At 48.7% G+C, this 144,179-nt stretch overlaps 1 protein-coding gene, 1 long non-coding RNA gene and 1 pseudogene across 5 annotated transcripts; 1 reads left to right on the top strand and 2 right to left on the bottom strand.

Annotated features, from left to right (window-relative positions):
* Window positions 1–10,336: 10,336 nt before the first annotated feature.
* On the bottom strand, window positions 10,337–83,850 carry LOC308526325. Of its 3 annotated transcripts, XR_013996542.1 has the most exons (6): window positions 83,717–83,850; window positions 55,615–55,756; window positions 50,683–50,741; window positions 49,670–49,908; window positions 20,286–20,978; window positions 10,337–11,660 (listed from the first exon to the last, which is right to left on the bottom strand). It is a non-coding gene; the product is annotated as an uncharacterized lncRNA (long non-coding RNA). The 3 variants fall into 3 exon arrangements; XR_013996543.1 differs by lacking the exons at window positions 55,615–55,756; window positions 83,717–83,850 and adding an exon at window positions 52,227–53,450 and having other exon boundaries at window positions 49,040–49,908; XR_013996544.1 differs by lacking the exons at window positions 55,615–55,756; window positions 83,717–83,850 and adding an exon at window positions 52,227–52,845.
* Window positions 70,476–71,022, bottom strand: LOC308526137 (large ribosomal subunit protein uL22-like; annotated as a pseudogene). Its single transcript has one exon. The product of its transcript is annotated as a large ribosomal subunit protein uL22-like (transcript).
* Window positions 83,851–87,739: 3,889 nt separating the features above from the next.
* Window positions 87,740–94,546, top strand: POU3F3 (POU class 3 homeobox 3; the record flags this gene model as incomplete). Its single annotated transcript, XM_081101333.1, has 1 exon — window positions 87,740–94,546. The coding sequence occupies one exon, from the start codon at window positions 87,740–87,742 to the stop codon at window positions 89,216–89,218; it is 1,479 nt and encodes a 492-aa protein (XP_080957459.1). The 3' UTR covers window positions 89,219–94,546.
* Between the last annotated feature and the right edge of the window lie 49,633 nt (window positions 94,547–144,179).

Below are 144,179 nucleotides of genomic sequence, written 5' to 3' on the forward strand. Positions count from 1 at the left end.
AAGAAAATGTGACCCATATATTTGTTGTCTGCAAGAGACCCATTTCAGAACAAAGGATTCACACAGACTGATAGTGAAGGGATGAAAACAATTTTTCAGGCAAATGGAAATGAGAAAAAAGCTTGGGTTGCAATACTTATATGCGACAAAACAAACCTCAAAGTAAAGGCCATAACAAGAGATAAAGAGGGCCACTTCATAATACTAAAGGGAGCAATTCAAGAAGAGGATATAACTCTGGTAAACATATATGCACCCAATACAGGAGCACCCTAATACATAAAACAACTTCTGGAAAATATCAAGGGAGAGATCAACAATGCAATCATAGTAGGTGACTTTAATACCCCACTGACACCACTGGATAAATCCTTTAAACAAAAAATCAGCAAAGAAACAGCAATCCTAAATTACTCACTAAATCAGATGGACTTAATTGACATCTTCAGAACATTTCACCCCAAAGCTACAGAATATACATTCTTCTCAAGTGCACATGGAACATTTTCAAAGATAGACATCATATTAGGACACATGCAAAGTCTCTTCAAATTCCAGAAGACAGAAATCATAACAAGCATCTTCTCAGATCACAATGGCATAAAATGAAAAATCAACTACAATAAAAACAATGAAAAAAATCAAACACTTGGAGGCTAAATAGCATGCTATTAAAAATGATTGGATTACCAAAGAGGTCAAAGAAGAAATAAAAAGTATCCTGGAAACAAATGACAATGAAAACACAACAATCCAAAATCTATGGGACACAATGAAAGCAGTCCTGGGAGGGAAATTCATAGCTCTACAGACCTACCTCAAAAAACAAGAAAAAATGGTAATAAATTACCTAACCTTGCAACTTAAAGAATTAGAAAGAAAGCAACAAGAAAAACACACAGTAACCAGAAGGAAATAAATAACAAAGATCAGAGCAAGAATAAACAAAATAGAGACCAAAAAAAAAAACAAAAAACAATACAAAAGATCAATAAAACCAAGAGATGGTTCTTTGAAAGGATAAACAAGATTGATGAACCTTTATCAAGGCTCACCAAGAAACAAAGAGAGAGGACCCAAATAAACAAAATCAGAACTGAAAGAGGTGAAGTAACACCTGATCCCACAGATACACAAAGGTTTGTAAAAAATAAAATACTACAGACAACTCTACTCCAACAAACTGGACAACCTTGATGAAATGGACATATTCCTAGAAAAGTATAAGCTTCCAAAACTCAATCAGGAAGGATGAAAAAACTTGAATAGGCTGACAACTACTGATGAAATTGAAACAGTAATCAAAAAGCTTCCAGCAAACAAATACCTGTACCAGATGGCTTCACAGGGGAGTTTTACAAAACATTCAAAGAAGAACTAAAACCAACCCTTCTCTGACTATTGCAAAAAATTCAAGAGGAAAGCACACTTCAAAGCTCGTTCTATGAAGCCAGCATTACCCTAATTGCAAAACCAGATAAAGACACTACGAAGAAAGAGAATTATAGGCCAATATCCCTGATAAACATACATGCTAAAATCCTCAACAAAACTCTAGCAAACCAGATCCAGCATTACATTAGAAAGATCATACACCATAACCAAGTGGGATTTATTCCAGGGATGCAAGGCTGGTAAAATATCTGCAAATCAATAAACATGATACATCATATAAACAAATTGAGAGAGAAAAATCACATAATCATATCAATTGATGCAGAAAAGGCATTTGACAAAGTCCAACACCTTTTCCTGATAAAAACTCTCAGCAAAGTTGGAATAGAGGGATCATACCTCAACATAATAAAAGCCTTATATAACAAACCTACAGCCAACATCATACTCAATTGGCAAAAACTGAAACCATTTCCCCTAAGAACAGGAATGAGACAAAGATGCCCGCTTTCACCACTCCTGTTCGACATAGTACTGGAAGTGCTAGTGATAGCAATAAGACAAGAAGAAGAACTAAAAGGCATCCAAATTGGAAAAGAAGAAGTAAAATTGTCATTATTCACAGATGACATGATGCTGTACATAGAAAACCCTAAAGACTCCATCAAAAACTATTAGACTTAATAAATGGATTTAGCAATGTAGCAGGATACAAAATTAATGTCAAGAAATCTATGGCATTTTTATACACCAATAGTGAATTTACAGAAAGAGAGATTAAAAATACAATCCCATTTACCATTGCACCAAAAGAATTAAGATAACTAGGAATAAACTTAACTAAGGAGGTAAAAGACCTGTACTCAGAAAACTACAGGACACTGTAAAAAGATATAGAGGAAGACATAAACAAATGGAAGAACATACTGTGTTCATGGATTGGTAGAATCAACATCATTAAAATGTCCATACTACCCAAAAAAACTATAGATTCAATGCACTCCCCATTAAAATACCAACAGTATATTTCACAGACCTAGAATGAGCTCTCCAAAAATTCATCTGGAATAAAAAAAGACCCTGAAGAGCTGCAGCAATCCTGAGAAAGAAGAACAAAGTAGGTGGGATCTCAATACCAGATATTAAGCTGTATTACAAAGCCACTGTTTTCAAAACTGCCTGGTACTGGCACAAGTACGGACCTATAAACCAATGGAATAGAATAGAGAACCCAGAAATCGAACCAAACCACATGGCTCAATTAATATTTGACAAAGGAGGCAAGACCATACAATGGAGTCAAGACAGTCTCTTCAATAAATGGTGTTGGGAAAATTGGACAGATACTTGCAAAATAATGAAACTAGACCACCAACTTACACCATACACAAAAATAAACTCAAAATGGATAAAGGACTTAAACATAAGATGGGAAACCATAAAAATCTTAGAAGAAGCCATAGGCACCAAAATAGCAGACATTTGTCATAGCAATGTCTTTACCGATACAGCTCCTAGGGCAATGGAAACTAAGGAGAAAATACACAAAATGGGACTACATCAAAATAAAAAGCTTCTGCACAGCAAAAGGAACCATCATCAAAACAACAAGAAAGCCCACTGCATGGGAGAACATATTTGCCAATGTTATCTCAGATAGGGTTTAATCTCCAACATTTACAGGGAAGTCAATTTAACAAAAGAAAGATAAATAATCCAATCAGAAAATGGGCAAAGGACCTAAATAGATACTTTTCAAAAGAGGACATACAGAAGGCCAAAAGACATATGAAAACATGCTCAAAGTCACAAATCATCTGAGAGATGCAAATCAAAACAACAATGAGATACCATCTCATACCTGTCAGAATGGCTATCATCAACAAATCAACAAATGACAAGTGCTAGAGAGGATGTGGAGAAAAAGGAACCTCTTGCACTGCTGGTGGAAATGCAGACTGATGCAGCCACTGTAGAAAACAGTATGGCATTTCCTCAAAAAATTAAAAATTGAATTGCCATTTGACCCAGTGATCCCACTTCTAGGAATATATCCTAAGAAAACAGAAACACCAGTCAGAAAGGATATATGCACCCCTATGTTCATAGCAGCACAATTTATAATAGCTAACATTTGGAAATAGCCTAAGTGTCCATCAGCAGATGAGTGGATTAGAAAACTCTGGTACATATACACAATGGAATACTATGCTGCTGTAAAAAAGAAGGAACTCTTACCATTTGCAACAGCATGGATGGAACTGGAGAGCATTATGCTAAGTGAAATAAGCCAGTCAGTGAAAGATAAATATCACATGATCTCACTCATATGTGGAATATAACGAACATTATAAACTGATGAACAAAAATAGATACAGAGGCAAAGAAGTATTGAACAGACTGTCAAACTACAGTGGGAAGGCAGGGGAGTGTTGGGGGGTAAGATATCAATGGAAGGACGTGTATGCATGCATATAAGCATAACCAATGTATGCAAGACACTGGGGGTGGGGGTGAGGGCATGTGCCGGGGGGTAGGGGAGGGCGAGGGGAGGTCAATGGGGGAAAAACGGAGACATATGTACTACTATTTGTAATACTTTAAACAATAAAATTAAATTAAAAATCAAAACATGGTACATTTACACAATGGAATACTATGTGGGAATAAAAAAGAAAGAACTCTTACCATTTGCAACAGCATGGATGGACCTGGAGAATATTAAGCTGAGTGAATTAAGCCAGTCAGAGAAAGGTAAGTATCACATAATCTCATTCATATGTGGAATCTAATGAACCAAATAAACTGATCATCAAAAATACTAGTAGACCCAGAGTCTTAGAAGCATGAACACATATAATGGAATACTACTCTGCCATAAACAAGATGAAATATTGCTATTTATAGCAACATGGGTGGATCTTGAGTGTATTATGCTAAGTAAAGTAAGACAGAAAAGGATAAAAACCATATGATTTCATTCATATGTGGATTATAAAACAAAAAGTAACAAATGGACTAACATAGCAAATGTACAGCAACTCATAGACACAGACAAGAAAATGGTGGTTACTGGAGGGGAAAGCGGTCAAAGGAGGACAAAGTTGGAGAAGAGGGTCAAATGGCAACCAGACTTCGGGGGGTGAGCACGCTATGGAGCACAAAGATATCAGATACTCCTGAAAATTACAGACTGTCATTAACCAACATTACCCCAATCAATTTAATTTAAAAAACACACAATGAGATATCACCTAATGCCCCTTAGGATGGGTAGTATAAGAAAATTTAAACAGAAAATAGCCAGCATTGGTGAGGGTGTGAAGAAATTGAGACCCTTGTTCATGTTGGTAGGATTATAAAATAGTATAACCAGTATGGAAAACTGTATGGAGGTTCCTCAAAAAATTAAAAATACAAGAAGATATCATTTCACACCCATTTGGCTACTACCAAAACATAGAAAATTACAAGTGTTGGCAAGAAACCTTTGTGCATTCTTGGTGGAATTTTAAAATGGGAAAACTGTTGTGGAAAACAGTATGGCAGCTTTTCAAAAAATAGAAGTAGAACTACCATATGGTCCAGCGATGCCGCTTCTAGGTGTATATCCAAAAAGAATCGAATGCAGGGTCTCCGAGAAATGCGTATGTTCATAGGAGCATTATTCACAGTGGCCGGGGGTGGAAGAAACCCACGGCCCATCAGAAGATGAATGGATAAAGAAAATGAGGCATATGCATCCAATGAAATATTGTTCAACTTTAAAAGGAGAAAAATTGTGTCACACGTTCTAGGCCAGTGAGGGCGAACCTTTTGAGCTCGGCGTGTCAGCATTTTGAAAAACCCTCACTTAACTCTGGTGCCGTGTCACATATAGAAATTTTTTGATATTTGCAACCATAGTAAAACAAAGACTTATATTTTTGATGTTTATTTTATATATTTCAATGCCATTTAACAAAGAAAAATCAACCAAAAAAATGAGTTTGCGTGTCACCTCTGACACGCGTGTCATAGGTTCGCCATCACTGCTCTAGAGGAATCTTGAGAACCTTGAGTGAGAGATGCTAGCACAAAAGGACGAGTACTCCATGATCCCACTCATATGCGATGTCTAAAACAATCCGACTCGCGAACACACATAGGAGAACGGTGGTGGCAAGGGGCTTGGCGAGGAGAGAAGTGCAGCTGTTTCATGGCTGTAGACTTGCACGCCCTGGAGATCTGATCACAGCCATGTAAGTCTCCGTAGCCCTAATTAGCTGTACCATTAAAAACGGTTAAGATGGTAAACTTTGTTTTTCATCGCAATAAGAATATTGTTTAATTTTGTATTTCTTTTAGAAGGGGGATGGGGCTGTGATGGAAAGGGAGTCCAGGGGAAGGGAAGGCTCACTTGTGGAGTAAGTTGGGGGCAGGGGAAGGAGGAACTAAGAGATTTGAAGCCGAGGGAAGAGCAGCAGGAAACACGCGTGTCCAGAGATATGAGAAAAAAAGCCTAATGGCGAAATCAAGTCCCAGGAAGAAGCCAGGCCTCCCTCTGGGGACAGCAAGGCCCACGGGCGCCAGGTAGAGGAGCTTTGAGAACAGACTTGAGGACGTTTCTGGCCCCATGGCCCCCTGTTCCATTTGAGGAAATCATGAGCCATGAGCGTGTGCATGACAACCGAGCCCTGGCTTCCCCACGCCGCTCCTCTGAGTTTGGAAGAAAACAACCCGAGTGTGAATTAAAATGTTTCTTCAGGCCCCAAGCAAAGCGTGACATGGAAGCGATCTCATCATTGGTACCGATCCGAGACATCACCGCCGGTTCCGTCGGCCTTTCCTCTGCGGGCACTGCCCTGGGTGCTGGGAGCGGGAGGCCGGGAACCTGCCGCAGCACCGCCTCGAGCGGCTCCCACCGGTGTGCGCTCCCGGCACAGAGATCGCTCGCTGTGTGTCTCCGAGTCCGCGCTTTCCTGTGTCTTTTAGCGTCGGTGCAAGTCCTTGAGAGACCAATTCTGTAAGACCGCCACCCACCTGGGCAGCTACAAGCCAGCCTTGCGCTAGGAGAGGCACAGCCGCCCGTCCACAAGCAAAGCTGCCCGACAGGGACCTGCCGGCCAGGCCGGAGAGGCGCCGAGCTGCCCTGGTTAAAACGCGGTTGGCCAAGTCTGAGTCCTCACCGAGAATCAGAGCCCGCGGAGGGAGCACACGTGCAGCTCCAAGGGCAGCAGTGGGGCCTGCAAGGGAGGGAAGGGCGTGGAAGAAACTGCAAGAGAAAAGAATCCCTCCGATCCTTAGCTGCAGCGTCGCGTGTCGGGGTTCCCAGAAGCCCAGAGGCAGCTTGGGCCAGGCAGGTCCCTGTGGCGGAGCCTGGCCCTTGAGGAGGGAAAGAAATTGTAGTGCCCGACAGCTTCCACAGCTCGTCATAAAGAGCTTTCTCCACCCCTGGTCTGCTGGCCGCAAACGGAACCCCCTGGGATGGGGGGAGAAAATATTGGAACTTCCACATATTTTAAATGTCATCATTTTGAGTTTTCACTTTTATGTATATTTCATAATGTATATAATCTATTAGTAAAATAGTACTAATCAACCAATCAATAAGTATGTATTAAAAGATTATGCTCAAAATGTTTTAGTGAAAGGGTGAGCAATCAAATAAAGTTTGGTGATCACTGCTCTTAGGGAACCTACCCTTTAATAAACTCCTGTAGCCCTGGCCTATGTGGCTCAGTGGTTGAGCATCCTCCATGCACCAAGAGGTCACTGGTTTGGTTCCTGGTCACGGCGCATGCCCAGGGTGGTGGGCTCCATCCCCAGTTGGAGGCGTGCAGGAGGCAGAGGATTGATGTTTCTCTCTCATCAGTGTTTCTATCTCTCTATCCCTCTCCCTCTCTCTAAAATCAATAAAAACATTTTTAAAAAATTAAAACATAAATAAACTCAGAGGACCAACAGCACCAGGCATTTGCGGGTACCCATTCCCTTTTGTACCAGACCAAGAAGAAGGAAGGAGCAGGGAGACAGAGTGAAGATGGGTGGGCAGGCAGGGCACAGTTACCAGGGGAATTCATTTCAAAGGAGCAGGGGAGGGGCACAGGCTCCTGAAGGACAGGAAATGGAAGGCCAGAACTTCCAAAGGGCTCAGTAAGGATTGCGGGGTCTGTTGCCAAATGGCAAGTGTTACCAGCCTTCTCTGTGCTTGTGCTTGGCATTCACATCCCATGCTGTCCCATCTGGAAAACAAAGAAGTCCCTACAAGCAGGAGGTTTTATCCTCAGGGAGACAGTGTATGTCCTTATTTGATTGATTAACCCCCTGAATCGGTCCTCTGAGGAACAGCCACTGCTCTGGGGGGCTAGGGTGTGGTAGCAGCCTCAGCTGGATGCTAGGCTCTCCAGGGACCTCACACTCACAGGCACACATGCACACATGCACACAGTGCACAGACATACAAACACATGCACACATATGCACAGGTACACAAATATGTGCACACACATATATGCACACCATACACAAACTCAAGTCTATGCTTTTAAAACACGGGTTTATATGTTTCAAGTCTTAATTGCTATAATGTCAAATGTAATGTTGCTAGTAAAAAAAATAAGTAAAAAATGTTAAAGTATGTCATAGCCATCACTTCATGAAGATGGCTGCTAGGTGCTTTATTTTGCACCTTAATGGACCCAGGAAGACAAACATAATTCCAAGCTTGATAAAGAGCTTAGAATCTATATTCATGTTCGAAAGTCTTCTTCATTTACAATGGCTTCTTGGAAATCCATTATATAGATAATCACAACTTTTTTTTATCAAATTATGCTGGCAGGGAGATGTGCAAAGGGTATGAAGCTCATGTAAGATCATCAAATTCTGAGACCCAATACACAGCACAGTGCCGCTAGCTAACAATTCTGAATTGTGTACTTACAATGTGCTACTGGGTAGATCTTATGTTAAGTTTTCTTACCACACAAAACAATAATAAATAAAATAATAATGAAGGTATGGGAGGATACTTTGAGAGGTGATGGATATGTTGATGGCCTTGATGTTGGTGATGGTTTCACGGGTATATACTTATCCCCAAACTCATCAAGCTGTGCACATTAAATACATACAGATTTTACATGTCAGTCAAACCTCAATAAAGTGTTTTTAAAAATAAAGAACCTACTGATGAGAATTGAGATGGTTTCCAGCTTTTCCCTGCGGCCAGGAGCATATTGTTTTCTCTTTCTGTTGTTTATGGTGCCGGCGTTCACTCATGGGGTCCACAGGGTGCATCTTTATGTTACTTTTCCATTTGTAAAATGTCCAAGGTGCCGCCATGGCCGGGTGGCTCAGTTGGTTGGAGCACCGCCCCATGCCTCAGGAGGTTTCAAGTTCGATTCCTAGATGGGAGTTGCTGGCTGGGTTTGGTACCCTTGTTGGTGCTTATCTGGGAGGTAACCATCAATGTGTCTCTCTCACACTGATGTCTCCCTCTCTCTCAATATCTCTCTAAAAATCAATAAAAACACATCCTTGGTTGAGGATTAAAATAAAAAGTCCAAGGGTCAAGTCACTGGGTCAAAAGGTGATTACATTTAAAAATGTGATCTGAATCGCCGAAACCGGTTTGGCTCAGTGGATAGAGTGTCGGCCTGCGGACTGAAAGGTCCTGGGTTCGATTCTGGTCAAGGGCATGTACCTGGGTTGCGGGCACATCCCCAGTGGGAGATGTGCAAGAGGCAGCTGATCGATGTTTCTCTCTCCTCGATATTTCTAACTCTATCTCTCTCCCTTCCTCTCTGTAAAAAATCAATAAAATATATTTAAAAAAAAAATGTGATCTGAATGGACAACAAAACAAACAGGCAGCCAACCAGATGGGAGATGATGTTTGCATACAGTAGCGCCGACAAAGGTTTAATGTTCTCAATATATAAAGAACTCATAAAACTCAACACCAAACAAACAAACAATCCAATCAAAAGGTGGGCAGAGAACCTGAAAACACACCCCTCCCAAGAAGACATACGAACAGCCAATAGATATATGAAAAGATGTTCAACCTTATGGAAAATCAGGGAAATGCAAATCAAAACTACAGTGAGATACCCCCTCACACCTGTTAAAGTGGCCATTATCAACAAGACAAGCAATAAGAAGTGTTGGAGAGGCTGTGGGGAAAGGGAACCCTCGTTCACTGCTGGTGGGAATGTAGATGGTACAACCACTATGGAAAGCAGTCTGGCGACTCCTCAAAAAATTAAAAATAAAGCTACCATATGACCCACCAATCCCACGGCTGGGTATATACCTGGAAAACTCGAAATCACATATTCGCAAAGATATATACACCCCTGTGTTCACTGCAGCATTACTCACAGTGACCAATACATGGAAACAACCAAAATGTCTTGCGATAGAGGACGTGGTCCATATACACCATGGAGTACTACTCAACCAATAAGAAAGGATGAAATAGCACCATTGGCAACAACATGGATGGGCCTTGAGAACAGTATGCTGCATGAAATAAGGCAGTCAGGAAAAGCTAAGGACCGCATGATTTCACTCATATGTGGGACATAAAACTGGAACTCATGAACACAAGCAGCAGAATGGCGGTCGCCAGAGGGAGGGGGGTTAGCGGACAGAGACGGGAGTCCTAATATGAGGTGACAGGAGAAGTTGTGACTCTGGGTGGTGGGCACATGGTGCAATATACAGATTTTACAGCATAGAAACCCACACTGAAACCTATATGTTCATGTTGACCAATGTCGCCCCAATCAATGTAATAAATAACATTTTTTAAAAATAAAAATAAAAATGTGATCTGTATGTGACCACCAGATACCCCTCCAAAAATACTGAATACACATTAGAGTCCTTTCTCTCCACTCTCCCTGTCACAGGGGATCCTCAACATCTTTCAATCAAATTGCAAAAATGACATCGTATTTAAATTTACATTATATTTGCATTAATTATTTACAAGGTTGAACATGCATGGTATCATGCTTACCAACCCTTTGCATTTATTGCATTATTGCTAGTTTGTATACAGGGTATCCCCAAAAAGTGTATATACGCTTTGAATAATTAATTCCAATGTATCTTTTTCTCAGATTTAATCCATTGAAATTAATAATTATTCAAAGTGTGCATACATTTTTTGGGACACCTTGTATTTTCCCATAATAAGTAAGGACTTAATTTTGTACTGTTCAGATTCTCACTCATTTGTCAGAGTTATTATTATTATTAGAGACATTAGCCATTGGTCTATAACCAAAAAAAAAAAATACATCCCCCAGGTTAATTTGGTCCTATCTTTTAATCTTTACTTATACTGCTTTTGCCATATGAAATTTTACATATTACCCAGTTTTATTAAATTAGTCAATTTTTTCCTTTATATCATCTTTCATCAAGCTTAAAAGAATCTTTCTGCTACAATATTGTTAAGATAGTCATCCACATTTTCTTCTGGTATTTTAGTGTCTTTTTACATATTTCAATATTTTATTCCTCTGGACGTCTTCTCGAAGGAGTGGAGGGAACCCGCTTCGCAGCCACACGGCTGGTATCCCAGAGCTTCCACTCAGCCCAGCAGCCAGCTCCTCCGCGCGGCCTGCGGCATGGCTCCTGCCGGCTCCCTCCCCAGGCCTCGGACCGCCTACGGCACCGGCACCAGCACCCGGCACCCAGCACCCGGCACCCAGCACCCAGCACCGCACCCTCTGATGTGCTGCCCTACCTCGCAGGGCAGTCTTTCCCCACCACTATTCTCTTTCACCGCCTTCCTATCACTTTTGCTCCTCCAGCTGAACTTTAAATCACAACATTATTAAAAATAAACTGTGTGGAAACTAAATTTCCCACGTAGTATCATAACAAGGTTTCCCAGGAGTATGATGTAGAACCGGCCCAGCAGACAGTTCCTGTGAGAGGCAAAGCGGGAACACGTCCTCTGTCACTGCTCCTGGACTCCAGCGTTGACGCAGGAAAGCAGCAATAAATAGCAGGAGACTTCGTGGGCGTGGCTATGTCGGTGAAAACTTTATTTAGAAAAATACGGGCAATGGAGGTGCCATGGAGGATCACTCGGGCACCGCCAAGGAAGGGGTCTGCAGACACGGCGGCGGCACAGACGAGCCTTGAGTTCATCCTGGGACGTGAAAGAAGACGCAGCGGCCACATGCTGTAGGATTCCGTGGGTGTGAAATGCCCAGGAGGGTGTCCATCCAGACGAAGCTCAGATTAGTGGTTGTCGGGGGCTATGGGAAGGGAAATGGGGAGGAATTAATAGGGATGTTGTGTTTTTCTTGGTTAATAAAAAAGTTTTGAAATTAGAGAAACATAACTCAGAAGGGCAGCAGCACATTGCACATCATGCTCTAAATGCCTCTAAAGCAGCGGTTCTCAACCTGTGCGTCGCGACCCCTTCGGGGGTCGAACGACCCTTTCACAGGGGTCGCCTAAGACCATCGGAAAACACATATATAATTACATGTTGGTTTTGTGATTAATTACTATGCTTTAATTATGTTCAATTTGTAACAATGAAAATACATCCTGCATATCAGCTATTTACATTACGATTCATAACAGTAGCAAAATGACAGTTATGAAGTAGCAACGAAAATAATTTTATGGTTGGGGGTCGCCCCCACATGAGGAGCTGTATTAAAGGGCCGTGGCGTGAGGAAGGTGGAGAACCACTGCTCTAAGTAGTACACTTTAAAGTGGTTAATTTCATGGTACGTGAATTTCACCTCTGTTAAGAAAAGCGCTGTACGCTATGAAAACCGCTCTCCTAGTCGGTGTCCGGGTGTCTGTGGGAGGGGAGGAGGGCAGCGGCGAGGGCAGAGGCGCCTCCGGCCTGGTGCTGAGGGGTCGCTGTGAAGGCCAGAGGCCTCGCCGTGGCCTCGGGGTAATTCAGGAAATAGGGTGATAAGCAGCAGGTCCCCAGTAGCAGCAGCGAGGAGGGCATGGGCCCAATGGGTCATCATTAAAGTTTATACTCAGGTGCAATCTGGGCTGCAACTGGGACCACCTGGAACCTTAAAAAACTGTGGAGGCAGCTTCCATTCCAAGACATTCTGGCCTCATTGGCATCAAATGTGACCTGGGCAGCAGGATTTTCACACGGGGCCTGGATGGCCCTACTGTGCGCTCACGTGGCGGAATCACTGGCCTACCAACAAGGCTTTGGGCTTCCCGGCTTCCCCCTGGGCTAGACGAGCCCCTGGAAACCACAGCAGAGGTGCTTAACCCCACTGTGTGTGGGAGTCCCTCTGGGCACGTTAAAGGTTACTACTGCCCGGCCCCCTCCCAGACTTTCTGGTCTGGGGTGCAGCCTGGACACAGGGACCTATGAAAGCTTCCCAGGTGATCCAAAGGGCAGCCAAGTGGGAAACCCCATGCTAAACACTGTTTCCTAAATGTCTCTGGGAATAAAAATCAACGATGCTCTTTTAAAAGATAGAGAGAAAGAGGGTGGCAGGAGTGCCCCAGTTCCCAGCCCAGACCTGCAGCTCGGGGTGGGGGTGGGGGTGAGGCAGGGTTATTCTTATCAGTAAAGTCTGGGAAACTCTGTGCTAAAAATAGATTACATGTGAAAGCCCACGTGTGTGTGCATGTGCGAGAGAGAGAGAAATGGCCTGCTCTGTGTTCATAGGTGAGAGGGGCCTGGGGGTGAGAGAAGCACAGGTGCGGACTCTGGCCTCCGTGGAGGGCCATCCCTGGAACAGCAAAACACAAACTCACATGCACCCCACCTGCTGCCGTTTCCACAGGACCTTCAGGATCATTGTCTCTGCAAACAATGAGGCTGGGAAAGCTATCCTCGCGAAGAGCCCAGAGCATTTGATGGTGCCGTTCGGGGCCCCAGTCAGTGCGCCAGCCAGAGTTACACCCATAGAGTCACCCCCAGACCGGTGCGCCTTCCATAAAATGTTGATTTTTAAGGCCATAGTCATGCTGTGCGGCACCCTTCATTGCCACTAAGCAATTTGCAGTGAAATGGACATCAAAGAGAAACCGAAAGTGTGTAAGAGCATGTGCTTGAGAGCTGTGGCCTCGGTAATGGGGCAGGAGCCAGGACTAAGGGGGCAGGGGCGCCTGCTTCCCCACCAGCGCCTCCCCTGAGATCTCAGGACCACAAGGCCCAGTGAGGCAAGAGGCCCATTTTGTGGTGCAGCCTTCCCATGCAATCGGAAGTCAAATGGGGGATGTCGAGGAGAGCTATGACCGAGGACCAGGAGTCCACAGCTGGCCCCTCCCTCAGTGCTCCTTTACTCAAAGCAACGTCAGCTGTAAGTGTGTGCTCTGAGCCAGGGCTCCCTCCGGGGCAAAGCACACCACCCCTGGGCCTCACTTCCCCAGTGTCTGAGGTCTGGTCACTCCAAGTCTTGCTGCGTCACCTGAGAGCTGTCAAAAAGCAGGGTCTGAACCCCACCCAGACCCACGGAGCCGGAACCTCCCTTTCACAATTCCAGAATCTTCCAGTTCGCATGATCCCAGGCCGCCTGGATGCACATTAAAGTTTGGGAGGGCTGATTTAGATGCGTGTTTCTATGAATCAGACCATGGGCTCCAAAGAAATAGAATGTGGGCTCCTTTCCCTTGACTTTCATGGGAGTTATTGGAAAATAACTCGTTACCTGTTAGGTCTCAAAGGGATCTGAGAGTTCACCAAATTCCACTGCTTCGCTTGGCAGATGATGAAAATGAAACCCAGAGAGGTAACATGACTTCAAAGGGGAAAAGCAAAAATCAGAACCAAGAAATTTACTCTCAAATTCAGTGTGCCCATCGCAGGCCTGAGGAAGGCCAGGTACAGTGGCCATGAAAGAAGAGGTGACACAGATAAAACAGATGATGGAGCCACACCACTGCAGACTCTGAGGGGTCCCTCAGAAATATGGAGGGCAGAGCACCGCTGCACCCGTTCTCAAGTCTGCTCTTTGTTATGGACTCTCAGAGTTGTCTTCCCGGCATCAGTGTGCTTTATTTTCAGGGTGATATTCCGGCTTGTGAGACCTGCCAAGGCGGTGCAGGAAGATGGCCATGGGGCGTCAGCTCTGTCTGCATCCATCCAGCTGGGCTCCACAGGTGACCCTGGGGTCCACGATGTCCCCAAAGTTTTCATAAAGTTTACCCCAAGGTCCTCAACACCCTTGGCCAGATCATTGCAAACTAAGCAGTGCATTCTACTGGATGTGTATACATCACAGCCCAGTCTGTGGACACAGGCTACTCAAATGAACTTCCCCACCAAAGGCTTCCCTTTAAATCCAAGCCAGTGAACAAAGGTTGTCCAGAAAGCTGACAGCTCCCTCACTCCTCCTCGCCACTCATTTTAAGTGTTCTGCCCTGGACTGCTCTAAACTCAAATCAACTTGAAAGTTTCCCTCTAATAACCAGCCAATTTTGTCAAAAATGAGATTGATTAGAAATGAACAGGCATGGCTCCTACACATGAGAACATCAGAACATAGTTTTCTGAGCCCAGGGAGCTGGAGACGTCAGATCTGGGGTGTGCGATGGGCCTGTGCTTCCTTTTCTTCCCACCCCAGGAATAAACAGTCAGTGTGAAAGAGTTGATAAGACAAAGGGAAAAGTGAGTGTGACACACTTACTAGAAGGGCCGTGATTGGAGTTTTTCAATCACACGAAAGGATCAGGGAATACCTGTTTCATGTTACGTGACCACAGGTTGGATATATGATTAGGTGGATCACACACTATCAGAAACAAACAAACAAAAAACCCATGAGAAAGAATGGCTTCACAAATTAACCAAAATTTTATATTGTTTCTAATTAAGAAATTGAGAGACAGACACTGAATCTCCAGAGGATAGAAACACTTTGTCTCCAGCTGAGCGCTCCCTTCGTTATTTTCTTTTAATTTTTCAATTACAGATGACATACAATGTCATGTTAGTTTCAAGTGTACAATGTGGTGAATAGACATTTATATGTCTAGTTAAGGTCTCAAAAAGGGCTCCTAGATGCCGTTTCTGGCATTGGAACTGAGTATCTTTATGACTGGATTTTTAAATTTTTATTTAATTATAGTTGGCATACAATATTACACTTATTAGAGTAGTTTCAGGTGTACAATATAAGCGATTCAACATTTCTGTACCTTGGGATGATTTTTAATCCTTTCCCTAAAAGTTGATATTTTGGAATCACAGCTTACTAGCCTAGCTCAAGCTTCCGAATTGTGATGACAGGCAGACACAGGTTTGGAGTCTCCATGAGCTGGCGTTTCCACTGAAGCAACCGGAGGTAAGGATTTGTTACTTGATCTGCTAGCAAGGACTTTCCAATAGACATGCACAGAATCATTGATCAGTGCGCCCTCTCCTTGTTTGCATTGCAACACTGTTCAATTTACACCAATTAAAGATGCTTGGTTTGGGTATTGAAGAATAATTAAGGGATGCAAATCCCCAGAGGGCTTCTAGAAATGACATCTGACTAGAATAGTGATGAAGGCAGCATTAGTATTTGAATAGTTTGACTGATATGCAAAATCATTACACAACTCTCCAGGAAGGGTGACACTAAGTCGCTGTATGCACTTGCCTGGTCACCCTAAACAAACTTGACAAGTCTAATTTCAAGTAATTGCTCAGAGTTTAGCGGCCGCCTCTGTCCCCACAAGGGCAGCTATCTGGACCACATCTTGTAATTGAGATGTGTCTTTAAACTATATGTGTCAACCCAACATGCAAATATGCTGTCAAAAAAAGTGAAGGGTTGTGACACCCTGGTGAATCATTTTCCAGTTAAATTTGAACATGAAAATTTTACTATAGTTTCAGTCAACCCACCAACTCTTCCAACTCATCCCCTGAGGGAAGGGCTGGCTTTGCCAGCTGCATCAGACCCAGAAGTTCATCTGGAGACCGTCGCAAATGTGGTCCCTGGACCAGCAGCAGCGTCACCTGGGAACTCTTAGAAATGAAAGCTGGACCTGATCCCACGCCTGCTGCATCTCTGGGGTGAGGGCCTGCAGTTAACGCCCGTTAAGTCCGCTCAGTGACCTGAAGCCCAGCTGGTTCTGAGAAGCACGGACCTAGCCCCACCGATGCACTTCATCACGACAAAATGGAAGCTGGTAAGTCAGCTAATTTGCCTGCAGTCACACAGCTCAAATGACCGTGGAGGCTGGAGTGAACCACAATGTGTTCAAAACATTTCATTCCTGACTTTTATTATTCAGTTAAATTTTGAAAATGTTTTGCTGCCCTGCGCGTGTGTGCGTGTGTCTGCTTGTGTGTGTGTGGTGTTGCACATGTGAGTGTGTGTGTATGCGCACGCAGCCTCAGCTTCTCCCTGAGGGCATGGCTGGATAGGACATGTCCTGGCAGGCGGCTGGGGCTCTGCTCCCTGGACCCCGGAGGCAGGTACAGCCCTAGAACTGACTCATCTTTAGGGGAATCATCACAGGAGCCAGCACCTCCTTCTGAGAGGTGCACCCCCACTTGTGCAGTGGGAACAGCAGCAGGAATGTCACGCTGCTGATGTTTGGGACATGATTGCTACCCCCTGGGCCCCCCATGTCACAGGAACCCTTTGGGGCTTGTGGACAGTCCCCTCACACTGCTAACAAGGAGTGATGCCCAGGGCAGAGGGAGGGAAAGGGAGTGTCGTTCCTACTGAAAATCGAACTGAACAGATTTCCTGGACAGAACACAGGGTGGAAATTAAATTTGAGCTACTAACCAAACGAGAGATTTCGGATTTCATTTTCATTTTTACAATTCGGATCCTTTGCCATTTAGTCCCAGTCTGACAACCCTTAACCCACAAGGAGCCTAGATACCCAGCTCAAGTGAGTGAATCCAATCAAAACCAAAAAATAAGGGCGGCTCATTGGCAGGCGACACAGGCTGGCAGCCCCAGGTCCTCCAGTGAGCAGCTCAGCCAGACTCTCAAGTGTGAGAAAAGCTCCTTCCAACTCCCGGGGCTCCCAGCGAGTGCGAGCCCAGAGCGCCCTCCCTCCACGGGCCCTGCCTGCGAGGCCCAGGCCAGGTGAGCTCCCGCCCTGCCGCCCCTCCCCTCCCGGACGCTGCGCCTCTGAATGGGGGAGGGAAGGGGGAGTGACGGGGGAGTGATGGCCGTGGCAGAAGAGCGGGGCGGCCCCCAGAACAAAACGAGGAAGAAACAAAGCGCCACAATAGATCATTTCTGAGAAGTCATCCGGCAGCTTTGAAACCCAGGCTGTGTGTGCCAGGCAGCTCCACAGCCACGGCTTTCAAGGGACATGAATGGAAACGGAACAGTAACTCTTTTTCATTCCTCTTTTCAGGGTCTTGTCTGCGAGAGAAGGATTTACTATTCAATTCCCATGCTTGCATGTGGGAAATTAGGAACCTGCCCCTTAAAAAGAAACTGCCTTCTAAACTCTCATAAATTGTGGTGCTTTTATAGATCTACCCAAATTTCTTCCTCTTTCGGCTTACATTGCATTTTTAAACACTCCTAAGCGCGCGTTCACACACACACACACACACACACACACACACACACACACACACACATTGCCATCTCCTCCACTTTTCTCAGCAATATTTTATTCAGGAAATCTTCATCCAAAGAGATATTTCATCTTTAAGCTTGATGCAGGGTGCAGTTTTTGTACTTGACTATTGCTTTATTTTACCACATTTTATCATTAACCGGACTTACCCCAGGAAACATTAATCACTATATATTTGGAAAGGCAGCAAGTACTGGACCAAGCTGGTGAAAAATCGGAAGCAAATTAAATAGGACATTCATTCATTCGTTTGTGGCCTCAGCAGCATTTAAGGCGCAGTACTGGTGAGGCTCGCCCTGAGTGCCATTCCAAATGGTTTACGGAAAACCATGGTATTTACCAGCTGCCGTGGCCTGGCCAGAATTTCCACAGTGGCAGCTCATCCCTGGCTGCTCCTCCCCAGAAGCCCCGGTGCTTGGCCATGCTAATCTCATTAACCTTCCCTATCGGTTTCAGCAGACAGAAATGGAGCCCTGAGAACCGGCATCTCCTGGCCGAGCTGCGCAGGGAGAAGTCAAGCTTTGGCTCTAGGCCAGCCCCTTTGATGGGACTGCCCAGGCCCCTCGCAGGCCCTCGTGGAGCAGAGGAAAAGAGCACATCCAAGGCACCCTGGCCACGGGCAGTCCAGCCATGGCTGACCCACACTTCCCTCTTGCCTCCTCCTGCCCCAGGAGAGCCTGACTCCTGGCGACGGGGAGCAGCTGCACTGATGGGCGGCCATTCTCCAGGGGCAGCCAAGCATACCCTGATTCCCAGGGAACCCTCTGGGCGAGAGAGACCCTTTCGGGTGAGAGATGGATGGGGGGAGGGGCGGGGGGAAGGGAAGAGAAAGGAAGGTTTCCGTCCTCAGCAGGTCTGTAAGGCGAGACTGGGGCACACTAACCATTTCCTGATGTGCAGAGGCTGAAACTTGGACCCTTGTTAGATTTCTTAGATACGCAGAAAACCAACCCAACAAAGGGGAGTCTGACAATATCCTCGCCGTGGACTGTTTCAAGCCCCGCCATCTCTTCTTCCCAGTCAAAAGAATAGAGAGCGAAATAAAATTTCCTACTTCTGAGAACAGTGTTAAAATCCTCAGAAATCTGCACTATATGTGTATCGAGTCCACCTATTGTACATCTACGCTTTCACGGTGTGATATGTCACTTACATCTCACTTAAGCCGAGGGGAAAGGGAACCTTCGAAAGAAAACCCAATCATCGCTGCATTGACATCTGCAGTCTGAAAACCGTATCGTTTCCTTCCAGAAACAACTTGGTTGTTAATATTTCAAAAGGAGTCAGGATATTGCTTCATAAGATCCAAAATCTCACTTAGAAAAATTAATATGGAAGGAAATCGTGGTTCTTCAATATGGACCTCACTTGCTTCAGAATAGGTAGCTTTAATGGTCTGGGAAGTTTTATGAATTAAAATATTTCAATTTCCTGCTTTACTATCTCTAAACCAGAATTCCCAAGGTCACACCACTCACAGCCCACAGAACTGCTGTGCGCGGGGGCTCGGGGAGACCCCTTTCAACAGCTCACCCACAACCCACACTCCAGGTGTTGCCTGGATGACAGCACCACTAACCTCCAAACCAGCGTTTCCAGCTCGCTCGGAAGCGGACAGCATGGTGCCTCGGACACCCGCTTCCTGACTCTTAAAACTCCTGGGACTTACTATCTTTCATTGAATTCAAATGCTCTGTTATTGGAGACCTTCTGCTGAGATTTTTTTGTGCGTTTTCCCAGCCTCCCCGCCAGGACTACTGTAGCCTGTGGAGAGACACTGTTACCTTCTCCCAGTTCTTTCTCCAGAAACAGGTCTGTGGGCGCTTTCATTAGTCCGCCTGCTTGTTTCTGTCTGTCTGCCCTGCGAGGATGCCGGCTTCAGGAGGAGAGGGCCCTGGCTCTGCTGCCTACCATCACCGGCAGCTTCATGTTGCTCAGACAGAGTGGCTGCTCAATAAGCATGTGCGGGAGGAAGGACAGCAGGGGAGGATGAAGGGATGCGAGCTACTGACGTGCAGCCAGTGCTCTACTTCCACGCCCAGACATGGTCTATATTTTTCAAGGTAAAAAACTTTGCTCTTTGATTCAACAGATCCCAAAATACAGTGGCTCTCAAGGCTGGACTGCCTTCCCTTTCTCGGAATGCCCTGGAGCTGGCCCGGCTGCGGGCTGGCCTGTTTCTCCGAGAAGAGGCCAGACCTGCCTCCAGGGCTGCTCGTCTGCGCCACTGCCTGGTTTAATGGCGTCACCAGCACATCCAGGTCCCAGACCACAGGAAGTCTAGGAAGAGCGATTTCCATTTAAAACAGGAAGTAGACGCTGCACATATCACTTCTACTCACATTTCAGAGGCAAGAACTTAGTCTCTGTCCTGAAGTGGAGTCTCCACCTAGTTGGCTTCATGTCTAAGGAGAAAGTGAAAGGGGCTTTGGGGAAGCTGGCTGCCGGCCACACACTTCTAGATGCCTCTCTTAGTAGGAAGTTTCCCAGGGCTGTCTGGGTGCGGAGCCTTGTGCAGACTCTAGCTTTGATGGGAAGACCAAGACCTCGGGCCCAGGATCCCCACCGCCCTACAGCGCTGTGGGCACCGAAGGGGGCGGCTGGGCCTCAGGGGCAGGCAGTGCCCCACCTGGGCACCGACACCACAAGCCCAATCCTTCCTTCCTTGCTGGCTCTGGAGCCCAGAAACATCCAAATGCATTTTTGTTTTTGCGTCTAAATGTTCCCATTCAGCTCTTCACCGGTTGTGCGCTGTGCGAGAAGGACGTGCACAAAGCAGGTGAGCGGAGTACCCGCGGCTCCAATCTGAAGGGAGGAGCCAGAGGGCAGGCCTCTTTGGTGTCCTCAGCGCAGTCCCAGTTTAGCAGCTACAGGGACTGCTTCCTGAGTACTTGTCCCGTCTCCTCGGCGGGGCTGCCAGCTCTGAAAGTGGTAAATGCCACGCCGGGCTCCGTAGCTCCTGACATCCAACGCCAGCAACAAGCGGCGCATCCACTCCACGCGACGCACTGAGCTATCGGGTGGAGCTCCATGACCTGGAAAATAAATTAGGCAGATTAGTCCCAAACATTGATTGACTCCGAATTTCTTTTTTAAATAGAAAAAAAAAAACACCCTGTTATTGAACGGAATGACTAACTTACTATCCCTGTGCGGAGGAAGCTGGAAACGCTGCCTAAAATGACATTACACAGGGGAACTTCTGGTAATTCAGGACGCTGCCTTCTGGATGGTGTTTATTCTACGCCACAAACACCTGAATGACTGAGGTTGAACCCAGTCCAGACGCTCCGTGTGGGGTGCCAGCACTCTGTGGGCTGGCACATGCGCCTGACAAAAATCTGGGGAATGCTTAGCCTCCCGGTCCTCTGAGAATCACGCCATTTTCCAAGAAAAGCTAAATAGCTCGTTCATGCTGCGCCCGCTCTCTTCCCGCTGCTTTCCTGGGGTACCTTTCGGCCGGACTGACTCTTTCTCTGACGGGCTGCTGGAGACCGAGGCTTTAACTCAGACTTACAGTGAATGCCTCTGAGTGCACTCTCAGATGAAGAATATTATGCTTAGTTCATCTAGCGCAGGTAAATAACTGTCACAGGAATGCCATCCACGCGTGGCTCTCGTCCCCACATCCCCGTTGGCTGACATCCACACAAGCTCAGTGCTGGCTCTGAGAGGAGCTACCTTGCAAGTGCTGTCAGGTGACAAGGCTGTGACACTGTCCTTTCCTTGTCACCCCCGTCAGCAAGGAGACTGGGGACTGCATTTCAAGGGCGTTTTGGACAGGAAGCCCTACGTGGCCTGACGCACACAGCCGTCTCTAGGGGCCATGGCGTCAGCCGCCACACTCCACAGCGAGCCAAGCCTCCTGCCTGAGGGCGCCGGAGGGCCTCCCAGAAGGAAGTGAGAAGCCTGGGGCGCACTCCAGACCCTGAAGGGGATGCCACGAGCTGCAATGCATGGAGCCAGGTCCACGCCCGACCTGACGAGTGCAGGCAGTGAGGGAGGCTCTGCGTGGCCCAAGGGGCAGGTGGGCCCGGGCGAGGTGCATGCAGGCAGCCCGTGGACAGAGGGGCCTGGCGACGCGCAGGCACGCTTCCCATAGATGAGCTCCCTGGATGTGTCCCCGCGCCCCCAGAGCTAAGGTAGGAGAGTTAGGTGGATATTTGAACTTCTGGATTTCCTGTTCCCTATGTCAACGTGCATTTCTTTCATAACTAAGAAAGTGTTTAATTGAAATTATATCCTTTAGGAAACCAGAGAAGCTTCGAGATGACTCCTGAGTGGGATTTCCCCACGGGGGGGGGGGGGATGTCTGGGCACAGAGCCAGGGCTGGGTGGGGAGCATCTTGGGGACCACACTGGGGCCAGGGCACCTTCCTGAGGCTGTTGGCAGCTTGCTGAACTGGTCTGTGAAGGAGCAGATCTTTGTCACTCACACACACACGCGCGCACACACGTACACTCACACATGCACACACATGCACACACACACTCACACGTGCGCGCGCACACACTGCACTGGGTGCTGAGGGTCAGCTAGTCAGCACAGATCAGCTGCTGCCTTCAGAGAGTCTGCGAGGCGATGCCCTGCTCTCTGATGGGCGATGGTGATGAACTGCGTGGCGTAGCAAGAAGTGACCGAGTCGCAGGGAGCAATGCGGCCTGAAGCCCGCTGACATTTATCCCAAAGCCGTGCGGGTCACGACAGTGTGGCGATAACGGGCCTGGGAGAAGTGCATTTCTCCACGCGTTGCCTCCAGCCTGGGTCCCGGTGAGAAGCAGATGGCCGTCACGCGGGGACTGGGGAGGCCATGAGGGCCTGGGCTGTTTGCAGAGCTGTAGTCGGGGTGAAGGAAACCAAACTGTGGTGAGCGGTCCCCACCCTGGCTGGAAGCGGCGCTGCGAACGGTGATTCCCACGGACAGAGAAGCAGCTGGGTCACCCTCGGGCCTCCAGGAGGGACGGCAGATCGGCACCCTGAGCTCTCTGTCCCGCGCCTCAGTTTCTGGCTCCCGACCCAGCCAGACCCCGAGGGCAAGGGAGACGCTGATGCCAGCTTCACTGACTTCCTCCCCGGGCTGCACGCAGCAGGTGCAAGAGGAGAGCGGGCCCCGGGCAAATGCAGCTACACGCTGTACACCTGACCCTCCACGCTCTGCGCGCTGGCCACCAGCACTAGAACAGAAGCCAGCGGAGGGCGGGTGTCGGTTGGCCTGGTCCCCCTGGGCCGCAGCACCTGCTCGCCACAGCCCCTCGGAGCGCATCTGTGCGATGACGGGAGAGGAGAGAGAAGAGAACCACTGCCCAGTACTTAACAGAGTAGATGGCGGGACAAGCAGCATGTCATCGCTGGTAAGAACAGTCGGTAACGGTGTCTGCGACGGTAAGCTGGTTCCTATTTGGGCCATTCTGCCCAAAACAAAATATAGCAGCAGAATAATGAGAGTATGGTGGGTGTAAGATTTGCTGGAAAACTTATATTTATGCTTTGCTGGGAGCGAATAAAGGTTTTAGAAAGCAGACAGAAGAATTTTAAATTGGCTTTAAAAATACAAGAAATACATCTTTCTCCTAATTTTCAGACCTGTGGTCTAGGAATGAGGGGAGAGTGGCCAGGCTCAGCAAAGAAACTCTGCTAAGCAGTGGAGAGATGTCAGCTGTGGCTTTCTGGGCCATGGCAGGTTTGAGAAACCAACATGGTCTGGATTTGATGACAGGTAATGACATTAACTAATTAGCAAACGGATCCCATTTGGAGCCGTGGAAGCCAGATCGGGAGGAGGATAACCAGGCCCCTGAGTGCAGGGCTGGGGAGCCAGCGGCTACGTTTCCTCCCTCGCAAAGCGCGACCAGATGCCTTTGGAGTCCGTGGTCTAAGAGGTTGGGAAGCTACCGGACGAGAGTCGGACCAGCACTCGGAATTGCAGTGCCCAGGGTGGGTGGGCACCGCCGAGGGTGCTGAGGGATGCCGCGTGGGTGCCCCTGGCCGGGGGTGAGCCGGTCCAGCCCGCCATCCGGAGCTCCATCAAGGAAATGCCTGGCCCTCGACCCGCTCTCTCCTCCCCTAAAGCCGGAACCTGTGTGCACCCTGTACCATCCCTGGCCGGGATGTCCTGGGAAAATTCCAACCCACTCGAGCCTCGATTTCTCCTTCTACAAAGTAAAGATGAAAATGCCAGCCCCATTTTCTCAGCAAGTGGCTGTGAGAATCCAGTGAAGTTTACTGTGCAGGTTGTAAAATGCTTGAATACAGAAGTACTGCTGCTACTAAGCCAATGACAGGCCCGAGGTCCTAGGATATGAATACCTTGATTGTCAGAAAGGGGGAGGCATTAAAATAAAGGCGCCGGTCACCTCCCAGCGGTCAGTGAGGCCTCCCCCGCTGCCCTCTCCCTCTTGCTTTCTCTGGCCCCGGGGGGAAAGGGCATGCCCCGCCCTTTCCCGGGACACAGAGCAGTGGCTGGGCCTTGGAAATGCCCTGGTCATTCCTCTCATGCCTTAAGCCCCAATGTAGGACTTCAAAGGAAATACAATCCTAAATGTCAACAGCATCTTTCAGTTATCTGGGAAATTACCTACCTCTACTTTCTCTCTTACCAACCCACTCACCCTCCGTTAAAGCCGTCCTTTGAGTCAAACCCCACTTTTCAGAAACCAAGCAATCACTTAATAAAGAGAAAACGTTAAGGGATCCAGATTTCAATTAACTCCACAATTGATTTTTGTGAAATTCTGGGGAAGGCATTATTCTTTAGGTAAAGTGGGGGCAAAGAGCTCAAAGATTAATGGAGGTTCTGCTGACAGTGGTGGCCGAGGACTGGGGTGTCTGCCTCAGGCCTGTTCCCCAGGCGCTGCTGATGCAAAAACATTAGAAAAATGCCCTGGGAGAGACCTGCTGAGCCGCCCACCACCGGGGGAGTCTGTCGCTCAGGGAGAGAGCCTTTGGTTAACACTGCTTTCTTGTACTTTTTCATTTTCATGTAATTTGTATATTTGGTGTTTTACACACTGTGCATGCGATTTGCTTAACTGCTCAGTAAAAAGCATGCCCTGCCTTGTTTTTTGAAGCTGCACTTGTTTCACATTTTTGAAGACACATTGATCCTCACAAGGGATGCCTGGGTTAGCGCCCGCACGCGCACACACACACACACACACGCTACACAAATACAGCAGCGGAAACCACTGACAGATAAAATTTGTAATGTGGTGTGCCATTAAATGTCTGTCGCAGGAAAAGTCTCTGTGAAAATGGGTCTAAAACAGCAGGTAGTTTAATCGGGTACGTCCGTCTCTGTCCCTGGAAGTGCGGTCTCTGCGCATGAATGAGGGAAGGAGCGCATGGGAACAGTCTTTTGCAATAGAGGGAAACCAGCCGTCCCTAGGGAGGGGGTGGGCCAGGGGGGAGGGGGTTCCCCTACTGTGAGGACCACGAGGAGGAGGAGGATAATCATCAGTAGGTCACTGTTAGAAGTGAGCCAAGGAAGTAAAGTGTAACTATAAATGATTCAGTTAGTTTTATTTCTAAAGGTTTATTCCAACTCTACTTGACTTTCTGATGGGGAGTCTAACCCTCAGTACAATTCAGCCACTTGGGGAAGGCCCTGCCGGGTGAAGAGGTTCCTGCGTGGGGGTCACTGATGCAAGTTCAAGGAAACACAGGCGTCCTCCTCTCAAACAAGACGGGAGAAGTAAGGCCAACACGGCGGGAGCAGAGCTGTCAAGGGGACTTGCTGCTCACTGCTCCTGGTGGAGGAAAGTGTCAGATCTGTGTCTGGTGATGTAGCCCCTTTACAGAGACCTGCCCACTGGCTCCTGGGAACAAAAGGGCTGGTCTCCAGGCCGTGGTGCCAGGGGGAGGGGGAGGTCATGCCAGGCCGATGGCTGATCACTGATCACTGATGGGTGCTGGCCCAGCCTGTGCCCTCCACCGCGGCTCCTCCCACAGGCAACGTAGACCTACATGAAGCGACGTGCCCAAGGTCGCACGGCTATTAGGTGCTGGAGGGGTAGCAAAGCAGGCAGCCCACTCTGTGACCAGTACCTGCTGCTGGAGGGACCAAATTTAACTGAGTAGAAAGTCAGAAAAGCAGTGGGTTTACAAAAGGCAGGAAATGATCCGGCATCATTATCATCATCTCCAACATAAAACCGGTTGGCTCAGCGCCCCCCCCCCCGCCCCGCTCCCTCCCCCGCCACCTCAGCGTATTCAGCAGCCTCCCCAGGAGCACAGAAGGACAACACCCTTCCCTGCCCACCCTCCCCAGTTCTTCACCCCAAATCCACCCCCGGGGGGCGGGGGGACCAGCCCTGGAACTGAGATGCACTTCACAGGTTGTGAGAAGATGGGTCGGTCGCAGAGGACAGCTTTGAGATCCTGGAAACTGGCTTCCGGCAGCGCCACCCCCCACCCCCACAAGCCCTGTGACCTTGACCTGTGCAGGCCCCGCCCAAGTGGGTGGACAGGGTTGCCTGCAGTGATTCTCAACCTTCCTAACGCCGCGACCCTTTAATATAGTTAGTTCCTCATGTTGTGGTGACCCCCAATTTCATTGTTACAAATATTTAAACATAATTAAAGCATAGTGATTAATCACAAAAACAATATGTAATTATATATGTGTTTTCTAATGGTCTTAGGCGACCCCTGTGAAAGGGTCGCGACCCACAGGTTGAGAACCGCTGGAAGGGCTTTCCCCATGCAACTCAGCCCTTACGTCTTTCGAAGACTGCTTCTCTGTGTTCTAACCATCCTAATACAAATCTTGGTCCACAACTCAGGTAAACTAAAAATACACATTTTTATGAGTCATTATAATGCCTATTTAAAAGCATTCTTCAAGGGTGGCAGAAACTCAGTCTTGGGGTCTCACCTTCCCCTAAGTCATGACCAAGTTGTGGGATCTTTAGTTCTAAGACTTGTGTTTGATGTCACGTGTCTACTTGTCAAGCTCTGAGATGTTACTCAGTCCCCCCACCTGGTTCCCAGACATCAGTTTGCCCTGGGCACACTCTTGTCTCACCCCTGGCCCCTTCCCAGGTGTCCAGAGAACCAGGACAGATCTCCCTCCACACTCACCATCATGACTGTGAGAGGTCCCCACAGAGGGGGTCTCTCAATGCTTTCGCTGGGCCCTAGGGCCCTTCTGTCCCCCTAAGATCCAAAGCTGCAGCAAATCAAAGCCAGATCCTGGGTAAGGCCTACACGTGGACAACCATCCCAGAAACCCAGCAGCGGAGGCTTGACCAAACACGGGTTTATCATGGGACACAACAGAAAGTCTGGCACGGCTCAGACATACAGTCCCAGACCCAGGCTCTTCCTCTCTCCAGCCAGGCCACCACTCAACGGGGCAGTTGTCCCCTCATCTGAGCAGGAAGAAGCCGGAAATGAAAGTGGCTACAGCAGACCCCGGTCAGCGCTGGGGACATCGGCCTGCTCCAATGTGGAGGGTGATCTGGAAAGTGAGTTGTAGCTTTCGAGCCCCCACTGCGGTTAGAAGAGGGATAAAGAGGGGATTGAAGGTGTCAGCTTAGGAAATCTTCCACAGCCAGGAGAAGACTCACTTATTACTGCCAATTCCTTCTCCCAAAGTAGGCACTGGCCTGGTGCTTGAATGAGGTAAGTGTTGCATAATGTTTCATAAAATACTTACCACCCAGATTCAAGAACCTATGGGTCTGGGTAGAGAGCCCAGAGAAGTTCAAATGCTATTAGTTCCTCCACATAAACCAGATTCAACAAAGCAGGCACTGAGGGCTTCCGTTCATACCCCTACTCACAGGCTGCATGGCCTGCACATGGCCCAGGACACCCAGAGGGCACTCAGTGGCCAGATGGGTCAAAGAAACAAGCAACCAAAAACACGCTCCTGCCCTAACAGGTCTGGCTCAGTGGATAGAGCATTGGCCTGGGGACTCAAGGGTCCCACGTTCAATTCTGGTCAAGGGCATGTACCTTTGTTGCGGAACATACCCAGTAGGGAGTGTGCAGGAGGCAGCTGATCGATGTTTCTCTCTCATCGATGTTTCTAACTCTTTATCCCTCTCCATTCCTCTCAGTCATAAATCAATAATAAAATATATTTTTTAAAAAAACATGCCCGTGTGTGTGAACTGTGGAGGCCGGGCCTGCCTATGTGATACTAGGAGACCCCATCACCCAGGGAGATCCTACAGAGCTGAGCCACTGCCTATAGACTGGGTGCTACCAGCTCCTTGGGGCCCGAAGGCTCGATGGGCCCTTCTGTAGAGGTCCCAGGCCCTGTCCCTCTCTTATGCTTCAAAAGCAGTCTGCCACCAGGTGGAGCAGGAAGTCAGCTGCCGGAGTCAGAACCTGGGGTCTGCTACACAGCGACCTTAGAAAGTGACTTCGAGCCGACCCTTAATTTCTCTCCTGTAAGACAGTTCTTTGTCTGAACACTCCCGTCCCCCTTGCGGAGGTGCTGTGAAGAGGAGACACGGGGATGCACGGTGCCCGGCACACTGGCCCGTTTAGGCCACAGCAATGGCCCTTCTTCTTGCAGAAGTTCCCGGAGGCCTGGATTGGACCAGAGACAGAACCAAATCTGTGCTGCCGAGAGACAGCGAGGGGGCGGGGGGGATGGGGGGGAGGGTTGGGTCTGCTGGGAGGTCTCCAGCCGAAGAACTGGTTTTGGTTGTGGGTTGGCAAGTTGATGGACCATTTTGTGGAAGGAGGGCAGAGGTAGGGCAGGACGGCTAAAAGCCGATCTCAGTTGGCATGGCTGATGGGTCAAGGATTCACCCGTTGACCTCAATTATGAATAAAATTAGAAATCTGTGTGCCATGATGTGGGTTGGCATTCTGATCTCTGCCATGTGGTAGCACCCCTTGCAACCTGATGACTTATTTGGGGGCTCTTGGGGCACCTTGGGTATTAACACACACTCCCCTGTGCCCAGGGTAAGGACAGGGCACTCCCATCAACACTGTGCGCAGCACAACTAAAAACGGTGCACTTGCCAAACTTTACATTAAATTCAAGTGCCCTCTGGCTACATGATGATATAACAGCCAAGGAGGCAAGGCTGCCGTGGGCTTGAGCAGACCAGGCCTGGGGATCGGTGCAGCTTTGTGTCCCCACAAGCGGGTGGGACACACCAGCCACTAGGACAAACGCCTTGCAAAGCCAGAGTTGAGGAAGTGGGGAGCGCCTGGCCTGACGGGGAAGAAAGGATAAAAACTGTCTTCGGGTATTTGGAGAGAGCGTTCATGTGTAAGAATGAGCCTTATTTCATGTGCAGGAAGCATGGGCACCGTGATGGCAGACATGCCAGTTCTTGCCTCTGAGAGAGGCGTATGCCCTGAGCCACGCTGAGCCCGAAGCTCAGTGTCCCAGACGGGGTGGGCCAAGGGGACCATGGTGTCAGACCCCTTCACATGCCCCCTCTCAGAGGGGCTTGGCCACACTGCTCTGGACTGTCACCTCCTTGTTTCACCCCCGTGTCTACACAACAGACTTCATAGGGCACAGCCAATGCAGCCTGTTCCGTGTCCAGCCACACTCAGGGCCAGCCACACGCAGTGGCGGTTAGAGGGGACGGGAAGGGTGCCCATGTCCCATCAGGAAATCCATAGGCTAATCACAGGTTGGAACTGGCACATAAATTCTTTTCCCTCCCTTCCTCTCCCTCCCAACCAGTCTATCCTGAGACCTAATAGTTCATGCTGAGAGGATGGTGTCTGTGTAGTTGCTTGTGTAACAAATCACCACAAATGTGGGAGCTTAAACACAGAAATGCGTTATCCACAGCTCTGGAGGCCAGAGTTCGCAATCAGTACTGCAGGCCCTCAGCAAGGTGCCGAGGGGGGGGGGGAGGGAGGGAGGTGTGCTCCCCCAGAGCTCTGGGGGCCCGTCCTCAGCTCCTGGTAACAGCTGACCTTCCTGGGCTTGTGACTACAACTCTCTAACCACTGCCTCCATGATCAAATCTGCCTCTTCCTCCTTATAAAGATCCTTATGCCTGGCCAGTGTGTCTCAGCAATTGAGCATCGACCTATGAACCAGGAGGTCATGGTTCAATTCCAGGTCAGGGCACATGTCTGGGTGTGGGCTCGATCCCCAGTGTGAGAAGTTCATGAAGCAGCTGATCGATTCTCTCTCATCATTGATGTTTCTATCTCTCTCTCCCTCTCCCTTCCTCTCTGAAATGGGGTTTAGGACCTACACAGATAATCCAAGCTAATCACTGCATCACAAAACCCTAATCACATCAGCAAAGACTTTGGCATATAAGGGAATGGTCACGGGTTCGAGGAACTAGGATGCAGACATTTCTTCGCAGGCCCATAGTCAGTCCAGAGGATTGGGCGAGCTGTTCCACCTCCTGCCAAGTTAAGACCACACCGTCACACAGTTTTGTCTTGCTCCTGTTACTTCTGCCTCACTCCCCTTCCTCCAACTCCCCCACTCTTGGTGTGAACTCTCCACTGAAGAGGCAGCCATGAGGTTTCCCTCAAGCTCTCCTTTCTGGAGAACCCCAAGTAATACATGTAAACTATTAAGAACACTACACACAGTGATGGTAGATAGTAGTGGTGTTACAATAGCAGTTCCTACATTTTCAGAGCATTGCTGAATCACTTAAAAATATACACTGAGGCATTGGAGGTCATCTATTTCACTATTTCAGCGGAATTTTACACCATGTTGAAAATTGTCTTTCCCTTCTACAAAACATTTGCAGCATGGTGACACTTTCCCAGTAGAATACCTGCTAAAGATTGGAATTAGTAAAAGAAGGGTTTTCCCACAGTAAATGGAAGAATATTCACTCTATTAGAGGAAAGTTAAATAAATGAATTAATGCTTACAAATTTCTTACAGATGAAAAGTTCCTGTATCACACTAAGTCTTGCCATGAATATACTTCCTGTGAGCTGAAAAAATTACATTTCTTAAAACAGCAGCGTCCTGGTCCTGGCATATCTGAGTAGTAGCACAGCTTTTTGGATAAATTGCAGATCCAGATGACGCCACCCAGATGACTGTAGCCAACTTACGTGGGGGAAAGAGGAGAATAAAGCAAGATTTTCTACTGTAGCCTCTCAGAGGTCTTTGCAGGTGACAATTGTAAAATTGAAGAGTATGGAAGGTTTTTTTTTTATGGGGCAACTTGATTGGCACCCTTGTTTCAGAAAATCATATGACTTTTAGATTCCCAGATAAACCTGAAGAAAACCAGTAGCCAATGACATTGAATATAAGAAAATATTGGCAAACTTCACTGTTAAAAGGGAAATACCAAAAACAGTGAAAAACTTAAGAGTTTCAGCTCTCCTATCATGAGAAGGCAAATTCAGTATTCAAGAAAACTCACTGGACAAATACGGCCTGAATGGAGATTGTAATTAACAGTATGGTGAAGCAAGTTCACATCTGGCTTCTTTAAGATTTGTCATTTAATTGGATAATTCCTATCTGAAATTTTTTTCTGAAAGAATTCCCTTGGACTCTATGCACAAAAATCGTAACTTTCAAATTTCCCAAAACCTTGATTAATTGTTGGTACAATCTGCTATCAACATTTCAGTGTCTCTACTTCTTTTCCCTTTCATGGTATGTACACATACAGATGGGTACGTGCACACACACACACACACACACACACACACACACACACACACACCACGCTACCTAAAACAGCATGTCAAGCAACATTTTGTTGAGTGGCAGGATTGCTCTCCCCTTCCCATCCCACCTACTCTCTCTTGTTTCATTTCATAAATAATGGCCAACTCCTTGAGCAGCATGGGAGTGAAAGGGCTAGGGCTATGTACAGGGAGAAATCAAAAGGAAAATCTATATATTTCTGGAGGATTCCAGCCAGAGGGGTTCAAGAACAAAATTGTTCTAAGAGGAGAAGAAGATGGCTGCTGATGGGAAGGCAGACTGCAAGATAGTGTGTGAGTGAGAGAATGAAAGGAAAGGGTGTGGACGTATGGAGAGTGTAAATTTGTGGGTGAGTGATAGCTATACTCCAGGGGACTGTTGGAGACTGCCAGATCGGGCTCCCCTAACCAGGCAGCCTCCACTGCCATGGAGACCGCGCCATCTTGAAGGGGAGTATGGTTGTTATCGGAAGCGTACACATCCAGGGACCCTGCAACCATGACACCAGGGACCAGGGACCAGGGACCAGCTACGAACCCAGGAATACCGATCTCAAGCAGCATGAATACGTGGACTCGGACGAGCCCTGCTCCTCCTCACAGAAAGGTCAGATTTTGCCTAGAGAAAGGTGAGGTCTGCAATCCAGGTTGGAGAGAGGAACGTGCATGGAAGTCTGCACCCCACAAAGTCCATGGCCGTTAGGGCCAGCATGATCCGCGAATGTGGAAGGGGATCAGCTGGGCTGCTGGCAGAAGGGAACTCTAAAAATCAGCCCATAGCTGGACTGGGCACAAAAAGGCAGCCTTGGATTTTACCAATGTGCCAGCTGCTTAGTGGGGGGGGGGGGGGGCGGGGAGAACGTGCGGGAGAGACTTTTGGAGAATTGCGTGCAGAGCTGGACAGTAAAAGTTGCGAGCTCACGTACTTACTCTGGCTCTTTTTTTCTCTTTAAATCCGTGCTTTTGATTACTAAACCCAATTCATAGGATCACCCAATTAGGGACACTCACAGAGACTGCAGGGGAAAGTTGTTTTTGTGGAACCTGGGATCAGAGTGGGGATTAACGATCAGGGAACCAGCTTTGGGGCAGTTGATTCCCCCAAACCACTATTAAGTGCGACAGGGAAAACAAAACCTAAATACTGGCTGGAGAGGATTTATAGCCCCGGAGGTCAATCCAGAAACACTGCCACCCAGGGGCTGAATCACAGATTGACTCTTCCGTAAACACAAATAAAAGCAGTCTGGGAAACAAAGAAATACTGCCTGCTTTAAAATCAGGACTGTGGTTTACAACATGGAGGAGCAGTGTATCATAGGGAACTTCAACACTGTCCTGACTACCTGACAGGAAAAGGGCATGACAGACAGAAGAGTAGAGGAAGTGAATGACCTTCACTAACGCACATTTTTATTTTTTCACCTTTTACTTAAGAAACTCTTTTTTTCTTTTTTTCCTCACTTGATTTTACCTTTTTAATCGTTACATTTTAATTTTTAATTAGTATTATTACTACTACTATTGTAACCTTTTTTTTTAAAGTGTCATTTTATTTTCTCTTTATTTTATTTTGGGATTAATGTTCTACATTCTATTTTTATTTTTCCTTTAGCATCATTTTACTCTGTCTCAGCTTTACCTTTATATCAACACTCCATCCCTCACTTTTCCCCTTTTATTGTCCTGTTCTCTTACTCTATTCCTGCATTAGATTTTCCCTATTCCTTCTTTTTACCACCTGTTAAAAGTTCATCCTACTTATCAATCTAATTTCCGATCTCCTGCTCCAAGTCCATACACACCTCTCTCTTCGACATCTTCACTATCAAATTTTTTTTCTCTCTTCCCTTTGTTTTCTTTTGTTTTGTTTTTTTCTGGTGTTATTATTTGTTTTGTTTTGGTTTGGTTTTTTTGTACTAGGTTTTTTTGTTTTATTTTGTTTTGTTTTTGCCTTACTTTCTCTCTGTCCTATTGTTCTTGTTTGCTTGATTGTTGATTAGATTGTTGTTGGGTTGTTTTTGTTTTTTTTTTGCTTGTTTGTGAGATTGTTTCCATTTTTTTGTTCTGTTTTTATCTTTATTTTTTGCTTCTGTTTTTCCTCTCCTCGCTTGTTTTTAGTTGTTGTTTGTAGTTTGCATTCATCTCTGGGTGTTTGTTGTTTGCATTTTTAGGAATTGTTGTTCTACTAGAGTTTTCTCCCCATGTAAATAGTTTTCCCCCCTTCTTTTTTATTCGTTTTCTTCTCTCACTTACTTTTTCCTTTTCTCAATGTCATTTTTGCACTTTTTTTTCTTTTCTTATCCCCTAATTCTTTTTTCTCTGGTGGTCACCTTTATTCGGGGTTATTAGTATCGTAAATACATTTGTGTTCAGTGCCTTGTGCGTTGTGCCTTGTTGTGCTGTATTTTATGCCTTTAAATCAACAGATAAGAGAGAGGGCTACATAACCAGACACCCAGAGAAGAGAGATCATGGGTAAACCAAGAAACAGCCCACAAATGAAAGAAAAGGAGGCATCACCAGAAAAGGAAGTAAACGAGAAGGAGGTAAGCAATATGTCAGAGAAAGAATTCAGAGAAATGGTCATAAGGTGGCTGAAAAGAATGGAAGACAAATTCAACAATATGTGTTAGAACCAAGAGGAAATAAAGAAGAACCAAGAAGAAATGACATCACTGCTATAAAGAACTAAGTAGAAAGCATCAACAGTACACTAGAAGAAGCAGAGGACCACATCAGTGAGCTAGAGGACAAGGTAGGAAAAAATACCCAAGCAGAGCAGCATCTAGAAAAAAAAACTTAGCCCTGACTGGTTTGGTTCAGTGGTGGAGTGTTGGCCTGCGGACTGAAGGGTCCCAGGTTTGATTCCGGTCAAGGGCCTGTACTTGGTTGGGAGCACATCCCCGTTGGGGGGTGTGCAGGAGGCAGCTGATAGATGTTTCTCTCTCATCGATGTGTCTAACTCTCTATCTCTTTCCCTTCTTCTCTGTAAAAAAAAAAAATCAATAAAAATATTTTTTAAAAAACTTAAAAAACAGGAGGAGAGCCTAAGGGAACTTTGGGACAATGCAAAATGAAACAAGATCTGCATAATAGGGGTGCCATACGAAGAGGAAATTGAGCAAGGGATAGAAAACCTGTTTAAAGAAATAATGACAGAAAACTTCCCTGATATAGGGTAGAAAAAACTCACACAAATCCAAGAAGCTCTCAGAGTCCCAAACAAAATGAACCCCAAAAGACTGACGCCAAGGCACATTATAATTAAATTGGCAAACACCAATGACAAAGTAAGAAACTTAAAAGCGGACAGAGAGAGGCAGAAAGTTACCTACAAAGGATCCTCCATCAGACTAATGACTGATTTCTCAACAGAAACACATCAGGCAAGAAGGGAATGGAATGAAATATACAAAGTCATGCAAAGGAAGGGTCTGAATCCAAGAATACTGTACCCAGCAAGGCTATCAATCAAAATTGAGGGTGAAATCAGGAGCTTCACAGACAAAAAAGGACTAAGGGAGTTTATTACCACCAAACCAGCAATGCAAGAAATGCTAAAGGGTCTACTGTAATAAGAAGAAATATGAAACAAAGAAGGAACAGAGGGGTAAAAAATAAAAATAGTGACAAAGAAGTACCTATCAAAAATAACTTTAAATGTTAATGGATTAAATGCCCCAATCAAAAGACATATGGTAGCTAAGTGGATAAGAAAACATGACCCATATATCTGCTGTCTACAGGAAACCCACCTCAGAAAAAAAGGACTCACACAGACTGATGAAGGGATGGAAAAAGATTTTTCAGGCTAATGGAAATGAAAAAAAAGCTGGGGTAGCAATACTTATATCGGACAAGTTGGATCTCAAAGTGAAGGACAAAACAAGAGATAAGGAAGGCCACTTCATAATACTAAAGGGAGCCATCCAAAAAGAAACTATAACTCTGGCAAACATATACGCACCCAATACAGGAGCACCCAAATACATAAAAAAACTTTTGGAGGATATCAAGGGAGAAATTGATAGCAATACAGTCATAGTAGGGGACTTTAATACTCCACTGTCACCACTGGACAAATCCTCTAAACAAAAAATCAGCAAAGAAGCATCAATCCTAAATGACTCACTAGATCAGTTGGAATTAATTGACATCTTCAGAACATTTCACCCCAAAACCACAGAATATACATTCTTCTCAAGTGCACATGGGTCATTTTCAAAGATAGACCATATATTTGGTCACAGGCAAAGTCTCTTCAAATTCAAGAAGATAGAAATCATATCAAGCACCATCTCAGACCACAATGGCATAAAACTAGAAATCAACTACAATAAAAACAATAAAAAAATCAAACACATGGAGGCTAAATAGCATACTATTAAACAATGACTGGGTTACCAGAGAGACCAAAGAAAAAATAAAAAGCATCATGGCAACAAATGACAATGAAAACACAACAATCCAAAATCTATGGGACACAGTGAAAGCAGTCCTGAGAGGGAAGTTCATAGCTCTACAGGCCTACCTCAAAAAAAAAAACAAGAAACAATGGTAATAAATTATCTAACCCTACAACTCAAAGAGTTAGAAAGAGAGCAACAAGAAAAGCCCAGCGTAAGCAGAAGGAAGGAAATAATAAAGATCAGAGCAGAGATAAATGACATAGAGACCAAAAAACAATACAAAAGATCAATAAAACCAAGAGTTGGTTCTTTGAAAGGATAAACAAGATTGATGAACCTCTGGCCAGGTTCACCAAGAAGCAAAGAGAGAGGACATAAATAAACAAGATCAGAAATGAACAAGGTGAAGAAACAAACAATCCCACAGAAATACAAACGTTTATTAAGAAATACTATGAACAACTCTATTTAAACAAAATGGACAACCTAGATGAAATGGACATATTCTTAGAAAAATACAAGCTCCCAAAACTCAACCAAGAAGAGTCAAAAAAACCTGAATAGGTTGATAACTACCAAAGAAATTGAAACAGCAATCAAAAATCTTCCAGCAAATAAAAGCCCTGGTTTGGATGGCTTTACAGGGGGGTTCTACCAAGCATTCAAAGAAGAACTAAAATCTATCCTCCTCAGACTATTCCAAAAAATTCTAGAGGAAGGCATACTTCCAAGCTCTTTCTATGAAGCCAGCATTACCCTAATCCCAGAACTAGATAAAGACACCACAAAAAAAGAGTACAGGCCAATATCCTTGATGAACATAGATGCTAAAATCCTCAACAAAATCCTAGCAAATCGGATTCAGCAATACATTAGAAAGATCCTACACCATGACCAAGTGGGATTTATTCCAGGGATGCAAGGATGGTTCAATATCCACAAATCAATAAATGTGATACATCACATAAACAAACTGAGAGACAAAAATCACATAATCCTATCAATCAATGCAGGAAAAGCATTTGACAAAATCCAACACCCTTTCTTGATAAAAACTCTCAGCAAAGTGGGAATAGAGGGATAATAAAGTGGGAATACCTCAACATAATAAAAGCCCTGTATGACAAACCTACAGCCAAAATCATACTCAATGGGCAAAAACTAAATCCATTTCCCCTAAGAACAGGAACAAGACAAGGATGCCCACTTTCACCACTCCTGTTCGACATAGTACTAGAAGTACTAGCCATAGTGATCAAACAAGAAGAAAAAATAAAAGGCATCCAAATTGGAAAAGAAGAAGTAAAACTGTCCTTATTTGCAGACAACATGATATTATACATAGAAAACCCCAAAGACTCCACCAAAAAACTACTTGACCTAATAAATGAATTTCGCAATGTAGCAGGATACAAAATTAACACCCAGAAATCTATGGCATTTTTATACACCAATAATGAACTCACAGAAAGAGAAATGAAAAAAACAATCCCATTTACCATTGCAACAAAAAAATTAAGATACCTAGGAATAAACTTAACCAAGGATGTAAAAACCTGTACTCAAAAAATTACAGGACATTGAAAAAAGAGATAGAGGAAGACATAAACAAATGGAAGAGCATACCATGTTCATGGATTGGTAGAATCAACATCATTAAAAATGTCCATACTACCTAAAGCAATCTATAGATTCAATGCAATACTTATTAAAATACCAATGGCATATTTCAAAGATTTAGAACAAACTCTCCAAAAATTCATCTGGAATAAAAAAAAAAAAAGACCCTGAATAGCCACAGCTATCCTGAGAAAGAAGAACAAAGTTGGAGTGATCACAATACCAAACATCAAACTATATTACCAAGCCACGGTTCTCAAAACTGCCTGGTACTGGCACAAGAACAGACAGATAGAGTAATGGAACAGAATAGAGGACCCAGAAATTGACCCAAGCCATTATACTCAATTAATATTTGACAAAGGATGCAAGAGCATACAATGGAGCCAAAACAGCCTCTTTAATAAATGGTGCTGGGAAATTTGGTCAGATACATGAAAAAAAATGAAACTAGATCACCAACTTACACCATACACAAAAACAAAATCAAAATGGCTAAAGGACTTGAATGTAAGATGGGAAACCATACAAATTCTGCAAGACTCCATACGCAGCAAAATTGCAGACATGTGTTGCAGCAATATCTTTACAGACACAGATCCTAGGACAAGAGAGACTAAGGAGATAATAAACAAATGGGAAGCTGAAACCGGTTTGGCTCAGTGGATAGAGCGTCGGCCTGCAGACTGAAGGGTCCCAGGTTCGATTCCGGTCAAGGGCATGTACCTGGGTTGCGGGCACATCTCCAATGGGAAATGTGCAGGAGGCAGCTGATCGATGTTTCTCTCTCATGGATGTTTCTGACTCTCTATCTCTCTCCCTTCCTCTCTGTGAAAAATCAATAAAATACATTTTTAAAAAAATAAACAAATGGGATTACATCAAAATAAAAAGCGTCTGCATAGCAAAAGGAACCATCAACAAAACAACAAGAAAGCCCACTGCATGGGAGAACATATTTGTTAATGTTATCTCTGATAAGGGTTTAATCTCCAACATTTACAGGGAACTCATACAACTCAACAAAAGGAAAATAAACAATCCAATCAAAAAATGGGCAAAGGACCTAAATAAAATCTTTTTGAAAGAGGACACTCAGAAAGCCAAGAGACACATGAAAACATGCTCAAAGTCACTAATCATCCAAGAGATGCAAATCAAAACAACAATGAGGTACCACCACACCTGTCAGAATGGCTATCATCAACAAATCGACAAATTTGGTCAGATACATGCAAAAGGATGTATCTTTTGTGCTGGAGAGGATGTGGAGAAAAAAGATCCCTCCTTCACTGCTGGTGGGAATGCACACTGGTGCAGCCATTGTGGAAAACAGTATGGCGTTTCCTCAAAAATTTAAAAATGCCCTGACCGGTTTGGCTCAGTGGATAGAGCATCGGCGTGTGGACTGAAGGGTCTTGGGTTTGATTCCGGCCAAGGGCATGTACCTTGGTTGCAGGCACATCCCCAGTTGGGGGTATGCAAGAGGCAGCTGATCGATGTTTCTCTCTCATCGATGTTTCTAGCTCTCTATTCCTCTCCCTTCCTCTCTGTAAAAAATCAATAAAATATATATTTTTTTAAAAAAAATTAAAAATGGAACTGTCATTTGACCCAGTAATACTACTTCTAGGAATATATCCCAAGAAAACAGAAACACCAATCAGAAAGGATATATGCACTGCTGTGTTCATAGCAACACAATTTACAATAGCCAAGATTTGGAAAGAACCTAAATGCCCATCAACAGATGAGTGAATTAGAAAACTCTGGTACATCTTTACAATGGAATACTATGCTGGTATAAAAAGGAAGGAATTCTTACCATTTGCAGCAGCATGGATGGAACTGGAGAGCATTATGCTAAGTGAAATAAGCCAGGCAGTGAAAGAAAAACACCATATGATCTCACTCATTTATGGATAATGAAGAACATTATAACCTGATGAACAAAAATAGATACAGAGGCAGAGAAGCATCGAACAGACTGTCAAACTACAGTGGGAAGTCTGGAGAGTGTTGTGTGTTGTGGGGGGTGGGTAAGAGATCAACAGAAGGACTTGTATGCATGCATATAAGCATAACCAATGGACACAAGACACGGCTGGGGTGGGGTGAGGGCATGTGCTGGGGGGTCGGGGGGGGGGGCTGGGGGAAGGACAATGGGGGGGGAAAAAGGAGACTATCTGTAATACAGATAGTATGACTATCTCTAATACTTTAAACAATAAAATAGAATTTTTAAAAATACACACAAAAATTATTCTAAGAGTCTTCCAACTTTTCTTTACATAGTTATCAGACTTCCTGGAAAATTCAGCTCTTTTTCCAGTTCATAGCAGACTCTTAAATAATGTTGAATGGTGAGTGAATGAATGGATGAATGAACTAAAGAACTGAGCGTTTCTGAAACCATGGGAAGAAGTATGATGCAGAGAAGCATGTAGTATACTGGAAGAGCAGTGACTAAAACCAGGAGACCTAGCTTTCAACTCTTACGTTGACTTACTATTTAATCTTGGATAGGCTATCTGAGTCTCATTTTTCACATGCCAAGTAGACCTTATTCTAATGTTTTCTAGATATTCTCTATACCATGAGTGTAGCACCTCATGGTTTAGAAAATACTTGGGCTTATATTCTCTCACTTGACCTTCCCAACCACCAACTAGCGGCAAAGGGTGCCCACCTTTTAGTCTGGAAGCAGAGGTCCACAATGTTGACCTTGAACAGTTAATAATTAATAAGGGTGCACTTCAGGTGAGAAGTTCCAGCCATGTCCACACCTTCTCCTCCAGGAAACAGACAAAGCCAGAGCCCAGCCTTGATCAATTACTTGCCACTGAGACCATAATGGCAGAACCTTTTCTCAAACCATGACTTCTTGCCTCGAATCCTTCCTACGTACCTCCAACCCTTCTCACTTCCTGCTATCTGTACACCTGCGCTGGACACCCATAGCACTGCACATTACCAAGGCCCTCATCAAAGGAGGGCCACTGTAAAAATCCTGCAAATAGATACCCAGCATGGACGGGGCACTTAGTACACTCTGAACTGGTGGACCACATCGGGAGTCAGCAAGCATTTTCTGTAGAGCGCCAGAGACGAAATCTTATAGACGCTGCAGGCCACGGGGTCTCTGTCACTGCTGCACAAACGCCCAAGTAGACAATACACAAACAAATGGGGCAGCTGCGTTCCAATAAATCTTTATTTACAAAAGCTGGCAGCAGGTTAGATTTAGCCTATGGGCCTTTGTTTGCCAAACCCTTGGGCTGCAATAACGCTGAGAAAAGTCTTGAAGTCAAAAACATGAACACTTCCTTTTAGAAGCAGGGTCCCAGCAACTCTTCATTAACACATCTACCCAGGCATGGTTATCCCTCTTCCTCCACTGGCCTCTGATTAAGACACACACACACACACACACACACACACACACACACACACACACAGAGGAAACCTGGAGCAATTCCCCTCAACTGCAATTCTTCTGAACGACAAAGCAGGGCAGAGATTGGGCCTGACCCCAGGCCTTTGTGCCATACCCAGCTAGCAGGGCTCTCTTCCAATCGCACCAAGTTTTCTGCAAACCTAATAAGAGAATAGGACTCTTCTTTCACTCAACAGTCTTCTAGTGGGGCCTGAGGGCCCGCTCCACTGAAGGCCTCCCTGAATCGCCGGCTCAAAGGAGACAATGTGCCTGGCACCACGGAACCTTTTGCATGTACAGCTACACAACCACTTTTCATTTTGTTTCTCAAGCACCCATGGCACCCATCCATGCATTAGGCTAATCACTGCATGAATCTAGCTAAAAGAAACTAAGCAATTATTTTAATTAGAATGCTCCTGGATTCTGTTTTAAGGGGCAAGAAGGAAGTAGCCAGGGCTCAAAAAGATCCCACGAAATATTTTTGTGAAAGGAAAAATAATTAAGGCCAAATTTAGAATGTACTTGCAATAAATGGTCCAAATAAAATGAATGGCACCACTGTGCAACTAAAACCCATTCATATGTAAGAGCCCAGAAACTCCATTTTTATGTGATATCATTCTGACAGTATAGCCAATTTTACAATGTGAAAGTGAATGTCTAGTAGAGACTTTAATGATCCTCCTGAATCTCTCACACTATTTCTTACAGAGTTTCTGTGTAAACTCTTTTATTAATCACAGAAAAGAAGGATATTAGTCAATTCACCCTTTAAATATGATTATTTTTCATTTAAATTTTAGAGTAAATTGTTCAGATGTTTTCTCTGGAAGAATCAATCTTTATAGAAAAGCCTTGTTACTCATCTATTCTACAGAAAAGCAGATTCCACCAAAGAGACTTTTAATCACCTGAACTGGGTTTAGTCACATAGGAAGAGATTGTACCTGCCGACTGTCCATAGCCTTTGCCTTCCTGCCTCGCTCTGGTCATGAGTGACATTGTGGCCATTTTTTGTCATCTCAAGCTTTCAAAAAGAGATGGAGTGAAATTCAAACTAGTCAACTAGTCGACGTTGTTCCTTCTGTTTGATTTTGTAAGTGTCTTTTAGCACCTGTTGTCCACCAGCACACAGCAAGTTATGGACACTCCTGGATGACTACAACCTAGGCCAGGGGTGGGCAAACTTTTTGACTCGAGGGCCACAATGGGTTCTTAAACTGGACCGGAGGGCCGGAACAAAAGCGTGGATGGAGTGTTTGTGTGAACTAAGATAAATTCAAAGTAAACATCATTACATAAAAGGGTACGGTCTTTTTTTTTTTTTTTTAGTTTTATTGATTTCAAATGGGCCGGATCCGGCCCACGGGCTGTAGTTTGCCCACGGCTGACCTAGACCTTCCCTGCAAGGAGTTCATAGTCTGATCACAGAGACAGAGACGGGCAGAAAGAAGACCACAGCCCAGGGATCTGGCCTGAGCTGATTGTCAGAGAATGGATTATCCAGGAGAAAGACATGGGCAGTCTGTTCCAGGGAGAAAGAGCAGCATACGCAAAAGCTGGGACACCAGCAATCCCAGGTGATCCGAGAACTGCGAGCAGATGGAGCTGCTGGGTGATGAAGCTGAAGGTTGGAGCGGGGCAGAGAACAGACTGGAGTGAGAAGCAGGAGCCAGATGGCCAAGAACTTGGGTGCCACATCCATGAGCTGTGGCTGCATCTTGTAAAGCAATGCAGAGCCACCAGTTTTCCACGGGGACTAATGGGCAGTTTTCCATTCTCAGTGCTTGGAATGCTGACAAGAGGAAGAAATGGAGACTCGATGTCCCACACATGCCACAGCCCTGGCGAGAGGTGAAGTAGGAATGGAGAGATGGGGTGAGGTATGTGATTACAGTGTTGAAGGAGATTTTTATAAACCTCTGTGGAACAGTGAATGAAGTGGTCAAAAGTAGGAAATGAAATTGGCTTTGGAGATTCTCAGTGGGGAGGGAGGAAGTGTTTTAACTGAATGCTTGTCATATGTCCACAAAGCTCCCCCTCTTCCAGGTTCTCCTTAAACCCAGGTGGGCCTTGATCATGGGTTCCGGGATTGAGATGCAGCAGATATCTCAGCGGGGCCCACGAGCAGACTGCTGCATGCCATGTGAAAACCCCTAGAATAGAGTGCAACTTCTACTGACTTTCCTCTGCAAAACTCACACAGAAAGTTTCCTGCCGTAAGTCTAAGTCAAAATAAACAGAAGCCTGGAACGAAAGAAATATGGTGAATACTGACTGTGAGGGTTAATTTTCTGTCAACTTGACTGGGTTCGGTGATGCCCAGTTAGCTGATAAGCGTTATTCCTGGTGTGTCTGGGAGGGTGCTCTGGAGGAGACTGGCAGTTAAGCTGGTGGACTGAGTGAAGATGGCCTCCCCAGTGTGCTGGGTACCATGACATCCAGTGAAGGCCTGGACAGATCAGAAAGGCTGAGAAAGTGTGCATTTTCTCTCTTTGCTTAAGCAGGATATTCATTTTCTCCTGTCCTTGAACATTAAATCTTCTGGTTCTTGGGCCCTCAGAATCCAACCAGGACTGATTCTATCTCCCCCACCACACAGTCTGATCACCCCACCCCCGCTCCCCAGCCCGTTATCCTCAGGCCTTCAGACTTGCACTCAGTTATACCACCAGTGTCCCTGGTTCTCCAGCCTGCAGACCACATATCATGGGACTCCCCGCCTCTGTTATTGTGCTAACCAACTCCTGCAATAAATCTCCTCATACCTATATCTATCCAATTGGTTCTGTTTCTCTGGAGAACCCTGACTGATATGCTTAAGAAAAGCTATATATTTTTTAATTACCATATTTACATTAGACTCATTTATATTTTTGCTTTTAAAGAATATAAAGAGGATACGTCTCTACTGATTTTATGAGCCAGCTAAACCTTCATAATACACCTGACAGGGTCATTATACTAAAGGGAAATTACAGGTAAATTTCATTCACACGTGTGTTGTAAATATTAGCAAAACATTCAGTAATATATTCAGTAAATAATACATCATACACAAGTTGGGTTTAGTCCAGAAATTCAAGATTGGGTTAATGCCCTAGCTGGTTTGGCTCAATAGATAGAGCCTCGGCCTGAGGCCTGAAGGCTCCCAGGTTCGATTCCAGTCAAAGGCACATGCCTGGGTTATGGGCTCAATCCCCAGGGGGGGCATGCAGGAAGCAGCTGATCAATGATTCTTTCTCATTATTGATGTTTCTGACTCTCTCGCCCTCTCCCTTCCTCTCTGAAATCAATAAAAATATGTATTAAAAACAAGATTGGTTTATCATTCAAAAGCCTATTGAATAATTTACCACACTAACAGAATAAGGGAGAAAAGTCACATGATCATTCTACAAATAAGTGAGTTCTTAATTTATGACAAAAGTCTCACTTCAGAACACTGGGGAAAGGAAATCTTTTCCATTAATGGTATAGGGTAAGTAGGTATCTTGGGGGGAAAAAAAACTTGATCCCAACCTCACATCATATACAAAATCAATGTCACTGGATTATAGATATAATCTATAAGTAAATAAAATGTAACCTATCAGTGGTTCTCAACCTGTGGGTCGCGACCCCTGAAAATACATCCTGCATATCAGATATTTACATTATGATTCATAACAGTAGCAAAATTACAGTTATGAAGTAGCAACGAAAATAATTTTATGGTTGGGGGTCACCACAACATGAGGAACTGTATTAAAGGGTCACGGCATCAGGAAGGTTGAGAACCACTGGAATAAGTAATCTATAGATGTAAATGGAAGAGAAGAAACCATAAAGCTTCCAGAAAATAATGTAAGAGGATATTTCCATGGCCACAAAGTTCTCTTAAAAAGGACATAGAAAGCACTACCTATAAAGAAAAATTGGAAAATTAGATGACATTAAAATTAAAAATATTCTGTTCATCCAAAGATACCATAAAGAGTGAAAAGTCAAGCTCAGGGTGGTATATGATACTTGCAATAAATATATCTAAAAAAGGATTATATCCAGATTATGTAAATATCTCCTACAAATCAGTAAGATAAACAATACAATAGATAAATTAACAAGACACTTGAAAAGCCCATTCACAAAATAGCCAAATGGCCAATATACATGAAAAGATGCTCAACTTATTAATAACCTGGAAGTCAAATTAAACCCACAATGAGATTCAACTCCAAACCACCAAAAAGACCAAAATAAAAAAGACTGAGAATATCAGATGTCAACAAGGATGTAGAGCAGCCTGCCTTCTGCCCACTGCTGGTGGGAGTGGAATGGACACAACTTCCTTAGAAAGCTATTTGACACTATTACAGCTGAGCACAGTCACACAGTGCAACTCAGGGGGCTCCCCGGCAGTCAACGAGCCCAACAGAAATGCACGCACACACCCTCCAAAGGCGTGCAGGGGAGTTGACCACCACACTGTCTAAACAGCCTAGAAGTGAAAACAACCCAAATCCCAGTCAAGGGTGAAATAGGTAAGCTGCGGTACATTACTGACACAGCAGAAGGAAAGCATACTATCATTACACCCAACAGCACAGGTACAACTCACAAGCATAATGTTGATGGACTCGAACCAGACAAAAGAGCACCTACCTTAGGACTCCATTTATAAGCCGCTCAAAAACAAAACAAAGCTCTGGCTTCAGAAATCAGGGCAGTGGTTGTCTCGGAAGGGGAGGCCATCCCAGCCACGGGAGGGTTGGCTCAGTTCTCCTTGCCCTGATGGTTGCAGGATGTGCAGGGAAGTCACCAAGTCCAAGCTTCTGCTCTTCGCAATCCTGGAGCCCCAGTAATGCTTGAAAACTAGTTTCAAATGTTGATTTCTATTTCTGACATGAAGTAAATGGAGGGCTTGCACAGAACATACCAGAGAAGATCTTTATGAAAATCGGTCAGTGGCTGTTCCCTGTGCTCAGCTGGCTCCCCGGCCGTCGCTTACAGAGCAGAAGAGAGAAAGAACCTCACGGGCTGGCAGGTCGGCTGTGCTAAGAGGCTGCCCTCCCCTGGGGTGAAAATGAATGTCACTGGCCCCCTTTGCAGTTTAGCTGAGAGGTGAGTAATGTGTGAGGAGGAAAAAAGAAAAGTTGGAGGCCCAATGTGTGAAATAATGACAATGAAGGGCCTGGCCTTATTATGTAAAGAAGGATTAAAGATAAATTTAGACTGGCTACAAGGAAATGCTGTCTTATGAAAAGTATAATTAACCTGTAGCCAATGGGTTAGTAAAATCCAACTCCTCCCTCAAAAAGAAAAAAAGAAGAAGCTATTTATAGTATTTACAGTAGCCAAACAGGCTTCTTCAGTTACTCGGACCAATATTGTCTTACAAAGGCTCCCGAGCCTCCAGGCCCGACCATGGCTGGCTGGGGCCAGGAAGGAAGGCTCACTTTGGTGTAGCGTTTCACAGCTCTGCTACCTAATATTGGCCCATCGGAGGGGCTTCGCAGCGTCTGCACCTCCGCCCGGCACCTGGCCTGGGGGTGCAGGGGCTGCACTGAAACGGGCTCTTGTTTTACTTCGGGGTGGTAACACCTGTAGGCCTGTATTCAGGCAATGCCTTGCGTTTCCAGAAGGAAACACAATGAATATCGTCAAAATTGTTCCTCACACAACTGTTTTTGTATCAACTACCCAGAAATATATGGGTGGTCTCAATATATGTGTGAAATAAACAGACCAGGTATGCCTACACTGAGGTAATTCCGAAAACATTTAGCAGCTTGAATTTCAAAGGCGCATTTTTAGGAAAGAAAAACACCGAGATCATTCATCAAGGTGATTGTCCTGTGCACTTGTGTACCTTGTATAATTTATTTTTAGGGCTTTTTATTTCAAAGAAACACTAGCTAATGACACCTCAGACTTCAGGCATTTTTCTGATCGCTCACCGAGTTCCCTCAGGGACGGAGTTGTGAATAAGTGGGGTTTTTAAAAGATCATTAACAGATATTACAAACCAATTCAAATTGAGCATTTTCTTTGCAAATTACTTTAACTTTTAAAGCCACCGGAAAAAAAAAAAAAAAAAAGACAGTGAGTGATATAATTTACTTAACCTGTCTACAAATTGCAGATTTGTGCTCAATTGGCGATTGCATTTCCAACCAAAAATATCTGCAACTACCTGTAATAGAGATATTTTTCAAAATTATCACACTCAAATGAGTGATATTTCAAAGGATAGTAATGTTTATTTTTTATTTAGCAAGTTGCCCTGGAATTGAGAATGTTTGTTTTACTGATGTGTTTAAAGTAAAAACAGAGCCTGCATTGTCCGCACCGCTGCTTAATTAAACTCCCAGGCAATTAGCAGGCTCATCACTTCCCCAGCGAATGGAAGGTGGAGCTTGGGAGGTAGATGGTGGGGTTTCTTGGGGGGGGGGGGGTCTTTTATTTAATAATAAAACCATACTTTCTGGGCTAAAGAGCTAATATTTGGGGTGATAAGCACCACTATTCCCCCATGTACATCAGGCCTGACTCTTTCTTGCATCAAAGAGCTCCCGTGGACTTCAAAGGGAGTTGCCTACAGAGCCGGCTGCGTGGGAGTCCAACAGGCTCCAGAACAGGCCCAGCGCCGGGAGAAACCAGGCCAGGACAGGCTCATGCCAGAGCCCCCAAACCAGGCCACAAGCCCACCGGCTCCGGCCTCCGCCACCCCACAGAGCACGGGAGATGTCCTGGGCTGGCCCAGCGCTGCACTGGCTTCTCGGGCCATGGCTTATGAATATTTGATGAGTAGTGTTCTATTTATAAGAAAGTATGTTAATAAGAATATTCTTTGAAATGGGAGTCCAATGCAGGCTTTGAAAAGGCTCATTGTTTGAGGTACCACAGGTTTCCTTCTTTCCCTTTTAAAGTGCAAAGTCAACTCACCACAAACCAAACAAAGGACCCTAACATCCTTCCGGGTGTCCTGTGGTGAAAATGAGCGGGATTCCACTCTAAAGGAGAAGCTCTTTGGGGAGGATTCCTTAGCTTATTGACTGTAGAGGGTCATAGAAACTAATGTTTCTTGTGTGTCCCTCCTGGGCCGGGCATTTCAGTTCCCCTCTGTGAATCGCCACCAACACTCCATGAGCCTGCCTCTGCGCCACCCCATTTTAAAGAGGGAGACACAGGCCTCAGGGTGATCACGAAAAGTGTCTGTTCCGAAGTCCCACATCAGTAAGTGCAGAGCTGATCCGGAACCCACCAGTACCCAGCCCCAAGCCCATGTCCGTTTCTCTCCCTCGCACTAACTCCCAGCTGTTTGCCAATTTCAAGTGTCCAGTTCACATCTGGCGGCAGCTGCCATTTTTCTGAAGAGCTAGGACTCAAAGATGATGGGTTCCTTCCATTCCAGCTCAGACAGGGAATACTGTATTCCACATGCTGATAATTAAGTTGCAAAGGAATGGTTTTGCCCCAAGAACTGCCTGTGGGATTCTGAGAGGAAACGCAGATCTACAGAAACGAGTCTGAATGCCACAGGTGTGTCCCAAATGCTAACACGGCTCTCTGAACCAGACAACAAAGGTGATTCTAGTGACAGCAGCAGGCTCATTGGACGCAAGTTCAAGGAAGGGGAGGAGAACAGGCAAGGGATCCAGGATGACAAAGGATCCAAATGCTAATCTACGTTGAGGTGACACCTGAAAAATCCTCACAGCTCCACGTCATTAACTGGAATGGGAGGAGAACAAGGGACCTTCCACTGACAACCTCAGGCTCCTCAAGACTTGGGAGCCTCATCAGGTGTGGGATTCAGGGCCATAGAGTGAGATCTGTGGGCTGTTCCCTATCTCCCTGGGGCGCAGATCCCGGCCAGGGGCTCCTTCCCCAGCCAGGGGCTCCTTCCTGTTCCACGACGCCAGCAGCAGGAGCCCCTGAGGCCCAGGAGCCACGCCGCTCCCTGTGCCACAGCGGCAGGCCACCGTCGGCCCTGGGCTCACAGCTCACCGGAACGGAGGCCCTGCTCCTGGAACTGCTCGCGGGGTCACCAGGTCTTCCCACTTCTCCGCCATCCGCAGCAGGGGGACAGCGGGGTGCTGCCAGCTCAGCCTGGCGTGCTGGGTGATGCCAAAGGTGGGACGTGACCATGCGTAACAGCGCTTCCCGCGACCCCTGCAGCAGGGCGTCTCATTAACCTTTGCTGTGACTCCAGGCACGGTGCTCAGCGCCAGACTTGGGACTGTGTTCTCATCATTGTAACGCGGTCTTTCGGAGAAAATTACACTACATGAAGGATGTTTTGTGTGATAGAAGTCAAAACCAAAGTTTAAAAATCAAGTAAGATGTGTTCTGAGCATGGAACATCGCCTTTTAAAACACTTTGCACTCGCTCAACAAACCCTGACACCCGCTGAGTTCAGGCTCAGCCTCCGCCGCCTGATGTTGGTCTGAGCACAGCCTCCGTACCTAGGGCAACAGCGAACTCCTAAACATGCACCACGCTGAGGCCTGGCACGCCCCATGCCTGCTGGCCTCTCAGACCGCGTCCTGACCAGCTCCCCACCGCACCGCTCTGCGCGCTCCTGGGAGAGTCCGAGCTGGAGTCCGCGGGGTCTCCATCCAGGGCCTGGTGCTCACCGATGGCCCCAGCTCTTCCCTCCTGGTTCGGCTCACAGGGCCTCTGGCAGGCTCCTTCCACTGCCTCTGCTGCCACATCACCATGACGCTCCCGCCGCAGCTCAGCTGTGGGCTCCAGAAAGTCAGGATCATCCTGTCCCTTTCCTTGGTCCCCAAGCCCAGCACAGGCCTGGCATGAGGAGGACACGCAAACCACGTTGCCTAACAGCTTCACCTGCTTCACCTAGCAGCTTCACCTGCTGTGAAAGAACACAAGCCCAGTCAGATGCTCTGCTGCAGCCCTTGAACAGGAGGAGTTCTCACTTTTCCTCCCCCGCCCCCATCCCCAGCACCAATGCTTTCTGGCATTAGCCCAGCCTCCCCCCTCCCACCCCACTCCCACAAGGTGCCAGCGCCTGACCTGGAGGGTAGGCCTGCGCACTCCTGGCCTGGCAAACATCCTGCCTGCTGCCAGGGTCCTGCCACCACGGAGGCACTGCTTTCCGCCCTACTTCCACCCTACCTGTGCGGTGGGTGGTGATGGCGGGTGCCCTGTGGGCCCATGAGTGACTCTCACAAGCTTCCCGGGGCCTCTGTCTGAGCTGGGGCCCCAGTGACAGCCCAGAACTTCAGCGCCTGCGGCTGAGCCATCCCTTCGGCGCTGCAGCCTGGGGAGCGCAGGCTACATGCACCACGTGGACATCATTGTTGGTCTTAAATATTGGATCATTTTCAAATTAGAGAAGTAACATATACTAGTTGTAACAAGCAAAACACTTAAAAATGTGAACAAAAGCAAAGATGATTCTTTCTCCCTGTCCAACCTCATTACCATGCCTGTATTCATGTTACTTATGTAATTACTAGTGACCCTGTGCACAGATTCATGCACATTGAAAGGAAATCGGGAGCCCACGTGCCCAGGGAGTTTACACTCCCCTGAGCCACTGGGAAGTCGCATGGAGAGTCTGTCCTCCCCCTGCAGCTTCCTGAAAACATATTTCCAAATGTCCCTTCTGCGGCCTGGGTCGCACCTTGCCGGCCGGGAGATCCCCAATGGACACCTTGGGCCATGCTGGACGCTTTGCACCGCCTGGAACCAGATAAGAGACATTCAGAGGTGAACAATTCGAAGTTCGAAGTTGGGGATCTTGGAGGACCCGGGTACTCTGTTGCCCACGCCCTCACCCTTCAGATCCACCTCTCTTTGACTTTTACCCTCATTGTCAGTCACCACCTTGTGGCCACTGTCATATTGCTGCCTTCCTCTGTAGCTCTGGGGCAACTGGTAAGGGATGAGATTTGATCTCCATGCCCTAGGCAGAGTTTCAGGAGCCCAGCGGTGATCTCAGGCTCATCCTGGTTACTCCAGAGATTGTAACTGCAGGCTTATGAGGTACAAGGGATGTAGCATTAAACAGCAGGCGGCTGGAAAGGAGCCCAAGCTGGGGCCAGGCACTGTGCCACTCCTGCTCACCCCAGCCCTGCTGTGCCTGCCACCGCCCGCCAGTGCCCCCCACCGCTCACTTGGTAGCACTGCTTCGGAGGCAGGAGAGATTCCTGCCCGTCACCGCCCACCAGTGCCCCCCACCGCTCACTTGGTAGCACTGCTGCGGAGGCAGGACAGATTCCTGCCCGCCGCAGCTGCATTTGCCAGCTGTGAGCCTTCCGACTGAGTGGCGCTCCAGCTGTGGGAGTGCACTGACCACCAGGGGACAGCTCCTGCATTGAGTGCCTGCCCCCTGGTGGTCAGTGAGTGTCATAGTGACTGGTCAAGTGGTCATTCCAGTTGTTCGGGTCATTTGGTCATAATGGTCACTTAGGCTTTTATATATATAGACTAGAGGCCTGATGCATGAAATTCATGCCTGGGGGGGGGGGGTGTTCCTCAGCCCAGCCTGTGCCTTCTCACAGTCTGGGAGCCCCATGATCAATTGCCCCACAGCAGGAGGCCCTGCCCACCCGCCGCAGCGCTGCCGGCCAGGTAGCCTGGGCCTCCCTCTGCGGGGCGATCGATTATGGGGCTCCACAATCCATCACCCCAAAGAGGTATGCCTCACCCATCCGGCAGGGACTTCGTGATGGATTGCCCCAAAGAAATAGGCCCTGGCCACCCAGCCAGGGCTCTGCAATGGATCACCCCCACAGAGGAGGCCCTGCCCAGCCGCCGCAGCACTGCCGTGGGGTAGCCTGGGCCTCCCTCTTTGGAGCAATCATGGAGCCCCCTGATTGACCGCCCTGCTGGCCAGTGGCCTGGGCCTCCCTCTGCAGGGCGATCGTGGGGCGATGGGGGGCCCCTGACCAAGCGCATCGCACCCGCCTTGGCTGGCCTGGCGCCAGTGGGTGTCATAGCGTGGTCATCCAGACGGTCTTTCCGCTGTTTGGCCGTTCGGTCGATTTGCATATTATGCTTTTATTATTATAGATATAATGTAATATATGCATAATGATTCATTTATAATCATATGTGAATACACATGAATATAAAATTATGTTGTGTAAAATTTTACACGAGTGAGGAATTTTAAGACAGCATTTTATCTTATTTAATCACCACCCATCTCTGTATCTTGCTTGCCTTTCCAGGTATGGTTACTCCAGGACTTCCAGGAGAGAACAGGTGAGCCTGGCCCGAGGACCACACCTGTGCGCAGGACACCAGCTTCCCTTCTGTCGTAAACACACCTGCGCAGTCGCCCTGGAATTCAGGTGAGTCCTCTGAGGAGTGACACTGCTGCTGTTTTCTCTTCTCAGTTGCTGGTTTGGGGACATTGCAAGGAGGCCTTTTCCCCTCTCCCTGCACCCCACCCCCAGAGCACAGACCACCCGGGTGGACTGGTTTCCCATTCCTCCTGCCCCCTTGCTTCCTTGCTTCTAATTGGCTCAAATTTCAAGCCTGACAGCCCCTGTATTATTTCTGACCTTGTCTATTTCCAGTGACTTTCTCAAAATAACAAATCTCCAGGCAAGGCCTGTTTCCCTTTCTCTACCGGTGCCTCTCCCCAGCCCTCCTCTTTAAAGCTAACCCAAGCCTTTGCTTGGTAGCATTTACTTAGCCCATCTGTCTGCAAGTGCCTGTTCCTACTGGCCCTCACCCTACCAGGTCACAAACTACCTCAACACACCTGTCCATTGCCTTGTAGATTTCAAATATATACAAATAGATTACTTCACCTAATTCTTACAACAGCCCTATGAAATAGAGAGGGCAAGTATGTTGGTCCCCAAACTATATGGGCCTTAAAAGATATTAACAGGCAATTTGCAAAGAAAATATTAAAATGACCACAGGAAAAAATCACTGTTTTACTGTTAATAAAAGGAATGCTCCCAGCTGGTGTGGCTCAGTGGACTGAGCGTCATCCCATGCACCAACAGAACAGCTGTTCCTTGCCAGGGCAGGACACATGCCCAGTAGGGGGTGGGCAGGAGGCAGCCAATCAATGTTTCTATCTCTTTCCTTCTCCGTTTTTCTCTCTCTCTCTAAAAATCAATTTAAAAAAAAAACAAACCATATTTTAAAAAATACAAAGCATAATAACATTGATATACTCTTTGCCTATGAATTAACAAATATTTAAAAGAATGATAATACGGCCTGTTGAGCAAGGAGAGGGGCAGTACATTAGGTCATTCCAGGTAGGAACACGCATGGGGGCACCGCCCTGACCGAAAGCTTGCCAACATGGAGTGAACCAGAAGACCATGGAGCATGCAGTTCCTCTTGTAGGAATTTATCCCAAGGAGATCAACAAAGCTAGGGAGAAAGTTCAGCTGCAAGGACACTGTAATATGTGACTGATTAAGTTGAAGTCATGCAATAAAATGCTCTGAAAAAAAATTTAAAATAATGTGAAGAATCTATACTATATTTCAAAACTTTCTGATATAAGTAAAAACAATTACACAATAATACTTATTGTCTAAGTCCCTAAGTCATACATAATAGATATGCATATAGATATAAATATAACACACCCCCAAATGTCAAGAAAGGCTATGTCCAAGTGATGGCATTATGGGTGGTTTTATTTTCTTAATTTCTGCTCACCTCTATCTTCTAAATTATTTTCAATAACCATGTATAATTTTGTAAAGGGAAAAATAAGAAAATGATAACATTTGAAAAAATGCCTTTGTCTCAGTGGAATCAGTTCTACATTTGATTCTTTCGTCCACTCACTCATTCTTCCAACAAATATTTAGTGAACTCCTACCATATACAAAGCATTCTTCTGAGCGATAAGGATCCAGTAATTAACTTTTTTTTAAATTGAAGGATAAAAAGGGGTGGCCTCTGCCATGGAGCAGGCGTTCTTGGTGAATGGAGAGAGCCAGGGCGGGGGGCGAGGGGTGAACGGTGAACACACCGGGCATAAGGGGAGCTCTTAGACATTCTCTCCCCTGACCCCAAAAGGGGCCTCAGAGGGCACCGATGCATCTGGTCATTCTGGAGAGACCTGGCCTGGGCGGGACTGGATCTGAAAAAGTGGTTTCTGAGAGTGGACACTGGAGGGAACGCACAGAGTGAGGCTCACGCGTGCTCTTAAAGCTCATAGCTACTGTGTCTCTGGCCAACTTGAGACAATTGGCTGCAGTGGCCTGGCTGTGGGAGAAATGGGTCAGTCCCGTGGGTGGCATGACTACAGACAGTAATTGGAAGGCCCAAAATGATCCATCTCATATATAAGTGATTAGCGAAAACACAACCCCCGCCCCAAAGTGTCCCTCTGAGTCTGTCCCCTGGATAAGCGTGGGCCTCCTACTCTTCCTGGGTGACCCTCCCCTTAACTTGCAAGCGTGGAAGTGTGGCACTCCTGGGTCCCTTTGGTTTTCCCATGGGAACACTCCTCCCCGAAGCAAAGGCAGCCTATAACCAGTGTTGGCTGGAGGCCTGGCTGGAGGTGGGAGGGGACCCGGGGAGTGAACCAGTCCTCCTGGTCACAGGGTTCCAATCAGCTGAGCCACAGGCACCCACCTCTCCCACCGCCCTGAAGCAGTCATTGCTAAATGTTAATTCTTAGATTAACTACAAATGAGTCGAGCTCCTCATGGGGGAAATGAGCGAATCTGGGTCATCTGCAGATGATCCCTTTGGTTGCCTGGAAGACATAATTTGGGCATCTGAAGATGCTGCTCCTCAGGGTCTGTCCTGCCTTGGCTTTTCAGCGATATCCTGAGCAGGAGACTTTCAAGGAAAAAGCAAATGGTGTCATTTCTGCGCTTGCAAAACACTGCACAGTGATTTTCATGTCGATTCCACCATAGTTTCTATTTCAAAATCAGGCACAGAACCTGTGTGGCAACATGAAGGAAAGGTTTCCATAGTCAGGCAGAGATGGCCCTGTTAGAGAGGGAAGGGCCGGACCCCGTCCCCCTCCCCATCCTCAGAACCCTAATTCCTGTGGAGAGAGACCCCTGCCTCCCTTGGGGAGAGGAGACCGGCCCCCGCAGCCCGACTCTAGGCTGGCTGCCACCCACTCCACCCCGCCCTCTTCCCTCAGCCCAGCCGTCCCCAAGGAGCCGGCCGGCTTTAGAAATAGCAAATATGGTTTGGAACAAAGTTTTGACACTGACTCGATATCCTGTGCTCATATTACATTTCTATGAATATTCCACTGACTTTTCAGCTCTGAAGAACAGTTTCCGCTCTGAGGCTATGTCAGCTCCAGTTGCTCCCACCCTGACAGCGATCTTTGAAACTGATATGGCACTGAAAGAGCCAGAATAACTTTTTAAAAATATTAGTAATGGGCTAGGTTCCCAGTCTTTGTAATCCTGAGGAAGGAACCCTGTGAGAGGCGCCCTAGGAACTGAGCTGAGCGTGGGCCCACGGAGAAGCGGCTTGCAACCTCAGGGCTGCTCTGCAGGAGGACTTCTGTGAAGTGGAAAAGGAAGAGAATCTGCCCTCGCATTCTGCATGTACCACCTTCTGTCCCAGGAGCGTGAGGACCATCTTTCCATACCCTCGCCGCTGCTTTCTGTGAGAGAAAGCCACCACCTCCGGGGGCGAGACCAGCCTGCCGTCTCAGGAGCACCCCAGTTCCGCCGCGTGCCACAGGGCCTGGGGAAAGTTGGGCATCTTCTTTGAGTTGTCAGTTTCCTCGCCTGTAAAATGTAAAACAGTTAACTGTCTTCACATGAAATAATGACGGAAAATTCTTTATCTGTCGCCTGGAACACAGGAGCGACTTACGGAAACTTAACTGCTGCCGCTACTCCCCGCCTCCTGAGAAAAGCATGGTGTCTGTGGCGTGTGTCTGCCCTTCCTTTATAATCTCAAATGAAAATGGAGTCCTACAGTTAGGATTACACTGGCCACAACCAAGCTAAAATAGTGCACTGATTCAAATAGCTAAGAGGTAGCTGCTTAAAATGAAAATAGCTAGCCCTGATTTCTAAATAATGCCTTTAAAAATGTTTCCTTATACTTGTATGCATCTATGCATAACCCGCGGGTACAGACAATAGTGCAGGGAAGGCCTGTGGTGGGGCAGGAGCCGGGTAGAAGAGGGTAAGGGGGGAAATGGAGGACATCTCAACAACAAAGATAAATTTCTAAAATAATAATAAAAATAAATGTTTTTTTATGAAACACATTTAAGATACGGCGTAAGGAGCTTTCCAAATTGGCATGATCAAAATATCTGATATTCGCATCATAATTCCCTACAACATACCAAAATTTTGGTCAACCTAAGGATTCTCAGGAATTTCAAATTTTGAATCTATAAAAAATTCCACAATTCCAATAAAATCAGACTAAGTATATTTTTATCTGAAAATACAATCTGAGACAACCCCATCTTATATTGAAGGAACAGGCTTATAAGCATTTTATAAGTTGCAACTTAAAACTTCTACTCAAGTTCAAGTTGACAGTTAGGATAAATAGAAACTAAATTGTTGAATTGTATCTGTCTTAGAGTTGTGGGCTGGATTTGCCACTCTAATCTCCAGAAGGGAATATTAGTTCAATAAAATAAACATTTTTAATTTCTTCTATGTTATTCCTCCAACCATGCCAATGCACTCATCTATGGCTCACTTAAAGGGTTTGTGAAGCAGCCCCCAACTTGCTTAAAAGAGAAGGTTTGATTGTCGTATGACAATGAAGGGCAGGATGTGAGTGCTCATTGTTTTAATGCAATGAGCCCTTAATCGCTTCCAGTCTGATTCATCAGAAATGTGGTACTCTTGGGGGATTTTTTTGGTCACTAAATATTGTCTTTCATTTTAAGATATTTCTTTCTTGCCAGAAAATGATTTTGTATTTTTCCCCTAATGATGAAGGATGAAAGATGGAGAGAATTCCATTCGGTAATTAAGGAACCACGAAAAAGTAAACTGACTCAGAAAACAAATGCCCAAAAGAAAAATAAAACATATTATATGAGATGGAAGCAGTGAATTCTTGGCAAATATTCAACTGGAGCCAGGATTGGTAATTTAATAATATCCTTGTTTTGTTAGTATTGGGGGTGGGGGAATTAAGCTCTAGGGCTTCAGCTCTGCACCACTACCTCAGCCAGCAAGGGGCTTACAGACACAAATGCCTGGAGGCTTTCGAAGGTTTGTTAAACCGACACAGGCCCTGGGTGAGGTCCATGCCAGAGGTCAGGGCAGAACCTGATCTCTAAGCTCAGGAGGCACTGAAAATCCCCTCGGGACGCCTGCTCCAAGCACTCTTCCCAGAGGCCGAGCGCATCACACCCAAATCAGAGCAGGCAGATGGCTTCCTGAGGTGGGACCTGCAGATTGCAACCTGCCGAGTTGTTCTGATTCCCTGGCTCACGGTGCCACTTCATTTTGGACTGGTCCGTCGCGCTTCCCCCTGATGGCGGCTGAGCAGAGTGCGGCAGGAAAAACTGCCCTAACTTTGGTAATCCTGGCCACACCTGGGCCCTTCACAAGGGTACGCCGAGTTAAAGGGCATGCTGCCATAATACACAGACCCTTTCTGGGACCTGAAGGTCATGACGTCATAGTGTGTCATTTTTTTTTTTTTTTATCTCTGGTTCTCTTCCGAGTTTAAAGGAGAGAGTACCACAGGAAGGACATTCAAATGGAAAAAAAATCGAAGAAGGAGAAAGAATGGTTTAGTGCAAACCCAGTCCCCAAGACATTTCTGAGTTGCCACTTTTCTCCCCTGACCTTCTTACTTCCTGGATTATGCAATATGTAGAAAAAAAGAAACAATTGCTAAAAATCTTACCTCGTTTTCTGGTCTCCATGATGGTCTGAAAATAAAATAGTCTATGGATCACACATGTGTGTGTTTATAATGATAGTGGCAGTAATGAAAGTACTAGTGATGGTGATGGTGATGGTGGTAGTGATGGTAGTGATGGTAGTGACAGTGGTGGTGACAGTGGTGTGACGGTGGTGGGGGGGTGGTGGTGATGGTGGTGATGGTGATGGTGGTTGTGGTAGTCGTAGTAGTCAGAGTAGTGATGGTGGTGATGGTGCTGGATGTGATGATGATGGTGATGGTGATGGTGGTGGTGATGGTGTTGCTGGTGATGGTGATGGTGGTGATGGTGATGGTGGTAGTGGTGGTCGTAGTCGTGGTGATGGTGGTGGTAATGGTGATGGTGGTGATGATGGTGGTGGTGGTGATGGTGGTGGTAATGGTGATGGTGGTGATGATGGTGGTGGTGGTGATGGTGGTGATGGTGGTGGTAGTGATGGTAGTGATGGTGGATATGATGATGGTGGTGGTAGTGGTGGTGATGGTGGTGATGGTGATGGTAGTGGTGGTGTTCGTAGTGGTGGTGATGGTGATGGTGATGGTGCTGATGATGGTGATGGTGATGGTGATGATGGTAGTGATGGTGGTGATGGTGCTGGATGTGATGATGATAGTGATGGTGGTGCTGGTGATGGTGGTGGTGGTGGTGATAGGTGTTGATAGGTGGTGAGGGTGGTTACAGTCCAATTGCTCAAAAATAAATTAAACACTTTAACTTATGTATTAGAGATGTGAAAAGTCTACTCTACCTATCTTCTCTTAGTCTTAATTTCCATATCTGCCAAATGTTGATTAATTTGGTCACAAAGATGTCGTTGTTTGATTAAGACTTGAAAGGTACTTTCAAAAGAAAGGCCAAAAAAATGGAATTAAAGCAACTGCTGAAGGGATGTATTTCTTTCTGTGGTTGAGTTTTTATGCTTCATTATTATTTTCATCATAATCATTGTCACTGAAAGTATTTAAAGTATCAATAGTCCTTGAACTTTCTGTATCACCAAGTTCCCAGGATGTAGAACATTCACTTCCCGGGGACTGCTGTGGAGACATATGACGACACTTTTCACCAATGCTCATGAAAGTCTGGGCCAGAGAAGTTCTGCTGCTGGCGGTGCAAGTTACTGTCCGCACAGAGAAACCCCTTCCCTGTGTGGCTGCGTTTAATGAGTAATAAGGTAGTCATAGGCAGTTTATTAAATACGTCTCTCTCCTCCTTCCAGGCTCACAGAAGGATAGAGTGTCCCCGATGACTTTGGCATTAGGCATAGTCATGTGACTGTTTCGACTGGTAATATGTGAGAAATGGCAGGTGTCACTTCTGGGCGGAAGCCTTAAGAGCCAGGACAAGCTTCACCATACTCCCTTCCCACTGTGGTGCGTGTGGGCACAGGTGTGCAGAGCAGCTAACCATCCTGAGTCCCCCACTGTCTAAAGCCGCAGACACCCCTTCTGACCCACGTGGACACACAATAGAATCAGGAAGTAAACAGCTGTTATTTGAAGCCACTGAAGTTTTGATGGCTATTTGCTGCCCCAGCCTAACCTTCTCAATTCTAATAGATACAGGTGGCAAGTAGCCAAAACCAGGGGTTTAAAGTCATGAGTCATCACATCAGAAAGAAGGGATCTAGGTCTTTCTGAGAGGAAACAGGAACCACAATCCTCTCTATTGCCTAATCACTGCCTCGGAGACATCCACCATTCCCTGGCGAAGGTCTGCTCTCCACAAAAGTACCGGGAAAGAGCTGCGCCTTGACCTGCAAGAACTGAGTCACCCATTCGTTCCATACGGACCGCGGGGTCGTTTGGAGCGCTCCTCTAAGTTTTGTTTCAAACAACAAGCCTCTCCCTCCCACTGCCCAGCAGACAGGCCCGGGTTCCTTGTCATCCCTTAAGACTGCACTGTGCCAGGGATCTGCCGCTGTAAGGAGCTCTACTTTTAGGAAAACCGAATCTCACACAGTCAGTACATGATCACATTCCAAGTGAGGTGGTGACTGTGAAGGGCCCACCTGCACCCACCTCCCCTCCCCTCCCCTCCCCCACCCGCCCAGACTGCAGCTCTGCACGAAAATCTAACAGGCCAAGCACAGAGGTTCTTTGAGAAGTTGGCCCAGCGTGCCTTACAGGCGAGTTGCCGTCTTACAGCGTCTTGCCAACAGCAACAAAGAGGAAAGAAAAGGGAAGGTTTTCTTTTCTCGGGACTAGGAACGGAACATAAATTTCCTCTTTCTGTGAGGCTGAAGGGTCCGATTTTCCACACCCGGGATGATCTCTGACTAGCCATCACTTTCCTAATATCCTGTGGCTGTCTAGTGGGCACTGCTTTCCTCCCAAGTCAACCCCATGGTGGCAATGGCCGGAGAGGAGAGAGGCTCCGCTGCCCGCTGCGGGGCTGGGCCCCCACCGGCCCCAGGTAACCGTGCGGGAAGGAAACGGGCGAGGTCGGTTCGGTGTGCCTTCCCCTGGCAGTGCCGTATTAGTGGCCTCATTTCCAGCACCTCACCGCCACCGCGCCCACTGCGTCTGCTGTGTCGAACCGTGCTAAGTCTCCTGAGGTCTCTATATAGGGAAGTACAGAGGGAATGAACACTTGCTGGAAATATCCCAAGGACAAAATTTACACAAAACCCTTGGAGGTGGGAGCTGTTACCTCCGAGAGAACAGAGAGGCGCAGGGCAGTCAGCGGTCTATCCAGGGTGATGCAAACGGGCACGTGGAGAGCCCGGCCAGAACCCCGCCTGTCCACTGAGTCAACGCACACAGGGCCACCTCTGTCGGAGGGGCCTCCCTGCGGCCAGCCACGTCCGGACCCTAAAGGCTGCGTGTGCAGGTGCCGAGCATTTGGCTGATGAGAAGAAGGCACTAGACTGCCCGAGCGAAGCTGCTGGCCGAGCTCTCAGGCTAGAGATCTTAGATGGAAGCACAGACACCAGACAAAAGGATGCAGACAGGCGGTGAGGAGAGAAACACAGGGCTGTGCCCGTTCGGAAGAGAGGGCAACTGTGAGAAGGAAGGCCAACTTGAAATTCAGTGAAAATTTTATGCAAATTAGCTGTCTGTTAACAAACATTGGTTCAAAATGTCCACGAGCTGGGGAAGTCTCTACAGGAAAAAGAGAACCTATTGTAGCCAAAAAGCAAAGAGACCAGGGAAAGATAAGGGTGATACAGGGAAAGGCGAGTCCACAGTGACAGGGAAATTCAATGATGGGGCAGAGAAAATATCCCAGAGGGAAAGGGGGGCCAGAGAGTAAATGTGGAAAGATTTGTGAGAAGTGACATTAGACCTTAAAAGGGAAAACAAGACAAAAGGGGGGAAAATCCAAAGACCAAATTGGGGGTGAAAAAACACTAAGATTAAACAGTTTGAAATGGTCAAAATTATTTCTGCGAGAAGTAAACACATACTGTCTCCTTAGAAACAGGCTGACACAGGCACCAGAAGCGACAGGGCCACATCACCCAGGGCCACGTCACCTGGCTCGGGTAAGAATATAACCACAGTGAGAGAAAGAAATGCTTTGCCTTTTAATATTCAAAACATATGCAGGTTTCTAAACATATTTTTGTTGCAAACCTCCAGATTTATAGTTCAGTCTTTTCCCCCAATTACTTTCCTACTTTACATTTCCATAGTCACACATTCATCACAGATAATTACCAAAAAAAAGTTTGCAATCTCTTCCTTCACTTCTTTGCAAATGGCATCACAAGAAGTTCCTCATCTTGCGGGATATGTCCAAATGCTCTCACGGCATTCTGGATTTTCAGCATACTCGTGCCATTCAATTCATGTTTTAAAATCTAGCCCTGCTTCACCCAGTTTACTGAGTTAACTGGTTCACCAACTTCACTGAAATGTATAGCTGAGTATCAATCACTCATTTCGGTCCAAACAGGCCAGCTGTTTAAGAACATAGCTACGTGATGGGCTTTCCTCAATGTGAAAATTAATTTGCACCGCTTCCTCATAGCAGATTATTAGCAAAATGGCTTTTCTTAAATTCTGGATCTATAATATGAAAACTCAGAACTGCGTAGTGAACGCTCACCCATTGGTCCCCAAGTTGAAGAGATAATTTAATAGCCCATGCCACATTACTTGGATGATTGAATTGCTCATGCCTTTTCTTATGGATAATTTTATCTTTAAAAGCACTTTCCCTGACCCTTCAGTGATCTGTTCCATCAGAAAAACCTTCCTGGTTGATGACATGAGGAAAGAGTACATTTAAGACCTTCTATACAGGTCTGAAAACAACTGGTTAAAAAAAAAAGAAGAAGAAGAAATGTTTCTATGTATCAAATGATAATATTTTCCAGCCCAGCATGTAAGAATGCCGTTTCCGAACAGCCCTGGGTCATTTCTGTGATGTCGTGGTCATGTTTTCTAAAGGACGCCTATGGAAGGGTCACTCAGCCGTCTGGGCTCAGTGCCTTTGCTGGAGGGCAGCAAGGTGGCAGGACATACGGGTTTTTTTTTCATCTATTTTGTTTCATTTTTATTTAGTAAAACTGCCCTGGAAGTCACATAAAAAATTAATTAATGAAGTTAACATATAGAAGTTCAAGGGAGCTAAGCAAAGATTCTCTAGGCTGAGCCCAGACAGGAAGCTGAGTGGAGGGGTCTCAGTTCTCACCCAGGCAGGTGTGTCAGGTCTCCAAGGCAGAGTGTCACCCCCAGTTCCAGGGCCGATACTACTACTCAACCAAACACTTATCATGACAAACACATTGTGTTTGTTTTCAAGTCAAAATAATGAATGTCAAGTATAGCGAGAACACCAGGGCCTCCGGGAAGGGACTTGAAAATTTGAATAAGGAGATTGCCAAAGAGGATCAGAAATCCTTCTTTTGTTTGTTTCTTTCTCACCTGCCCTCCCATGGATGTCTTACAATCTCTGCAGCCTTGATTCACTGGGAAGGTGAACACTTTCGACCTGTGAGACTGTTTTTTCCTAAGGAGCTTTTAACACACTTATTTCGTTTCTTCTTCCAAAGTCATTACGATACTGAAGTCAAATAGTAAACAGGTGTATTGTTGACTGAAGGAGCGATAGCTAACCTGAACCAGCTAGAATTATCCGTGGCATGGCATTCCGTTGATGGCGGTTGCTTCCTCGGTGTGCTAGACGGGCTTCCCATGAGGACACTCTGGGTAGAAAGCTCAATGTCGTTACCAAGCCTGAGTTGCTGGGTGGGTTGGGAGACGCAGTGGACAGCTCTCCCAACAGAGGCAAATGGCATCAAAAGCTGGCAGTCCTTTCTTCCCCTTCTCCCAAAGTGAAAACACAACACCGCGAGCCAGGTTTACTCTGACCTCCCACCGAGGCATCACGTGGCACTCGAGCCGAGTCAAGGTATCTTGCGGTTTCCATCAAGGTGAGTAACGGGAAGAGGCAGATCAATAATGTAATCGCGTGGGGAACCCTCTGCGCTGGATGCATGTCTGGTTTCGATAAGGCTTTGGAGCACGGGGTGATGGTCATTTAGAAAAAAATATATACTTTTGTTTTCATTCCTCATCAAGATTTGCTCTGTGATAGTCTCGATCCTTAATTGCATCTTTTTATTTATTTATTTTTGTCATTTCAATTGGTTGTAAAGAGTTCTGTCTACTATCAGAAGTATGAATTACTAATAAACCAATCCCAGTGTTGTCAAATGTCCCGGCATGGCCAGTACATCAGACTGTATGGGATTTAAGTCGTTTCTTATGGAGGTCACGACAGCTGACAGCTCAGCTATAGGACCCTTTCAAGCCACCTCCCAGGAAAATAGTCTCACAAGGATTGGAAGTCAGAAGAAGTTCCACCTCTCAGTGTATTGGAAGAGTTCTACCAGATCTGCAATACAGAGCATGGCTGGGGGTGAGAGAAGGACGCCCAGGGGTGGCGCCTGCCTGAGGCTGGGCTGGTTTGCAGTGTGGTGCCGGGTCGTCCCGCAGCTGCCGCACTGACATGACTGACCTGAAGGGCTCGGAAAAGAATCTGGGGAACACCCCCCGACTCGGTCCTCTCAGATACCACCATCTTCACAATGGGTCAGATCAGCTTGGGAGGTGGGTCCATATGACTCCATAGGAACTGGGAAGCGAAAACCTTAGAAAGCCGGGTAGATGTTGAAGCTACACCAAGTCAAATATACAGAAATTCAGAGACTCCTCACTCCCTGAGGCCAGGAGTGCCCGCTGCAACAGTCTACTTAATAACGGTGGTCTCTCCTCGCTGACCACGTCCCGAACCCTGCCCTGCACCTGAAGACTCCGGGCCATGCTGCACCTCTTCATCTGCCCACCCCCCGGCGCCCGCCCTGACCCCCCGAGTGAAAGCCTCACGCTGAGCCTATCATCAGCCTGGCATCTGGGCTCAGCAGCAGCGCCTCTGAATGCAAAACAGGGCTGTTTCCTGGCTCAGAACTCCAGCGCCAAATTCCTTAGGCTCAGAAGCGATGGGAAAACAGATCTTGAGCATTCTTCTGATTTAGAAATCATTCAAGCCGACAACAGATCAGAAATTGACAAGGAGATGCGAACGCCTGAACTTACATGGCTGTCTTTTCTCCCTTCGACACAGCGAGGAAAGAGCGCCCTTCGCCTAGGTTTTCTTACGCCTCTCAGCTTCAAGCACGGCCTGCAACATTCACTCAAGTGTGTGCGAGCTGGAGGGTGTCCGCTCTGTTTCGGATGCTACGCCACATGCATTCCAGAGGGGCCCCAGCGTCCAGGGCGCTGCTTCCTGCACGCTGCCCGCATGACCCAGCCCCTACTCTGCACGGAAACCGGGCAGGAGCAACCTCACAGCGAAGACAGGCAGTAGGGCAACACTGAGGGTGTTGGTGGCTTAAGTATGGAGGAGATGGAGGTGAGGTGCTGACTCGGGACTAGGGAAGTCCTCGTGCAGCCCTTGTGTTTCACAGGTGAGGCCTGCAGAGGTGGGCACTGCAGACTGTCGGTTAGACGGCTGACTAATAAGGGGAAAGCCCAAGTACTTCCTATGGTCCCAGTCTTCCCACTCCTCCGGGGTCAGAAACCTCTTTAAGATACTGATGTGAGTTAGGTCTTCTCCAGGAAAAAACAACCATGCACATATAGACGTACACAAATGTTTGCAAATAAACCCAGGAGGTCACGGAGCCCAAGCTCACCTCTGTGGGCTCACCTCTGTGGCTACACGGGCTCATAAACCCCAGATGAAGAATTTCTGCCCCCGAAAAAGCCACTTTTCTAACAGAAAGTGCTACTTTTAACCCTTTTCAAAACTTAAATCGACACTAGCTTTAATGATGTAATCTATAAACTTCAGGGAAGAAGCAATTTCAGCAACTCAGATAACTTAACCCCTGATCAATATTTCCATATTTTTAACATGTGTCAAGTTAAGAAATGCATAGTAGAAATTTAAACCTCCATGTATTTTACTAGTGATTTCACATAGACATGGAATATCTTTTCTCCTAATATGGAGATGGCTCAGCAGTATTTAAATGATTCCTTATCCGAAGTCATATAAATATGCACCAGATGTATCTTTTGTAAATGTTATGTTTTTCAACTTCTCAGCATTTGCAAGTAGTTGAAAGTTACGTCAAGCATGCTTTAATGGGGCATAAAAGTGCATTGTATTCAAAGAGATGGCACAGCTCTGTATTAGGTGAAAATACAAATGTTGTCAATGGATACATTTTCATTTTATTGATTTACACCGCATAACAGAATGCCCTGTGTTCCTCTTCACATGTAAGCTCTATCGCAAATAAAATAGAGCTAGATATTTAAAAATCATGCTTACATTAATGGATTCCCTCGATGACAGAAAATTCAAAGCACAGAATTTTATGACTAGAAGGCAATTTAAAAATCAACGAAATCCCAGACCCTGATTTAACAGATGAGAAAACGGATGCCGTAAGGGCGACATGGGGCCACAATCGCTGAGTTAGCGGTGGCTCAGTGTATGAATTCACACGCCCCGAATGCAAGGAACTGTGCTGAGCTCTCTATGCTGTCTGCCTCTTAACTACCAAAACAAAAGAAGGAGAAGAAACAGTAAAACATAATTTATTGATTTCCTGGGACATATTGGGAAGAAACTGTCAAATTATCTTATGGGAAGTAAATATAGGCAGTAAAATGCCAACTGTTAGCATTAAAAATTGTCACAGAATATCATCGTGCTATTTCTTTGATATTAAATTCTGATGGACTCAAGATCCACTTTTTTATTTTTAGTACAAAAGATGTCCAGTAAGTTCCTCTCAGAACATTTTCATTGAGGTTAGATACATCAAAGGTATTTGGGAAATATATTCAAGTCATATGTAACTGACAGTTCATCTTGAAAACTGGCTTTTTAAATAAAAGTTAACACTGATAGCTTATTGTAAAACCCTTTTTTAATTTCTTTTATGTTTTTTGCTACAAAGAGAGTCAACGCGTCCTGGGCTGCTGTGTGCTCCGGCCTCGCCCGAGAGGGCAGCACCCACTGAGGGCGTGTGTCAGCCGCCTCGGGTTCACCGGCTCCCTCTCCGCCGCGGTTTTTCTCTGTCGTGGGTTACTATAAACGGCCCTGACTTCTGGCAGTGAGTCAGCATATTAATTCATTAGTAACGAATTAATTAATGGGTGAGAGTCATTTTGCTGGGGGCCAAGTAACCTTTTCATTTTGATTTTTACAAATAACAGTTTGCCCTTTAGGGGTGAGTGGCAGCAGTGATTTCATTTTGGGAAGTCATCATTGAGGTTTACTCCCTTTGGGGCACCAGCTGTCAGGGGAGCACCCATGTTTCTCAAAGTCGCACAACTGACTCTCCCCTCAGACCCGCGCAAAGCCTTGGCCCCCTCTGTCTGGGAACCGGCATTTGCACACCCTGCCCCTTCCCCAGCATTGTGAGGAGCCCCCCTAACCTCACAGCACTCCTCCCCACAGCACTGTTTTATCCTGGGCCCCCAAATAAGGCAGTGGCCCTGCCCATGGCTGCGAAGGTGTCACACGCTCCTGCAAAGGTGTTGGCGAGCTGAGCACCTGAGGAGTGAGCCAGTGAAAGCAGCCCACAGGCTGTCCCACGGAGTCAGTAGCCACCCTGCCCAGAGGCCGTGCCTCCCCAGGCGCTCCTGTCCTCGAAGCTGGCACGTACCGCATGTATACCTAACGCAGGAGCTTGTAGCTGTGCACACATGCACTTTCCGAGACCCTGTAACTGGCTCTGCTTCAGTGGAAATGGACCGTCCAGACCAAACTGTGTGCATCATTTCAGGTCGGCATGGTGAGTGGGTCCTGCTCTCAGCAGCTCAGAGGGCCGGGCATGGGGCCGGCTGTGACACGGGGGGAAAGCCAGCCTCGGAGCCCTGGCGATGTTGCTGTGACTAAGCCTAGCAGGGCACTGCACTCACAAATACCACGTGGCTGCTTTGCCAGCTAGCACAGTGTCCCTACAGGTGAGAGAGAAGCAGGGGCCTCCAACATTTGGAAAACAGTAAAGCAGTGCTATTAAATGCACATTGTCTTGCCCTGGCCAGGATAGCTCAGTTGGTGAGAACATCATTCTCATACGCTAAGGTTGTAGGTTTGATCCCTGGTCAGGAATGTCTGTCTATCTATCTATCTATCTATCTATCTACCTATCTATCTATCTATCTATCTCCCTTTCTTTCTTTAAAATAAACAAAATAAAAACAGCACATTTTCACCTTGTTAGTGTAGCTCAGTGATTGAGTGTCAACCCAAGAACCAAGAGGTCCCTGGTTTGACTCCCAGTCAGAGCACATGCCCAGTTGTGGGCTCAACCCCCAGTAGAGAGGAGAGAGGTTTGTTTCTCATCGATGTTTCTGCCTCTCTATCCTTCTCCCTTCCTCTCTAAAAAGAAATAAAGACATTTAAATTTGTTTTGAAAAGCACATTGTCTCTAAGAGATAGGACCGAGGTTCAGAGTGGGTGCCACCACCACATGGCGACTTACTCCTCAGATGCCCTGGTTGACTCATCTGTCAAACCCGGGTACGAGTAGAGCTTCAAAGGGTGCTTAAAGGCTTACACGGGACAGCGTCCACATGGCACATGTTTTCATACCTAATACATGGCAGGTCTTCAGTAATACTGTGTCATTGTGATTATTGTTATCTTTGTTGTTGTTAGAGAAATTCTCTTTTGAGTCAGTAGGCATGAGAATGAGAAAAGCTTTGCTTGGAAGAGTTCACTTTTCTGACCTCCCCGGACCCAGCGATGGCACCAGTGGACTGCTCTCCTTCCAGCCCATTCAGGGAAGAGAGAGGAGAGGGTCCAGATGAAAGCCCCATTGCCCCTGTCAGGCATGGCTTTGGAGTCCAGCTGCCTGCCCTGAGTGTGGCTACCTTGTTCCCATGACAAAGTCCAGGCTGAGGTGGCAAGAGTATGTTCAGAAGGAGCTGGAGGAAAATCTCAGATCCTCCCTCTGGTTCCCCTCCCAGGAATCCCTTTGGTTTTGGTTCCCTGAGGATAAAAGGGACAATCCCATCAAACTTAAAGTGATGATAAAGAGATGTCTGTTGGGTGAGGGGGTAAGGGGGAGGAGTCCATACTAGGCAATCTCACTCACCTCCAATAGGTGTGTCCCATTTAACAACTCATTCTCCATGAAGAACAGGGCCCACTAGAATTGAGAGCCAACAACAGTGGTTGGCAAAGAGGTTGTTTCTTCTCAACATGGCTTATCCTACGCCACCCACTCCTCCTCCCCAAAATTTTGGGAAAGCAATTCAATGCTTTCTCAACCCCTGTACAGACCTGTGACATTTAAAGCATAAGGTTTTAGCACAAGAAAATTTTAAAAATAGACAATAAATTTGTATTCAATGCTTAAGGCACCTATCCCTTAGGAAAATGTATATGAAACATTTTTTTTTTCTCCACAAAACCACATTAGCTGTTACCAAAGCCATTACATTTACTAAGACTGCAAGCGAAGATCTGCTCATGGACACAGGCAAAGCTGGTCTGCCCTGGCTCTAAGACACAGAGCGCAAAGTAAGTGTGTGGCCAGGGGCCTGTGGCCAGTTTTCTATGAGCGTGAGGCACTTGCTTTAACTTGTACCGCAGCAGTTTCCACACCCAACACACACACACACACACACACACACACACACACACACACACACACACGGTGTTGGAGCTGGGCCTGGTAGGCTGGTCCCACTTAATAGGCAGGAATGAGCGAGCTCTGGGTGGCCTGAGGAAGGGAAAAAAGATGAAGATGTGGCCACACCCATGCTCTCTAAAGGGCTACCCGTGCGGCCGCGATCTAGTTTTTGTTGTCCACTGATTCGACTTCAAGGGCATCTCATCATCACACTGGGTCTACAGCCTCATAAACGAGGCCTTTGCTTCCAGCTCACACAATGGTTGCTAATGGCGCCAATTCACCAAAGTCAGTATTGGAAACAGCATTATTTTCAAGAAGCTTTATATTTATTATAAAGGGCAGTTTTTAAAAATCATGTCAAAACTGTTTCTAATGTCTTGGGTTTCTTTTTCTTTCTTTAAGGATTCTGCATTTGGGGCTAAGGGCAGTTAATAGCAGCCAGTCCTGATTGGCCAACATCTGTTTCTTTATAGGAACCTAGTTGCCAAGTAGCTGGACAGCAATACCCATTTGGTATTCATGGAAGTACTTGCCGAACAATAATGACAATAATTGCCTCTGATTCTTGTGTTTACAACACTGCCAAAGTATCATTAGGGCCTTATTTATAGATAATAATGCTTATTAATCACAAGTATTTGAATTTTGGAATGTATTAGATTAATATTCTTTTGTACCTCAGTTCTGTACTAATGCTGTGAAAGACACTCGCTGAATGCAACTCAGTGCCAATGCTTATTTTGAGCTGCAAAATAATGTGTGTAATTTGCAGGTGAAAGATAAAGAAATTACATGGCTACCTCTCACCAGCCTGCACCGTGATCAACAGCCAACTTCAAGAATTATTCCCTAACTCTAAAATGAGAAAGGAAAGAAGCAAAATAAATCCCTCTGTAGGTATTATTTCCAAAAAATCTTGTAAATTCTTATGATGGGAGAACTTCCTAATAATAAGTCTATTACCTTGTTTTGCCATAAATCTTCAGTGGATGGCATCAATTTATTGAAAAGGGCCTGGGGTGAAGAATAATTAGCGATTCTGTAAAAATTTCATATTGGGTAAGTTTATGGAGGCTTAAATAAAAAAAAAATAGTGTAGGATAACTAACAGTTGTAACCAGCAAAAGTAAAACCTTCAGTCTAACTTCCCACTTGTTAAACATCCTTCATTCACTTATTCATTAAACCTTTCTATCTGTTTAATTTCTGTGCGAGCAAACATTAAAGCTATCAGGTACTTCCCTATTTCTATGTGCATCTTAAAACAGAAATCATTAAAAATTCCAAAAGATTGCCTCACTTTTTCTAAGATTAATACAAAGAACATAATTTCTGTTGGTGTAATAAAACAATTTTTTTAAATATAAAGTATTCCCCGTCAGTTGTGGGTTGTTGTTGGTTTGTTTTTTGTTGTTGTTTTTTCTGCTTTTACTTTTATTAGATTTATTTTATGCTGAATTTACTCCCGGGCCATAAATTTTTGTTTCTTCCGTTTCTTCTGGGATACCTTTTTCTTCTGTGCACCCTCCTCTTCGGGTTTAGGAACAAACGGCTCCTTTTCAGGGAGGAGCAGCTCAGTGTGGCAGGGAGAGCTCATGGACGGATTAATCCGCCCAAGGGCTGTGTAGGTTCTATGTTGCATCTTGGGAGCTTGGTTCACCTGAATGTGCTCAACGACCAGAGAGTCTGCATCTAAACCCTGAAGTTCAGCCTTGCTCTCAGCGTTTTCAAGCACGTGCAGCAAACATTCAGCACTCCTTTTGGGCCACCGACCCTGTGTCCAGCCCACTTTCACCTGGGCACACCTACCCGCTCCATATTGTAATGACAGAACGACACACCCTGCTTCTTTAAAGGGACCTCCTTCAGATACTTCGTGGCTTTTCGAATATGCCCTTGATGGCCTGGGCAGTTTCAGGAGTGTTCTTAAAATGAACACAACGACCTGAGCCTCTTGATTTGCATGATTTCGTGGGGTTTTCTAGGTCTAGTGAATAGTGCACCATCTTCAGAGGCCACCTCTGGCCGCTCTGGGGAAGAGCCCCAGTCAGTAGATTTCACCTGGCCACTCCTTCCCAGAATTACAGCAAATATGAAGTCAGCAATATTTCCTTTTTATCTGGCATACAATTTTATTTGTTCTTTGAGTATTCATGCTTTGTGTTAGAATAATACTTCAGCTGTTTAATTAGATGAAAGCAAAATATACTGACATATTCTTCCAAAAATATATGCAAAGGAAAGCCTATTAACATGGTTCGTTCTAGGTGCAACTAGGTAGCTTTTTAAAAATTGCCTGCAATTAATGTTTACTAATAATCTTTAGACTACACCCAAATCATGCTTACTCTCATCCTACTCTACCAAAGACTACTTTAAAAAGCATGTCTGGGTCTAAGAGCCACCTACAACCAGTAACATTGTCCTCTCTAGTTCTCTGGATCTCTGTCCCCGACAGGAAGCAAAAGGGTTGTATCTTTCAATTCACCAAATTACACCGAGAAAACTGTCCTCCCTGAAAGATCCTTGAAAATGTGTTCAACTACCATTTCCAAGTCAGAGCATACAAGGCAGCCAAGATTCCCACTCATTAAATGTATAATGTTAACATTTTAATCTATTGCTAAATGTAAATAACTTAGCAATCCCAGTTGGACTATTTAATATTAATTTAAAGTATTTTATAATGTGTGTGTATGGCTCCTCTCGTGGGGCTAAGTAGAAAGGTGAACAATTATCTAATAACTTCAATCACTGTACTCAGCCCAACCTGGCAAGTCAGACCCCTTAACTCTCTTTATTTAAATCTGGTAAAGGTCTCAACTGGAGGTCCATTCAGGTGTTTCATCTCTCATAACCCTGGGAGAATGCGGAGTCACGCAATAGCTTATAGAATGAGTTGCTCTCTCACAAACGGAATCACTATAGACAGCCAATCTAAATTATTCCGATTTCACCACGTCTGTCTTTCCCTTCTTAACATGTAGATGGAAGAGAAAGCAGCAAGGCCTGAGTTCTCCAAATAATTCAGTTCCCCAATTTATTTTTCTTTCAGCAGATATGGCCTGATTCTCTCGTTAAAAGTCACTAGTAGTTGGATGAGGAAAGAAAATAAACATTTTGAGAGAACAGATACATCTCAACTCGATGTGGCACTGATAATGTCTAAACACTGGGGCTTAAAACTGACCTCCCCCATGATGTCTCTCTGAGCCTCACTGAACTAGCCTCACCCAACTGCTTACAGACTTGAGACTAAAAGAAAGAAAGAAGAGAGAAGAGAAGAGAAGAGAAGAGAAGAGAAGAGAAGAGAAGAGAAGAGAAGAGAAGAAAGAGGGAGGGAGGGAGGGAGGGAGGGAGGGAGGGAGGGAGGGAGGGAGGGAGGGGGAATGGGTAGTCTATAAAGTTGGAGTTTAAATGTGAGAGTATTGAAATGATAATTCACTATGAAAAATGGTTTGACAGAATAACTTGTACTCCAACTTCCCAGCAGTTTTCTGGGCTTAGTTAGATATGAAACTTGAAATCTGTCAACATTTTACAGTTGCCCTGAGTTAATAAGCATTTTTCCTTGTTTTCTTTAACTGCCAAATTTTTAAATGAAATTGAATCTTGGATGCCTACGTTCTGGGGAGTTTTATTTGCTACATTATACTTCTGTCTGCTTGCAGGCTACAGAATGCCAAAATATTTATTCATACAAATCTTTCTATGTCTGTAACTTGAGCCTACTAAAATAGGCCTTTACCCCTTCATTAATTAAATCGACAAAAAAGATTATTTTACATTTCAATTCTTCATCCAAATTTTTGAATGAATATTGTGCAAATCGTTATATAGCCTGTGTTTCCTTAAGTCACAGCACACCACCATCACATGGAAAACTTCCTAAAATAGAAGACTAACTTATTTTTGCAGCTGACTTTAAAGCCCATCTAGAATAAAATGTTTGCACCTCTTTCCAAGTTATAGTCTTTTTAAAGACTTTCACTTGTATTCCCATGGTTTTAACTTCAAGCATTGTAAGAGATTAAGAAGCAAACCTCAAAAAGCAGTTGAGCCTAAAACTGATTTTAATTTTTACAAGCTCATCACTAATACTTAGACACCACTGATGAGTCATCAGTCTTTCAAATACTGTCTCTGAAATCAATAAGCAATAGATTACATATGGGACTCAATGCCACCATAAGTATTGTATATGTTTTTTCAGTAAAGGAATATACATTCACATAAATATAGAAAAGTCAACAAAATAATCTTATAATAAAAGTACGTCTCATTACGTGAGAGAGCTCCCATTGTGGTTTTCAAGAACAGTTCAAAACTTTACTTTTTGATTCCTTTATCCACTAGGACAAATAGCTGTTAAGGTATAACATTCAATTATAACGTTTATCTACATTTGCTCGGCCAAACTGAGCATTGGACTCTTGCCAATGTATTCATTTTAACCCAAAATGAATTCTTATTTTAACAAAAAAAAAAAAAAAAAGCCTTTGAAAATGAAAGACTTAAAAAACTAAACAAGAAACAAGTAACAGGTCATCCCATATTATTCATCATTTCAATGATAAATACATGCTTCAATTTTTTTTTACATTTTGAATTATCACTAAACTCCCGAATGTATTTTAATGATATAGAGGCCCATAAAATTAACTACTTAAAAATGTTTCCTACATAGTAGAATAGAAAATAAAATTAATTTTGTTACCACATTCAGAATTTAATTTTAATTTAATTTCAACAGTATTTAATTTGCGAGGAGAAAAAGGCAAAAAAGATAAGCTCTGGATTTTGGTAGAATGTGCATATTTAAATGTGCATTCAAATACGATGCCCTTTTATTTTATATAAAACAAGTTATTTAAGTTCACAATACTTTTAAATGGGATGTGCTTAAAATATTAATACGAGGCATATATTATTTATCAATTTTTTGGTGTCATGTACAGTTGGCACAATTCAAATTTCAAAAGAAATTTTGAAGTTCATGTCAATATTAAGATAAACTCATTCTTCTCTTAAGATGTAGAATATATTGTTAATTGCAGAAGTTTGGTATATTACACATGGGTTTTTATATGCAAATGAATTCAGTTGGGTATGTATATTATTTCATTATGTTATGTACATAAACATCTACCCTGTGCATATGTATATTTACATCATGTATAAATATGTGTATATTACCAGAGGGTGCTACCCTGAAGGAAGAGGAGGAGCTTGAGGGCTGCCATACACGATTTTAGTTAACTGTTTCGTGAAAGTCATTCGGTTTTTCTTTTTTTCACAGCCACAGAGACGGGTGTTTATAGACAAGGTTTATTTATTTACTGTTTTCCAAAAGGCTAGTTTTATAACCTTATGCTCACATATGCCCTAAGTAAATGAGTGATCCCTCCCCTCCCTCCTTCCCTTCCTTCAGGAAGGCCTGTGGGAAAACGGCTGGATAAACAATTCAAAGAAAAGCCAAACTTAGATTCTAAAAACAAAAGCTCATCTATTTAAACATTAACATTTTATCATTAACATTCTTTATTAAACTTTAGCTGTCTACAAATCATCTTATGGAAAGGCCTGGTCCAAGTTCCACCGGCATATTAGCTGGTGATGGTCTCTTGAGGTGAATGTCTGCAGATTGTACTGAGAGCTGTGTCCAGGACTTTAAAGAGGTCTTTTAAAGAATCGTGGCTAATAGTAGAACCGTCTAACATTAATAAATCCAAGAAACAAAAAATACATGTCACTAGTATTTCTAAGTTATTGAAAATCCTCAGATGCAAACATTAGGGCCCCAAGGGGACAACTAAAAGTATAAAGTGTTTTTTTAGGATCTCATGTTATCAAAAACACAAGTTGGCAGTGGGGTTCATATTCCCCAGAATGTAACTATGTCACCTTTTCCTGAATTCTCTCTGCCCTGCTTTCCCCTTGAGAGGCGAGCAGTCCAGGTGGGCCTGGTAAAGTTTTCAAAAGGAGGAACTTCATTCGGCCCAAATTTTCTCCTGCTAGTCCGCTTTCCCTTTTCCAAAGAGATAACTGACAGCCGTTTTGTAATGAAATTATGGAAATCAAGACTGGAGGGAAAGGGAGTCATTATTTCAGAACTGAAAAGGTGTGGGTGTCTTCACTCCCCCCCCTTCCAAATTTCACAACTGAAAAGGAGCGAGCGCATTGGAAAGGGGCTGGGGCAGTGGCACACAACAGGGCAGCCAGAGACCCCCAAAGCGATTTTAGTTGGCTCCTGCCGCCTTCCTCTGCCTCCAAAAATAAAAACGACCTCCATGCAAGCGATTTTTAAGGCCAAGACGGAGGAAGCAGATATTCCAGGCCCTGAAACGCGGCCTCCCTGTGGGGGAGCGTGGTCTAAGGGGCAGGCTGGACGAGGGAAAAGCCCTCAGTGGCATTTCTCGGGAATACTGTCCCTTTCAGCCTTACCCTCGCTCACGTGAGTCAGGGTGTCCAAGAATGTCCCGGGACCACAAGAGGGACCTCTTTGGGTAGCAGATGGGATGCAGGTGGAAAAAGACGCACTTATAGAGAAGAGAGGAGGAGGAGATGGGGGCGGGTGGAATTAGTTCTAGGGCTGAAGATTCGGATCCGAAGGCTAAAACGGTTACTCTGGCCCCGGAGCACACTGTTGCACGCCCGCCCTGTCCTCTGCGCGCACCGCACTCACCCGCACACCGCCCTCGCCCCCCCTCCCCCCCCCCCCCGGAACACGCACACTGCTCCCAGCCTCCATCCTCGCCGGACTCCAGGGGACGTGGCCCCTCGGAGGTGCGCTCGCCGAGGGTGCGGCGGCCCAGCCCCGTGAGCGCCTGGCGCGGCTGTCGTAGCTCCAGAGCCCGCGGACCGGGAACGAGGCGCGCGGCCGCGGGCACCAGCGGGGGCTGCCCGCTCGGACCCGAGAGTGGGCGGGAGCGCAGCGGGGACCCAAGGCGGACAGGGTCCGAGGAGGGGTGACGCCGCTGCACCGCTCCCCGCGCCGCCCGCTGGGACTCAGCCCGCACCTACCGCTCTCCCGCCGCTGGGAGGTCCCGTTCGGAAAGGCCCGCGGCGCGGGGTGGGTGCGCGCTGGTGGGGCCCGGACGCGGGCGGCGCGGGGAGCCCAGGCGGCCCCGCACGACCCGGGACGGCGCGCGGGCTCCTCTGGCGCGAGCCTGCAGGGGGCGCCGACGGGTTGGCGCCCGGCGGGGACCTGCCGCTGGCCCCGGCGCAGAGGAGGGGCCGGCGGGGGGCCCGGGCCGAAGTGGGCTGTCTCTGCGCCTCTCAGAAAGGTCAGAGTCCCGAGGCTGGTGCGCAGCCATGTGGGGACGGTGGTCACACCTGTCACCCTCCAGGGACCGAGGGGCGTCGCTTTCTGGTCTCGGCCGCTGCGAGAGGCCTCAGCTGCCTCCCGGCCGCTGGCTCCACCTCTGCTCTGGGGCCGGGGACAGGGAGCCTTGCTTTTCTGTCCTCGCAGCGCAGCGCGGCGGGAAGTCTCCTGCAACTGGGGTGGGAGGCAGATGAAGTCTGCTTCCTGTCGGGGACCACCACCCGAAAGTGCCAGAAGTCTCACCTGCGAGCTGCGCGCCTCGCGCCCCCGGCCTTCATCCCCAAACGCACGGCCCCTCCTTGGCCAAGGGGCCCGAGGCCGCCCACTCCCGGCCCCGCGGATGCGGCCGGACGGGGGCTGGGGCCTGGGAAGACCTGGGACTCTGTCCCCGCCGCGCCGGCCACCCAGCCCTTGCCCTTGGGGTGGGCTCTGCGCCCCCATCCACGGGGACTTGCCCACCCTGCAGCCTTACGGGAGGAGGAAAATGGGGGCTACGTTCTCAGAGAAGCAGGGTTCGCTCCCCGCAGGCGCCTAAGGGGACTCGATCCAGCGCAGGGGCCCTGCAGAGCCTCGTGGGTGGGGGCGCCCAGGGCCAACAGTGCCATTGGCGTCAACCTGATTTTGCGGAACCTCCACCCCAGGGTGTCCGCGTCCCTTTCTCCCTCCAGAATTTCAGCTGAGCTGTGGGTGGTGACTGACCCCGTCCTGATCCCCACCCAGCAGCCACCCCAGGCCAGAGGTGTGCGGGGTTTTCTTTTAAACCCACATCTTATAAACGTGAGATTTTTATCAGGCAGCACAGATTACTGAAAGCGTACCGTTTCTCTACGATCCAATTTTATTAGGATTTACTCTGATTTGTGCTCGGCTTCTCTAGGGAAATAATGCTTTGATTAATATAATCCTTGCCCGGGATCCGCCACATGCCCCGCGCCCCTCTCCCAAGAGAAAGGGCCTGTTTGACCAACAATAACAGAGCAGCAACTCTTGCAATCTGCCCACACCTTTGGGGGCGGCGGGGAAGGTGACACGCGTTGCTGAGTGCAGTGGCGAGAGGGGTGAGCAGGCGCTGCGAGCGGTGACTTCCCCAGGCGCGGGCCCCGCGGGAGGAGCCCGGGGCGGCTGCGCGCTGCGCGCGTGGGTGCCCGGCCCGCCTGCCCTCTGCTCGCTCCAGGGTGCGCCTCTTTGTCCCCGGCCGCCGCCTCCACGACGGGGATCTGCGCGCTCTCAGCGAGGAGCCCCGGACCCAGGGCGCGTCCACAGCGCCCACCCGCGGCCCCAGAGCACCTCGAGAGCAGATCGGAATAACCGGGCACCGGCCTGGGACGCCCTGCAGCTACCAAACCTCGTCCAGAAACCTCGAACCTGGGACGGACCTCACCGCCCGCCTCGGGCACGCGTCCGCGCGCACAGTGCCCACCGCAAGCCGCGCGGAGCGCCGCACCCCCCTGACCGGCTGAGCGCGGAGGGGAGGGCTCTCCGCGTCCCTCCTCCCGCGCAGCCTCGCCTCCTCCCGAAGGGAGAAGGCTCTGTTACGAAAAGGCGCGAAGGAACGAAAGCCCAGGCTCGGAGGCTCCCCGCAACACCCCTCCGGTCCCGGCGCCGGTCCTGCAGTCCCCACCCCCACCGTCCCCGGCTCCGGAGGCGGGGACGCGGCGCAGCGCGGGGTCCTGCGGCTCCGCCGGAACAAAGCCCCCCGCGCGAGCCCGCGGCCCGCCCCGCGCCGGGTCAGTGGGCCCGAGGCGCCGCGCCCAGTCCGCGCTCCGAAGGCCGGACACGAAGGCCGCCTAGACGCCGGGCTGCGACCCGCCCGGTCCTCCGGGCCCGCGGCATCTGGCGCCTGTGGACACAGTGACCTGCTGGGGTGACTCAGCGGTTACCCTGGCGGCCTCGCACCCCACCTCCCTCTTCCTTGTCCCTTTCTGTCCCATCTCCTCCATCTCTCCCTGCTTTTTTCTCCACCTCATTCCTTTTATCTTATCCCTTCTCCCTTTGCCTTTTTTTTTTTTTCATTTATTTCCATTATTCTTTTCTACTGAAAAGCAATGCCGATTCCACTTCCGAAGGCCGCCCTGCGCGCCTAGGTTGGGGGGGAACAGAGGAGCACTGGATCCTCTGAATTTTGGTTTTTGAGCCGCGCTCTAAATAAAACAATGCGATCTGAGGAAGTGGGGGTGCCCGAGGCCCCACGAGCCCCCGCCTATTCGGGGGAGGTTTCTCGCAGGAGGCCCCTCCGCTGCGGGATGGAGGCCTGAGCGCCGGGGCCCCCCCAAGGCCGGCCTTTCTAGGGGAAGTTCCAATCCGACTTGAGGAGTCACTTGCCAGAGCCTTGCAGGGCAGTCTTCGTGTTTCCGAAGTTAGGATACTTTAATAGCCAGTTTTTCTGAGTGAAATGTTGTTTGTTTTTGCGATGCGAATTAAAAATAAAGAGAACACAACCAACGCCTTTCCAACAATACAGGCCTGGACTTCTGGGGGCTTTATGCACCCGGATATAAAACTGAATGAGATCTGCCCTCTGTCAGGCGCCACCACTCAAGCCTGGAAGCCTCCCTGTGGGCTTCATCGAAAAACCAGAAAATATGGGAGGAGGGGTAAGTGTTCAAGGCAAACAGGGACACATAGCTTTCAACTTGGGACTGCCAAGCCCAGGGGCAAGAGCAAGGGCATTGAGTTCTACACCAAGGTCTCTTCACCAGATATTTTAGAGCTGAAATTGTACTGCTGCAAGCCATGCAGTATTTGGAGTATCAAGTATCCATGTATATCGATGCTGTATTTTTAAAGTGAACAAAATAGCCACCTCTCTTGAAGACCCTCCTCAAGCTGACCAGTCCAGGGTGGGCCTAGGACTGGAGCAGGACAGTGAAGGGGGGGCCTCAGCAACCCACACAAGCACCATTTAGGGGGGGGGGATGCTCAAAAGAGCAGCCTTCGGCCTGGTAAGCCGCAACCTGTGCCCAGCGTCACAGACAATAGCTAAGTTGAAATCTTTAAAAGTATAATAAAAACACAGGTGCCAACGTAAAAGGCTGTCTTTTCATAATGTTCCACAAGGCCTCTTCTACAGCACGAGACCACCCTGCTCCCACCTGGGAAGGAGCTGCCATCGAGCCCTCAGGGAATGGTTGGTGTCCTGAAGAGATCCCACCACCTCTCTGGCAAAGCTGCGTTATATTTCTGGGTTGTGTTTTTTAAAACACAGACAGACACACTCACACACACCAAACTGACCTTGGAGTATTTTTCTGGCAAGGACATGCCCACATGTTTTTGTTAATAAATCATTATCATCACTCTGGTCAGTCAGATGGGCCCTATGAATGTAAATTCGAAGAAGGCCATTATGATGGGGGGGTGAGGTGCGGAGGTGCGGGGGACAGGCAAGAATAGTCTGTTACACGGTGCCAGCTCTGGCTTCCCCAGCGGCTGGGAGCTTTCATTCACAGGCCTGGCAGTGCTCGCATGCAGCTAGAGGGGCAAACTGTTGGAAATGGGTTGTTTCAGAAGCAGGCACTCCACAGCCAACTTATCACGCCTTCTCAATCCAGCTAAAGCTGTCCTAGAAGCATCAGAAGTAAAACTTCTTACTTTAGGGTGAGAAACTACGGTGTCTGAATTGACAACTGCTCCTTCGAACCCATCTAAATAACCAAGCGCTTGCTCCTTCCCTACAGATCAGTGACCAACACGATGCAGAGAACTGGGGGGACCACTGCATGCTTCAAAACTCTCAGCCCCACCAAGAAACCCTCCACTGTGAGAAGACACACACCCCTTCCTCCCAAAAGCTACAGCGAAGGAGCCCTTCCCTTTGTAGACAGCACATGCTGCGGGCTGTGAGTATGCTTCACATTTTAATTTGTAAATGATCATGGCAAGCATGCTTCTACCCAGCACCTTGTCATTCTCAAATGGAGGCACATGAGTAAGTACCCACTTTGTGTTCTGTACATTTGACCCAGGTAATGTTCTTCATTCTCTCATTTGGCAAAAGCAGGTCCCCAGCCCCAACAATTAAAAGTCTGTAGCTTTGCCCGGCACTTTGAATCTTAATTCATACACCCAGCTCGATCGTTTCCACCTCCAAATCATTACAGAATGCTAGAGGTTTCTAATATATAATATATCAGTTCTCAAGTTAACTTGTTGCTTTACTCAGAATCACTATTTCCTATTTCTTTCACTTTAGGTAACCTAAGGCTATAGATATGAGGAGCAAACTTTTTTTTTTTTTTGCGGTGGGGGGAGGGGGGTAAGTACATTTGCAAAACAGAAAAGTAAGTAGCTGCCAAAATAGTAACAGTCACAGATTTCGTGAAAAGTGATACAAAAATAAGTATGTTTAAATATGTATATACAATGACTGCTTAACTAGTGTTTTGCAAAATGTCTGGCTAAATAGAAAAGTTCCCTTTCTCCGTAATAATTGATAAATGCATTTAGCGGCCCAGGCATGCAAAGTACGGTAGAGCTTTGAGGCGTTGGTCCAGTTCATGTGGATTCCGCCCCCCCCCCCCAGAAGTCTTTTGTCCAGAGAACTTAAGAAAAAGCAATGTTTGGGCTCAAATTACAGTTTCCTCAATTTTCCACTTTGTTTTATTAGTACAAACCTGACAGTGCATTTTCTAAGTCTAAATGTGAGAGCTCACAGATGAAAATAACAGAATTAAAATGCTTTTAAAGTGTCTCCTTTGCTGATATTACTCCCCAAATCTTTCAATCCTCCTAGACTGAACTCCACGTAAAGCCAAGTCTGGACTTTTCAAACTTAGTTTCAAAGGAAAGCTCATGGCGGCAGCTGGTTGATCTTGGAGTTGAGTTAGAAAAGGGCATCTTTCCCCCCTTCCAGGGGAACCTCGTGTCCCGGGCCCCCTCCTAACAGGCTGTGGCAGTCACAGGTGCCTTGAGCTGCTGAACTGTGGACGCTAGCTTCTCACTTCCAGTCACTCACGGCTTCCCTCTCTAAATCTCCTTGGGAAAATTGTCAGCAACAAACTGACTACTTGCTCAAAACCAGTCAGAATTTGCTCTTCACGGTTTTAGAAGTTTTTCACGAATCTTTTTTATCCTATCCAAAATACAGCTCCATCTTGATCGGCGATAGCTAAAGCTCTCTGGGGCAGAAACCTGGTACTGTAAAAAAATTTTCTTCAACTGTGTTAAGTAATATTATGCTAAGAAGTTTCAAGCTCCCAGTTACCTCTAACCAACGGCTATTTTGTTGTTTCTTTTCCCCAACAAGCCCTTCAAAGACAAATCCAAAATCTTCCCATAGCCATAGGAGGTACCGAGATTAAAGCAGCCATTAAATATAAAATGAAGTAAAAGAGATCATGGACGCCTTGACTAAATCTCCAGGATCTTGAGTTTTACTTAGAAGTCAAAGCATGTATCAAGATGAAGAGCATGCATTATTTAATAGTTCATACCTTAGGATGCATTTTATTTTCCTGACTGCTTCCCCAAGTCTGTAACCTGAATGGTTGCTCCTAAAGTAGCTTATTGCATACCTTTAATAATTTTAAGGGGCTTTTGCTTTCACAGCCCAATCTGTTTTCCAGCCCTATGTTCACTTCACTGAGAGAAATGGACCAATCCTTTTTTTTTTTTTTTAACTGTTTCTTTCAGGCCATTTCACAGACATGGATGGGTGGGAGATGGGGAAGTCATTGTACTCGTATTTAAAACCCTGTGTTATGCAGTGAATTCACTCGTCGTGGTGAATTTGCACAGAAAGCTTTGCTCCTTTGGCAAGTTTGAATGAGCAGATTTGCTTTGGAAACAGCTACATTTTACTCAGTACCAGCTACAGCGAGTCAGTGCGCCCCCTGCTGACAAGTCCCTAGTGCGACTCCTGAGCACTTCCAAAGTTTATTTTGTTCAGTAAACCGTGTCATATAAAATTAACAACCACCAATAAAATTAGCTTATATGTTTCAACTGTAAAAGTCCAAAACAAAGTAAAGCTAGTCTTCGTGGCGCTAGAGATCTCTAGCCTGGCTTCTCCGCGGCTGAACCAAGGTCCTTTTATCTAAAGCCCAGTGCACAAACATATAGCTTAATGTGACTAGTGTTCTTCCTTTTATTTCTTTCTCTATGGCAACCAATATGCTCTGCTCAGAAATGTTCCCCATCAAGGAAACAAATGATCTTCAGGGAGCAGCTCTATATGGCATCTGGTCCAATGGAGCACAGAGAGTTAACCCCAGTCAAAAGCGAGGCTGCCAAGCAGTAAACAAGGAGTGGAAACCCGGCGGATCTTAGCCCTCTCCCCAACGGCAACCTCTCCCTCCCTCCTTACAAACCATTTCATTGATTTGGCATCAACTGTTGCCAAAGAAACTACAAATTTTAAATCACAAGGTGTTCTGGATACAAAAGTGCAATAAAATTCTAGCCCTTTGACGCTACCCCCTTGTCACCCAGGCAAGCCTTCCTTGAAAAAGAACAAAACCCAGGATCTTTGAGAATTCCCTCCAGCCTATTTCACAAAGGTAAGGTGCCCCCTCCGGCTTGGAACTGGCCTAGCCATTTCCTCCAGCCATATTTATCTAATTAACTGCATCTAGCAAGTAACTGCACCCTTAATTTTTACAAAACCCCGGGGCAGTGGCTAGGAGGGGGCCAGGCCGACTGTCAGTCTGAGGAACAGAGTAAACCCAGCGTCCGATGCTCCAGCTCCAGCCGTTGGCGGTAAAGGGTAGGGTGCCCTGCTTAGTTTGATTGATCACCCTCTTCTGACCAACGCTCCACCAGAAGCTGGGAGCTGCAAGCCGCCAGCGCCCGGCGGTGGTTCTAACCCGGGTGCAGGACTTCCTGCCTCTTCTTCCTCCCCTGCTTCCTCCATCTCCAGCCCTTTGCCCTCCCTTGCGGAGCCCCCTCCACTCCACCCCTGCTCCCAGCAGGAATCCCCTCACCCCAGTCCCAAGCAGGCACACACAGTTCACCCCTCAGCACTGGCTACAGAAAGGGCAGTTCTCTCCCTCTGGTCCTCTTTGTTTTTCTTTTTCTTTTTAATTCTCCAAACAAGAAATGTTTATGATACTGCTCGCTTTATAAGCGCTTCTTTTCTAGGGCCCTTTGCCCCGTCACAATCAACAATTAAAACGGATAGCGCTCTCCCCCACCCCCAAAGCGCCTTGCTGCGGGAGCTTTGGAAATGAGTGCATCTTTTTATATAATATTTTAGCAGGGCTGGGCGGTTTCCCCCCCACCCCCCAGCACACTTCCCCCTCCTACTGCAAATGATCTCTCTGTGAACCCTCTCTGGTCCCAAGCAGGAAGAACAAGCTCCCAAACCTACACGAGCATTCACGCGCCGAAAGAAGGGGCAGGGAAAGAGAAAGCAGGGAGAGAAGATGAAAAACACTTACCCAACAAACTTCCGGGGTTAGATTTTAAAATAAGAGATTTTTTTTTTTTCAATCAAGTGACGGGAGGCGGTGAACGCATATTCTCAACTCCCCAGAACGATGCATCCTTAGCCTTCCCTTCACACTGACTCCTCCGAGCCCAGCTCTCCACTAGTCTATTATTTTCACCAAAATATATGAAAATGTATGCAAATGAAAATCAGCACTAACTGTTCTCCCCTTGTTATATACTTTGGATTTTTTTTTTCCAGACAAAACAATCACACTCGCAGAGGGAGGGGGCAAGCGGAGTGAGGCTGGGGGAGGCTCGGGAGCGACTGGAGAACTAAGTAGGAGAAAAGGGGGGACGGCGGGGACGAACCTCAGAGTAGCAGTGTATTTCTCTGACGGAGGAGCGCTGCGTTCGGGGGGCTTCCCACAGCACGCACGCCCTCCTGGAGGAGAAAGAAAGCGGATCTGTTTGCAGAGGCGCTATCGCGTTTCATCAGGCCACCTGAGACTGCTTTTGAAAGCGTGTACTGTGAAATTCATAGCAGTAATTTAGACAAAATCCTCACTGTATATTAATGAAAGACGGCCCATGGCTCTGTTCCTATCCTCCCCATTCAGTGTAAACAAAACCACGAGACTCTGGGTTTTTGAGCCGGATCCAAGCAAAATCGGCAGGAAAGGGAAACACGGGGTGCTGGCACCGACCCTGCAGACGTCTGCACCTGGAGACCTCAGATTTATTCAATGAAATCTGTGTTCCATCTTTTATATGTACATACGCGCATACATAAATAGAACAAGGGACCTTGGGGGGACGCGGAGGGGAAAATCCGTGCTGTTGGGGGTTTGGTTTCTGCTGCTTTTCACATCTATACCTTAGCAATAATGGCTTCGCTGAAACCTACCTAAACCGGTATCTCTCCCCGCGCAAGCAAGAGCTGGATGAGATCCGGCGGCGTCCACTGTTACTCGGACATCACGCACATGCTGCGTGGCCGCGGCGGGGCTCTGGCTTGACCTGAGTTCACCTGCCTAAGCCCAGCAGAGGAACCACTCCCGGGAGGAAGGACGGCCCGTTCCCAATGGAACCGGAGCATCCAGGTCCAGGGCGGCGGCCGGGCGCCCGCCGCGGGAGCGAGCTGGGGAGGCCGGCGCAGGCGGGCGCGCCGCAGAGCTGGGGTGCGGGTTGCACGCGCGCACACACTCATTAGGAACGGTGTATTTATTGAATGTCCGAGTTGGGTTGGTTCATTGGAAATCCCCGAGGACGGTTCAATTTGCCCTTGTTTTCGTTGCCACTTTCTCTTTTTGCTCGGTTCGCCGAGGTTCCACTGTGCAGCGTTTCCGCTCGGTCGCGTTCCCCACCCCCGGCTCTCCCGGCTCCCCCTTGCACTCCCCCGCCCGTCCCCCTTAACCCTTTCAGCCCGGCTGGGGCCGGGAAATCCGCGTTTGTCGCCGCCAGCCCCATCCACTACACAAACCCTTTGGAGACAGAAAAGAAAGAAAGCACCACCGTGCCTAGGAATAGCCAGCAAGCACACCCGCCATAATAGCCACATGAAATCACACACAGTGCGCACACGCAGGTAAGCGGCAGGCGCGGCGCGTGCATCCCGGGGCGCCAGGCCGGCCCCCGCGGCAGCAGCGATTCCGACGGCCGTTCGGAAGGGAAACACTCGCGATGTATCTACGGGGAAAGGCCGGCCTGGCTGCTTTTCAAACACTTCGCCCGGCTCCGCCAACCCGCTCCCTCCAAAATCACCAGGTCTCGCCAGCTACCTGCCTGACCCGGAGAAGGAAGGGGGAGGGCGAGGGAGGGGAGCGAGGAGTGGGGGCGAGCGCCACGGCGGCGGCGAGCGGTCCGTCCCGCACGCGCGGGCACTGCGCGGGTCCCCGGCTGGAGGTTCCCCAGACGACGGCATCCGAGACCTTAGACAAAGGGGGCCGCCTCCGGCGCGCAGCCACTGCGGAAAGTTGCGGTGGCGGATTTCCAAGAAGCCTGGCCACGACCCGAGCTCTGGGCGCTGCGAGCTCCCCTTCCCCACCCCCGCTGAGACGGAGACGGGGGCCGGCTGGCGACGGAAAGAGGAAACTTGGAAACCACTGGGGACACCTCTGTCTTATAGGTATTAGCTCGGAAGGTGCACCCGCGCCGGGCGCTTCCCAAGTCTGCGGGGTGGCAGGGGGCGCGAGGGCTGCAACGCGACGCAGTCCTGGGTGGAGTGGGCTGGTGGCTGTATTGCATGGATTTCCCCCTCTTTGTTTCCCTCTGATCCTGCCCCCCCTCGATCCCTTTTCTCTCCCCGTTCCTTCCCTCCTGCCAGGCCTGCAGCGAACGCCCCGGGCCGCGGAGGGTACGCCTACCACTCGGCCGGACACGAAGAGTTAAGATGTGGCGGAAGGGGTGGCGGGAGAGGGGCGGGGCGGAGAAAGTGGCGAGGGGGCGGGAGCCTGGGGGACCGCCGCTTTCCAGCGTCGACGACGCGCTGCCTAAATTAAAAAGCAACCAATCGGAACGGCCGGAAGGGGGGCCTCGCGTCCGGAGCCAGTCATTCCGGGCCTGCCAATCACCCAGCAGGTATCCAATCAGCGGGGGCCCTGGTGCTCGACTTCCTTGTATTTGGGAAAGTGTGGTGGTGGGTGCGCGCTCGCGGCGGAGGGTAAACATTCGACAGTCCGCGCTCAGAGAGGGAGGGACGCAGAGCGAACTGTCAGATCGAGCGCCGGCGGGCGGGCGGGCGAAAGGGGAGCGGGAGGAAGAGGGAAAGTGAGGGAGGAAGAGAGCGCGCAAACCAGGGCGCGAGCGAGCGCCCGCTGCAACTCCGCTCCGCACGGCCCGCGCCCGCGCCCGCGCCAGCGCCAGCCGTGCACCCTACAAGCCGCACAGCGTGCCCACTGGAGTTGGTTGTGTACCAAGGATCCCCTATATGCACACACACCCCTCCATCTCCACCAATGCACTCTTCCTCCTCCTCCTCCTCCTCCTCCTCCAGACAACTGCTGGGAAAAAAATAAAACACCAACCCCAACCTTCAGCAACAAGGTAACAGTCGTTCGACCTCGTTTTTTCTCCTGTTCAGTGTTTTTCCTTGTTATATTTGTTTCCTCATTTCTGCCCAAAAGGAAAGATGTCGCATCAAACGGTGGCTGTGGCGAGGAGGATGGAAAAGGACTCTTGTTTCAGAGGCAACCAAGAGCCCCGGCAGTAGCAACTGCAGAGACATGCAGCATCGCAGGAAGTTTTCCTAGGACAGGACAAAACTTGAGCCGCGGACCCGAAGGGAGAGCAGGAGCCCGCTCCCCGCTCCGCACGCGCCGGCAGCCAGCACCACCCCGCCTTCAAGGACTCCAAAAGTTTTCCTGCTGCCGAGGACGAGCAGCGAAATGTGTGCGTGAGGAGGGAGGAGAGCGGCCGGGGAAGGAGCAGGCGGGCTGGCTGCGGGTCATCCGTAATTTGGTGCAAGAAGAAAGGAGCGGCTTCTTCCTTTGTTGTCTCCTGTGAAGTCGCCACTTAGCAGGTGGAGCGAGCCCCGCGCCCCGGCCGAGTCCGCGCTCCCGGGACCGGAGGAGGAGTGGAGCCCGAGACCCGCCCGGGAGCCCGAGCGCAGGCCCGCGCCCCGCCCGGCGAGCCCCGCTGGAGCCAGCCGAACGCGCCGGGGCTGGGGGCCGGCCCAGACCCCCCGTGAAGGGGGCGGCGGAGGAGCGCGCCCCGAGAAGCTAGCCCCCTTCTGCACAGCGCTGCTGCCGCCGCCGCTGCTGCTGCCGGAGGCCGGCCCGCGCCCCCCGCGCCCTGCCGAGCGGCCTTGCTGCTCCAGCCGGGGCCTCGGCGGCGGCGGCGGGGGCGGAGGAGGCGGCGGCGGAGGAGGCGGCCCCGGCGGCGGCCGACTGGGGGCCGACTGGGGCCCGGGGCGGGGGCGGGGGAGGAGTGAGGGAAGGAGGCGGGAAGCGGGGGGCGCGGCGGCGGCGGCGGCGGCCGCGGCTGCTGCGGCGGCGGCGGTGGTGGCGGCGGTGGGGTGGCGGGAGCGGAGCGGCATGGCCACGGCGGCTTCTAACCCCTACCTGCCGGGGAACAGCCTGCTGGCGGCCGGCTCCATTGTCCACTCGGACGCGGCGGGAGCCGGCGGCGGCGGGGGCGGCGGCGGGGGGGGCGGCGGCGGCGCGGGGGCCGGCGGCGGCGGCATGCAGCCCGGCAGCGCCGCCGTGACCTCCGGCGCCTACCGAGGGGACCCGTCCTCCGTCAAGATGGTCCAGAGCGACTTCATGCAGGGGGCCATGGCCGCCAGCAACGGCGGCCATATGCTCAGCCACGCGCACCAGTGGGTCACGGCCCTGCCCCACGCCGCCGCCGCCGCCGCCGCTGCCGCCGCCGCCGCCGTGGAGGCGAGCTCGCCGTGGTCCGGCAGCGCCGTGGGCATGGCCGGCAGCCCCCAGCAGCCGCCGCCGCCGCCGCCGCCGCAGGGCCCCGACGTGAAGGGCGGCGCCGGACGCGAGGACCTGCACGCGGGCACCGCGCTGCACCACCGCGGGCCGCCGCACCTCGGGCCCCCGCCGCCGCCCCCGCACCAGGGCCACCCCGGGGGCTGGGGGGCCGCCGCCGCCGCCGCCGCCGCTGCCGCCGCCGCCGCCGCCGCCGCGCACCTCCCGTCCATGGCCGGAGGCCAGCAGCCGCCGCCGCAGAGCCTGCTCTACTCGCAGCCCGGCGGCTTCACGGTGAACGGCATGCTGAGCGCGCCCCCGGGGCCCGGAGGCGGCGGCGGCGGCGCGGGCGGCGGCGCGCAGAGCCTGGTCCACCCGGGGCTGGTGCGCGGGGACACCCCCGAGCTGGCGGACCACCACCACCATCACCACCACCACGCGCACCCGCCGCACCCGCACCACGCCCAGGGCCCGCCGCACCACGGCGGCGGCGCGGGGCCGGGACTCAACAGCCACGACCCGCACTCGGACGAGGACACGCCGACGTCCGACGACCTGGAGCAGTTCGCCAAGCAGTTCAAGCAGCGGCGCATCAAGCTGGGCTTCACGCAGGCGGACGTGGGGCTGGCCCTGGGCACCTTGTACGGCAACGTGTTCTCGCAGACCACCATCTGCCGCTTCGAGGCCCTGCAGCTGAGCTTCAAGAACATGTGCAAGCTCAAGCCGCTGCTGAACAAGTGGCTGGAGGAGGCGGACTCGAGCACCGGCAGCCCCACGAGCATCGACAAGATCGCGGCGCAGGGCCGCAAGCGCAAGAAGCGGACCTCCATCGAGGTGAGCGTCAAGGGCGCGCTCGAGAGCCACTTCCTCAAGTGCCCCAAGCCCTCGGCCCAGGAGATCACCAACCTGGCCGACAGCCTGCAGCTCGAGAAGGAGGTGGTGCGCGTTTGGTTCTGCAACCGGCGCCAGAAGGAGAAGCGCATGACGCCGCCCGGGATCCAGCAGCAGACGCCCGACGATGTCTACTCGCAAGTGGGCACCGTCAGCGCCGACACGCCGCCGCCGCACCACGGGCTGCAGACCAGCGTGCAGTGAAGGCCGGGCGCCGCGACCGGAGAGCCGCCGCCGCCGCCGTCACCGCCGCGCCTCCCCCGCACCGGGCCGCCCGGTCCCCGCCGGCCGGCCGCCCTCCCCTCCGCCCAAAGACAGGCGTGCCCGCCCTTGGAGGAAAGAAGAGAGACTGGCCGGCGAGACGGTTTCTGAGCCCTAGAGAAGAGGAACCAAACAAACAAGATATAATGAACACCCAGACGGTATACACAAGCAAAAGCGGAAGAGAAAAAGGGGGCGATCCTGGGATCGCATTTATACTGTGGTGATGTTTCGTTTTTTGTTCTTGTTTTTGTTTTTTTGTTTTTAAAAAGGGTGAAGAGGCCTCGCGCACCAGAACTGCACTCGCCAGGTTTTGCCCGCCCCGAGGAGCCCCCAGGGCGACGGGGGACAGCACCTAGCACCTGCCTCGCCCTCTCCCCTTAAAAAAAAAAAAGCCCCCTTCCCCCCTCTAAAGGGCTGCCTAAAGTGACCGACCGACCGACCGACCGGGACTTGGTTCCGGGGAGCCTCTGAAAGCAGCAGAGGCACCGGGCTGAATCAGGGACGACTCTGCTGGGAACCAGCTCTTCTTGGCCATATGAAGTCATTTGGGGACAAACTGACTATGAAACGGGAAGGAGAAAAAAAAGGACAGTCTCCAGCAAAAATAATATCCACAGCTTCCGAAATTAACCAGCTGAAGAGCAAAGCCAAAAGAACACGTTTCCTTCAAACAACCTTGGAAATAAAAACATCACGAAGGAGCAGAGGGATGGGCCCGGGCGAAGGGGACGTCCGCTCATCCGTCGCCGAGTGGGAGAGGCCCCCAGGGCCGGGCACGGGCCGCAGTCTGGGCATGGAGGGAGGCCCGCCGCAGCCCGGCTGCCAGGGCTGCCTCTGGGACGGAGGATGCCTAAGGATTCCACCGCTAATAATTTTTTTATTAATATTTTTTATTTTTTATTTCTGGACTGACTCATAAAGGGATTTAGAAGGACTGAGCACCAGCCGCTGCACTTCTTGGACTTCGCTCCTCAACCCGTTGCCAACTTTGATCGAATGGGTGCTGCGGCTGTGATTATAATACTGCCATTTCCAAGCAGTGTTTTTGGTAGGTTTTAATAAACAGACTTTTCAAAAGACGGCAATATAGATTGTTAGATCCGTTGCTGATCTAAAAATATTTGCTTTATATTTTCATTAAATGACTTCTTTTAATATTTTATTCAGAATACTTATGAACTGCTGCAAAATGGTAATTTATTTTTCCCCAGATCTTGTATTACGTGTTTTTTTCAGACGAGCACAAATCAAAATGAAATGAAAATATGGACAGTTGTTAGGTAATAAGGGTATCTTTTGATGTGATCATTTGATTGTAATTTAATTTGAGTAGTGATTCCGTAAGAGCTGATCGAGAAAATAAATTTGTTAGAATGAAATAGTCTGTGTCTGATGCATAAACACTGTGTGGGAAGAAACCGTTGGAAAGTATTTTTTTACGAATGCATATCCTTGAGTGCTAGCCTGAGCGAGCCCCGTAGCGCTGGGGCACTAGGTGTGTTTGGAAATCTAGAGTCAAGGACAGACTTGACAGAAATTGCTAGTGCTCTAACTACTCGGCACTCCCTGGTAAGCTGTCAATTTCACAGTCTTTTCCTTTCCTGTAATTTTAATGGATGTTTTTCGGGGAGTATTTACTACTTTTCTTGGAGATACCTGTGTTCCTCACCATCTTTATCAAAAGATTGGATGACATCACCAGTAAAAAACGTGCCAGCTGGTTATTAATGGTTAATGCAGAGCCCTTTCCCAAAGTTTAGCCTCCTTTCCCTCTCCGCCCCCACCACATTGCTATGCTTCTTTCTTCTTTTTCTGAAGACTAATAGTTGTGAAGAATAGCTTACAACTATTCCATTGATATTATGTAATTAAGTTTAAATTATTAAGCTGGTTTAGGGTTTGTTTTGTTTTGTTGGCTTGTTTCTGTAATGAAAGAACGGAGTTCCAAAGTCCTGACTGTGGTCCACACTGCTTTACCCTCCGTGTGATTACCAGCTCAGACCTAAAAGTCTGCATGTCTGTGTTTTGGTGTTTCTCCAGTGTGATTCTGTATCTTCACTGACCCTGGGGTTTTAGCTTTTGGATCACTCCTTGGATATATCCTGCAGAGCGGTCACATTTATGACATCAATGTATCAATAGTTACCATGTGGGAAGGCGAAAGTGTGATGCCTCAGGTTGTGAGTACTAAAGACTGTGCTTAGTTGAGTCCTTTCATACTGGACCTTTTAGAAGTATTTGGGGTGATAAAGCAGTGATTTTATAGGATAATTTCCCCCTAATCCCATTTAGCTGTCACTCACTTTTTGCCTTCTCTCATCCTCACTTCCTCCCCCTAAGATATCAATGTAGGGGTTAAAAAACCCGGAAAACTGTGCGAGCAACGAGGAGCAGTTATTTCTTCCAGACAGACCCTGTGTCACTTTCATAAATCAAGCCTAGCCAGATGGCCGTGTGTTGGGTTGCATTATTTTAAACACCAGATAGTACTAAAAATCACAATCATTTTGATTTGTGAAATCTGAAAAAGGCCATATTTATTAAACAGAAAGAAGAAAAAATGAAAATAAGAAACCACGATTTACTTGTCTTGGCTTTCTTGTTTCCTTCTTTCTCTTGCTATTGTAATCTCCCTGCCCAGCAAATTTAAAACCTGGAGTGGATATAAACTTCATCAGTTCTTGAGGGGCTACAGGGGCAAGCCAAGAAGGCCTTATTGGAAAGCTGAGGATTGGGTGTGGCTGTTTTTAATGATGGGTACCACTGGCACGTGAGATGAAGTCCTGTTTCCCCACCAGGAATGGCAGTGGTCGATTAGACAGTGGGTCTGTATAAAATTTTAGGAGCTATTTGCTTACTTGATTTGGCTGACAACAAAAGAACTACCATTCGATTTCACACTGTTTCCTATTAAAGAGCAACCTTTGCTGATTACTTTGGAAGAAGTCCTGATTTAGGGGTAACAGAGTAACTTTTAATTGGAGAAGCTGGAAAAGCAAGACCGTTTTATTTCATTATTTTGCATTTTTAAAGTGAGTTAATGCTGGCACTCCATATTTTGGAAATCAACCCTGTGAATGTATCTACAAAATGAAATTCATGGGTGAAAAACAAAAGAGATCAGCTATAACTGAGAGGTTTGTGTTAGGCTTATATTGTTATACACGTAAATAATGAAAATATTGTTATATATCACCAGATCTTTTTAATGAATTTGGTCATTGTATTTCTTTGCAGAGCAAGTGTCTTGTGCTTTGTAAAGTAGCCATTTGTTTCCTCCATTTCAATCCAGCCCTCCTCCCCTCCCAACCCAAAGGAAAGTGACAAAGTTCTGTTCCATCAATCTGGCTAATCCCAAACCAGGCCCATTGGTAGTCTGCAGACTCCTGTGGCTCCTGATCTGTGGTCCAAGCCTCAGCCATCTCATTCACCCAACCATCTTCCCCTGCAAGTCTGGGCGATAAATCATTCAAGGTGTATGTAAAATAGTCATTTTGCTGTTGTTTCTCTTGCCCTTTTTTTTTAGTCCTTAGCCAAGGACTGCTTCTTTGTTCCAAAACAGAACTGCTCGTCCTTGATCTTAGAGAGTCCCTCTGCTTCCTTGCAGCCTCCAGCGTTTGCTCACTACCATGCTCATAATGTTTTGTGTGAATGGTTTCAAAATTCAGAGAATAATTGGTTCTAATATTAAATGCAGTATATACTATTGATAGTTTTATCGATAAGTGTAATATTTTAAATAATTTTAACAATTAAATTTGTTTTAAAATTATATATTTGTAAAAGTATTTATCTTGTTGGAAGCAACAATATATTGTTGTATTTATTCGTTTATTTTTGTAATAAATGATCAACCGCTCAAGCTAAATCAAAAATGACACTTTTATATATTTATACAAAACGCATTTGAAGAGATGGGCATATTTGCACCGATTTGTATGTAAATAGAGTAAGAGCCATCAATAATGTGTAGCTTTCAGAACTAAACTCAAGGCAGAAGCATTCTCTCCACATGGAGTTTAGTTTGCCCAAGTTCCAGGGCAATTAATCAAACTCTCAAATGGATGCAACAAGTATTGGCACTGGATACAGACTTGAAATTAATTATTTAGGAGGTGGACCTGGTTTTTTTCAAGGCAGAAGGGTAGAAATTACAGAATTCTTTCATGAAATGCAGTGGCTGACTGGACAGATTAAAACAGATGCTATGTATCCAGGATAAAACCTAGTCCCTGGCTGTGCACAGACATCCATGCTGGGGAAGGTGCTAAAAGGAAGTTAAGACTTTGAGGATATTGGTGACCCAGAAACCAGGTAATGTAGTAAAACGAGTTGTGCTGTGTTATTTTTTAAAGTGTCTTCTTAAAATGACTGTGAGGGAAAAGCCTCCCTCTCTTTGTCCAGTTACTGACAGCATAAGCCGCAACGAGTGCAGGTGTTGTTGTGTTGAGAGTGAGAGGTAAGGAGTGTGGGGCCGGCTCTTCAAGCTCTGTAGTCTCTTCTCATCTGGTTCCTGGCCTAGGGTTTCCCCTGTGACCTGGCTGTGGAGCCCGCCGTGGGCTTGATCTTGGCTTCAGTAGGGAAATCAGCGAGCTCTGGGTTTGCCTCCTGAACTTTCCAGTCTAGGAAAGGAAGTCCTGCGGAGGCTTGCAGAGATGCTTGGGTGGGGGCAGCGGAGATAGCAGGAGGGGTACTTGTGTAATCAGATTCTTTGATTTTGTTAGCCTGGCTCATGGCCTATTAATTAGATTACTCTCTTTCATTCTTGATTTCACATCCGTGTTTGTTCCAGTATCCTGAAATGTGGGCGCGCGTGGCGAGCAGGAGCCCATGATGTCACTGCCGGCCAGGGCAGCAGCCTGGCCTTCTGGAGGGCTGGGGGCTGCGCTCTGTGATGAGCCAGCTCTGGGAGTGACCTCGGAGGGCTCCGGGCGACTGGCCTTCCCGTGGTGACACGGTGTGTGCACTGCGTGTGTGTCTGTACGCGCGCGTCTGTGGGTGCAGGAGGGAGGGGCTGCGGAAAGTGGCAGCCAGATCTCCGAAGCCCTGGGGACGCAGAGGGCTCGCTCGGGTGCGGGGCCTGCCTCCAGGGGAGATGGGAGGTCCAGGAGCGGAGGGTGCTGCGGAGGGTGCTGGGCCGGGCGGCCGCCGGTGGGGTGGCATCCCCGCCGGACCAGCTGGCCAGTCCCACAAGTTGTTTTCCTCGTGGCGACCATTCAGCAAAACGCACGATCCTTTCTCCAAGATTTAAATTTCGCGGATGAATTACCATACAGCGGTTGCTTAGCAACTAAATTCAAGCAGGGCTAAGAATATGCAAGCTTTTTGTGTTCTCATTAATAAAAATGCCACTCTGACACAGCAGCCCGACTTTGGATCACTGCAACTTCTGTAAAAACCGTAGGAGAATACAAACCGATCTTGCCATTTAATTACAGATCAAAATAGCTGGAAACGCGATGTTTTGTTCATCTATCTTCCTAAAAGCAATGTAAAAAATAACGGCTTTCCAGAAGCAGGAGTAAATCTTTTTTTTTTTTTTTAAGGAGTTTTCTAGCGGGGTTACCATAATTGTCCAATGAAACTTTTTAAAACACAGGTCGAAATAGCCGTCTGCACCACCATTTCTACCTCCCCTCGGCCCGCGGCCTCCGCGCTGCTCGCCTCCCCGCCCAACAATAACAGTTGTTCCAATCGTGGGAACCCTCGGGCCTGGGGGCCAGGAGACTGGGGGGCGGGGGGCAGAGCCGTCCTGAGCCGGGGCCGGGGAACCTGGAGCGCGGAGGGGAGAGCGGGCGGGCCGGTGGGAAGTTTCTGGGGGGCGGGAGGCAGGCGGAGGGGCTCGGGTCGCGGAGGCCGTGCGCTCACTCCGAGCGCGGTGGGAACTGCAGGCGCCCCGCGGCTCCGGGACCCACCCCGCGGCCGCGGCCCGGAGCCGGGAGGAGCGGTCGGGAAGGAGCGGGACCCCCGGAGTCGTCCAGGTCTGCGGCCCCGCGGAGCGGCGCCCGAGTCGCCCTAGGGCCCCTGGGGCTTCTCCCCGCGGGCCGCGCAGGGAAGGGGACGCGCTGCCCGGATGAGGGTCCAGCCCTTTGCTGCCGCTCAGCGGCGGGGCAGCCGAGGTCAGCGAGGGCCGGCCCGCGGCGGGTGGCCGCGTTTGGGAGGGAGTGGGGGTCTGCGGGGCCGGGGCGGGGCGGCTCCGCACCCTGGGGAGCCCGCGGCGCCTGGGGGTGCTTCTCAGCTCCTCGCGGACGGTAACTCGAGCTCCCAAGGAACCCTGGGGTGACGGCCAGGGCCCGGCCCGCACGGCACCTCCCCCGCCCGGTCCCGCCCGGGGACGCAAGCCGGGCCGCGGGGTGCCGAGCGGGCGTGGGCTGGGCCGGCCACGGGGTGAGCCCAGTCCGGCGCCAACAGGATCCTCGCACGCGGCCTCGCGGTGGGAGCTGCACGGAGCCGTGGTCAGCGTGGTCAGCGTGAGAAAGATTCGGGGCAAAACGGAGACGCCCCAGGTTGAGGCCAGTGGCGTTGCCAGGGCGCCTCCGGGCTGGGCGGCCAGCACCCTGTGGCAACCGGAGAACTTGAGAGGTGACTCCTCCCGAGTCAGCCTGGACGCCCCAGGACGATGACCCACCGCCGGCTCCAGTGAGTACACACAAAAGAAAACAAAAATAGTGGAAATCAAACCAGACGTCGGAGTATTTGCTGGAGTAAATCCTCCAGAGGCATTGGAGTTCAGGTTGCTGTTGTTTGTTTAGTAAAAATGCACGCAATAAACAGGAAGTCATTTATTTACAAATACAGGGGCCCTAGACAAGCCAGGTTGCGGGTACCTAACTCATTAATGGAATTCATTCCTTCTCCTCCCTTTGGAAAGAGGAATTTTAGCTTTTAAAAATAGCTGGGTCTTGGGGGAGAAGAGGCGGGGTGGCTTTACCTGTTCCTAGGAAAGGAGCAGGGTGTCTGGACAGTGGCTGTCTCCCGGTGTTAAGCAGTATGAGATGACCATTCACAAGATATGGAGGGTTCCCCCCCCCCTCTTTTTACTCTTCAGAAAAGAAGTTTGTTGGTCGTGGTTGCTGTTACCAGAGCGGGCCAGTATGGATGCACTGGTCATTACCCTGGTTGGAGTGTGTTTGTGCGTATGCCTGTGTGCACATGTGGAAAAAACTCAAATTTAAATAACCCGGGTTGTTTGGGGCTACACCAGAATTTTACCTGTGAACTGGCTTAGTTGTCATAGTTTCAAAAATGTCCGTGGAGAGGTTGCTGCCGCCTCCCGTCCTGAAAGGAGTTACACCCGGGGGACAGAAGGAGCTCTGGGCTTGCTAGTGGCCAGGCTAAGCCAGTATCGCTTCCCTGCACAACCTGAGTCTGGCCTCCTCTAATCCAGGGAGCTTTCTCCAAGGGAACCCCCTTCCCCTGCCACTTGGGAGAGGGGCACTGTGGGGAGAGACCTGTCGGAGGGAAAGGCTGACGCACAGCCAGCGAGTCTCCAGGTGACCCGCTGAGCCATGAGTAAACGGCAGAAGCACAGGACACACCTGAGGTATGTCTGGGCTTTGTGAGTCCCAACATGACACGAGTTTACAAATGACACACACACAAGCGGGAACTGCTGTCCATTGTTGGAGCTACAGAGTGAGGTGGAGGAATGAGAGGAAAGCAAAAACATCTTTTTAATACAAAAACAAAAGCATAGAGGACGTTCTGAGGAAACGCTTCCTGGGAGATCACGTTCGTTCTGTCCCCCAGGACTGCCTCCCGGCGGAAGGGAAGCCCGTTTAGTCGGCTGGAACACTGCACACTGCACTAGGATAGATATTCATTTCAAAGAGCTCGCCTGGTGCCAGCATTAAAGGTGCCAAAACCTGCCACCATCACTCTCCCTGAGTTCAGACAGGGCTACTTGGAGAAGTGAGTGGGGGCCAGGCAGGTTTACTCACTCTGACCGGCCCTATAGGAGCCTCAAAGGGAGAGTCTATTTTTCATTTACATTTTCATGGCTGAAAACCCTCCAGCAGAGTTTTAAAAATTAAAAAGGTCTAATCAGAAAGTACAGTACCATCCGAGAACTAACAAAATGAAAATAAACGCCTTCCTAGCTTGTTCTTGAGAATGCGTAAGTCACAACAGGGAAAAACCCATCCGTGAACCAAGTGCCACCTACGAACTATTTTTGATTAACCTTTCGGAGGAGAACCCTTTCACACTTGCTTAGGGATCCTACTGACCAGACTTTGTACTCCTGGGCGATTTCTTCCTACCAGGGCTTTAAGAATGTTTCAAGCCTGAGAGAGGCATTAGCTCTCCTGAGAAGATTGCGTAGTTGTCCTGGGTGTTTTTAACAAGAGGCTTGCTGAGCAGGGAGCCTTCCTGGGAGATCACACTGGCTCTGTGCAGGGAGGTCTGGGGGAATGGAAGAGGTGAGCCCTCCAGGGCTCTGCACAGCCTGCCCCTGACATGGCCGACCTGCCTTTCGGGAGGAGGGGCCGGCCCAGGTCAGCACTATTTACCTGGTCCCACAAGCTTTCCCCGATTTTTCAAAGCAGAGGGGCTGCCCAGGAGGCGGGTAGAAGTGAAGGGAGACCCAAAGATGGATCAGTTACCTATCCCCTTTGTTCCTGGCTCTTGAATGGGGGCCTGAAGGAGGAAAATAAAAGCCCCCAGGGAATGAGGCCTGCACCCCATTTGTAACACCCTGATACCCACAGCCCACCCCAGCCAGAAACCCTTGTGTCAGCTGATTTGGAGCAAAATGGTAACTGAGGACTCCCTGAGTGTGTTACATAAGAGAGAGGCCTTCTGCAGGGCGCTGCTCACTGGAGCTTTCTCCAAATGACTGTGTGCAGGCAGCAAGGCTGAGGAAGGAGGAATGGAGACAAATTAAATAGAAAACTAATGGGAGATGTGTAGCTGTGTGTAGCTGGGTCTGACAATGCATGTTAAGCTTATGTGCATGGAGACAGCCGTCACTTGCACCTCCTGTGTGCCAGGCATCTTCCTGCAAACTTCTGCCCAGGGCTGTACTCTGGCTGTAGAGAAGTCAGACCTAAATTGGGAAGGGGGTACAATCTACCCCAGAACAGTGGGAGCTGGTTGCCCTGTAGCCACTGGGAGCCAAGTGAGTTCAGAGCTGAGTTATCCTCACCCCGCTCTTTCTGCCAGAATCCTGCAAGCCTTCCTGTGCGAGGGCAGGTTACCCCCTCCCCATGTGCTCTGCTGTGCCCACCCCAGTCACTGCCTGTGGCTGAGAGCTGCTCATTCACCAGCAGCAGGAGTCGGCTGCCGCCGCCCCGGGTCACATTCAGAAAGCCTTTTCTTCCCAGAGAACCCCGCCAAATGGCGAAGGCAGTGCAACCCTTGTTCGTGTGCCCCAAGCTCGAAGGGGGAGCGTGCCCAGGCACAAGCACTTGGCAGGAGGGGATGTGGAGCAGGGCAGTTGATTTGGGCAGAGTCCCTACGCCAGACCCTCTCTGCTTTGGGGGTGTGGGAAGGAAATGAGGGGAGAGAGGCCTGGGAGGGGGAGCTGCTAAAGGCGTGCAGGCTGACAAAGCTGTAACAAAGGATTCATGCAAAAGTAGTACCAAGGATCTTTAAAGGATCGCACACCTTACAGGCCTGTCACCAGCTCTCAGGGCATAGAGTCTGTTGATTGTTCCCTGGGGTTGCATAGATGTGCCCGGGCTGTCAACGGTGCTGGGCTCGCTGCCTGGTCTCACAGCCTGGGCCCCAGCGCTCCAGCAGGCCACCTTGGGTGTGGGTGGTGGCTGCGTCTGGGTCCTCAGGCCCTTGTCAGTGGCTGTTCCCCAGGCGCCACCCGGGGAGGTGGTGGTCTTGTTGAGCAGCATACTTGCCCTTGGTTGTCTTGGGAAAGTTGTGGGCTGAATCTAGCCTGGAGATGCAGGCCCGAAAGCAAGCCACAAGCCTGCCTGCTGGGCGAGAGGAAGTCCCCTGGAGAAGTGGGGAGCTGGTGGAAGCGGTCACCATGGCCTTTGCAAGGAAAGCAAGCAGGACACTGTGGAAAGGATGTCCCCAGGATGAGCTGTTGGCCGCTCACAGCAGCCAGCAGGGCACTTCCTCCAGCACTGCTGAGGCTCTTGGAGGACCCTAGTTCCTCTGGACCCTCTCCTCAGCACCCCGTCTCCTGGCGATGAGCCAGAGCCTGAATGTAGCCCCTACCTCCAGCTGGTGGGTAGGAGTTGGTACCCCACACCTGGGAATGGGAAGACTTGAGACCCAGGCAGGAGCGTGATGGGTGGGTGGTGAAGGAGAACACCCCGAGACCCCTAACTTCGCCCTCAGCCCAGTGGGTTCCCGAAGGCTCTGGTGCAGCGCCCATGAGCCTCTCCAGTTGGTGAGAGAGGCATTGGTCTGGGAGCCCGGGCCCAGGAGCAGGGCTCAGTGCAGACCTCTGTGGGAAGGAGAAGCTTAGGGTCAAAGTTCAGGACTAGGAGTAGGTGGAGCAACCCACTAGGCAGAGGTGGCCCTCCACCAGGCACCTGGGGGAAGAGAACAAAACTTTGGGAGAGGGGTTAGAAGTGGGTATAATATGTCATCAGGGCCTACTTTATGGTCTTCTGTCTTTAACTCAGCCCAGGGGAAGGCCCCTCAGAGTTGCTGTAAACCTGGCTATCCAGCTGCCTGCCCACCCAGCCAGGCTGCTAGCTCCCTGCATTGCTCAAAGCAGTCTGCCAAAGCTGGCCAGGCCGGCAGATTGCCCCCCACCCCCACCCCCCGCTCCCACCCCCCAACACCCCACCCTGCTGGCTTGGGCCGGACTGGGGCTGGGCCTGCGATCTCAACCTCGCATACAGCCCCTGCACTGGGCCCTTCTCAGAAATTCCAGCCAGTCAGCCCGGCATGGCAGAGAGGGCTGGAGGCCGCGAGTGGCACAAACACCCACACCCGGCTACATACAGGCGCAGATGAGATGCATTCTGGCTGCTCAGTCCACTGTGCTTTATGCATCTCAATGTGCCTGTGTCTTGTCAGCTCTTCCAGTCAGAAGAATAGCAAAAAATTTTAAAAGAGTTTGTGTGTGTGTGGTTTCCAACTGCAACTGCATCCAGGGAGATGGGGTGAGAGTGGAGAGAGGGAGGCTTGCTCACACAAACAACCCTCCTGAATGCAACCTTAGGCCACAAAGAAGAATGGAAAAAGGAGGGGGACAGGGCTGTGGTTGCCGACAAGGGCCCTGGAGGAAACTACCTGGATTCTGGCTGGGAAACTTTAAAGCCATTCATTGCTTTTTACGAAGCAAAAATTCACTTGTATTTACTTGGATGGGGGCAGATCAAGCTCCTCCCAGCTTACCTGACATCTTGAACAAAGTGCAGTGTCGGCTGCTTGGGGCCGGTCTCAGGAATCCACCAGAAGCAGGAGGTTTTCTGACAGGCGGGGCCTCTGTCGGAGTGATAGGGCCTGGCTCTCCTCTTTACATGTCAATTTTCCAAGAGTTGTGCCGGAAACGTGCCTCCAACTCTCAACCCCTGCCCCCCAGGTTTCCTGAGAGTGCACGCCCTCTCAGACCGGGTGATGTGGGCCTCTGTCAGGTCACAGCGGGGTGGGGGGGGGGGCTGGCGCGGGTCTGAGGGACAAATGGCCTCTGCCTTCTGCTCTGGGCCACGCCTGCAGTTCGCAGGGGTCCTTTGGGAGAGCTCTGGGCTTTTAGCTCAGAGGCTGCAAACTGCCAGAGAGGCCTGGTGGCTCCCACCCCACCCTGCCCCGTCACAAGTATCTGCTCTCGGCTTGTCTGCAGTGGATCCAAGGAAGGGCCTCACCGGGCTTTCTTAGCCCTTTTCCCAAGCCCCGATCCTCCCCCACTGCCAGGCCCAGTGGCAGGCAGGGTCCAATCTGCTGGGATTTATGAGAGCTGTGTGCCAGCCCCTGGCCCCTCTCTCATGGGGTTCTCGGTTCTGCAAGGGATTTGTCCTCAGGGTCCCTGTGGGTTCTTGGGGATGGCAGGGAACTTGCTGTTGACATATGAAGCTGTTCTGCTAAGATCTGACTCTGGGGGTGGCTGCCACCCAAAGAAGCTGTGGTAGCTTTATGGTCCGCAGGCAGGGTCTCGGGTAGGCTGCTGGCAGCGGGGCCAGGCACAAAGGCTTGTACCCAGGAAGCACAGAAGGGAGAAACCCCAGGCCCATTTCCTCACGGTGAGGTTTTTCAGGTGAGAGCACCCGTCGGGTGTCCACGATGGTCCCACGGGCCCGGCCGTGTTCCTTGTGCCCTCCTGTTACCTGTGGGGAGTTCCTTCTCGGATGCATCCGTTGGCTGAGGTGTGAGACGCCCTCACCACAGGACAATTAACTCTCACAACGAGTGGGGAGGGAGGTCCGTGCTGCACACCCAGAGAAGGGGCCACCAGCACTCCGAAACTACCCAAACTTTACACCGCTTAGCAGAGGAGCTCGCTTGTCACAACCGGCTCAGGTTTCTGCCATGCAGCCTGCACACTGCCATCCTGCCTGGTAAACACATCGCAGCAGAGGGGTGCTGCTGCAGGCTTCCATACGGGAGCAGAGGTGCTGAGAGATGTCCCCAGCAAGACAGAGGTGAAATTCACTGCCCCGCCCCACCCAGTGTCCTGACAGGCACTAGGAGGGGCTGACCTCTGGGCCAATGAACAGAGTAGCTGAATGGCCAGGTGCCTTAGCCTGCCCGCATCACGCTGGCGACCAGAGCCCCTGTGAGCTGCCCCCTGCCCACCTCCTGCCAGCAGCAATCTACCCCTCCCTGTGGCTCCTCCCTGGGTGCTCCTCCCTTCCCAGAATGGAGCTTGGGTTTCCATTTGGTATAAGAAGGGGTGTTGATAAAGAGGCAGGGCAGGGTGGCGAAGAATCTTCAGTAATAAATAAATCCAGCCACAGTAACCTCCACACCCAGACTATTCTTACTGACCTTTTTCTTTTCAGTCACTCAGCCAAGGGCCAAAACCATTTCAGCCCAGGAGCAAAAAGAGATGTTCGAATGGAGGCCAAGTTCCGGTTTCTCTTTGCCCCCAGAGTTGACCATCCCTCACTTTCTCGCCTCCCGGCTGTCTTGCTTTCCATATGCCCCATCTGAAGATGTAAAACACTTCCTTAAACTCTCTCAAGGTTCCCAGCTTTACCAGGGTACTTGGAGCCAGAAGTACCTTCCCCAGCTCAATTCTGCATCCCTTCCCCAGCTCAATTCTGCATCCAAACCAAATACATTGTAACCACCATCATCAATTACATTCTGCATACTTGGCACTCCAGCAATGTAGACTCCGCTGTTTATCAGAAGTAGTAATAAACTTCACTGAAATAAATAAATGCAACATTGACCCTGGGATACCTATTGGAGAACCTTCTGAAAACATCCCTGTCTTCTTACCTCTCTTCTCGGGATGGAGTGCCGTAAAAATCTTGGGTAGCAGAATTTTAGAACGGCTTGATTACCTTAAGTGATTTTGGAGTCCTCAGCTCCAATCATTAGTAATAAAGCCATTAATAGTCATAATTGGTGTTTAATTGCTTGATCTGACTGTTGCTTTATTCATGACCTGATTTAGTTTTTGGTGTTTTTTTGGGGGGGGGCATGGGGGTGTAGAGGTGGTTCAGAATCAGTAAGGGAAAGCCATTCACAGACAACTTTTTCAAGCAGAAAGGAAGGTACTTTTGCTACATCTGCAGAGTGAGTCTCACACATTTCCCCTGCTTTGGGGAAACCATCTAAATATAAACAGGCCTAAGTTTTCACCCATCCAGATGGGAGCATAACGCACCTAGGATGTTTTTCATGTCATAGAACTGGGGACACGTGGCTGCTGTTCACAGGAAGCCTGCGAGACGCTCAATGCGAAAGCAAAGGAACGGAGCCGCTCGTGGAATCAAGTATCTGAGTAAATTCGCTTTATTCCTTCGCAGGAAGAGGGTCAGCCGCGCGAGAGAAGGGTGCCCGGTCCCTGAGGAGGGCCCTGGGGGCTGCGCGACCCCCGCCCGCCTCCCCTCCGCCCCGCTACGCGCGCCCCTGCGCCCGGGCTCTGCGCCTCACCCGGCGCCCCTTCCAGAACCCACGGGAGCGCCCCCCTCCCTCTCCTCGCCCCGCTCCTCCTGCGGCCCGGGCGCTCTGGACTCACCCGGAGACGGCCTTCCACTCCGCACCGGCAGGAAACAGGCCTCGGCCGAGGCACCGTTAGAAACCACCTTTTATCAAAACCATCAACGCCAAGAGCGCACACTTGGGGCTCTCCGCTCCCCGGCCCGCTTCTTGCAGAAAACCGGGGGCCAGGAAGGGCGGTCGGGGCGAGACGATCTCCAGCCCGGCGGCCTCCGCTTTCTTCGGGAAATGACCGCCTCCACCCCTCGTCCGAGTCCGGCCGCCGGCCCGGCCCCCGCCCGCGGGCTCTGCACCGGGCGCTGCGCGCGGGGCCGCCGGCCGGTGGGCGCCCCTCCGCCCGCGGCCGCCTCGGTATTAAATATTCATGGCGATCGCTACTTTCTTAAAGGAGAACCGCCGCGGGGAAGTTCACCGCCCCGGGGCCGGGACGCACAAAGGAGGTCTCGGCTCCGCGCGTTCTCGAGGCCCGGACGCAGCCCCGCGCAGCCCGCTCCGAAGCCCCCTGCGGCCGAGGCGGGGGCCCGGGAACGGGGTGGCCCGAGCGCTCGCCGCTCTCCCGGAGGGAGTGGAAGGAGCGATGAACTTGGCGGAGGAGGGAGAGCGCGCTCCCTGAGCCCCGATCAGCTGTTTTCGAACCAGCTCCGCGTCTTGCGCCGAGGCTCCCGGCCTGGGGCGGTGGGTGCGGCTCTTAGAGTCTGTTTGGTCCCCGGGCCCAGCGGCCCTGGGACAGCGAGCGAGTCGGCCTGTGTGTGGAGCCCACGCGCGCGCGAACTTCAGCAAACCTCGCCCTGAGCGACGGTTTCCTTTGAACAATTAAAACAACAATCACTCCCGCACCTGCCCGCTCTTAGAAAGTGAGCCGGTTGTGGCGGTCGATCGAGGCGGAGAAAGGGGCTGCCGTGCGCCAGGCTCCTGTCTGCGCCCCACTTCTCGCCTCGGGGCGCCCCCAGCCCGGCCCCCCACGCTCGAGGCCCCGCGGGCGCCCACTGCGGCTTCCCCCGGCGCTGGCGGTGGTCGGAGGTGGAGGGTGTGGGGGGACACAGGCTGCCCTTGCGGAGCGCGTCCTCGCCGGGGCGGCCCACCCGTGACCAGGCCACGCGTGGTGCGAGGCGACACGGAGCCCTCTCGGTCACACACACTCGCACACCGCGGCTCTTTTTGTTCCGGGCCAGGAGCTCTGGCACAAGTGGTTAGAAAGTCTCGGGCGCCATCTAACGGGAGCAGCACAAAGTTGCCGCAGGGTGGAGGTTGGCACCAAGGAGGCGCGGGTCCCGCGAAGGGGCCTCTCCGCACCCTCCTCCTCTCCCCCGACTCGGGGACTGGTCACCGCCCCACACAGAAGGTACACGCTCTCGGGCTCTCCGGAGTCCCCCGAAGCCCGCCTTCCCAGGGGCCGGGGAGCCTGGCACCTGCGCCCGTCCGTCCGCTGGGCCAGCCCCTGCCCTGCCCTTCCTCCCGCGTTCCCCAGGCGTTCCCCAGGCCACCGAAGAGAAGCTCTTGCACCTGCCTTAGAGGGCTCTGGGGTCCTTCAAGCTCTCTTGTTTCTCTTGGCCTGCGATGGAAAGTCCTAAGTAGCGCCGGGCAGTGCACTTGTTACGGAAGGATGAGTCCCCTCATGAAGAGGTCTGCCACCCAAAAGGGGTCCAGAGGATGCCAGGCCCACTGGGGGATCTGGTCCTGCCGTGGCCTTGGGCAGCATCTCCTGGGAGGGAGGGGTCGGGTTCTGGGGAGCTGCCCTGGACACTGGGAGCTGCTGTTTGGAGGAGCCTGGCAGTGGTGCACCCTGGAGGACAAAGGCGGGGCCACAGGAAGAGATGGAAGGCCGGAATCCTACCCAGAAAGTGAGCTGCAGCTCGAGGAGACACAGTCCTTCCCCCAAAGTTCTAGGCCGCTGTGCGGGCAGTGGTCATGGAAGGTATACATCTGGGCATCACCCCTGTCAGCTCAGGCATCTCTGCAGCCTGGGAAGGTGGCAGAAGGTCTGGTGTCTCCAACCAGCTGTGCGGCAGGATGAGAAGGGAGGAGACATGCCTGCCAGCCCCCGCCCCCCAGCCCCCTGGGTCCCAACATCTGCATCTGTGTTGCTGACTAACAGGATGGGTGACCGATCTCCACCCTCCAGACAAAGGGCTGGAGCAGGAAAGGCCAGTGGGCAGCCAGTCGTTGCCTGGCGATGCCCCCGAGGTGTCCGGGCTGGAGTCTAGATGCCAGGGGAGAGCAGTGCTCCCACCAGTCTGGACCCAGAGTAGCTGGGAGACTGAGAGCCTTCTGCCCTGCCTTCCTGGGTTTACAGGAAGGAGGTGAGAATACCTGTTCCTCCCTCAAGTATGTTCTGAGATAGAACATGAAGACGGACACACACATTAATTTATTGTGCTAAAACACACATAAAACTTACTATCTTAACCATCCTAAGGGTACAGTTCAGGGCATTAGCTACACTCCCAATGTTGTACAATCATCACCACCATCCATCCACGGAACGTTTTCATCTTCCCAAATGAAACTCTGCACCCATTGAACACCGCCTCCCCACTCCTCCCTCTGCAGCCCCTGGCGACCGCCTTGCTGCTTCCTCTCTCTCTGAGTCTGAGCACTCTAGGGACCTCAAATCAGTGGAATCATGCGGCATTTGTCCTTTCGTGTCTGGCTTATTTCACTTAGCCTGTTTTCAGGGTTCATCCATGTTGTAGTATGTGTCAGAATTTCCTTCCTTTTCAAGGCCTGATAATATCCCAGTGTATATATCGAGCACATTTAGGTATTCATTCACCCATTGATGGGCCCTTGGGTTGTGTCCACCTTTGGGCTGTTGTTACTAATGCCGCCATGAAAGTGATGAACACACATCTCTTTGAGGTCCTACCATCAGTTCTTTTGAATACACACCCAGAGTTAGCTTTGCTGTACCCTGTGGTAATTCTGCATTTAACTGTTTGAGGAACGTCCACACCATTTTCTACAGTGGCTGCACCATTTGCTTTCCCATGAGCATTGCATCCTAGTTCAAATGTCTTCACATCCTCACCAGCACATTACTTTCCATTTTGTTTTCTGAAATGATGGCCTAATGGGTGACACACAGTTGTGGTTTTGAACTAGTTTTTCTTTAAACATTTAAAAAATTGATTTGAGAGAGAGAGAGAAACATCAGTGTGAGAGAGAAACATTGATCAGTTGCCTCCTGTACGATCCTAACCAGGGATCAAACCTGCAACCGAGGTATGTGTCCTGACTAGGAATCGAATCCACCACCTTCTGGTGTTTGAGACATCACTCCAACCAACTGAGCCACACGGGCCAGAGCTGAAACCGTTTTTAAGTGTAAATATACAAACATAATGAAATACTACTAAGGCGGCCAGGTGTTAGCAGAGTGGCAGTTATCTCAAATTTCTGATGTTTAATTTTTGAGTTTAGAAAAGAGGAGAAACGGCCAAGACAGAAAGGCATGCAGAACTCACACGGTTTGGTGATCGTGTTTTGGCCGCTCTTTCTGATCACAAGCTGGAAAATAGAGGGGCTGTCACATTAGTGAGCCCTATTCCATTCTTTGTTTCTAGAAGGAGACCAGAGAGTCACCCTCCGTTAAGCAGAGGGCAGAGAAAAAAGTCATGCTTGTCTTTTTCCTGGATTTTTTAATTTATTCCAATTGAAAGAGAAGCCAGTGTCCCAGACATGGGCTGTGGACTGGTAGAAATCTGTAAACCCTTTTCTTCTGGAAAGGGGCTGAGAAATAGCAAGTGTCCAAGTGCGGGGAGAGGAGCTGTCGTTCTACCCCCTGAATTCCCTAGTTTGGGAGCTCTCTCACGTACAAAGTGCCCCTCCACTTCCTTACGTGGCCCCATTTGCTGGTCACCCCAGGCCAGCCTTGTGTACTGGTCATGTGTACTGTATTTACAACGTGCTCTAGTATCCTTTCTTTTTCTTTTTATATCCCAGTCTGGGGAAACAGGTTAGTTTTCTTTCCTCCCACATTTTAAGTGAAAATATCCAGAGTGTGTACAAGATGATAAATGGAAAGGGCTGTGGTGACAGGGTCGTGGCCGCGGCTCCGAGCCTGAGCTTGTCCTTGGCCACCGAACCACGCTGGTTCTTTCCTCTGACAGGAGGCTTGGCACCGGGCAGAGACGGGAGAAACCAGAGCAGCAAGCCTTGGCAGAGACCTCAACCTCCCTTCTGCCACCAGGCCAACTTCGCCTCTTGCTGAACCGCGGAGGCTCTGTGATGTTTAGCTCGCTCAGATTCCTGGCCATGGAGAAAGGGGCTGGGAACCCCTTTGGGAGGGGTTTGTGGAGGCGATTCCCAGTACCTGGGCTCCCCTTTCATTGCTGGTCTGCTCCCCAGAGAGAAGGTCGGATGGCACATCAGGAGCTCTGTAACTTAAGACAAAAGAAAAAATCACTACTGTGACATGGGCATGCACAGAATCATTTCCTCTTCCCTGGGTGAAGCTACTTCCATATGAAAGAAGATGCGGAAGGATTACGTTCTGGGCGCTGGGGCCTGGAGGCCGTTCGGTATTCTGAGAGGGCTTTGTAGTGCTTGGATCCAAGCCATTTGCTTCTAGAGAGAATCACGTTGGGAAGGAGCTTGCTTTTTCCATTTGCAATGGCTTATTAAGTATAAGCATCTCTCTTTTCTCTGTTTATTGAGTGATTAGCTCTCCCTCCAACTGACCCTGCCACGGGAGATCGTCAAAGTGTATCCTTAACACACAGTTACCCTGCAAAATGCCCTTCCTGTGAAGCCAGGGACCACAGACAGGCTCGCGCTTAATGTGGGTGTTTTGATAGTCTGTGCGGAGGATCTTCACTGAGGGCAGAGTGTGATGACACTGGTGCAGCCTTACTTAAACAGCCCAGCCCAGTCTCAGGGCAGAGGGAGAGCTGGCGCGGCTGGGTGGAGGCGAGCCTGTGATCCTGGCTGGGACTCTGCAGCCTCGAGCTCAGTTGCTGTCACCAAATCTTTTCTAAGTTATTCAGTGACCCTTCCCACAGGAGACTGTCCTTCCTGCCCTTGTGGAACAGGACAAGGATGAAAGGAAAGGTTCCTCCGTGCACCTGGGTGCAGGCAGCTGAAAAATCTGGCAGCTTCTCAGCACTAAAGATTAACCAGAGCCTGGCTGATCAGTAGCCGCGCCTGGCTGGACCGCTTGGGCTCCAGCAGGTCAGTGTAGGTAAGGACAGCCTGGCTGTGCTTGCAGACCCACCCTTCATCAGCCAGGTTCCAAAGGTCACAGTGGAAACAAAATCATGCAATTTACTCAAATTTCAGAGACTGAATTCAATTGTGGTGTTTGTCCTGGAAATGAGGATGAATTATTTCCAACTAAGTGAGTTCTGGTTCCTTGTTGCCAATTTCTTCACAGTGACGGAGAGGGAAACCTCAGACAGATCATGTATATTACCATATACAGGTTGTCCACCTGCATATATCGGGATAGACTGCAATGGAATGCACTCTCTGCACCTGCCCCCAGGTTGTCAGGGGCCGCTCGGTGCCTGGCTCTGCGTCGTGCCTTTGAGGGAAGGCTGCCCTCTTCCTGGCCCACAGTGGAGTCACGTGTGAGCATCGTGCTCACTGCGTGACTCAGCATTATTTTACACCTGATAGAATACAGGACCGAGGACACTCTGCATATCAGAGTTGGCATTTCATTTGGGAATATTCAATTTGCCAGTAACCCCATCCTTGCCATGTCCTGACGGAGCAGACCCCGCAGATCCAGCGCTAGGAGGGTTCCAGGTGCGGATGCTGTTTTGTACTTCCTGCTGCTGGCTCGATTTCGTCCCTGCAAGTGTTCATGTAAGTCCCCTCTTTATATATACACTGAGTGGCCAGATTATTATGACCACCTGACATCTGTAGGCAAATTAGCTATAATTTCACCCTGAAGTTGCTAGGGGCCAGACCATTATAAATAGGGAAGCAGGTTGTTTACCACAACAGTAAAAGTGATTTTTTTTTTCTGAGGATATGGGTAAACAATGTGATTTAACAGCCTTTGAACGTGGGATATATATATACACTGAGTGGCCAGATTATTATGACCACCCCATCAGTACTTCGTTGGGCCACCTTTTGCCTTCAATACTGCAGCAATTCTTTTTTTTTCTTTTTTCTTTTTATTTTTTTTTTATTGATTAAGATATTACATATATGTACCCTCTACCCCCCCCCCCCCGCTCATCCCCTCACCCCCCCGTTGTCCGTGTCCATTGGTTAGGCCTATATGCTTGCATATAAGTCCTTTGGTTGATCTTTCCCCCTTGCCCCCACCCTCCCCTACCTTCCCTCCAAGGCCCGACAGTCCAATCAATGCCTCTCCGTCTCTGGATCAGTCCTTGTTCATCAGTTTATGTTGTTCATTATATTCCACAAATGAGTGAGATCCTGTGGTATTTATCCGCTCTCCAGTTCCATCCATGCTGTGGCAAATGGTAAGAGTTCCTTTTTCTTCTTCCTCTTCTTAAAGAATACCTTTCAGCATTTCATATAATGCTGGTTTGGTGGTGATGAACTCCTTTAGCTTTTTCTTATCCGTGAAGCTCTTTATCTGACCTTCCATTCTGAATGATAGCTTTGCTGGATAAAGTAATCTTGGTTGCAGGTTCTTGCTATTCATCTCTTTGAATATTTCTTGCCACTCTCTTCTGGCCTGCATGGTTTCTGTTGAGAAATCAGCTGACAGTCGAATGGGTACTCCCTTGTAGGTAACTGACTATCTTTCTCTTGCTGCTTTTAAGATTCTCTCTTTATCTTTTGCTCTTGGCATTTTAATTATGATGTGTCTTGGTGTGGTCCTCTTTGGATTCCTTTTGTTTGGGGTTCTCTGTGCTTCCTGGACTTGTAAGTCCATTTCTTTCACCAGGTGGGGGAAGTTTTCTGTCATTATTTCTTCAAAAAGGTTTTCAATATCTTGCTCTCTCTCTCCTTCTGGTACCCCTATAATTCTGATGTTGGTACGCTTGAAGTTGTCCCAGAGGTTCCTTACACTATCTTCATATTTTTTGAATCTCTTTTCTTTTTTCTTTTTCAGTTGAGTATTTTTTGTTTCTTTGTATTTCAAATCCTTGACTTGATTTTTGGGATCCTCTTGTCTGCTGTTGGATCTCTGTAAATTATTCTTTATTTCAGTCAGTGTATGCTTAATTTCTAGTTGGTCCTTTTTCATGTCCTCCATGGTCTCACTGTACTCCTTGAGGGATTCATTAAATTTATCGGCGGTTTCCATAAAATTCTTGAAAAACCTTATAAACGTGGCCTTGAACTCTATATCCAGTCATTTGCTTTCCTCCGTTTCTGCCATTTGTGACCTGTTTCTTTGTCTCCGCATTTTGGCTGCTTCCCTGTGTTGATAGAGTGGCCCTGCGCTCCAGGTGTCCTGTAGGGCCCAGTGGCTCAGCCTCCCCAGTTACCTGGGGTGGACACTCTTGGTGCACTCTTGGTGCCTTGGTTGTTGTAGGATCACTGGGAGGAATTGACCTCCAGGCCAATTGGCTGTGGGAAGCAGCTGTGTCTGAAGTGGGAGAATGGTCCCCCTCTGACCACTGGGTACAGTGGCTCCTGGATCTAAGGAGGTGCTAATTCAGCCCCTGCCTGAGGCCACACAGCAGGAGCCATGGAGAGGTTCAGCTGTGAAGCAATGCAAGCCCCTGCGGGGCCTTGGGCCTTCTCTTGGAAGTTCCGGGTCTGCCTGGCTGGGCTGTAGTTAGGTACATTCACATGCAAAAGCCTCTGCCGCAGCCTGGGTGAGGCGGGGTCTCAGGGAGTCAAAAGGGCGGAGAAAGAAGCTATGGCTGATTCTCTGCCTGGAGTCGCGCGTCTCCGCGTCCCGGGAACGGCCGCAAGCACCTCCGAGGGAAAGCCTCCCCCAAGTTCGCCCGCTGCCGCCTGACAGACCAGCCTCTCCCCGTATGAGTCCCGGGTCCCCAGAGACCCGCTGGAACCGGAGTTCAGAGCAGTCGGGAGCTTGCGATCCAAAAAGACAGCCGCGTCCTCAGGTGCCACCCCCTTTCCGCGCGTGCGAGCCGCCGCCGTACATCTGCACTCAGCCTCCGCAGCTCCTCTGGCTCTCAGCGTGCCCCTCTTTTCTTCTAGTTGTAGAAATTACACTCAGCCAGCCTTCCTGTTGTTCGGGATGATGTTTGCTCTGACCTTTGCCGTATTTTTCAATTGTTGTGGGAGGCCACAGTTTCCCGGTGTTTATCTATGCCGCCATCTTAGTTTCCTCTCGGCAATTCTTCTTCTTCTTCTTCTTTTTTAATATATTTATTGATTTTTTACAGAGAGGAAGGGAGAGAGATAGAGAGTTAGAAACATTGATGAGAGAGAAACATCGATCAGCTGCCTCCTGCACACTCCCTACTGGAGATGTGTCCGCAACCAAGGTACATGCCCTTGACCGGAATCGAACCCGGGACCCTTCAGTCTGCAGGCCGACGCTCTATCCACTGAGCCAAACTGGTTACGGCTGGGGCGATTCTTCTGGGCATTGACTCCACGAGATGTTGAAAGGTGATGCGAGGAATCTGACACCATGCCTGATGAATAGCACTGTCCAGTTCTGTGAGATTTGATGGTTGTGGAACCAGCTGCTTGATGGCTCTTTTCACTTCATCCCACAAATGCTCAATTGGATTGAGATCTGGTGATTGTGGAGGCCACCTAAGCAAGGTAAATCTCCCTCATGTTCTTGAAAGCACTCCTGCACAATACGAGCACCGTGGCATGGCGCATTGTCTTGTTGGAAGAAGCCATCTCCATTGGGATACGCCAGCAACATGATAGGATAAACTTGAACAGCAACGATACTTAGGTATTTTGTGCTATTCAGACATTGTTCCACACGAATTAAAGGGCCCAAATCATGTCAGGAAAACATGCCCCAAACCATAACACTGCCCCCACCAGCTTGAAGGGTTGTACTCATGCATGTGGGGTGCATGCTTTCATGCTGTTTCTGCCAAATTCTCACTCTGCCATCTGCATGATGCAACTGGAAGCATGATTCATCGGACGACATGACTTTTTTTTCCAATGCTCAACTGTCCAATCCTTGTGTTCCTGTGTGAATTGGAGACATTTTACCTTGGTAACTGCAGACAGCAAAGGTGTTCGAACAGGCCTTCAGCTTCCATATCCAATACAATGCAGTGTATGGCTAATTTGCCTACAAATGTCCGGTGGTCATAATTGGCCACTCAGTGTATATGTTGATTTCAGAGAGGAAGGGAGAGGGGGGAGAGAGAAACATTAATGATGAGAGAGAATTATCGATTGGCTGCCTCCTGCACACCCTCCACTGAGGATTGAGTCTGCAACCTGGGCATGTGCCCTTGACCGGAATCGAACCAGGGACTCTTCAGGTCATAGGCCATCACTCTATCCACTGAGCCAAACAGGCTAGGGCATAAGTCCACTCTTGTTTCTTCAGAAGGCGACATCAAATTTGTTCTGATCTGCTGGTCTCTCCATAGGAAGGAATGGATGTCAGAGCCCAGAAATGAAAGAGACTCTCCACTCTGCAAAGATAAACGAGCTGTTTGATCTCAAGATTCACTGCACTGTGTCCCAGATGTGTGTGTGTGTGTGTGTGTGTGTGTGTGACACCATGTGTGTCTTGAGTCACACTGGGGCCCTGACCACAGTTCTTCCTCCTTGGGTGTCCAGGAGACCAGGCCCTAGAGGGGGGTACGAGCTTGCGTGGGTCCAATGGCAGCAAGCCTGGCCAGTCCTGACTAAAGCTCTGGACCTCAGACCTCAGGTGAGAGCAAGTGAGAGGCAAGAAAGGTGCCAGTTTGTGTTTCTTGTACTTAATTTGCTGTTTGTTTTCCCTTTTTCTTCGAGTCTTAGTTTTTTAGCTGCTCAGTTATTTGGCGATTGATCTATCGTGAGGTGAGGGGGGGGGGGGTAAGGGGGAGGAGGGCGCGCAGGGGCCCTGGCTGCGGAGCCTGCTCCATGGTGGCCTGGGCTGGTTTCTTGGCAGAAGGCCTGCCCGCGGCCACTCTGGTTAAACCAGACTTGCTGAGAGTGCAGAGGCCAGGGCCGGGTCACAGAAACAAGTCACAGTGTGTCTTCCTGAAGCAGCAATTTACTACATGATTCTCTGGGGGACCAGTTAAGGAATTTAACTGATAATTTTAAACTACACATTTATGTTAAAGTCAGCATGGATGATTATACAAAAGCATACAACATTATCATATGATCAACACCTCAGACCAAGACTTCCGGTACATTTTCGAGTGGGGAGGGTGGCGGGACCAGCACGCCCGTTGCCCGTCTTCTGGTGCTCGCACACGCAGGTGCTCCTGACAGGGAGGTTTTCGTGGGAACTTTTGAGAAGACTACCTTAGGGCGTGTCCCCTCCTTTATGTGGTTCAGACTTCAGTTTCAGAGCGTATTTTCAGATTCATACTCCACCCCACACAGACAGAGTTGGGGCCACCTGTTCACTGCACACCCCACCAGACCCTCCCGCACCCTGCGTCCTGCACACAGCACGCTCTCCAGCTGCAGGGAGGAGAGGCTTCCGTCGGCTCCACTCCCAGGTTCTGTGCTTGGACGGAGTGTAGTCTGCAAAATGATGAACTCAGTGGGACTGACTGGAGAGAGACCATGAACGCCCATAAGAGACCTGTTGCTCTAGGGGCCATAGCCGAGGGGTCCCCAACACCTTCGCATTGCCCGCTTGCTCCCAGGAATGCTTTGGGGCTGGCCACACTCCCCATGAGATATGGCGCCACATTTGTATCTGTGGCTGGTGCCGTTGATTTGTTTCCTGAAAGTGTTCTCATAAGCCCACTCTTGTTTCTGCAGGCGGTGCCATCGAATCCATCCTGACCTGCTGGCCTCTCCATGCCAAGGAACGGTGCGGAGCCAGAGAAAGAAAACCCCTCCGCTCTGCTCTCCTCTTTCCTCCCAGAGATCAGGGTGTGTTTGGTGAGTCCTCTGCAAACTGTGGCCGTTACCGTGCTCCAGGGCAGAGGCCGTGAGCACAGGACCCACTGCTTCTTTAGGCCAAGGGCCTGGAGCAGGGTTCATCTGCTCTGGGCAGGAATGGGTTGGGTGCTGTTCCACTAGAGAAACCAATACCAGGTTGCCCTTTATCCTGAGCAGAGGTTGTAGAATTTGACTCAGTTTATCATTTAAATGCTCTAAAAAGTCAATAGGCAAAAAAGAGTACATCAAAACAACTTATTACATTAATAGGGTAAAAATATACTTTCTTATAGGCTTTAGACTCTTAAAGGATGAAGGGGAACTAGTTTATTTCACATATAACCTTTTTCTTTCACATTTAGTTTATTTTACATCAGTTTATTTCCATAGAATCTTCATTTATTTATATCTGATCTTTTTTATATAAAACTAGAGGCCTGTTGCACGAAGAGATTTGTGCAATAGGCCTTCCCTTCCCCTGGCTGCCTGCACCGGTTTTCCTCCGGCACCCGGGACCCAGGCCTTCGCTCCGGCCGGAGCTGCCTTCGGTCTTCACTGCTGCCTCGGCCAGAGCCGGCTTCCGTCTTCGCTGCTGCCCCGGCTGGAGCCGCCTTCCATCTTCACTCAGCCGCTTCGCGCCTACCTATGCAAATTTATTGGCGGTTAATTTTCATATCGTGCTGATTAGTCAATGGGAGGCGTAGCGAAGGTACGGTCAATTACCCTTTTGTCTATTATTAGATAGGATTGTTACACAAAAGTTCAATGTGCCTTCTCTGTCTCCATCACTCTCTCTCTCTCTCTCTCTCTCTCTCTCTCTCTCTCTCTATATATATATATATATATATATATATATATATATATATATACTAGTAGCCAGGTGCATGAAATTCATGCACATTAAAAGGGAATTAATTGCCCTAATCAATTTGGCTCAGAGGATAGAGCATCGGCCTGAGGACTCAAGGGTCCCAGGTTTGATTCCAGTCAAGGGCATGTACCTTGGTTGCGGGCACATCCCCAGTGGGGACTGTGCAGGAGGCAGCTGATTGATGTTTCTCTCTCATTGATGTTTCTAACTCTCTATCGCTCTACCTTCTTCTCTGTAAAAGATCAATAAAATTTATTTTTTTAAAAGGGAATTAATTAGCAGAGATATTTTAATATTGCTATTTGCCCTTTCTCTATAATAGAAGTGTGAGAGATGAAAGGAAATTAGTAAAATGTATATGAAAATAATATATAAATTTATTGATAAATAAACAGTAACAAAAGTATATAACAACAACAGAGGCATGATATAAAAATGACAAAAACATGATGTGAAAACAACAAAAACATGATATGAAAACAACAAAAACATGATATAAAAACAACAGTGATGCAAACAATGACTGATAAAGTGATTAAACTTATTCTAATATCTCCCTGTACACCACATTAAGAGTGAAAACACTTTCAGAGTGCTTGGCTAATTTCCCTTGTGATGAAGTACTTAGAACTTTAACTGTAACATCACATGCTCTTCAAACTTGAGAGAAAGCAACATATAACTGACCATATGCAAAAATGGGTTCAGGTAGGAATATGCCTACTTTGTCTAGAGTTTGTCCTTGTGATTTATTAATAGTCCTCACAAATGCTGGCATCACGGGAAACCGTCGTCGAAGCAATTGAAATGGGAGGCCAGTGTCAGATGAGGACAAATTAATTCTTGGAATCAGAACAGCCTCTCCCTCTGCAGATCCTGTTAATACTTCAGCTTTGATAATATTAGGTTGTAGCCGAAACCGGTTTGGCTCGGTGGATAGAGCGTCGGCCTGTGGACTGAAAGGTCCCAGGTTCGATTCCGGTCAAGGGCATGTACCTGGGTTGTGGGCATATCCCCAGTAAGAGATGTGCAGGAGGCAGCTGATCGATGTTTCTCTCTCATCAATGTTTCTAACTCTCTATCTCTCACCCTTCCTCTCTGTAAAAAATCAATAAAATATATTTAAAAAAAATATATTAGGCTTTAATCTTTTGATAATAAATCTGGCACCATTACAAAGACCCCATTTACTATTGAGATTTCTCAATAGCATGGTGATTGCACCCACTTTCAATTTTAATTTATGACACGACATTCCCAAAGGAGTAATACTATTAAGAAATTCGATGGGAAAATTTTCCTTTTCAGCATCATCTGTGGAATCAATGGAATAATCAGTCAAATATGTGTGGAAATCTCCATGAAGTATATCCAAATTTTCTTCATTTAATGTTTGAACATGCTCATTTTTTGGACAAAGAATTGCACGTTTAGATATATTTTTAATATTATCTATAGCAGTGGTTTTCAACCTTGGCTGCACATTAGAATCACCTGGGAATCTTTTTAAAATCCTGATTCCTGGGCCTCATCCTCCAGAAATTGTTTCTTTGTTATGGGGTGGGGCCACAACATTAGTAACAAAGAAACAAAATTAAAACTTTATTGTGGGGAGCCACTACAGTGTTTTGGACAGGTTTAAGCCTTAGATTGATGAGAGGGCACAGTCCTCTCATTGCCACATACAAGTCCCAGCTTGGAGGGCAGGGCCCTCCCAGCACAATTGTAGCCAATAGCTGTAGTTGTAAGCTTGAACCTATGGTCCAAACACGTGGCCCCATGTGCCTGAGTGATGTAGGCTTGATAGAGTTCAGGTGCATGTAGTTGAGTAGTATTGAAACCCAGGAGAATGTTGTAAACATCTTGGTCATGCCCTTACTTTGCCTCGTAGCATCTGCTATAAAATAAAGGCATGGCTGTGGGTGTGGTTGCTGTCTCTCAGAAAAGCAGCCTCCCACTGAGACCTGGCTTTCATTCTCTTGTCTGTCTTTTCTAAGCCTTTCAGCCGCCCCCACTCAGGTTCACCTCTGGCCGTGCTGGCACAGCACACTTTAGAAAGACATGCCTCCACGCTCCAAGGGTGGGTTCCTGCCTCAAACCCCGCCCTTACAGGAAACAGCTCCAGGAAACAACTTGGGGGAGGACTCAGCTGTTGCCAAGAAACTCCTGCAGGACTGACTTCCTTCCACTTGGTCATGACGGTTCTGGAAGTGATGAACACCATCCATGGTTTTTATATACATAAAAGCCTAAGCGACCGTTAAGACTGGTCAAACAAATGACTGGTCAACTGGTCGCTAAGATGCACACTGACCACCAGGGGGCAGACGCTCAAAGCAGGAGCTGCCCCCTGGTGGTCAGTGAGCTCCCATAGCCAACCTCCCAGGGCTGGCCAACTTCCTGCAGTCCTCCACCTGGCCAGCTGGCCCCAATTGTCCCTAATCAGGACTGGGTGAGATGGTCCCCATTGGCCCCAATTGCCAACCAAGCCGAGGGACCCCATCATTGCACAAATTCATGCACTGGGCCTCTAGTAATCTATCCTATCTAATAAAAGAGAAACATGGTAATTAGCGTACGTCCGCTACCCTTCCCATTGGCTAATCAGGGTGATATGCAAATTAACTGCCAGCCAAGATGGCGGTCGGCAGCCAGGCAGCTTGAACCGAACATGAGGCTTGCTTGCTTCAGTGACGGAGGACTCCAACATTCCCCGCCTGCCGCTGCCGGCCTCTGAGCTGCAACTCTAAGCAACTATGTTACAAATATCGTAGCTAAACAAAACACCAGAAACCTGCTTTAGTCGCCAGGCTTCAGCCAGCAGGATCGCAACATTGTTTCAAATACAGAAGGTAAACAAAGGCCAGAAGCCTGCTTTCAGCAGCGGAGGCCTAAGAGCTGGAGCCAAGCCTCAAAGCTAAAGCTGGCCCAGAATAAAAAAGAAAAAGAAAAAAAGGAGCGGTTGGGAGCTTCAGTCACCCGCCAGCCTGAAAACATCCCTCAGCCCCTCACCCAGACTGGCCAGGCACCCCAGTGGGGACCCCCACCCTGAAGGGTGTGTGACCAGCTGCAAACAGCCATCATCCCCTCACCCAGGCTGGCCAGGCACCCCAGTGGGGACCCGCACCCTGATACAGGACACCCTTCAGGGCAAACCAGCCAGCCCCCACCTGTGCACCAGACCTCTATCCTATATAGTAAAAGGGTAATATGCCTCCCAGCACCAGGATCAGCAGAGCCGCGAGGCCTCCCAGCACCGGGATCAGCGGAGCCAAGAGGCCTCCCGGCACCGGGATCAGTGTGACAGGGGACAGTGCCCACCCTCCCCCCCCACGGGCCCTGCTCTGTGTGTGATGGGGTAGAGCCATAACCTCCCCATCGGCCCTGCCCTGAGTGTGACAGTGGCGGCGCCCCAACCCCCTGATCGGCCCTGCTCTGTGGGTGATAGAGAGCGGCGCCCCAACCCCCTGATCTGCCCTGCTCTGTGTGTGACAGTGGGCGGTGCCCCAACTCCCCTATCAGCCCTACTCTGTGAGTGACAGGGGGGAGCTCCTCAACCCCCTGATCGGCCCTGCTCTGTGCATGACAGTAGTGATGCCGCAACCTCCCCATCACCCCTGCCTTGAGTGTGACAGGGGGCGGTGCCCCAACCCCCCAATCAGCCCTACCCTGAGCGTGACTGAGGGTGGCATCGCAACCTCCCAATCCACCCTGCTCTGTGCATGACAGGGGGTGGTGCCCCAACTCCCCAATAGGCCCTGCTCTGAGCCCGACCAGGCGCTGCACCTAGGGATTGGACCTGCCCTCTGCCACCCAGAGCAGGCCTAAGCCAGCAGGTCGTTATCTCCCGAGGGGTCCCAGACTGGGAGAGGGCACAGGCCGGGCTGAGGGGACCCCCCCCCCTTCCCCCCCGAGTGCACAAATTTTTGTGCACTGGACCTCTAGTGTATATATAAAAGTCTAAGCGACTGTTATGACCGGACAACCGCACTACTGGATGACTGGATGGTAGCTATGATGCACATTGAACACTAGGGGACAAAGGCTCAACACAGGAGCTGCCTCCTGGTGGTCAGTGCACTGCCACAGCCAACCTCCCATGGTCCCTTCACCCTGCCCACCGGTCAGCCCTGATTGTCCCCAATCGCCGGCCAGGCCAAGGGACCCCACCTGTGCATGAATTTGTACACTGGGCCTCTAGTCTATAATAATAAAAGCATAATATACTCATTAGACCGGATGTCCTTCCGGAAGACCTTATGGATGAAGCCGGGGCAGCAAGGGAAGCCCGGGTCCCAGGTGCTAGAGGGAAGCTGGTACTGGCAAGCATGAATTTCATGCATCGGGCCTCTATTTTATAATTAGTGCGCATGGGCATGCCCTAAGGTGTCTCACACCTGGGACATCTGCCACTATCTTACTGGTGCTCCCTCCACTCTACTGCATCTCAGGGTTGCTCTTCTTTTCTTCACCCTTTGAAAATGGGAGAAGAAGAAAAAAATTCACACTTATGAGGAAACTAATAAGCAACTTGATCTCTTGCTTATTGTCTAGTTCAGCCGTGGGCAAACTATGGCCTGCGGGCAGGATCCGGCCCATTTGAAATGAATAAAACTAAAAAAAAAAACCAGACCGTACCCTTTTATGTAATGATGTTTACTTTGAATTTATATTAGTTCACACAAACACTCCATCCATGCTTTTGTTCTGGCCCTCCGGTCCAGTTTAAGAACCCATTGTGGCCCTTGAGTCAAAAAGTTTGCCCACCCCTGGTCTACTTAGTAGAGTTATTGGCTCACTAAAAGATTTATTAGAGCAGATAAAAATCTGCTGTTAGGAATTGGGTTTCTAAGAAATATACGGTGTTTCAAAGGGAAAGCTTTGTTTATTTGTTTGTTTGTATGATTTTCAAGTCTTATCTGAGTTTATAAATTTCAGACTTGGCCTGACTCAATACGCACAATCTTTCCAGTTGGAAAGAAGACCTGGATGTTTTTATTTACTTTTTTCTTTCTTTGGCCTCACCTAGTCTTTCCATAGAGTGAATATTGGAATGAAAATGGTGTCTGACCCGACTTTAAGATCCCCCACATGGATGGTCTGAGAAATCCAGTGAATTTCACCATCTTCATCTGACATTGTGTGACTAAAACATTCAAAATCTGAGTTCAGAACCAAATTCCTATTCTAAGCACTTTGAGAGTTAAGTGTACATTCTCATATGATTCTTTTCTCCTCTTTATAAATTTTAACTTGACTATCTTGCTCTAGGAAAGATCCAAGAAGAAATACCACAGAATAAAGTGAAAGCTTTGCAAAGTGTATTGAGGGTGAGAATTAAATACCAAAACAACAGGTGAAAATGACAGGCAGTATAAGCAAGCACATCAAATACCAGACATAACAGCATCTAAATGCCATTCTATACCTGGGCAGGCCCTACGGGAACGTTATCCCCACATCAGTTTCCAACCAGGTGCTTCCTGTGGAGACTTGCAGGGTTACCCCTCGATGGCCTAGGCCCTAGGGGCAGAACTGGAGAAAAAGAGCCTGCACTCTGACCTGTGGTCAGTGAGAGGCCCACCCCAAGCAGCCAGGACTGTTGGAGGGGCGAGCTCCCCTGGTGTCTAGTGCACCAGCCATGCTGCGCCCTGCCCCAGGCCTACCGCAACCTTGGCCTTGCTGCTTTTCGAAGCAGTTGAAGACCCTGGACTAGCTTTGGGCCATAAAAGCTGCACACTGACAGGTTGATTTCCCCCCTAAAATTGGGCATGAGGCACACTGGCTTGTCACTGGGCAGGGCTGGAGCGGGTGGTCTCCCCTCGGTGGGAGCTCTGTGCCATGTGCTATCACTTGCAAAGATCTGGCAAAGATGAGCCAGAAAGATAACTCAGCTGCTCTGGGTTCTGCCCGGCTCCATGCTCTCAGCCCAGTTCACCTCTGTTAGCGTCTGGAAGTCGCTAACAAATGCAACTCTCTCCCTCCCATGCATTTATGTCCAGGGCCCTCCCTGCCAGTCATATGTGTGATGTTAGAAAACCAGCACGTTGCCCTGTCCTGTCACAACCCTTTAGGAACGAAGGTCATCATGTTCAGACTGAGGGGAAGGACCGCGGAGAAGTCTGTCCCTCCACAGACGGGAAGCCAGAATTGACTCGGGGCTGTGGCGAGCTCTGTCCCTGGAGCATCCTTTCTCAGAACTGCCCAGCTTGCCGGCAGCTTAGGCGCGGAGCTAGGACAAGGGCAGACAATCTCCTATGATCTGTATCCCCCACAGAGCCCAGCTCAGCACATGTGGAATGCGGGGGCAGGGACGACCCACAGGCCTTTCCCAGCCCTGCGCTGCCCGGTGCGCGGCCTGGTGCGCAGCCCGGTGCCAGTGCGGAGCCACCGCCACCCAGGCCCGCCCCCCTGCACGCGCAGCTCCGCGTTCTCAGGCTGTACATTGAGACACAAGACAGTGTTAAAAAGCAGCGCACTTAACAAGCACAGCCTTTTATTCCGAGTAACAGTTATTTGCTGGGTATTTAAATCATTTAACGTCTGTCCTTTGTAGGGTTGCTAAGGCTGGACAGAGCCCGCTTGTGGTGAGGGGAGAGCGGGTGCGGACAGCAAGGAGGCGCTGTCGTTCACTATCGCATCCTCTGAGATAGGAAAGGCGTCGGTGCCTCCGCTGCCCTGGAAAAAGGCGCCTTTCGTCCCAGAAGCGCCCCTTCACGTTCTGTGCGCAGCCTCCCACGTGTGTGAAACGGGCATATTTTCACAGGCTTTTCGGGGGCAAACATCAAACACTTTTCACAGGGCGAGGGTTATTAGAAAGGCCTAACGGATTCCTTTCTGTGGCGCAAGAAATCAAGAACCACGTGGGTTTGACTAGGACACGCGGGGGGATGGAAAGGGTCCCCGACAAAGGGCGCGGAGGTGCCAGGCTGGCCCGGCTTTGCCATCGCCTCGGCCCTCACTGCCCTGAGACTTGGGCGGCTTTCAGAGCGCTGCGAGCACGTGTCTTGTTGTTGATCAAGGAATCTCGGAAGGCGCTGACCCAGATTATGGGCAGAAAAAGTGAAATGTCTTTCAAAGCCGGGTTTGTTACCTGGACTCAAGAAAATGCTTATGTAGATCCCACCCCCTGAGAAAAAGGAAGTCCGGAGGGAATAGCTGTGCGAGGCATCGGATGGCATCCTGGGTTCCAGCGCGGCTTTGCCACTCCACCCGCCCTCTCTCCGGAGAGTCACAGTAGCCAAGCTGGGGTTTGTATTTTAACACCTGCCAATCTTGACTGAGAGACCTCCCTCCTTCCTCCTCCACCACCACCCTCCCGCTCACTGATCCACACACTTGGAGTCAGCTCTTCCCAAATTATGCCCCTGAAAGAGGGAGGGAGCCTGTGGGCATCAATACTGCAAAGGCCTACAACGTGTGTTCTCAATTGTTCTAGTCGGTAGCCTTCCATCAAATCATGATAATGCTTTTTATTTTAAAGAAATGAGCCGAGCTTCTGATACCTGTGCTGGGGCCTCGCTCCATTTGACTTTTGTGGAACTCAAGGAGCAGGGCCCACCCCTTCTGCTGTTAGGGCACCCATGGCATCTTCTAGGAACGAGAGACTAAGTGTTTTCCACTCACGATCCCACTGAATCCTCAACTGTATGTGCAAAAATTAATGAGGCCGGAGGAATTAAGTGGCTCGGCCAAGGTGCCATAGCGAATCGTTGGGACCCACGTCTTTGAAGCCTGGACATTTTGTCACCTGTGGAGCCCCCTCCTTTGTTCAGAGCCTCGTCCCAAGATGATCCGGAGTTCTAAGCCTGGCCCACACTGAAGGGGCATCGTCATAGCTAATTCCCCAGCAGGTGGCTGGGCCTCACTTCGGTGTTGCTACCACGCAGGAGGACACATAGCAAGTGTCAGCTCCATGCTTGTTAAATTGAATTGGTTTACAACTTACAATTAACGACTAAGTAAAGAGTTTGACATGTCTAATTAACAGATACTGCTAACATATAGCAAACATTATTAACTCATCTTTTCTAGTGAGTTTTGAATTTTGTCAGAGGGGCTCTGTAGAGGAAGGTGACACTGGACCGTGGTGGCCCATGCAGGTGACTGGGGAGGGGGGGGGGATGGCACGCCCCCGCCCTTTCCTGCTGACCTGTGGAGAGCACCCTGAGTGCTGCCTGCGGCCTCCACATGTGCTAACTTGTGGCTGACTCCAATCCCAGCATTCTCCTTCCTCCCTTCCGTCTTCCTCTCATGACCATGGTACAATATCAGAAACATCCTGTGAATGTTTCTAAGTACCAAAGTATATGGTGTCAAACACCTGGATGTTTATTCTCTGGCTCAGTTGGGTCTCCTGAGCCCTTCTGACTCAGTGTGTTTTCAGCTACTCTGAGGGGTTACGAGCCCATCATGTTTAACCTGCTGGGCCCTGGCAAGTGTATGAGGGAACAACTGAGCCCTCCGATATGTCCCTCCACACCCGGGGGTGACAGCCAGGGAGAGTCCTGCCCACCTGTTCCAGCTACAGGCCACGTGGGCATGTTTATCCTGACCTTCCTGAGGCCCAGGCCAAAGCTGCCTTTTGATCCTGCAACTAGGCCTAATGGTGGCACTTCCAGCACAGGGCAAACGACTACTGGAGGCCTAGGAGAGAGCTGGACCGAGGGGACACAAAGGGGTCAAGGCCTGGCCGTTGGAGCTAGACTCCTAGGTTAACTTCCAGGCTACCTCGACAGTGGCTGTGCAGCCTCAGGGAGAGCCTTCACCTCTCTGAACATCGGGTCCCTCTCGGAGAGCTGGAGAAAGTAGGCTCCACCCCCTAGGACTTTGCGAAGATTAAAGGAAATCATCTGCGAAGCATTCGCACCACACTTAGAATCTGCTCCATATTCAGTCAGTACCAGCTCCTTCTCACGGGAGCCTTGTTGCTCTCTGAGACATTTTCCTTGTCCATATGTGTCTGCCCTGAGGAATGACATTCAATTCAATTTAATGTCTTTTATGTTATTAATTAGATGTTAATTTCTATGAATATATATTACTATCTAACACTAATTATATGCTGATATTTTAGTATATTAAAAATTAATGAATATGTAATATTGATGGGATATATACTAATGTCTACACTGTGTCTATCAGGTGCAAGGTGTAAAGATCAGCAGTGGCCTGTTTTTAGCAGGTCAGGTGATTATAGCATCTTGATGAATATCCAGGCTTTTTTATTCAAAATATGGTAGCAGCAAACCAATTCTAAAGTGTGATAGCGGGTTGATGACCCCTGAATTCTGGAGAGGGTTTAGGGCAGGTTCCCAAAGTGGGAGTGGACAGCTCTCTGACCCTACAAAACAAAACAAAATTATCTCATCAATCGTGTAATTTGTTGCTCATAGTCGTTCAGTGAAATATAAAATATTTATGGAAAAAGAAGCTTCTATATAAATCTTTTCTTTCCTCAGAGGACTTTAAAGGCCCAATCTCCCCAACATCAAACATTCTGAGAAAAATTAAAAATTCAGTCAATCAACCAGCTGTTTCTAAGTATATATATATATATGGTACAAACCATCTGAATGTGCCAGCCTTTGGTTGGAGAAATACCTCCTTTAGACACAGCCTAGAGCACATTATGCACACAGCTCACTGAGGACCGCAGCCTTTCTCGGGTAGAGAGGAGTATCACCAGCAAAATGTTTCCATCGGTGACTCAAGTGCACATCTGTGCTCGGATCGAGCCCACTGAGGTGCGCCTGGAGTCGGAGGGCCCGAGGGACACCTTCGCTGGGCGCCCCAGTGAGCCCTGAGCCTTTTGCATATGGGCCATGGACTCTTCACCTACCAAATGGCAAATTGGATGGAGTGCGTCACTTTCTAACATTCTGACCCTGATTTTGTCATTGGGCTCCATGGCGAAGGCCCACTGGGAGAGCAGGAATGTCGTACCTCAGTGTGGGAAAGAACAACCAACTGCATCAAAGCCAGGATGGCTCCCCAGGTGTATGCATTCGGTCGGTGGCATATTTAGACGAACTATAGCTTTTGAGCATTTCAAGTCATTCTAGTATTTAATAAGCTCAGTGGTTTCACAAACCTAACTAGCAAAAACATTTCCTCCTCAGACGCAGAAGTCTTCTCTCAATAAAGACCAGAGTGTGATTAGCAAACATAGAAAAGACATACCGTTAAAATATCTCCAATCAGTATGAAGAGCTGTGTCTTCTGGGCTAATAGATGATATCCTTCTTCCTATCCTATCACAGTAAAAAGCCTCCACATTACCTTGTTAATGCTTCCCAAAGGAAGCAAGAGAAACCAGAGGTAGAGAAATGGGACAAGAGATACATAGAAAGACACAGGAAAAGACACACAGAGAGAACTAGACAGACCAATGAAGATCGGCACAGCACCAACCAAGGTCGGCCCATTTACAGCTGTAAGGAAACTGGACCTAGTTTCAGACCAATGATGCATCCAGGACAGTCCAGCTGCGAAGTAGAGTAGCCTACCCAATGCCTTAAGCAAAAAGGAAGAGAAACAAGCAAAAAATAAGCCCAGGCCTGAAGACTCGGCCACTTAGGAGATCCATGCTTCAGCTTCATATTCTAGAAGATGAATAATGAAGGTGGAAGAGGGCTGCTTTCTTTGAGAAGTTTACCTGCACATATAATTTTTACTATGTGATTAGATTCAAGAGTTGGTCATTGACATTAATGTTACTTCATTAAATTAAAATTGGCCCTAGCTGGTTTGGCTCAGTGGATAGAGCGTTGGCCCACGGACTGAAGGGTCATAGGTTCGATTCTGGTCAAGAGCATATACCTGGGTTGCAGACTCCATCCCGGCCCCAATCCGGGTGCATGCGAGAGGCAACCAATCGATGTGTCTTTCTCACATTGATGTTTCTCTCTCTCTGTCTCCCCCTGCCTATTCCACTCTCTCTAAAAAAAATCAATGGAAAAATATCCTCAGGTGAGGATTAACAACAATAACAACAAATTAAAATGGTACGTTTCCTCACAGAAAACCCCCAATGTGTAAGGAAAGGGTCACTCCAAAGAATTCAGTCTTATAGACGATGGACGATATACTAGCATGAAGCTGAATTCCCAGACCCCCGGAGTCACTCAACAATGTGCTTCACTTATGAAAGTGAAATAAACACAGGTTGGCACAGAGGAGTTGGAAACACCCCTACAAAGGTTAAGATCCCCTATGACATGTCCATCATTAGGAGGATGGCTTGGCCCTGCACTACTGGGGGTCTGGATTTTACCTTGAAAAAACCTGATTTTAACCTAACACCCTAGCGAGGGAGTTGTTCCAATCAGCTTTTTGGACTGTAGAGAAAACAGAACCAGACCAGAACTGAGCCTCTGGGCTTTGGCTAGGCAGGGAACTCGAGGATTGCGGGTAATCTGCAGAGGGCAATGGGGGGTCTACTGAAGGAAAAGAACAGTCTGGACCAGAATAACCATTTAAGCCGTCTGCATAGCTTTCTGCATAGTGATAACTGCATCAACATCACCAAGTGGAATGAGGATTGACAGGTGTAGTGCCTGGGAAGGACTTCACCAAGCAGGTACCTGCTTAATGTGAAGTAAGCTTTGCTCCTGTGGCATAGTTACATGTCCCTGCATGTGGAAGTCTATGGGTGGGGGGACTAGCATACTGATTATGCCAAATGTTTGTTGTAAAGGTGGCTCACTGGGCGGGCTCCAGGATCTAACTGGCCGAGTTGAGATTCTGGTTCTGCCAATGAACTCTGCGGCCTTGGGCCCGTCCCTCAACCTCTCTATGCCTCATCATCCCTGTGTGCACAGCGCGTTCCGTGAAAGTCTCTGTGAGGGGTAAGTGGGATCAGGTATGTGTAGCAGTGCCTGCCCAGCACACAGCAAGCACTCGATTAATGTTAAGCTTTATTATTAAATCAGTACTTCTACGAAGAATCACCCTTCCCTGCATTTACCACACGGTCACATTAGATTGTTACCCTAATGGTTTAACTTTTAAAACCATTTTCAGGTCCTTCCATGAAAGTATTAGTTCATCTTTTCCCATAATCCCTGAGAGATACATGGGCCAATCATTTAAACTTTCAGGCAAAAAAAAAAAAAAAAAATACAATGGTGCGTTCTGGAGAGTTTCTGGTCACACAGTTCATGGTGGCAAGTCTCTCACTGCACTGGCCACCTGCTGGGTTTGCATCCACCGCGGGGCAAGGAGAGGGTGCTAGTCTAGCTCAGCCACTCAGCCGCCCCCTGGCCAGGCCCCGGAGGAGCTGGCTGGTGGCTGGGCAGGGTTCACACACAGCTACTCAGCAAGAGGCTTCCGGGAGAGCCTCGGCCATGTCAGTAAAAAGCAGACTGTCTAAGCATCACCCCCAAGCCCACGGTGGCAGGCAGCGGAGGGCAGCTGGCCTGGCCCGGGGTTGTCGCGGAGGCTGGCCCCCGTGTGTGAAGGCCAGCTCCCAGGGCTCCCCGGGGCTGCTTGGCTTGTTTGTGGGCCGGGATTGTCCTGTCTTTCTCTGTGTGTGCTCATCTTTCCTCCTCAAAGTGCTGTTTCCTGAGGGGCTTTATCTAGAGCTTGACCAGAAGACTCCTACCAGATTGGGCCTGCCTCCCAGCCTGCAGCTGAGAGAGAGAGAGAGAGAGAGAGGCATTTCCTCCCGGCCACCCCGCAGGCAGCTTCCTCACTCACAGGCAGCCCACCTCCGGCCCTGCGGCACCCTCAGAGCCTGCTTGGCTTATTTCTCTACAGGGTCGGGCACTTTGAAGGCCAATCAGATGGAAACTCAAGGGCTGTTACTTTTTTGTTTCTTCACCACCAATTGCCCATATATTTTAGGTAAACAGCCCAATGCAGCCAGGTCTCTGTGAGTCTCTGTGCTTTCGCATCCTGTAATTTACAGATTTTTCCTTTCTATCTTATGGTTGTTTATTTTTCTTAATAGCCTTTTATGAGGGGTCTTATCAGAGCTTTCTGAAAAGTACAGTAAATTATGTCCACTGGGTCAACTTTGTCTCCAGTTTTATGAATCTGGGAATTATAACTGTAACATTTCCTGAAAATATCTGATGCTACAGATGCTGCAAATGCAGTAATTAACATGCAAGTTGAAGAATTTATTCCCAAATACGCAAACACCAGGAAAAACAGCGGGGCCCCAGGAGACAAACTCGAGTGAGAGGTTCTGCCATTCTACCCCTGCCGCTTCCTGTGCCCCAGCTTTCCTCAGACCCTCAGAGCCCAAGGTTGGGCCCGTTGGATAAACACATTGGATTAGGACTTTCGCGCATTTTCCTAACCACATAGGGTTTGTTGTGTCAGGAATGGGCATCCCAGGCAATGCACCATCTGACCCAGGACAAGGGGCTGAAGGCCAAGTAACCCTGGGAGTATGAATGCCTCTCTAGGAAGCTTCCAGAAGAGTCTCTGGGCCAGCGCTGACCTGCAGGGAGACAGCCTCGTATATTCTGGCAGGTAGGTGCCTGGGAGACTGGCTTTTGGCACAGAGGACTTGGTAGACGGACAGTCAGCATTAGCAATCTGGGCAGCAGGGAGAGGGAGGTGAAAGCAGAGGCCAAAGTTCAGCGTCCAGGCGTCAAGCAGACCTAGTGAGAGGGGGCTGTGCCGGGAGGCAGGCAGGACGCGTGGCCTGAGGACGCGGGCTTTTCCGGCTCTGTCGCTCAGTCCTCGGTGCCCTCACGCAGGTGAGACCCGATCTAGTTGGGTTGGGGATCCCGGGGTGGATCCGGCAGCCTCAGCCCTGCCTCTGGTGGGAATGCAGCCCCTGTCACCTGCACTTGCCACGCTCCCGTTTCTTCCCTGTCTTGGTGCTGCCCAGCCGCATGACACAGTCCGGACGGGTCCCGTTCTGGCCGGACTACAGAGCCCTGCATGATTCTGCGGCAAAGACCCTGAGACGCCACAGCTTTGATGAAGATTTCCTGCCATAATACAGTGTCTCTCAAAGTTCAATCAGTTACATAACAGCTACGTTATTTCCCCCTATCTTGGTATGAAATATATTTTACTTATTTTTTAAAATATATATTTTTATTGATTTCAGAGAGGAAGGGAGAGGGAGAGGGAGATAGAAACATCAATGATAAGAGAAAATCACTGACTGGCTGCCTCCTACACCCCCCATACTGGGTATCGAGCTCGAAACCCGGGTATGTGCCCTGATGGGAATCGACTGGGACCTCCTGGCTCACAGGTCAACGCTTAACCACTTAGCCATGCAGACTGGGCTACTTATTATTTTTTACGACCTCACAAGAGTGACACGAGAAGCACACCTCAGTGAGGAAACGGGGTGATGTCAGTGACTCCCCAGGCTCGGAGCCCAGCCTAGGTCAGGCTCAGCCATGTCAGTCTCCTCCCAGCCCTTGCTCAGTGCCCTCTCACTCCTCTATCCTCCTCTCCACCTCCCGTCCTCCTTGAAACTGGGTGGAGCCTGTCTACTGACCTGCAACCAGAATCTCTTGGGAGGAGGCCTGTTTCAACTAAGATGGACGTGGGGGAAATTATGATGGTCTCACACCATCTGTAGTTGTTGCCTTTGCCCCGGGACCCAGGGCCCGGCCTGGTTCACACGTGCAAGCACAAGTGGAGCTGGGAGCGTCAGGTGCCCGGGACCCTGCCTGCTGACCACTGGACTCTGAGTCCTGCCCCGAAGTCCCCATTTCCTCCTTTCTCCTTACAAGTTGCCGTTACAAGGTGAACACCCCGGCTCAGGAACTTGAGCTAATGCTGAAGTGGAGGTGAAAGGGGGTAGCTACCACAGCAGGAGTGGGCAGCAGGCTGCAGGAGTGGGCAGCAGGCTGCAGGAGTGGGCAGCAGGCTGCAGGAGTGGGCAGCAGCTGCCGGCGTTTCACAGGGAAAGCGCTTCTTCTAGGGCTGAAGGCCAGGAGGCCAGCAAAGGAGAGAGCTCCGCTGAGGCTCTGGGTGAGTCCGGATGAAAACCCAGCGCCTCTGCCAGGCCAAGTCCTTTTCCCACAGCAGCTGCCAGGAGCTCCTGAACCCAGACCTGGGGACCGAGGTCTCTGCCCCAGTACGCGGCAGCTGCTAAGGAAATGTTCATTTTGGCACAGCCACACCTGGGAGAGTGAGAGGGAAGGAACATCTCACCTCCCCCTTTGCTCACCCATTTCTACCTTCCACCTGGAGCAAGGAGAGATGGGGGGCGGAGGGGAGCAAACCACAGCACAGCCTCCAAACCAGTCCCAGAGCCCCGCCTGTCAGCCCACAAGCCCTCTTGGTGGTGAACTCCCCCCCGAAAGGCCAGAACTGACCCCCAGCGGGAAGGCTGGCCTGTGAACAGCCAAGGGAAGGCAGGTACTCTGTGGCCTCAAACAAAGAAACTATTGGGGCTAAAAAGGAATAGAGGCTCAGGCAGTGATGACGCAGAAGTTGGTCTTTTTGTCTGCACACTGCCAAACATTTGCATAGAAAGTGAAGCATCACCTCAAACCAGAAGTTTTGTATGCATTTCAACCAACGTCGAGCTATTTGGAAACAACGTGTCTGACATTCCAGTATCCCTTCAAAGATCAAAACATGGAAGCCAATAATGACTTCCCTCTTCACTTGGGAGATAGATAAGGAGATAATTTTAATTTGGCTAGGTTTAAAACTCCAACTCATGTAGCTATGAAATATCTGAGAAAAAATATTTTCCTACTTGTGTATGTTCCCTCGCCTCCACTTGCCCAAATTCTATATTGAAATCTAATGTCCAATGAGATGTTTGGAGGTAGGTCTTTGGGAGGGAATTGGGTCTTGATGGTGGGGCCTTCCTGAATGGTATTAGTGTCCTCATAGGAAGAAAGCAAAGAACTCCCACCATGCGGGGACACAACAGGAGTTGGCTCCCTGCAACTCGGAAGAAGCCTCACCAGAACCTGCCCATGCTGGCACCCTGGCCACAGACCGCCAAGCTCCAGAGCCGTGAGAAAGAAATTCCTGTTGTTTCTCAGCCTCCCAGTCTATGATATTTGGTTATAGCAGTCTGGACTGACTAAGAGACTAAGTGAAGATACGTATATCTACCTATGTACCTTTTACTAGGGATATTGTTGTTTAGATTAGAGACGTGCAAATATGATTATAAAATAATATAATCTAATAAATGCTCATACCCTGTCATGGATTATGCCATCAATTTTAAAGGCAATAACAGGGTGGTATTAAGTACAATTTCAATATGTAATAGGATTTCTCATATCAAAAATGTAAAGTATTGGTACTAGAATTTCTATCTCATGTATGTAGTCTACTACAGTTTGCTTGCATATTTTATGACTATGACGTAAAGCATACCATAGAGGTTCATTGGTAGATATTACTAATAAAATGGACAGAATATATATATATATATATACATATATATACACACATATATATATTCTATTTTGAATCTAATGTCTAATCTCTCTATATATTTATATATTCATATTTTAAAAATGTTTTTATTAATTCTTTTTAATAAAAAAGAGAAAGGAAGGGAGAGGGATAGAGAGATAGAAACATTGATGAGAGAGAAACATCAATCAGCTACCTCCCGCACGCACCCCACTGGGAATCAAGCCCACAACCTATGCATGTGCCCAGACCAGGAAAAGAACTGTTGTTTCATGGGCTGATGCCCAGCCACTGAGCCACACTGGCTGGGCAAAAAAAATATTTAAATAAAACAAGAAACTTGGACTTTTTTTTACTTGAACTTTTGAATATTTCTCCTTAGGTGTTAGATTTAAAATAAGATCCTCTCCTACACTTTGTGTACTTTCTCCGCCTGAGTTAAACTGCTCACTAAAAGCATTTTAAGGCTAATAACCACAGGATATGGAGAAAATATATTCTAGTAGTCCACTTGGGGGAATCAACATTTTTTTCCTGTTAAATTTTTCATGGAATTCCTGCTAATAGTATGACAGGTATCTGACAGCAGAACTAGAAGATAAAATAGATACAGAAAATTATTTGATTAGTGATTGGAAGGGAAGAGGCAACAGGGGTTCAGTCACTCCTGAAAAGTCTCCTTGCAGAACTAATATGGGGAAGGTGAGACCAGTGGTTGTGGGCAAGTTGAGAAATCGGAATTGTAATTTTGGGCGCAGCACGAGTATATGATGCTGCTGAAACACCCAAAAGATAAGCCCTCCCTGATAGAGCAAGCTCGGCAGGACCGACACAGGACATTGATCCATGGACCGGAAGTGTCGGTGCGTGTGCCTGCGTGTGCGTGCCTGGAGCTGTGCGTGTCTGCTGCTGTTCATCAGCCCCAGTCTCCCACACTGTGCACACGCACGCACAACTACTGCTGCAACTTAGCAGTGCGAGCCCTGAGCAGAGCTCCAGGATGGCTCCAGGTCCTTCCTTTTCATCTTCCCAGTAATGGGGAGAAACTGGAAGAGGCCCATCCCCCTCTCTATGCTGGGGGAGATGGCATTTCCAGCCCAAGGGGAAGGACCAGATTCTTCGCATGAAACACAGCTCTTGCTGTAGAATTATCTGTGCGTGATGTGCCATCATCTCTTATGGGTTTGTGTGGCGCTGGGTCCGACTACCTGCCCGAATCCAAGCCGCCCTTCAGCAGACGACACACTGGCATGGAAAGAGCTCCTGGTAATGAAGAGAGCGCAGAATGGTGAACAGGAGCCAGAGGGAGGGGAGGTGGAGCCACTGCAGGCAGGGCAGAGTCTGAAAGGTCTTTCGCTGTTCAGGATTGGGATCCAGCAAAAGCAATTATGCTTCTGCTTCCTCAATTTCACACAGGAGGAAAGCACTTTGGGGGGGCCCAGTGCTCTTGCGCCTCTACACTTGATGTGCTGAACAGGGGGGTCACACTGCCAGATGCCACCCAAAGCCACCCGCCACCAACGCCAAGCCGCACGGAATCTGGGACAGGGGAGAGGCTGATGCGCTCCCGACCACGCAGTGAGATTCGTATGGTCAAGACTGCCCGCTTGGGCGTGTCTGCAGAGACACACATACCAAGACCCCCAATTTAGCGCTGCTTCCCATCCGATGAAAGAATCGTGAAGATCGAAGACCCAGGTCTACACAGAAGTGGAAATGACGCTGGCCGCCGTCCACAAGCGGAAGGGGAGGGCGGCCGAGGCCTTGGTCAGGCGTGAGCTGAGCTGCAGGGCCGAGTGGCTGGTGTCTTTACGGTGGGGACTCAGAGGCACCTGTTGTGCGCAGCGGAAGGCGGGACAAAGCAAAAGGGCGGTGGTCGGAGCATAGCTCAGCCGAGGCGGCAGATATGCTTCCTGCTGCGCGAGGTTACACTTAGCCACCCACAACTGCGGCCCAGGCACAGGGGTCCTCCCGCTCAGCGCGGTGGGAAAGGGGCCGGGAGGAAGGAAGACCGTGCGCGGGAGACCCGTTGCGCCTCCCTCCTCTGTGCACGCGTGGGTAACCCGGCGTGGTGTCACTCCGTTTCTCCCTCACTGAAGGCTTTTAATTAAAAGGAAGGGAAGGACATACGCTGTAGGTAGGAATCCTGCAGCCGCCGCCCCTCTCCGGTCCTGGCGAGCTCAGCGAGGTCTCGCCTTCCCAGACCCTCCCAGTGTCTCTGGCTGTTTCAGGAGACTCGGAACCCGCGCCGAGTGGGGTAGGCCCCTTAAGACATGGCGGGTACATACCAGACTAGAGCCCGGCCGCCCCTCTATTTACTTTTGCTGCAAGTCAGTCCATGTGTTTTTCTCCACTCGCCAGGCAGTGTCGCAGGGCTGCCTGCGGCCGGGGCGGTAAATGCTAACTTTTCAGCTTGTGCCAAGCGGCACGCCCCGCGCTCGCCGCCTCCTGAATGAGAGCTGTGTGTTCTGGGCTGAAAGCGGGCTGGATGTTGGCCCTGATAAATTACGTGATGATTACACTGCTGCGCTGTCCCGGCCCATATTATTTTATTCTGCCTTTCGCCCGGTCCCCTGCTGCCTGCTCCACTTCGCCTGTGTTCTGCGTGCTTAACTTGCAAGATGCTAAACAAGTTTTGATATTTAACTGTTTATGATTAAATTGCAAAATGATCTCCTCGGCTCTGTTCTAAATTAAGGTCTGCATTAAATGTCATAGCATTTATCTTTCATAAAACGAGACAGCAAGGACACTAATTTTCGAGGTACTCAATCACTGCCCGGTGCCACTTGAGGGACAGCCCAGAAGCACGCCTGCCCACAGTTCACAGCTCACTGACAGCCCTGAGATGGAATCATAAAAGTCAATTAATCATTAAAAGCTGTTACAAGCACATATCGAACCAGTCTGGCACAAAATGTTAATCAGCCCAATATCAATATAATAAATTCCTGCAAATTGGAGCGATCGATATGTTTAGGGCCTAATGAATCAATCTGAGGGCACTGGGCTGCTCCTTGGGGTCCCCGTGACATGGCACCAGGCAAGAGCTACATCTCTAGGCGCACTGCCAACAGAGGTCACCTATCCTAACAGGCTGCTCACTTCAGCTGCAGTTGCCACGGTGACAGCATGTCGCGGTTGCCCCAGTGTCCTTCTAGGTAAGGTGGAAACCAATGCATCACTGCCTTTGATGGATTTGTCAATAATACTTAGCAGGGGCGGGGCTGCTCGCACAGCCCTCCCAGGGCTCAGTCCCCGAGCAGTTGGTGTGATTTAATTGTCTGAAGAGGTGTGTGCTTCTGCATTTATGCAGGAACTAAGCAGTGGCCACAGGAAGAGGGAGTTGGCAGGCCAGCCAGCCGCATGTACAAGCCCTGGGAAAACAGCGCAGAAAATAGCAGGGGGCCTGTGCGGTGGCCAGGCTGGTGTTCCATTAACCAAGGAGCTGTGTGAGTGAGAAGTAACCGGAGCCTCTTGGATTAAGAATTTATTAGCTACAAAATTTTAATGCATTACTTAGGAGTGGAAGTGGAATCGCATACTAATCCCCCCAAGGCTCAGGCTCCCGGAGGCATTTCTGACACCTGCACGCGGACTGTAGATGTTCGCCAGGGAAAGTCGTCAGGATACATTTGGGGCAGCAGGAATACCTGGCGGGGGCTCTCCCCCCCCTCTCCTCACCTACAACCTGCAGCCTCCCTTGGCCCAAACATGACCATGACCCCGAGAGCTTGAAGCAGACTGGACACACAGAAATGGGATTTTAAACCAGACCCTTTAGCCTCTGCTTTTAAACACCAGAGTTTTCCTGTTTCAAACCAGTATATCTTTTGTTCTGGCTGTTAGAACTGACCAGTGAAGGGAGCCACGAGCAGCTCTGCATGCAGAGTGAAGGGCATGAAACCTCTTTAGAGAGAAATCTCGGCTGCTGAGACTCCGGGGAATCACCGTGTTCCAGAATCGTCACTGTCATTGAACATAGAGCATAAAGGTTAGCACGGAGGGGAATCCTATCCTGGGCGCTTATTCTAATGGTGCGGAAGAGCAGCTTCCCCTGGATTGCCGCTCCGGACGGCGGGGCCACACGTGCTCGGGCAGCAGCACCAGGGTGTTATTTGGTTTGGTCCCAGCAGCTACTGTGCGCATCTTCTTTGTCATCACTCACCCCTTACAGAGAAACGGAAGCTATGCCACTCCAGAGAAATGTTTATTTCTGCTCGCTAGTTACTGTGAAAGATTTGTTCTTACCTGAATAAAAAAAAGAGAGAGAAGTCATTTGTTTTAATGGTGGCCTGAATTACAGAAAACATCAAAATAAATTACAAATTCTATGCTAAAGAAATAACTCTTCACCACGTAGAGACAGGGCGATGTGCGGGCATGCAGACAAAGGCGCTGCTGTGGCTCTGCTTAATCGCGGGGACGTGGTGCGCGGCCCGCCAGCTACCTACGAGAGCGAAATCTCGCACTGTTGTTAATTATGCTCCTTTTAGAATGTAATGTCACATGGCCGCGGGCTGAGCTATACCATATTACCAAAATAGGCATATTTCTTTGTGTTCAATGCATATTCTGTAAAAACTGTCGACGAAGGACATTGTGTTAAAGATCCTTTCAGAGAGTAATATAAAGAATATCTCAATTAGCTCAACATTTCTATTACACGATTACTAAAATCTGCAGGAGGACTAAGCACTAGAGTGTAGACTCAGCTACCCTGTAAGGCTTTGAAAGCATCGCCAATTCCTGCCTCTGATCTCTGTGAGCATCAGTGCTGGGTGGCACGTGCAGCCTGTGAGCAGCCAGTGCACACCAGACCGCACAAAGGCAGGTGCGCCATGCACCGGGGCCTATGCTCTAGTATAATGAGGATCTGAATTATTTATCTCTGTTTATCCAACAGGAGTTCGCTCGACCCCAGTCATGTAAACATGACTTCATAGTGGCTGCATAGTTCATGTGTCTGTCCTTTCTCAGCCACAAGCCTCAGCAACAGGCAGCAGGCAAAAGTCTTACAGCACTAACAGAATTCACTGGAGCACTGATTTGAGGTAAACTCCCTTAATTAAGTCAGGTTGAACACAGACACGCAATGGCAGCATCCATACATGTCTGACGCCTAAACCACGTCTGGTGAGCCCACAGGAAGCCAGGCAGCAGCGGGCCAAGGACATAGTAAATTCAGTCTCCTTTCTTTAACTCCCATCAGAAAAACAGCGTGGGGGTGGGGGGCTTCTGCGAGTTCCTGAGCAGGGCAGGCTCCTCTCCTTGGCTGGCACTTGGAGCAGCCACACTAAGGCGAGTCAGTTGTTCTGAGTTTGCTCTGAAGTCACACTGGTCTGGCGCACAGTGAAGCCAGCGTTTCCGGCCCCTTATTCAAGGCCTATGTAGAGGCTGAGGCGATGAGGAGTGATTGGAAGTCCCAGGGAGGAGTTGGCCTCGGAGCTGCGGACTGGTGTATTCGGCAGGGTTCTCCAGAGAAACGGAACTAATGATATTTATATAGTAAATGTATTTATTAATTATAAGGAATTGGCTCATGCAATTATGGAGGCCGAGAAGTCCCACGATCTGTCACCTGTTAGTTAGAGACCTGGGAGAGCCAATGGTGCCGTTCCAGTCCAGTCCCAGGGCCTAAGGACCAGGGAAGCGGGGGTGTGAGTCTCAGTCCAAGACAGACAGAGAGAGAGAGAGAGAGAGAGAGAGAGAGAGAGAGAGAGAGAGCATGCACCCTCATACCTCTGCCTTCTCTTCCTCTCCAGGCCTCTACGGACTGGGTGACACCCCCTCACATTGGGCAAGGCCATCTACTTTGCTCAGCCCGCGGATTCAAATGCTAACCTCCTCCAGAAACACCCTCCAGGTACACCCAGAAACGGTGTTTTCCCAGTCATGGGGCCATTCTGGGGCCCAGCAGGTGGACATGTAAAATTAACCATCAAAATAACCTTGGATTGCTGGGGTGGGAAGATGGCAGAGAGCTGGTATATGGAATAGGATTCGCAGCAGGACTGTGGCAGTGGGCACGGACAAAGCTCGGCAACCCTGGCATCTCTGTCAGGAAGAGAGTGAGTTGGCAGCAGTTGGAATTCTCAATGTTTAGGTGGCCCCAAACGGCACATTAAAGGAATACCCTTCATTCTGCTGCTTTGGAGCACTATTGGAGGGTCAGTTACTTAAGGCTGATTATCATTGGCTGAACAATCATCTGAACCTTTAGAGCGTAGTCTATCAGGCCCAATGTAAGGTATATAGAATGTAGAATTAAAATAAATAAAGCAAAACATTTTAGAACATGAATGAGTATATATGGCAAATGGTAATACAGGGGAATTAATAATCCAGTTAATAATCAATAATTTATAAATGTGAGTCTGAAACAAAAATACAAAAATGAGAATAGTGGGATTTGGGGCTTAGAATCATGTAGGATATAGTGATTTATTATTATTCTCTATTGCTCTTATCCAAGTCATGGCACAATGTTTCAGAAGTACACACACTTCTTAGTATACCCTGTAGAAATGCACACTCAGATGTATGCTGATATTGGCTACTGGTTCCTGTTTTTTATGCATTTCAAGTTCACAAAAAAATAGGCTGAAGTTCTTAAAGCTGTGCTACTCTAGTGACAGAGGTGTGGAGGGACTGGGGAGCCAAGCAGATGGACGATGATCGGCAATGCAGTGTGGGGAGGAGAAAGGTAAAGGCTGGGTCCCTGTGTTGGCTGAATTCCTCAGGCCCGGTCCCCCCAGCTGGCCCCACGAAACAGGCGCCAACTGACTGGGAGATTCCGGGAATAGAGCCATTATCCCGGGAAACCTAGCCACCCCAAGACTCAGAATCAACCCCCTGGATCTTTAACCAGCACAGACAATCACCATGCTGGCAACAAGGCCCACCTGGGACCAAGATGGGCTGGGAAAGGGGCAGCTAAACGCCTGGAAGTCTTGGCTGGCTAGCTGCTCGTGTTCATTATGGTGGATTCATGCCCCAATGTCACGACCTTTCATTTCACACAATTGAATGTTCTGGATTCCACTCATGACATTATGGCAGGCTTCTGTACATCTTCTCTTTTAAAATTGCATCTTGTTCTAAAAGCAACACATGTAATTTATAAAATGTCAGATTGTGCAAGTGTAGAGTGAAAGCCCTCATGGTCCTCGTCCTCCAGCATTTCCTGCTGCCGTTGTTTGACGCTATTTTAGATTTTTATTCATGTATGTGCTAATGTGTAACTGACACAGAGTTTTATATTAACAAAGTTAAGTTTAATAAGCCCTAATATCGGATACTAATGTGTGTGTTAGTTTCCTGGGGCTGTTGTAATAAATTACCACAAACCAGGTGGCTTAGAACAACAGACATTTATTCTCTCTGTTTTGGAGACCAGACGGACATTCAAAATCAAGGTGTTGGCAGGGCGGGCCCCCTCTGAGGTTCTCGGGAAGACTTTGTCCTGCATCTCGCTTCTAGCTTCTGGTCACTTCCAGTGAACCTGCCCTTCCTTAGCCTCGTCGCTCCGATTGCTGCCCCCAGCCTCACGACTGCCTTCCCTTTGTGTGTGTTTGTGTCTAAATTGTCCTCTTCTTGTAAGGACACCAGCCACTGAGTCAGGGCCACCATAAATCCAGGAGAGCGTCATCCTATCGTGATCACATCTGCAAACACCCCGTTTCCAAACAGGGTCACATGCCCAGGTGCCCGAGGTCAGGGCTTGAACACATCTCCTGGAGGCACAGTCCAAACCAACCACAGCAGTGCGGGGGCATTCGGCTGGCGGTATCTTATGAAATTCATGAGAAAATAGGTAAGATTTAAACACACAGAACTGAACGAATTCAATTAACTTTGAGGGTTTGCTTGCTTGCTTGCTTCTTTGGTGTACAAACACTTTTTTATATTTATGTTGTTTGAGTTGACAATCATTCCTCAGAGGGTTTAAAATGTTGTATTATGCCTAGAAAGGTCTTCCTCACTCCACGATTACATAAATATTCCTTCCTTTCTTTATGTATTTGATCCACTGAAATTTTTTTTGTGAGCAATGAAAGATGATCCAACTTTTTGCTTCCAAATGGCTAGTGGACTAATTCATTGGCTCACTTTTCTGGGTGGATGTGCCCCTTTTAAATACAAAGAGTGTGTGACTAGACTTGGGTCTTGACTGCTCACTTGATCCCTAATCTGCAGTCATTTCTGTGCCTGTGCAGTCCTCAGTCACTTCCCCATTCTCCTGACTGAGGCTTTGGTTTACATTTTTGGTTTGTTTTTGTTTTGGTTTTTATTAATATGTTTTTATTGATTTCAGAGAGGAAGGGTGAGAGAGAGAGAGAGATAGAAACATCAATGAGGAGAGAGACTCATTGATTGGCTGCATGTCCCACACTGGGGATTGAGCCTGCAACTGGGGCCTGTGCTCTGACCGGCAGTCAAACCGTGACTTCCTGGTTCATAGGTCTACACTCAGCCACTGAGCCAGCCAGTCGGGCTAGTTTACATTTTTGTAGCTGGTAGACACTGTCTTCGGTCATTGAACATTTTTTTTTTCTTCCACTATTGTCCTGGCTATTCCCAAATAAATATTTATTTCTCCAGATGGACTTGGGTATCATTTTGTCGTGTTAAAAAAACAACAACAAAAAGATACGTTTGCTGGGCCTGCACTGAGTTCCTCACCTGTGGAGATGTTTCTGCTACCAGAAACCGTTGTGCATGCAGTGAGTGCCCCTGCTCTTGCCTCCGTTTCGCACAGGCCCTGGCCGGCGCGAGGCGTTCTTCACCTGGTTTTGGACATTTCTCATGTAATGTGTTTTTCGACATTTCACGGTTTTGCTTGTTTTCTATTGTGAATGGAATCTCTGAATTACACCCTGATTTTTTCTCCTCCTCATTCTCCGCATCAACCTGTTGGCAAGTTCTTTCTGCATCTGAAGTCAAACCTTAGCACCTGTCCCTGTCGCCACCCCACAGCTAGCTCCCCCCACCTCGGTCGAAGGTTACTGTTTCCGCCCATGCTTCCTACCATCCAATCTCTACATATCTGCCAGAGTTAAATTTTCCAAGCTCATTGAATCAGTGTCAATGCTAGGCTGCTTAAAGCCCTTCAATGGCCTCCGATGGCACTTAAAATAAGTTCCAGACTCCTGCATGTGCCCTGCGTGACGCTGAGTGATACTGATGCTGCCTGGTGCTGCGTGATGCTGCGTGATCCTGGGTGATGCTGAGTGATCCTACACGATCCTGCATGAGCCTGTGTGATCCTGCAGGACCCTGCCTGATGCTGGGTGATGCTGGGTGATCCTACACGATCCTGCATGAGCCTGTGTGATCCTGCAGGACCCTGCCTGATGCTGGGTGATGCTGAGTGATCCTACACGATCCTGCATGAGCCTGTGTGATCCTGCAGGACCCTGCCCGATGCTGGGTGATGCTGAGTGAACCTACATGATCCTGCAGGACCCTGCCTGATGCTGGGTGATCCTGTAGGACCCTGCCTGATGCTGGGTGATCCTGTAGGACCCTGCCTGATGCTGGGTGATCCTGCCTGATGCTGAGTGATGTGGCTCCAGCCCCTCCCTGGTTGGGCTGGCTCCTTTCTGTCTCTGACAGGCCCGCTCTTTTTGCACAGCCCCTCCCCGCCCCCTTCTAGCTCCCGTCTCTAATCCTCTACTTAGCTCTGCACTAGGCTGGCTCCCCTCATCCTTTCTGTCTGCTCCCATTCCACCACCTGGGAGAGGCCTTCCCTCCTGTTGTAGCGCTGGCCAGGCTTGCCCTGGCCTCCTAGTTCCACTATCCCATCACCTATTTTCCTGACTTCCTTCTCAGCACTTACCCTGCCTGAAGGTGTTAGTTGTGCACTTATGCATTTGTCGTTTATGGATTGTTCGTCTCTAATTGTGAGAGACAGCAGGACTCTGTTTTACTGTAGCTGAGTCCCCAGCGCCGGGCACAAAGGAGCCTCTCAAGAACGGTGTTGAATAAATAAACAGGATGTTGTCTCCCCCTTTCTTCTTCCATCTTATGTTTTTATGGTTAAAAACTTAATTTTTCAGTAAGTGGCCAATTATTCATTTTGCTTTTAAGTAAGATTTTATTTCATTCTCATGTGGGTTCCCAGGTGTACCACATGTCAACTGCAAATAGTAAAAATGTTGCACCTCTTATGTTGTGATTTTGATTCCTGTGACTAGTACTTCTAGGACAGTTTAGCAGCGGCCGCCAACCTTTGCGACCTCACGGACCACCGGTGGCCCACCGACCACCAGTTGGTGACCGCTGGTTGAGAGGATACTGGTGATTGAACAGAGGCCCTTGACCCGCTATTGACTTTAATAGAAACCCTTCTCTTTTAGGGTTTTACCACAACACAATAATGTGATACTAATACTGGAATGGATCTCCGTGAGCAGTTTTATCATGTTAATGAAGTGTGGATCTAGACCAGGGGTGGGCAACCCCTGGCACGTGTGCCAAACATGGCACGCCAGTAACTTTTGCTAACACGCGAAACCCTCTCTTATAATCTTCCATTTACAATTTTTTTTCTTAATGTCGACTTCTTTATTTTTCAGATAAATTCAGTGTAGGTTCATCTTAGATAAATAAATAATTTTACATAACAAGTGATCTTAAAGACCATAGACATGGATTGATGAGAGAGGGGAAGAGCAATTTCTATGCCTCTGCCTTAACTCTCCCTGCCTTCGTAGATCCGACCAGTGTTTTGGTTTCATCCACATACACTTGTGAATCTTTGTTCTCAGTGATGAATTTTGTTAAGGCTCGTAATAGGAGTAGGCTGACGGATGAAAGTAGTAGCTCGTGCATATCTCTGAAGGTCACGAAATATAAACCTGATGTAAAGTCTCTGTCATCAGTGATGCAGCAGCAAAAGTCCCACTGATAATATCAAACAGAGTCATAAAGCTTTCTGTCAGACTATCAGTGTTCATGTATACATTAAAAAATAAATGTATTTTTCATCATCATGTACTGTGTTTTTGTCGCTCAAATGAATTTCATTATTTCTTCAAGGTTCTTCACATATGTACACCTTAAGAGATACCAAGTAGGCGTAACATGTTATCAAAAAATTAGGGTTGGCACACAGAAGAATTTTGAGTCAGAGATTTTCCTGGTTTTGGCACGCACTCACAAAAAGGTTGCCCACCCCTGATCTAGACTCATCCTAGGAAGGTGTTTTTAAAAACAAGAATGAGATGTTATCTCTAAGGTATGTTTTAGCATTTATTCAGATCAACAAAGGATTGAGATTAATTTATTAAAGTAGATAATCATATTAACATTTCTTAATATTGAACTGTTATTGCGTTCTGGAGTGAACTCCAGTTGATCTTTTTTAAAAATGTGCTGCAATTTCCACTTGCTAATATTTGTTCTGGATCTTCGCTGCAACGTGCCTGAGTGCCAGACATATTTTAGGTGGTTAACTATGCATGGTTCACTGTCAGGGCTGCCATTAATGAATACACGTTGGAGTAAGAACTTCTCTAGAAGTAAAGTTGAGATAGAAAAGCAAAAAGGAAACAGCATGTAGAACTCAAATTTGATAATTTATAGAAATACCTAAAGCTCAATCACAGCTGATACAGTGCCCTGCAGAATTAGCCGTGTTCATTCAGAACATGGCTCCGGATCAGGAGATGAGAAGGAACAATCCTCTTTAACAGTAAAAAGGACAGAACTATAGTTGAGGGCTGGAGTGACTTTTTGAGGGCGTGTGACCACCTGTCTAAGGAGAAAGGAGCAGCAAGGAATCTCCCACTGGCACAGCTGTCCCCAGTGATGACCTGGGTCCACTGTGATCACATGATCCTCTTCGAGTGTTTGGTGGTGCTCACACGGAGTAGAAGCTAAGAACGACTGCAGTCAAGCAATAATAGTAAGGAGGCTTTCCCTTCCTCCCAGCGGCGTGGCCGCTGGGGTTACTTAAATCCAGCTTAAATGTGGCTTCACTAATCACTCTCCAAAGGTGTACAGCAAAGAATGCAGGAATCAGTCGTCAGCTAAGCGATTCATGGGGATGTCAGTTATGCTAAAAGTTTTAGTTTATTTGATAAATTGTTAAGACTAAATAGTGATGCTTAGTTCATTGCGGCTTGCTGGTCATACTGGAAAGTACTTTGGCAAAACGGACATACATATATCCTTTAAAACATTCTTTTTTCTGTCTTTCTCATTCTTTTTTAAGTACTTGCACTTTTTAAAGCTCCCTAGAGAACCAGATGGGTGATGGAAAGTCTCAAAATACCAGGTTCACATGTGATACTAATATTGGAAGAAAGAAGTGACACTGGAGAGTATTTAGTTGTTCTGAAATCTGTCACGTTTTAAAAACAGCATCCGAATTAGAAAAGGAAGAATGAATCATATAGTGTTGTTTTTTCACATTTTCGATACAACTAGTGAATCACCAGGCAAAAATCCCTTACAGTGGTTACCAGAGCCTGCCTGAGCGCAGCCTCCTGCCTTCCCGGGGGAAAGGGTCCCCCACTGCCTGGTGAGGGGAAACTGTGTCCATGATCCCCTGACCATCTGGGGGGAGCCAGAGGCGATGGGAGGTGGCACACAGCCCTCCCCTCCCCCAGGAGGACAACAGCAAAG

Source organism: Myotis nattereri (assembly GCF_964212035.1).
Source record: "Myotis nattereri genome assembly, chromosome: 10".
In the NCBI taxonomy this organism is placed as follows: Eukaryota; Metazoa; Chordata; class Mammalia; order Chiroptera; family Vespertilionidae; genus Myotis; species Myotis nattereri.